At 39.9% G+C, this 116,851-nt stretch overlaps 1 protein-coding gene across 2 annotated transcripts; it reads right to left on the reverse strand.

Moving 5' to 3' along the window:
• Positions 1-23,493: 23,493 nt before the first annotated feature.
• Positions 23,494-84,952, reverse strand: SEPTIN7 (septin 7). 2 transcript variants are annotated; one of them, XM_064670173.1, is made up of 14 exons: positions 84,935-84,952; positions 82,198-82,300; positions 49,556-49,662; positions 43,401-43,501; positions 42,648-42,782; positions 39,546-39,663; positions 37,738-37,830; positions 36,447-36,543; positions 34,364-34,415; positions 33,764-33,889; positions 29,609-29,629; positions 26,715-26,850; positions 25,083-25,222; positions 23,494-24,514 (listed from the first exon to the last, which is right to left on the reverse strand). In XM_064670173.1, exons 2-14 carry the CDS (start codon positions 82,205-82,207, stop codon positions 24,475-24,477), a joined length of 1,176 nt encoding a protein of 391 aa, XP_064526243.1. In that variant the 5' UTR covers positions 82,208-82,300; positions 84,935-84,952; the 3' UTR covers positions 23,494-24,474. The 2 variants fall into 2 exon arrangements, with proteins under 2 accessions (XP_064526243.1, XP_064526247.1); XM_064670177.1 differs by lacking the exon at positions 29,609-29,629 and having other exon boundaries at positions 84,935-84,951.
• Between the last annotated feature and the right edge of the window lie 31,899 nt (positions 84,953-116,851).

Below are 116,851 nucleotides of genomic sequence, written 5' to 3' on the forward strand. Positions count from 1 at the left end.
TCCCAGCACTACCTGCCAGCAGGTCTTCTCCAGACACAGCCACTCAGTGCATCCAGAAAAGTTATCTGTCTCCTAACTTTCCATCCTCCTCCTCCACTTGCCTTTTATATATTGCAGGGGTTTCTTTCAGATGTGAATAGAAGATATGCAAAGAGTGTGTTAAAAACATGTTAAACGAAAATTGTGGCAGAGAGGAATAGCCCCAGAGGAGCTATAGCAACAGGGGAATATTAATCATTTCCAATTAAATAAACCCCAGCAAAACTCTGCCTTCCTTGCAAAGCAGCAAACTTTCTGCTCTAGATGTTGCACAGTTGGGTTGGTTTCCTACCAACACAAGTGCCATGCTAAAAGACAACTTCAGACCATCCCCACCCCACATGAAGGTGGGCAGGTTCAACAACTGCATAGGGTAAGCCACTACTGTGACAGCCTGATACTTGTTGGGAAGCTTTTGGCAGTGAACTCTCCATGCTCTTTTGGACACAAAAAAACCTCAGCAGCAGTTCTGTGCGGAGCCTGTTCAGCTTCACCCGCTTTGCAGCCCCCAGGACTGAGCTCTTGCCACACTGCATGAAGAGGAACACAGAAGCCCAGCGGCCCCAAGCATTCCCACGACCGTGGGGACCACAGATTACTTACTGCTCTAAGACTGGGAAGGCTTGAATTACTTTCTGTGATGATCAGAGATGCCCACAATGACGGTAGTGGGATTTTTCAAAACTGTTGGGCATTGGGCATTGTCCTAACACTGTCTCCTGGAAGGTCAGCTGGAGTTATACACCTGACTCTGATGGGAGCAGCCAATGCTTTGTGCTTTCCAAATTCTTTTCTTCAGCTTAGAAATATGCTACTCATCTGTCTTAACACTGTCAAATATGGGGAACTCTGCACAGCATGGCACTCAGAGGACAGGGATTTATTCCCTCCCTCCAAGGCAGGGAGAAGTTAAATTGCTGAATTCCTCTGGGACCAAACCCTAGATTGAAGCTTTGGCTTGTGAACCAACCCAAACCCATTAAAATAATATAAAATACCAGCAAGGGAAAAGCTGAGTTTGACAGAGACTGTATAAAATCTGTGGCTGAGGGACCTTAGCTCCTTTGCCCTTCTGTCTTAAGGGAGCAAGCCAGACTATGTGCACAGCTCTGAAGAGACAAGGGAAGAATTCAAGCTGAGCACACTGGTGTTCTGCCCACAGGGAGGGCCAAAAAACCCCTAACAGGCAGAGCAAGGGGGAAAAGGCTATCTCTGGGCTTACCTGAGATGGGGGTTATGCTAAGGTGCCTCTCAGCATTTTGTTTAGGTTTCCTACTTGCTCTAAGCTGGAAGTCCACGCCTGGATGGCAACACAGGATGAAGAAATAGCTTCCCCATCAGATGTCAGACAGTGACAGAATTGCACAGAAGAGTCCAGTGCTTTCTCTCCACGTATTATCACAGCTGCCTTAAAACAAATCTTCCCTGTACCCTACAAAACATTTTTGGGGTTTACTGCCGTACAACCTATCTCCAGCTTCTTCAGTCTTTCTTGCCATACAGTTTTGTCAGCACAGCAATATCTCTGCCACCCCATACGAAAGGAGCTAAGAGGCCCCACTCTGTGCCACAGCTTCTGCAGCGATGACTTCCCACCATCCTGTCACCGGGATGGAATTACTGAAGGGCACCTCCTGGACATGTGGAGGTTGAATCTAGCCTAGGAGACCAAGGCAATGATTTAATCACTCTTGTCAGACATTGGTTTTAGTCATTATTATTATTATTATTATTATTATTATTATTATTATTATTATTATTATTAAAGGTCATAATTTGTGAAGAGAAAAAAAGACCAGAGTGTGATTTTGAGCAGGAATCATGTTCAGAAGGAACATCTCTCCACAGGCTGCAGAGGGGACCTAGGTATGACCCATACCTGAAGTCAGCCTGAGACAGAAATATTTGTCTGGTAAATGTTTGCACAGAATGAGCAACAGCTAGATTCACTCATACTGCATCTAAGGTGTCAAGATATTCCAGCCACAAAACACCATCACACTGAAGAAATGTCATATATACTGTTTGTTCCCGAGATATCTAAATCCCTCACAAGGAGAAAAACCAGAGAGGGAAGGAGAAGGCCTGTCTGTTTTGCCATTCTGTACAGAAAGAGGCAGCACAGCCTTGCTCCTAGGGTTACTTTTCCCCATGAGCAGCAGCTCAAGGGCTTTGCAAGGTGGCACCTCCTGCCTGGCACAAGCCTGGTTCCAACCATGCAGGGACATGGCGTGTGGGCAGAAAGGCCCTTCATGGCACAGCTCTTCCTTTTGCCAAGAGCAAATCGTCACATTGAAGAGTTGCTCAGAGCAAGGAGGTAGTATTAAATGGATTACATCCAATTCCCCCCACCTCTACCCCTCCATGCAGCAGTTGGCAGAGAAGAGCAAGGAGAAAGTGGGAGATGCAGAGCGGCTGTGGGGGCTCTGGAGGGAGGTTGGCACTGGTTACCGTGCCTGCCGTCTCTGCCAACCACCAACAGCTTAGCCTTCACGTTTCAAAGAGAGTAGTGATTCAAGATGATGCCATTTTGGGGGGTGTCCAGCACAAACACAGCAAAAAGATCGAAGTTTCAGGGGAGTTCTTAATGTTTGGAGAAAGCTGCCCAAATGGAAAACTGCAGCATTTTCCCTTTTCTTACTTCATCCTCGCTGGCTACCCAGCAAGATCATGCAAGGAACAGATGCACAGAAAAACGAAAAACAGTTCAGAAAACACATATAAAAATAGCAGCAGTGGCCATTTTGCAATGCACAGAGCATAGCTATGTGAGGAATACATTTCAATGCCAGCAAAGAAACTTGGACAATCCTGTTAATTAAGAAGCATTAATACCCTGCCCGACTCTCCTGCTCCCATGACAGGCAACAGCTGCTTTGGCTTTAGAGCAGCTGCCAGCAGAGGGGCCCATCCGGCAGAGTAGAGAGACACGGGAAAGATGGGTTTAGTGACCCTTGAGCACCAGCATTCCTGCCTGCTTCAGCTTCCCCATCTGTGAAATGCTCCTGTCCTCTTCTGCAGCATCTCTGAGCTCTGCTGCTGCAGAGCTACACACAGCTAGTAACCACAGAGGTTCACCGTAGTGGTGGTGATAATATAAGTGGGTCTGGTGAGTCCCTAACTTATTTCTCAGACAGTGTATGTTTTTTTAAATAAGGGCTCCCGAAACGCAAGCTTGCTAAACCTTGCCACAGGCATCTGGCTTCTCTCAGAGCTTTAGTCAGCTTAGAAGGGCCTTTGCTTCCCTGTCATGTTTGCATATCCAGGATCTCACTGCTTCTGATCCAGTCCCTTGGGAAGCACAAGCTGTCCAAACTCTGCCAGCTGTGCTCAGAAAAATACCTCTTGCAGGCAAAGCCAACAGCTATGCTTTCGGGGTCTGGCTGTCCCTGCACTTTTGGTTATGCCAGTCATGAACCGACTTCTGCAAGATTGAACTTTCCCTACATAAATCCTAACTAATGCTCTGGCTAGTCACCAAATGGCACGTTTATCTCATGAACAGCTCATTCATCAGCTGCAGCTGAACATTAATTCAACTCTTCTTCAAGGACAACAACCTCTCAGGTTATTGCAAGAGTATCAGTTTTCTCTTTACTGTAGGGTACCTCAAGCATGAGTATGTAGGAGGTAGGAAGCACATTCCTGCCAAGTCTCAGGGTGCTAAGGATGTCCTGAGCAACCATCTCCATGCTCCCTGCCTCAGCCCTTGATGGGGAACATGGCCCAACACCTGGAGTCTTTGGTCCTGGAGAGAAGGGACAGCATGGGCTGAGTCTTGTTGCTGTCTCTGCGGGTACCAGACTACCAGATGCATCATTGCATTTAACTTTTTTTTTCATTCTCTTAAAATCATGCAAGTTTTTCCTCTCTGAGGCAGCACTTGGGGATCCCATTCCCTTTCCTACTCTGCTCAACTAGTAAACCACGCATCATGGCTGGACACCAGCAGCTCTGCTCATGAAGGGGGGTTGTAATACTCCCTTGAGAAAAACCTGATTCCTCTTCCCCATCACAGTGTGGTTTTGCCATATCCTTACACACAGGAAAATCTGAAAGACTAGATGACAGTTCTTTTCACCACCACTGCCACAGAGGCGGTGGCAAGGGGGGTAGGTGGGAGCAAAAATAGCAATTTTTCCTCAGCACAGCAAGCCTGGTGGTGCTTGTTAGTAAACCCCACACGATCAAACCGGCCTTGCCGAGAGTCCTGCTGGTGCATCACCACATACAGCGCCCCACACTCCCTGCCAGGACTTCCTGTGGGGTGGTGTGTCCCTATGTGGGGCTGGAGGTGAACAGGTGCACTCCAGCTCCCTCTCTCTTTTCCTAGAAGCGTTTCTGGAAGCCCCCAAACTGGGTTTTGTCTGGAATGACCAAGGGCACAATGTGAGTCAACAAATGAAAGAAGTAAATGAGATTTGTCAAGGCAAAGCCAAAGCAGGAAGGCAGGAACAAAGGGCTCTGGATGGAAAGAGGAGGGAATAAAGAGAAAACCTCAGATTATAGACTAAATTGGATAATGAGGCACAAAGGAGCCTCAAAGGGGAGAAGAACAACTAGCTGCTAATCCAGTCACAGTTTTCGAAGTAGGACCATGAGTCACCAGCCCCATCAAGGCTGGAACAGAAACCCCAGTTTCCAAGAGCATCCTTTCTTTGGCAAAGCCAAGGGTTCCTGTTTGTGGCACGTGAGAGGCTGGAGGTCTGGAGTCAGGTGCTGCAGGTACATGCACGTGGTATGGAGACTGCAGGAAGGCTGCCTGGCTGGACCTTCTCACCTGCACAGAGGGATGCTCTGGGGAAGTGGGTCTCTCCTGCTGGTTCAGGGCCTGCTAATACACTGCTGGGCAATGTGCCAGGCTGGGGTTGTACTCTGCATACTGGGGTTTCAGTCTTGCTAGAAAAAAATTCAGGGCTTTTTCTGGGGTTTTTAATGAGGTGAGTGTTCAGTTCACATCCTTCTTGCTCCAGCCAGTAACAGCGCAGTCTGAGCTCCCATGCAGACAGTGGTTTGGGCTGTTTCCACAGCCCTGAGTCATGGTGGAGGTTCTGATCCTGCCATTGGTGGCATGGGAGCTCTGTGCACTTCCTAGCACTGTCAAGGCTATCCTACAGAAGGCAGCAACACTTCCCAAATTCTTCTTTGCCCATCACAGGCATCTCACAGGCACTTCCAGGGAGCAAAGGGGTGCAGCTTCTACCGTGTTTTGGCACATCCATAAGGAAGTTGTGCCCCTGATTTTGTGTTGCTCCATGTGGGAAACCTAAAAACATACAGGGCATAGCACTGCAGACAGCACAAAGAGGAGCCTACAAAGATGCTGCCACTGCACTGCTTCATGAACCCAAAACGAAGCTGAACTGTGAGCAAAGAGTGTCATCTGGCTGGGAGGGTTTTACAGGCTTTGGGTTTGTTTCTCCCCTGCCATGCACCACAGGTTTTGGGTCCCTGAGCAGGACAGGGGAGCAGCACCACCTGACACAGTGCAAAGCAGAAATTCTGGCTTACTCCAACAGAAAGCAAAAGTCTGGATCCAGTTTTCACACAGCCTGGGCTGCTGGGACGCTTGTTGCAGCAGGCAGGAGATGTGTGCATATGGATGTGGAAGTGTAGGCGTCTGAGAAAGCAGCCACCACAGGGAAGTGAAACCTAAGAGATGCACTGAAGATATTTTTGGGAAACCCAGCATCCCCTTGTCATGCAAATCAGTTGAGCAGCCTGGCAATGTTCAGTCTTTCACTTTTCAGGCACAGAGCATAACCCCCAAATTGGACTCTGCAGCAGGGCTGGGATGCACAGGGGCTGCCAACCTGGCAAACATGTCTCTTGCTAGCCAGCAAGCTGTATTGCACCATCAAAGCTGTGGGAATCACTGCCTAGTAGAGTCTGCTAGCTTCAGGTGGTTCCTTTTTTTCATGAGGGCTCTGCACGGGAATCTTGCCTACATTATCTGAGAGATGCTGTTGAGCTCTTTTTGGGGTGAAATAGCAGGACACCTCACTGGTCCTAAAGCTGCCTCCTCTAGGAAGTAGTACAAGTGCTCAACATTAAGCATATATAAAGAATGAACACATCTCTGTGCTAACTGATATTTCCATCTCATGGGTAAAGATGTTTCACTTGGTCTCTCACCATAGGTCTCAGAAAAAGCCCTGATCAGAGTATCCCTACACACTTAGCAGAGGTTTTATTTCTGTCCTGGATGATGGGATAAGAGAGATTTCCTCCAGAGTTTAAAGACTGCTGGGTGAGACAAGGAGGGTCACAAGACCCAGAAGGAATCAGCCTTGGTTGGGGAATAAGGAGAGAGATCCTCTGGTCATGGCTTTGGCACAAGCCTCCCCTGCCTGCAAGTGCCCAGTGGTGCTGTTTGTTGCCATCTCCAAAGCAGCTTTATCTAGAATTAAAAAAACAACTGTTACAGAGCCAATGGACTAGAAGACCAAGCTCTCTGTTTTCCCCACCGCTGCAGGGCACACATGGAGGCATGGCTCTTGCTGCCCAGGGAACAGGCAGGCCTGGGAGATCAGCTTTCATTTTAGAAGTCACCCCATATATCAGGAGAGATACAGGGTTCATTGACTCATTAAACAGGGTGAAGCTAAGCTCCTCTTGCGTCACCCACAGCTGGCCAATACCGGGTGGAGGCAAGAGTAGAGAGTCTGACATTTATTCTCCAACCTTGCAGCTATTCAGCTTTGTACAAATGACCTCTCTGAGCAACATGGCTGTAAACTGCTTAAACAAATGGAAAATTCAGACAACTGCAAAGAACTTGTCTCGCCAAAGAAAATTACAAAACGGCAGTGTTTTCTGAAGAGCAGCTCTGTGCAGCTCATTCGCAAGAGAGACGACAAGATGGCAGGAGCCAGCGAGCACAGCGGATGTGGAAAGACTCTTGTTCTTGGCCAGACAAGACTTTTGGGGGCAGGGGCTTGTTTTGCTGTTATTGCTTCTATGAACAGATGCAGGGTCACCTGCAGCCCTGCACATGTTTGTAGGAGAGGAACAGCAGAGGTCCCCTGGGCACAACGGGTGAGGCAATGTTTGATCACAGCCTCACTGAGCAGGTTCGAGGGCAGCTCATTTCATCACCTGCTTGGTCAAGAAGTGACTCACCTTGGCATGGGGGCTTTCAAAGTGCCTTGACCTCAAATCAGTAGCAACTTCCCACACAGTGATCCCAAACCACTTCAAGCAAAGGGCCAGTAACCCAGCCAGTATCTCCCATCGAAACAACCTGTACATGCCCTCATTCCCCAGCAGGTGGGTACAGGAGCATTGCTTACTGCAGCAGCAAGCTTTGCCATTGCAATTCTAAATAAAAGACTGCTGCTCCCTTTTTTCTCCATGAAGGCTGGAAAAGAGGAATTTTTTTTCTCTCTTCCCAACACCACAAACAGCTGGTAGTTGTCGCTGTTCCAAAAGCAGCTTAAAACCATCACCCAAACACAGTGTCTAGGAACTGTGCACAAGCCTAGCAAGTGAAAACCTTGGTAGCTGAAAGATCACAGCCATTAACACCAGCACAGCTTCTTGTGTCCAAGAGCTCAATCCAGTAAGAGAATGTCTTCTGCTGAACAGGGCAGGCGTCTCTTACAATTTACACAAGGGTCATGTAATGTATGGCATGAAGACATGATCATGCCTTCCCCATACAACCTGTCTAGAAATAAGAGGCAAGGAACACAGATGACTTTCACCCCAAAATCTCACCCACGCTTCACCATTCAAACCACTATGCTGGAAGCTGTTCTTTTTCTGGTTTAATGAGTAGAAAGAAATAAGAAAGCCTCCAGAAGACAGAAAGCCACCAGGAGTTTGCACAGCCACATGAACCAGCTGGGCCAGGTCCAGGTGAACTGGTGGCTTCCTGAGTTCAGCTGCACATAAATATATATCCAGGTACACAGCTCCTAGCAAACCCTCTTCAAAAGCTCCTGCAGCCAAACTGCATTCCTAGGCTCCTGTTCATTTCCAAAGGCTGTTTTCTGAATAATTACTTCCAGCCTCTTTTGCAGGCAGAAAATTGTCACCCTGTACATCTTTCTGAAATGGTTTCCAGGCAAACCACAAAGCACCTCACCACACCATCCCTCCTCCTGATAGCCGTCCAGACAAACTCTTTTGTTCCTGCAGAGCTGCAAGCCAGCTGCTCCATGGCAGGGAGCCCTCGATGCTTCATTTTACCACTAGACCCTATAATCTGCTTCCGTTTTGGTTTCCATTGCAGGGATAACAACACCCAGGCACATTTAGGAGGTAAAACATGCTATGTGAGGAGCTTTTACACAACAGCTTACAGTCCAAACCATTCACAAAAAAGCACTTAAAGCAAGAACAGAGGTACCTAAAATTTTAGGGCTTAGTCTATAAGAAATAAAAACAGAAAGCAACATTTTTTGTTTAAAACCTCAGGTTTTTTCCCCCCACTCTCTGCAGCATGAATTACATGCTATCCCTGCTCTTGGATGCTGAAACATCTCTTCTGAAGTCCCCCACAAAACACCATGCTCAACAGACTGGAAACTTGCCCAAAGCACTAAAACAACCTCAAACTCTTTCCCTCTTACCTAGAAGAGGGCCTTCAGGTCCCTGTATAACTTGCCCCCACAGCTGGCAGCTTCTGGGGATTAAGTGCCAGCTGATGGAGGTCAGCAGTAACTCACTATTACTGCTCCAGGAAGGTGCTGAGGACTCTGTGTCAGGAGAGATTGGATGCCATGAGCTAGAATTCAGCAGGGGAGCACCACAGCTGGGATGAGATGAGATAGGATGGGGTTTCTCCATGCCATAATTCTGCCCATCCCATCTGTAGCTCCTGGAACAAAGCCCATCAGGAGGCAAGGTTAGCCTGCATTACCTGATCAGTAAAATCAGGTAGATGCAATGGCAAATCATGAATTACACATCACGACACTAAGAAGCTGGGCTAGGCTGGGAGCAGGGCTTCTCTACCGCTGCCCTCATGGCTGAGGAGGTATTTGAATCCCCTGTCATGCCAGGGATGGGTGTACATGGGTTTTCTAATGGGACAAGGCCCCCCCAGAAAGGGAGAGGGGAAGCAGGGGGTACTGGCAGAGGGGGAAGGCAAGGCTTGCTATTGCCTGCCAGTGAAGGGAAAGCAGGAACATTATCCTGCTGTGAGATGCTGCCTGGTGTGCTCCCTACCAGCTTTCATGTCCAAAGGTTTTGTGGAACCTCTGCCCCACTCAGATCAGAAAAGCTGATGTAGAAGACTTTGGAATACTATCCCTTTCCGACTGCTGAGAGGCAGGCTGATTAAACAGGATGTGCTGTTAAACGGTAATGAAATTGCATGATCTGGAGCAGCATGATGGGCTCCCAGCAGGGCCCAACACATCCTAAAATTGTAATTGCTTTCCCACTTCTCCCCGAAGAGAGCATCCTCATGGGGCATCCCCTGCTGCTGCCTGCCACCAGTGACTGAGGGGCAGAGCACAAGCGGCTCCTGCCACCAGTGCTGTTTTGACTCACTGCCTCTTACAGGCAGGTGAGGGTGGAGATTTGGGGACGTTTATAGTTTCAGGAGGATGATTTGAACTCTAAGCAAGGCCTGACTTGAGGAAAGCTGTGATCCACGGCACTGAGGATTAAGCCATTCAGGCTAAGCATGGGGACACAAAAGACTGAAGCATCCCACATCAGTAACCCTTATCCCACACCTCCCCATGGCCAGGCAAGGGCTTATTCACTGCTTTGCATCTGCTTGCATGTCATGCTGACCGAAGCTGTAACATCACCAAGAAGGAAGTCAACAGGAACACAGAGGAAGAAGAAGAAATTCCTGTAAACACCACTGGCTGCTGCTGCTAAAAATAAATGGGAAGGGTTCTGGTTCCTAATTTACTATTCCTTCCTGTGACTTCCCATCCGCTGGGCTCATGCCTGCACTGTGAGAGCGGCTCCCTGGGATGGACAGCTTTCCACAGCAGCTGTTCCCAGAGAGAAGTCACCTGACATTGCACAGCATGTAGATGGATATTTTTAAAGTTATTTGGCTTCCCCTGTCCATGCATGCTAATTAAGATAACATGGGTGAGCACTGCTGAGAGACCTCACAGGGCAAGGCTGCGCTGCTGTCTTGCCCTCACCCTGTATCTCAGCTGTCTCCACTGGGCAGAGACCTTTTTCCCTGCATGAGGAACAGGCTGCTCGACTCCTGAGGAGGTGATGGAGAGCAGCAGCAGCACTACCAGGAGCTGGGCATCCTGCTGCAGCACCGGCTATGCCCACAGCTCACTGAAGGTGAGCTACATGCCTGCTGGGTGATCGTCAGCAGTGGAGAGCAGCCATGGTACTCAGCCCAAAGGCTGATGACCCAAGCTACATCTTGCTTCACCCAATGGTTATTTGGCAACTGGTTTTCAAAGGCATTTTTCACAGGCTGTTGCTTCCCTGAGGTAGAAACTCAAAATCCAGAGTTGCCAAGGACATGGCATTCATCATGCTGTTCCCTTCACTGTAGCCCTGCTGCCTTCCCTGGTTGGGGAAAGGGCCACAATCTTCTTTCAGGAGTTAATGAGAAGCTGGCTACTAATAGCTTGGACTTCCAATGTTTCTTGTTGTTTTGCACTCCATGTTGGGCCTGGGGAAGTGACCACAGGAGATGCACTGGCACCACTGAGGGTTTCAACAGCCATTACTGGTGTGGGGCAGCACCGGCAAGAGACAGCACCTCTTGTCAACATCCAAACCACTGAGGTCTCAGCACAACCCAGCTGCTTCAGCCTGAGCACCCACCAAATTTGTCTGCATTTATACAGGTGAGCAGCCCATCTGCTGCAGGGCTCTGAGCAGCCAGAGGAAGCGTTTGCAGGAAGCCGGGGTTAAGTGACGCCAAGGCCACAGCGGGGTTTGTGCTCTATTTACAGGACTCATCCTCCTCAGTGCAGGTGCCCAGCCGCCCTGTCACATCCAGGCCCTGGCCAAAGGCAGCTGCCTGAAGGTGCTGCCTGCAGCCAGGCTCCCACAAGCTCCCCGGCACAGGCATGCGTGAGGGAGAGCTGAGGCTGCAGACAACTTGTTTGCCTGAGACAGCTCCTGCAACTCATTGGAATAGGAGCACACAAGTCTCTTGTCTTCTCTTCCCTCCTTGCTTATTTCAGGGATTGGCTTTCCTTCTCATGCCATCTTAATTTTTTGTATTTTTAGAAAGTATGTACAACTGAAATAAACGTCGATGAAACTTGTGGTTTACAAAAGACAATTTATACCACAGCAAAGATATCCTACAGCTCTCTGGATTTCCCATGTAGAAGAGTTCTACTGTAAAAACTTGTTCTACAAGTTCTACATGTAAAAGTTCTACATGTAAAGAGTTCTACATGTAAAAACTTCTACTCTTGTTTGCCTATAATGGGCATAGCATCTCTCAATTTTCCTTGTTTTAGGGAACATTCCAGGAATGGGCAACCTTTGCATTTGCTGAGCATCTTTCCTCCCAGGCAGGGCAAACTCCTCCTCACTCCTGACATCTCCTGGATGGGTAGGTCCCAAATGGATGTGCTGCTTCAGGGAAGTTCAGCAGGTCTGGGAAGGCAGAGGCTCCCCTCCTCACCTTGTCCCATGGAGAAAGAAAAAACAGCTTTTTCCCCACTATATTATTTCCCTTGGAATTTCCATTTGTTATATGCATGGGGTCTGTTCAGATCCTTTCATACTATTAAAATGCCCTTTCTCATACAAAGCGTTGATGTCCTTAACTAGCAGGGGCTGGTCCAGCCCTGCCCCTGCTCTGCTCCAGGCCAGCCTCATGATTTCAGGGCATCCTTTTTTTGCCCGTGAAGATCTTCTGGTGCATCTTCCAGCATGTAACCCCAGGGCAGCACTGCTTTCCTCCAACCCTAACCCTACACCTCTATTTCAGTGCAAAGCCAGGAGGAAGACTAATTGCAGACAGCACTGCCAAGAAATCCAGCTTGTCCAAAACCATTGTGCTGTTTTTAGCATCTTTCATCCAGGAATCTCACAAGTGTGTGACTAAGGAGGTATTTTTACCTTCCACCCTCAGCATTCCAGGAGGGACAGTTGGTGCCTCCACAGTGTGAGCCAGTCACTGGTGGGTGCCATGAGCCAGGAACAGCAGCTGGGCCCACTGCCAGGATTGCCGACTTCCAGCTCCCAACAGCCCAGCCTGGGACACCGTGGCTGAACCAGCCACAGCATTTCTCCATGGGGTTTAGTCTTCAGGGTCAGAGCCACAGCCGTGTGCTTGAAATCCTCCCCCAGTGCTTCTGTAAACAACAGCAGAAATTAGGAGGGACAGCAAATGTGGGTTAAGGACAAAAATAATGCAAAATCATGGGGTTTTTTCAGATATACAATATGTGAAGACTGGCCACAGCTCTCTAGCTGTGCAGAGCCCTTTTCCATGCATGTCTGAGCCCTCATACCTGGAATTGGGTCTGCCAGATGTAGAGCTGGGCAATAAAACAGCAAATGAGAGGCACGAGGTTGGACCTCTGCCTACACTCAGCACTCCAAACCCAGCCTACCTGTCCCCATGCCACTGCCCTTCGTGTGACAGAGAAAACCATGAATTATGTGGGTTCCTGCAGGGCCAATACCTCCTAGACAAGTCACTGGGACCCTCATGTGCATTCCCCTCATCTGAGTCAGGTTTCAGGCAAAAAAATCTTCACAGGATCCGTGGCATGCCAGCATCACTATTCAGGAATGAGCAGGGTTTTTCATGCTTGGAAGAGGCATGTGCACACATGAGGAAGCTGCTACACCTTCCACTGACAATCCATGGTCAAGCCTTCAGTACGCTTTTATCCACCAGCATTTATGAACCTGGAAAATCTAGTCGGAGATAACTTGCTTTGGTGACAGGAAAGGCAGCCATTGAAACAGAGTGAGACACATGAGAGCAGTACCCCAACTTAATAAAGAAGGAAAAAACACCTTCAGATGACTCCCCACATGGGCAGGAGAGACATCACTGAGACTGGGATTTGGCCAAGGCAATAGCTACCAGGGGTGGAGGCATCCACAACTTTTATGGGCAATCTGTGCAGTGTCCCACCCCCCTCACAGCAAAGAATTTCTTCCTCATATCTAATCTAAACCTAACCTCTGTCAGTTTACCCCTTGTCCTATCACTACATGCCCAAGGTAGGTAGCATTTTATGCACAGCTTATTTGTCAACCTCTTGCCATCTGTAAGTAGCTCAAGTTCAAAAGTGTTCCTGTACACCTTTTTCTTCATAAGTACTGCTGGACCCAGGTTGGCCACCAGCCCACTCTGACTGATGTGCAGGGGAACATTCAGAGGGACGTAACTCACTGGCTTTCTTGAGAGGCATCAAAATAAAGCCAAGGTCTGTGAAAACTCCCGGGGTTTTAATGACCCCAAACTCTTCTTTGACAAAGTAACGATCCTGAGGAAAAGGGTGCAACCTCCTGACTCTCCTCTGGACAAAGATAAATGCCAGCAAGGCTGTGGCAGGAAGGATGGTGCTTGGTGCATGGGTGATGACCTATTTGGCTGGAGAATGAGGACCTTTTCAGTCTTTTTGATATATTAATAAGAATATCTCTATTTTTAAGACATCAGTGAGAGCCGCTCAAAGCACTGAGCTTGAACCAGCGGGGAGTTAATATCCCTGACAGAAATCCCTCCTCTGGGAAATCAGCCCTCAATGAAAACCCAGCATGCCATCCTTTCACGGAGTGCAGCAAATCGGCTCAGCACGCTGAGAACCAAGGCATGTGCCCAGGAGCCGGCGCTCATCCCGGGCTGGAGCACAGCTGACACTGCAGGCAGGATGGTGCTGGCTGCACATTCAGGTGCTGCTGCACCACACAGACACAACAGCAGTGTCCAGGGACAAGGTGCCTGAAGCTGGGGTGATTGCTCCTGTCTCCTGGATGCTGGGAGATGCAGCAGGAATGGCAGGCGCCAGACCCTTGATCCTGAATTAGGTCAGTGGAGTTGTAACATCTGGCCACGTAGCTGCCTTTCTGTGGGAATTAGGCACAGGCGCCACTCAGACACTGTGATGTAAATATCCCAGTATGCAGCTTGTGGATGCTGGGGGGGGTCTGAACATCTGTGCTCTCCCTGCAGCCAAGGGTCTTGGGGGCTGCTCCAGAGGCCCACAGAGGACACTCATCCCATAGTCCTATCTCAGCAATGGCCCCAGGCTCCCCAGAGGGCATTGTCCTCCCCAGGGCCAGCTGCTGGGTCGGTCATCTGTGAGCCATTGCAGCACCATGGGAGGAATTGCAGGAGCAAACATGAGCAAACATTCCCAAAAAACAGAGAAGCCGCCAGTAAGGAGGCATTATCCAAAAAGGCTGAGTGAGAGCTACCCAGGAGCTCAGGAAACCCTGCTTAGTCATGGGACAAGGCCAAGGCCAAGGGGGACACCAGCTGCTGAGGGACATTCCTATTTACCATGCAAAACCAGGGCCAGCTTTTTATGCCCTGTATATAAAGACACAGTGTCTACAAAAACTCACATAAATACAGACATATACAACATTGCTCTTGTTTAGCATCTTAAGCAGTGTCAACATTCCCCATTTCTCAGTCACAAGATACCCAGTTTTGCTCTCAGGACTCGGTCCTTCCCCCTTTGCAGCACTTGGCATTTGTCCTCACTGAATTGCATACAGTTCTTCTGAGTGTTTTTTGGAAGCCAAGTGTGATATTTGTCTTTTTGCATTTTCTGGAACCTCCAGGACAATCCAAAGGTGACAGACAGAGGTTTTGCAAAGATGGTGGCCAGCTCTCTCCATGCCCTCAGGTTACACTGTCTCCTGTAAGTCCAGGCTTAATCCATCTCTTCCAGACTCTCGCCAAATGGGACCACCACATCCACACAGGACCATGGATTACAAATTCTGGTGCAGGGAGAGCACATAGAAGAGGAATTGATATCATCAAGTAGGAAGGAGCAGTGTTAAGTTCTTGAGTTTTATGTTAATGAAAATTAAATTTCTAAGCAAATGGAAACATTTGCTTGCATGTTTTCTCCATGCAGCCACATTTCTCATGTGGCTGGGGATTGTCACTGTAGATGGAAAGGCAGGAAGACATGCAAACCTGGAATTTGGGAAGAACTATTAGAGCAGATTTTAAAAGGAAAAATTTGAGGCAAATGGAAAAGAGCAATATGAATCACATGCCAGAAATACAAACACAAGAGCAGAAGATGAAACAGAAAGTGGAAGCTTGCCTATTTCCAATGCACACAGCGATCCTCACTACTTACAATCGCTTTGTGACTTCATAAACTGGCCTCCTCATACATATCAAATGAAATTCCCCGGGCTTTCAGGCATCTACTGTTGACCATCTGTCTTTATGCACAGAAATATTTTAGTATCTCTTAAATCAGTGTCACATGTTTCTCTTCCACAATTTCCAGGAACTTCTGGGCTGCATTTACTGTCTGCACAGTTACAGAGTTACAGGCCTTCTGTTGTACTGTGATCTTGTGATCAGACTTAATTTTCTGGCTGCTTCTTTCTCCATAATAAACTCACTTAATTTGCTAGTTCTTCTGCCTTTAGAACAATATCTGACCTTACCTTTGGCCCTCAGGACTATCCTTCAATAAGAAGAGCCGGAGAGTAGAGACTGAGTATGCTTCAGAAAAACACAGATGTAAGGTGAAGGCGGCACATAGAAGAAATTACTGGTGTTCTCTTAGAAATCATACCATTAAACCACTCTCTATGGGCTCTGGGCCCTTTGCCTGTATCCTCCTATGCCAGGAGTATCATAATTTTAGGCCTCTTCAAGCAGCTCCCATTTAAAAATTAGCTATAGTCTTCCCCCCTTGGAGTTGAATCCCATATGCCCTTCCCCATCCCACCAGTCCAAGATGGAGGAATGTGGTGGATGAAGCGCACAGAAATAAACAGTGAGGTGGGTCAGTGGGTCTACAGAAGGTTTTTCAGAAGCCGAGGTTCAAAGATGCCTGAGTTATCAGCTGTGGACCAGTTACGAGTTTGTGGTTCCAAGGACTGCAATAAAGCCAGAGAGAGCCTGGTGGAGCCAGTGTGTCTCAGGCCTAACCACTGGGATACCAACGGGGTGCCAGGATATTTCAAGTTAGAGCTTGAATTCATATTTAAAAGTGTTTTGCTTGCAGCTCACTAAAGCCCTCACAAGACTTCAGGAGGATGCTGAGATTTAGCAGCAGGAGTCAGAAAGAACAGCAGCAACAGCAACACCCTTTAAACAGGAAAAGTGATGCATCATTAAAGACAGCATGAATAAGCAGGAGAGATGCTTTAAAATGTCATTCAGGATGGATACCCAGCTTGTGATCTGATGCATCCAGAATGCATGGGACTACAGCTCTGCTACACCCCATCTCAGCAGCAGGACACCTCTCCCTGCAGGCCAGAGCCAGTCTCAGACAGGACAGCTGAGTAGTCCCTGTGCCCAACATCTGGAGAAAGAAGGTAGAGAGCTGGAGCACACAAGGAACAGCCATGAACAGGAGCTCAGGAGGGCTGAACTCTGCTTGCCCAGCACAGCAGTTACTGAGTGGCTTTGCATCATTATCCTCTTGCTCACTGGAGCAACAAAACCCTCAGTACAAGGAGCTGTTGCAGGCACAGTGAGGAGAGATGAAGTGAATGGCAGGAAGGAACAATGGGGGGGTGGAGGAAAAGGGTAGGATGGGTGGGGAGGAGGCTGCCCTGTGGGGTCTTTTTCCATAGACACATCAACCATTGTAGGAACAGGAGAAGAAAAGGCCAGGACTGGAGGATCTGGGTATGGGCATGAGGAAGGTAAGCAGGAGACTGGAGAAACAAGGGCAGGATGATAAGGAGCAAAGTCCTGGGGGTCACCTAGCTGCCCTGCAGGGAAATTCTGGGAATGGGAAGACATTTTTTTCAACTGCCCATTTGAGAAGCCATTAAAACACACACCTGTGCACATCCTTATGTTTAGGGAAAGCTTTTTTTCCTGCATCTTTCCCAAACCTACTAAAGCCACTGTATAGGGAAAGTGTTTGTAAGTATACGCGGAGGCATTCCTGTGTGCCCTTGCACACCACTGATTGACTTCAGGTTATGCTCAGTGAAAGTAATTTGACCAATAGGGTTAAAAAACCCCTTCTCTAAACAGGAACTGTAGTACTGAAGTCAAGATGCTTCCCCAGTATGCTTCTGCAGACTTTCCTTTCGAGGCACTGCCAAGGTGCTCTTGAGAAAGGCAGAGGCTGCAAACAGAGTCTGAGGTTTCTCCTGCTCCAAGAGAAGGAAAAGTAAACTCTTCATGAAACCCTAAGTTGAATTTCATCAGGCAGAGGATGTTGCCACCTGCTGCTTAAATAGGGGCAGACATCAGTTCCTCGTGGGTTGTGTCATTCCTGGGATTTGAACCTTTGTGCCCATTAAGTATGGTTTGGGGGAGTACTGCATGTTCCAGGGAGTAATAGTTGACTTTTTTTTGTGCTTATAACTCAGGTGTCAGCAACTCCTCTTCCACTGTACTGCTGGCAAACACAACAGACCATTAAACACTCTCTTCTCTGCAGTTTCTTCACTGTAATCAGGTTTGCAAATCAGGTGGGCACCTACAGCAAGCAAATGTCACCCAAAAAGCCTTCAGGGTGGCCTGTGTGTGTACTCAGCTGCCACTTCCCTGGTGCTTCTTAGTATGAGGTGCAAACCTTCAGGAATAGACAGATCTTGGGTACCCAAAAGCAAATCCAAGACAGAAGGGACTTTCAAAATTATTTTATAAAGAATTGTAACGCATGCATAGCCTAAACACCTTAGGAACAGGTGTGGAACTGCTGCCCTTATTTGCAATTCAAAGAATTAGGTTGTAGTACTGAGGATTGGAGTATACACTCTTTGTGCAGGATTAAACAAAAAGGTTCATGTTTCTGTGAGACAGGAGCTTGGTAAACAGTGAGAAATGATGTAAAATGAGCCTGGGCTACTCTGCAGTCAGACCTGATGAAACAGCAGCATTGGATTGCTATTCCCCCTGGTGAAATGCCACTGGGGAAAGATCTACTAATTACAACCATCTGGAAGACGCATCAGCTGTGATGCAGTCAGGATACTGGGGACAGGGCTGTGCAGCCAGACCAGGGGCTGTGGCTGGGAAGGTACAGCACATGGGCACTATGCCACATCCAGCTGTGGGGACAGGGGAGAAACCCCACCAGGCTCTGGCACACAGGAATGGAGACGCAAAGCCTCGGGAATAACAGTGACTTAGTCTGAACTTACTTTCTGTAAGGTTTCCAGACATAATGAAATTACTCTGCTCCTTTCTTATTTTCTTGGTTAGTTTTCTGGGAGTTCAATCCATTCCATGTGGACTCTAAACCTGCTGAAATAGCAGCAGAGAAGGAAGGGAGCTCACGTCATGCCAGGTGGCAGGACACTCAGTCACTGAAGCTGGCCAAATAATTTTCATTGATTTTGCCAAGACCCTTCCTCCTGCCTGCATCTCCTGCAAGAAAATAAAATTTTGCTTCTGCAGGGAGACAGGAATTAGTATTTCCAGAGGGAAAACTGAAGAAAACTACAATTTAGGTGACTTTCCAAAGTACTCAGAGGCCTTTAAAAGCCTGAATGCTGTCAGCACAATTCTCAGGCTTGGCACATATAAAGTAAAGCCTTCCTCTTAGCAAGGAACAATAGAATGGTTTGCGTTGGAAGGAACTTGAAAGATCCTCTAGTTCCAACTCCTCTGCCATGGGCAGGGACACCTTTTACTAGACCAGGTTGCTCTGAGCTCTATCCAGCCTTGAACATTTCCAGAGATGGGGCACCCATCACTTCCCTGGGCAACCTGTTCCAGTGCCTCATCACCCTCACAGTAAAGAATTTCTTCCTAATATCCAATCTAAACCTGCTATCTGTCAGTTTAAAACCATTATTCCCCCTTGTCCTATCACTCCATACCCTTGTAAAAACTCCCTCTCCAGCTGTCTTGTAAGGCCCCTTTAAGTACCAGAAGACTGCTTTAAGGTCTCTATGGAGTCTTCTCTAGGCTGAACATCCCCAGTGATCTCAGCCTATCTTCATAGGAGGTGCTCCAGCCCTTTGATCATCTGTATGTCCTCCTCTGGACTTGCTCCAACAAGTCTGTGTCCTTCCTATGTTGGGGGACCCAGAGCTGGATGCAGCACTCCAGGTGGGGTCTCACCAGAGTGGAGGGGCAGCATTCCCTCCCTTACCCTGCTGGACACCCTGTTTTTGATGCAGCCCAGGACATGATTGCCTTTCTGGGCTGCCAGTGCACTTTGCTGGCTCATGTCAAGCTTCTCATCCACCCACACACCCAAGTCCTTCTCCTTAGGGCTGCTCCTCCGCCCAGCCTGTATTTGTGCTTGGGATTGCCCCAACCCACATGCAGGACCTTGGATGAGTCAAGTCTGGGGAGAAGTGACTCAGCAGCTCCAGAAGGAGAGAAACAAGTTATTCGGAAGATTACCAAATGAGAAGGTCTTGAGAGCAGAAAAGGAATTCCTCTTGCCTCTCAGTAATCTTGATAAACTACAAAAATCAGGTCATTGTGACAAGACTGCTTTTTCCATTTCCTTTCATTGTGAAGATTATTGCTAGCAGACCAAGGGCTGGGGGCATCAGAGAAGACAGAGGAATTATATTCCCTTAGTAAAGCGAAAGCACAAGTTTTATCTTGACCTGTGTGGTCTAGCTGTCCCAGGGCAAGCTGAAATATGATCACCTTCATTAAAAAATTGCACTGCCTGCACAAAGCGTCTTGGCTGCCTCAGAGACCTCTCCAGATGACAGCGCAAAGGTGACATATTACAGAAAGAGAGCCAGAGATGCCTTCCCAGTCATGAGGGGAATGGAGCAAGATTTTGACTTGTTTTTCTATGCCAGTCAGCAGTTTATTCTCATGTTATTGCTCAAAGATCTGTTCCCATGGTCACCCACTTTTAATAGTGCAGAAAAAAAACAGGTTGCAGCAGGCAGGGATTATTTGCAGCTGCAGCCTCTGGAGCAGCATTACCTAGCATCCCAGCCCACTTGCAGGTCCCCAAGTGCTACCGCTGGGTCCCCACTTATAGTCTCAGATGCCTTTCTGCATCCCCTCCTGCTCACGCAAGGATGCCTCAGGCAGCTGTGGATACCTGCTGAACAGATCCAACTCTCCAGTCTCACTGCTGTATATCCTGGTGACCATATGAAGGAAAGGCCTTCCGTTCACTGTGCTTCCTCACTGCTGCCCATAGCCAAAGACAGCCAACAACCTCAAGAGGATGGGAACAGCACTTTTTTCCAGCATCAGCAGGTGTTTAGATCCAGATGTGGGGGAGGAATCCCATTCGCACCCCCTGAAGAAGATCTCTGCCACTTTTACCAGGATGTTGTGCACATCTCTAACAATGAACATTTGTGACTAGTTAGAAGCAAGAGAAGCTGCCAAGAGCAACAGCTGAGTAGTTCCTGGGAGAATTAACCATGTGGCAAGAGGAAGGTGGGGTGGGCAAGCCCACAGCATAGAGCAAAGCTCCAGAAGTGCGCTCCATTCCTGAAGGTGCTGCTACAGGCAGCCCATTTCCAGGAAGAGCAGCACAGCAGATCATGGAGTCAGGGGCAGGCTATCCTGATGGCTGGCCACCAAATCCCCCAGCCACCTAGCAGAAGAGGATACTCAACAGAATGTGGAATGAGGTGGGCATGGGTTGTGGGAAAGGGAGTAATCGCCTTTGCTGAGCCTTAAACTGCATAAGGTCAGGAAATGGAGATGTTGGCAGTGGAGAAATGTAAACTGCATTAAGAGAGGCTTGTAAACATTATGGGTTGGAAACTGTATGCAAAAGCAATCTCAGCAGCTAGTCCACAGGGAAAAGTATATATCCTTACCTTGGGCACTAACACATCCTACCTTCACTACCCAAATAAGCCTGACAAGTGCTGCACAAATAGGAAGATGAACCTTAATAGGAAGATGAACCTTTGCTCCACAAGTTCAACTACACTTTCTGCTTATTTACAAATCATGAACCAGTGATCCAGCCCAATTCTTGACTTCCATATATTGACTTATTTATATAGAAACCTTTAAAAGCATTATTTTAAGCCAATTATATTTAAATCAGATTGAGGGGTTTCCTGAATCAATGAAGACAAACCCAATGCTCAAACAGTTAAGAATTTCTTTTGTCCTTACTCTGGAAATAATGAAAAGGAAACAGGAAACGTTCATTTGCCTCATTCCCTGGGGCGCAAATTGAGGAATGGCTTTAGTTTCGGCAGCCTGGTCATGAGTACTCTGGTGATACAATGTCACTTGAACCAAAGAGGTCCAACATGTGGCTTTTCAAGGAGTCAGGGCATCAGCAGGTCGCTGTCTACCAAGTGGGAAAATTGCAGTGAAAGCCAAAAGAACTACATCACTCCTTCAAAACTTTGTATTTCTTGCTGGAAGCAGCAATATCCAGAGACTAAGGATGCTGAACCTCTGTTGTGGTTAGCCAGATAAGCTACTCGATACAGGAATGTATTTTACGTCAGAAGAAAGTCCCAAGTTTGCAGTCTTTACTCATTTTTTCATATATAAAAATATATCTTTCATACCTATTTCTATATAAAAGTACATCTACAACCCCATATAAATGTATGGGTAGCACGGTTGCACGCTCAGCAGGGATGTTTGCAGTGCCATGCTTGGCAGGACCAAGATTATTTTCTCTCCCTCCCTACATCTTTCACAGAACACACTCTAAGTTGAATGGAGATCTTCATTTGCAAACAAGAGGAGCAAAATTTCCAGCCTCAGGACTGCCTAAAGACAGGACTATGTAGCAACTACTACTGCAGCAGATGCACTGCTGCATAAGACTAAGACCTCTTGTTTTGTGCCTCAGCAGAGCAGGTGAGGTTTTATGGTTTATTCAGTGAAAGAAAAAAAATCCAAACAACTTGGGCTGTATCACAGTACTTCTGTAGCTTATAAACTTTGTACTGGCTACACAGCTACTGTATTGCAAGCTGCACAGGTTCATACATCATTCTTAATTTTATTTTTTTAAATAAAAAAACCCTGGTGCAGTCCAAACTTACCATAAGAAGCCAAAGCACTTAAGAAACAAGTTAAGAGGTGACAGAAGTCTTCCCCAAAAGGGCACCGCTTCATTTCAGAAGAGAACTCTGAACACACGCTCTATATTTTCATTCAAATACAAATGCAATATAATAAACTACCTATGTTGCCCAGAGAACTTGGGGATGCCCCATCCCTGGAAGTGTTCGAGGCCAGGTTGGATGGGCATTTGAGCAGCCTGCGCCAGTGGAAGATGTCCCTGTCTATGATGGGGGGGCTGAAACTGGATGATCTTTAAGAACCCTTCCAACCCACACCATTCCATGATTCTATGATTAATACAAAAGATCTAACAAGAGCTTACATAAGTTTCTGATCATCCTGAGTGTGTGTGCATGCGAGGCTGGAGAACAGCAGTGGGGAGAATGAAGACAAGTATAGTGAAAACAAGTTTCCTGATAAATCTCTATTTCAGAGAACATGGGAATGCTAAAGCACTAGCATACCCACACAGTTCACCCTGAGTTTTGATGAGTCCAAACAGCAATTCAGAATCTCCACCTAGACAGCAACTCTTGTCTGGGTATTACATTACTCAATTTACTGAATTAAACTGAAACCTAAGGGGCAGAAGCAGGCAGTGTACATCCTCTGTGATGTAATAAAGATCAGATTTTGCAGTTCTGTTTACTTGAAAGGGAAAGTGATCTCCACTTACTGATAATCAGTGTCTTCTCTGGCAAGAGATAGGCAGTACATATGAAATGAGTTATAAGGAGGCCTTTAAGCAGATGACTGAAAATGCCTTCGTTTCTTTGGGAAGCTAGATGAATAAATCACATTTCTGTAAGCATAACTCAGGTAAAATAAAAATGAGCAGAAACAGACTGACAGCAGGGATAACACAAGGGAGAAGCTGAAAAAAATTAGACATTCTTCATTATTCCATAGGCAGAGACATAAGAAATCCCCATCAACTTTTTAACAACTTACAGGGTGTATTTTAACTATCAACTTCCCAGCTATTGCATTTATCAGAATTGATACAGTTAACCCAACAGAAATACCCGAAGAGGCTGCAAATGTGTTGTTACACACCCACCTCACTAGATCCTCATAAATGCTTGCAGAAGCTGTAAAAGGCAGTGTGAAAAGCAGGACTGCCAGAAGGGGAGCCGGTGGGACACAGCGCAGGGTTTGCCGACGCTTGGTGCCCTCTCCTGGGCATGACAGACACACGTGTTTTGCCAAGTCAGAGAGTGGTCACGGAAACGGGGTTTTCTACACATTAAAGTAATTCCTCAGACGAATCAAAGACACGGGTCAGTCAAGCCCAGACAGAAGAGAGAAAGTTCCAACATTTCCCAGGGAAGTATTCAGCTGTTCAAGTCCGTTAAAATTTCTGACACAGCAGCATGTTACATCACAACATTGTTTATTATGTAACTTTTTACAATACAAACAAAAATACAGAAATGCAGTATATGAATACAGCTAAATGCAAAATGGTGATTTTTTTCTCGAGGCCATTTTCCCATTTCTAGTAAAATAAAGAAAGACTGCACACAGGTAGAAACAGGTTGGTAGTTAACTCCACAATTTTGCCTAGAAATGACCTATAAATGCGTTTTCCTGCTACTTACCATAAAATGTAAAAAGGGAGTTAAAGGAAAGTTTTACTCACTGGTTCCTACCATATGAAAGAAGCTATATTCTATTTAGGAGGGCCAATATATGGAAAAATATCTAAATTAAATGTTATTACAAAAAATGAAGCAGTAATGAGATCCTTCTGGCTAAAGAAGTTACTAAATGAGAATAGCATATATTTAAAGAATCCAAAACATAAAAGGGTTGTTATAAAAAGCTTAGGTGCACTGTAAGCTTACAACTTCTGTTTTTCCATGTGTCCTTTTAAACAATGGAAGTGTCAAAAATAGGGTCAACTGTGTTAGACTAAATTACATTATTGTATATGCTGCACTGAATGGAATTCATGTATAATAATAATAGAGAAGCATTGTTTGCATCATATTATGGCAATTTATCCTCACTAAAAACCGTCTAGAGTCCTGCATTTTTTAATATCCTGTAAACCGTTAAACCACCAGAACATGATTGTACAACAGTAAAATGTTTTCTTTTGCATTAAAATGACACCTGTTGAAAAAAAAAAAGTTAAAAAAGGTACTTAGAGCTGTTATTTTTCCAAGTACACAACACCCTAGACAATTCAAGGCATCTCATTCTCCATCAAAATTAACAAAAATTTGTCATGCTGTTAAATCCATTACTATGGATACAACTGGTGCAAAATTGGTCAAACGGATCCAACAAACACTGATGTCCAGGCTGGCATATTGGCAACTAATACATAACTGGTGGTCAAAATGATGCATTTAAAATATCTTCCCTTTCTTCTTATTCTTCTCCAAGGTTCTAAAATGACATTTAAAAAAAAAAAAAGTTTGTTAAACAATGCAAGCATGTTCTGATTTTTTAAAATTACTAATAGTCAACTTTTAAAACATGCATTTTATAAAGCTTAATTGGTTGCAACACAATGTATGAACCTTGTTATGTACACAGTCCTTGCACTGTGTGAGTCAAGAAATGCAGTGATCACCAGATTTTCCCTCCCAAGGACTAGAGGAATTAAACATATTAATTCTCAAAACTTTAATTCTGCATCCCTAAGAAGTCTGATGCAATGTAGCTTTCAAATATAGACCTTTTTTTTTTTACATAGACTTTTTTTTTTTACATAGATATAGTTGTGTGTGGATACATTTTTGCAGATTAAAATCTGCTTTAGAAGCTAATAATCTTCCCAATACTGCTGATATATGCTCCTTTGTAGCTAAAAGCAGCTCATGATTTTTCTTGGCTTTTAAGTGACACTTCCACAGTGGTCAATGGCCATGGACCATTATTGTCTCAGAAACTGCCTTTTAGCAGAAAGCTACAGAACTTTTACTTTCAACTGCAGGACAAGAGTCCAATTTACCTGGAAGAATTCTGTTGTTCCAAAATACGTTGTTGAGCTTCCCAGTTTGCTTTCTCGTCCTCAAACTGGCGACGCTTTTCCTCTAATTCTTTGTGTTGTGCCTCCAAATTCTTTTTCATTTGTTCATGGCGTCGCTGCAGCTAAAGGAAGTCAGAACAGAGCCATTAGGTGCAGAAAACACTGCGACTTTTGGAGCTGCAATAACTAAGATCGGCAACTATACTTATAAATGCAAGAAAATGCAGTATATTTTTTCTTCAGAGAAAGTGACTCAGACTAAAAACTCTAAGGTCATAGGTACTGCCAATAACAGAAACCAAAGGAGTGTTAATCCCGTAGCTTCATTTTACAGTTAACAGAAAATACCCCAAAAACATATTTCCTTTTCTACATTTTTTTTTTACATGCTCTATACTCAGCAGTGTCTATTGCCTAATTTTCTACATTTAGATAAATACAACAGAAGTTTATGAAGCCATGAATAGTGAAGGAAAAAAAAAGGAATGAATTGCATGGACATTTAAAAATTGGTATCACAGGATACACTCAGTCAAAAAGTCATGAGATAGTACATGAAAACCAGAAATATTTTTGTTTGTTTTTCATATAACAAGGAGAGTGTGGAGGCCAGAAGTATAAATAGGTTCAGAAAGATTTGAGACAGAAATTGAGGAAGGATAAATCCAGTTACTACAAAAACCATGACCCAGATAAAATATCTAGCTTTAAAATCCTTAAATTGCTGACTGGTGTATCTTAGCATTTATATCCTTATCTATTTAGTTCTCAAAAAAAAAGGAGAAAAAAAATGAGATTGATTTTTTTCCCCTCTGATCCAGTATGCCTTGGCTCCTTACAGTACCTAGGCTGCCAAGCATTTCAACTACTCTTCCAAGTTTCCTCACTTTTCCTCAAATTTAGAGCCAAACTTTCTTTAGAAACTTCAGCAGTTCTGAACTTCTCTATTAGGATTCTTGTGAGAAGCTGCTTTCTCAAAAATTAGGAAATTAGTTTTACTTAAACTTCTACTTATAATAGTCCCTTGAAAAGATCTTTCAGGGTCCCTTGAAATCTGTAAAAAAAGTTTCACTGTGAGGACTTCACCTGAAGATGACAGAAATTAAATATCCATTAAATTTGTTCAAATGATAACCAGAACAGTAACAAAAACATAGCCCTGACTCTTCCTTAGCCTAGTAATTCTCATTTAAATAATGCCTTATAAATATCATATCCAATTCCTGAAATGCTTTTGCAATATGCACAGCAAGTGATCATTACTGCATTAGCTTATGTAAGCCCTAAAAGTCTCAAGACTTTTTAAAATCACATGGAATAAAATAGTCCCAAAATATTTCAAAGAAAAGGGAGAAGAAGGTAAGAAAGTTAAAGAGTATTTTAACATACTATGACTGTGAAAATAAAAATAGAATGCATGTAAACAGTATATTTTAAGTTCAGGTTTACACCATTTCAGCAAAGATAACAACCTGAGAAAGAAAAATTGTGTTGTTTGTCTTTACCCATAAAATCCAACTATGGAATGAATTATGTTGGAAAGTCTTGGTAAAACGTGCTATCTCAACACTTGTACAGCCTCACACATATTGGGGTTTAAGACATTTTGATTACCTCAGCTTCAGAGTCCTTCAGTTTCTGAACTTTTTCTTTGACTTTCATCTCAAACACCTGTTCCATTTCCATTTCCATTTTTTTCATTTTGGCTACATGCTCCCTCCTTTCCTCCTCCATCTGTGCCAATGGGCTCCTGCCATAAATCCAGAAGAAGGAGTTAGTGAATAAGAACTTTTTTCCCTGTCTGTTACACTAGGGTATCTGGAAAAAGCAAGATAAAAATGCTGAAGCATTAACATAAATACGTTGGTGTAGGCACTGCTAGTTTAAATTCAATTTGCATTATTATTTTAACTGTTTAATTAAGCTTTACTCAAAAAGACATCTATACAGTATCTTTTCCTCCCCCACATTTGATTCACATTACATCTAAGTTAACAGAAACTCTTGACTTTCTATCTGTAGAACCACCTGGTGATGGGAATAGAGGAAATCAATATTACAACAAGAACAACAAAAATTAGCATCTTCCAAGTGATCTTCAGGCGTCTTGTTCTTTCCCATTCAAATATATACAAAAATTAATGGACATAATAAAAAATTTAAGAGCACTGCAGACTAAAGTCCCATTTTCTCTCTAAATCTTCACTGTTCCAAGTGAGCCCAAGAGTAAGTTAACATTACAATTATGCTGAATACTGTGGTCATGGTTTTGAAGAGGTATCAGCTTCATGAAAAAGGTTTGGGCAACTGAACATCAGTATTCTACCCAAGTGTTAGTTGGAAGATTTTCCTTTAAAAAGCTACTAATAAACTTTATGTATAAAAATAATTATTTTTAATTTTTCCATACACTTTATGGTAACTACTTTCTGGATTCTACTGAATTTTGAAAGCTGTATAAGCCTGCTATCCATGTTATGGTGATATGGGTTTTAAATAGCAAGTTTCACATTAAGTACTGAATAAAACAGGATGATTATGATCTAGTGATGACTGCTACATAGAGTCTTGTAAGACTATGCTGTTCAACAAAGAGCAATCAAAACAAATCACTGGCCTCTTGTTTCAGTTTTGAGTATGTACAGCTTAAAATGGCAAAGTTTTAACTACTGTGTTGGTAAAAATGAAGAACTGAATATATTTAGAACTGTTACAATCAACCAGCAGACGATATCTACTGTAATGTATGCAAAAATCAGTCAGACCAGCAAATTGTAAATGGAGGTGGCAAGCCTAAGCCCTATTAAAAATAAGATTTTTGTTTTCATTTCTTAAAAAAAACCCAACAAACCAACAAAACAAACAAAAAAAGCCCTGTTCTGATTCAAATCGTGGAGAAAAGGCATTTTAAAGGGAGAAAAGTTTTGACTAATTTCCAGTGAGGACTGAAACATAATTAGCAATATCTTTTTTGATTCAGAATTTGCGACTCATTCTTAAAGGAATGGAAGTTTCATATCAAGCATAGCCAAGATTTAGTTTGACTATTATTGGTTCATTTTATCCTTTCTGCTCACCCATTTTCACCAACTAGCCATACAGTGAAAGTAAGCAATGCCATATCAAGTTGAGCCCATACAATTTCTTTCTCAAACATCAGTATTTTTAAGTTAAAAATTGGTGGGGGTGAGGAGGAAGAAAATGGCATTTCCATTAAAAAAATAAAATTAAACAGAATCTGAACTAATATATGCGAAGCCTGGACTTATGAGTTAGATGCTGTACAATATACAGCACTGAATTAGTCTGATCCTCAGACTAATTTTTACTTTAGTCTTTCAAAAGGCCAGTGCTTGCAATCTTTTCCAGGAAAAAATTAATGGTTATACACAGGTGAAACAGAATAATACAGAAAAATAATAAGGAAGTGAAGGAAGAGGTAAATAGCAGTACTTGTGGAAGCTAAGCAGCTGTCAAAACAAGACTATTTTCCTCTTGTTATCTTTTAGAAGTGTAAAGTTCTCAAATGTATCCGCTCTTCAAAAATTAATCTAGGAAGTAGACTGAATACTGAGGAATCATTGGTGCAGTCTTGACTTGAAAGGGGAGCAGAACTGTCCTTTGATTTACAACTTAATCTAATGAGGATGTCACACAAGTTGTATTTGAGAAGGCGGTAAAAAACAAAAATCAGTCTGCACAGAAAATTTGATGAACGAACAAGCAAGCATTTACAGCTGAGAGCTTTACAACACAGTCACAACTGTTTTTATTAGGTCCGACGTATGTGACATGGGTAGAAGCATATCACCCTGTATTTCAGGAAAAAAATTATACAAGGGACTTAAACAAAACAAACCAACAAACAAACAAACAAAACAAACAAACAAAAAAAAAGAGCTGAAGCAAAAAAACTCAAACAAACCACTAAACAAAGATGTAAAACATTGAACTGATTTAGGACAATGTGTGCTAAAACAGCCCTCTAAGTTATTCTTCAAAAGATAAAAATTATTCTAGATATGCCCCAAGTGGAACCTCTGCAAGCCAGTAATAAGATAAAATCACAGTCAGAAAAGATTTAAGTTACTAAATCCCCAATTCAATAAAAAGTTGTAAATTTACAGATAAAGATGAAAATTCCACTAATTCTATATAAAGATGATGGAGCTATGGATAGAAACTGGTGGAATTACACAATTTATGCACTTCTACTGATTTTTAAAATTTGACCAAATTTGTCTTGAGTCTTAGCCAGAAAGTTTCTAAAGAGGATGGGTTTTTACAGAGATATTTGCCACTGAAAGTATTTATAAATTCCTAAAGTTTACAATAGCAGAGCTTTAGAAAAAAAAAAAAACAAACCAACTGCTAGGGGAAAAAAACAATGCCAAGAGTGGGATAACAGGAAACTGTTCTAAATTTGAAACATTAAACAGTTAAATCCTTTTTGTGTTTATAGAATTTTTGTTTTTACGTTGTTTGGAAAAATTTAAATGACCACTTACATGCCTTCAACTGTGTCAAATCTAAAAAACAAAAAATACAGAGGCTTAGCTTAGCATGCTTAAATAAAACCACAAAACCAAAAAGCAATAATTAAAAAAGTAAATTCATTAATAATAGATTCCTAAAGCTAATTATGTGCTCCCCAGAAAGCAAATTTTTCATACTAAAAGGAAAGACTGTTAGTTAAAGCTTGCTACATTTATTTCAAGTTCAGTCAGTTAACCACTACACCATGTCAATATTAACACAGGTTTGATGTGCAGATGCTTTCAGAATTAGTTTCCTTAGAATATCTATGTTTTTAGAGTGATTTAAAATATTTTAGTGACATGAACAACCACTTGCTCTACACAAGTTTTTGGAAACCAATGCCATCTCGAGGCTTATCTCTTCATTTAGAATTTGTCATCTAGCAGAGGACACTGTATTGAGCCCCCGGGAATGTTCTGGTGCAGCAGGAAGAGCACTTGGATCGCACGGCCAGCAGAGGTCTCAGCGGCGGCTAGGGCCGGCTCGGCTGCAGAGTCACCTCCCCAGGGCACCGGGATGCTTCACCCAGCGTGCCTCGGCTCAGCGCAGCACTGATGCCACCGGAGGGGAAAAAAGGGCTGAAAAAGCAAGCTCTGATATTAAGTCTCACCATCCTGTGAGATGGGCTTATAACATTGGAACCATTTCACGAAATTCACTAAAAATACAGGCAAAAGGAGCTAGAAGTAGCCTGGGCTTAGCAGTCAGAAGGACCTGAGCATTGTGTATTTGTTACTCTACATTGAACAGATGAGTAGATGGATAAGGCACATCTTTATGATGTACAAAATAAGACTTGACTTTTAAACCCACTGAAGATAGCAGCTTCATACAGCAAACGAAAGAGACTTCTCAAATTACAACTTTTAAATTTCAGACCAAATGCCATTTTCTCACGTCACATAGTACATGTGTGAAATGACAATTACAACAAAGTTTAAAGAGACAAGTTATCCACATATGTGAAGACTACCCTTGACATTTCATTTTATTTTTTTAATTGTTGGGATTATGTTGAAAATTTGAAAAAATCAGACTAAGCCTAAAATACAAAAAACCCTATATAAACATGGAAAATACATGCTCTGGACTGCTCTTAGGTTAACAAGTTACTTACAGAACAGCAGAGTTTCGCCAAACCAAAGGAGACAAATCAGAGATAAAATTATTAACTGGACAGAAAAAAACCTGTTTCAATTTATCTACACAGTATTATTAAAACTTGTAGCACATACTTCTATTTGTTTTCACGTGTGCATTTTTGTTCAAAGAAATATGTTAACAGCTGCATGAAAAACTAAGATCTATTAAGATCATAAAAATACAGCTGTTTTAAAGGTACAAAAGGTCAATTCAGAACAGCTGCCAGCAGGAGAAACCTTTGGAAAACTACAAGCACCACTGGATGTATATCTCCTCTTATGCCTACCCTCCCAGTTTCCAATAAACAGCTGCTTAGGAATTTCCAGAGCCAGAGGTTAGTTATATCTGTGTTTAACCATATGCTTGTAATACCACCAGACAGCAGAGCAAGTCTCCATTCTCACACAGAGATACAGGATCTGTCTCCCATGAAACAATCAGATTCCCAGAAGACAAGTCAAATATTGCCCCATTTTGAGACACAGACACTTTCAAAAGGCAAGCAGGCAAGCGTAAAATTCCTGAGGGGAGGCACAGATAAACTGTTAATATCTGTTCATCCCCCTGAATTTTCAGGGGGTGCATGGTTAGCGGGAAAATTCCTTCTATTCGGCTTCAACTATTCTAGATTGAAATCCACAAAAAACATTGAAGCCAAAAAAAGCATGTTAAAGCTTAAAAAAATTGCTGCAACTCAACATATGGATAATGTAACAAGACAAGAATAGCATCAGCTGACTCATACCCAGTACATGCATTCAAGAATTTATTTACTTATTAAGTCATCCTATGTTTCAGGAAACAAACTCTAGAAAAAGGTTCAAAATACTCCTTACAGATTTAAAAGAGGTTTTACCATCTTTCAGATGGCTGAATCAAACAAACTGCAAAAACTCACTTGGAAAAAAACCCAAACCCAAAAATTGATAGCAAAGAGCACCAGTTGTATTTATTCATCTCTGAGCTGCACTACTGCAATGCTCTGAGCAACAGATTTCTAAAGGAGAAAATTGTTCCAGAAAGCATGGTCACCTGGAATTACTCAGGTGGGACAGCACAGTGATCTGAGGTGGCAGGAGATGCAAGGTAAGCATGCTTCAGAAAGCACAGTAATTCTAGATCTCTTCGTGCATATTCTGCCTCAAAAGGAAGTATCAGCAACGCTAAGCAGCAACTGACTGGGGCAGGGGGACTGAAGATTGCAAAAAGAGTTTTGAAACCTACTCGCAGATGCATTTTTGTATAAAATAATATCTTGCTATGTCTGCAATACAGGAATAAAAAATAATTTTAAAATTTTTAAGAATGCAGAATAACCAGTCCTTACTTCAATGCCAGACTGACTATGTAGATGCAGACTAACACCAATCTAAGCAGGCACACAACAAAAAATGGTGAAAGTGTTGTCACCAAAATTCAGATTTTTAAAAGTCTAAGGAAAACATTAAGATTTTGAAAGGTATATAAAACCCCCCCAGTATTAACACACACACACACAAAAATCTAAACAACTTCCTTTGATAACCCAAATGACAATGGGAAAAAAAAAGGTTTCACTTTTCAGTACAGTAATAGCAAATCACAGTACAGTAAAAAGCATAGTAATAGCAAGTTAGAAGTCCTGAAGAAAACAGAGAATTTTCTATTCTGCACTACTGTTACTACATTATCACCTGAGATACTTGCTCTGTGTACTCAGAAGCCTTGAGATGTGAGTGAGGGATAATAGGATGGCAAAACCCATGACAGTAAGAAGTAGTAACCACAGTGTTATGGATACACATATTTGCAAAGTAGTCTTTTTAAGACTTGATAAACTTTACCTAAATTCAAGTACACTTCTGAAGAGTTGATATAACCGACATAAACTATTACATTTTTTGTCAGTGCTGAGCAGGGAAGTCTCGTGTAGGCTCACACTAGATGAAACTAAATCATGTTCACTTAAACCATTCCCTCACAGCCACATTCAAAGCATTAAGATGGTGTAAAATAGACACTTTAGTGAAAAATGGCTTTGTAGCTGCCATATGAATGGAAATAGCAGATATTGCCATTTAATTTCAGGAATTTTTCAGGAAGAACAGCTGCAATTTTGCATACATTAGCTGAAAAGAATAGTACCCTATATTTTGATTGAGAAATTTGTACTTAAATATAGTACAAAAGGTAAGAATATCACTAATTATTAATTATTTAACAACTAATTACTTTGATGCAATTAGTGCATGCAGAGCAGGTAAAATACTTAAGAATGTAGCTGTTCTTAAACAGCAGTATGCAATGCAGAATACAGTAGAGCCCACTTCTAAATCTTCCAATAACTTCATTAGGTTGGCAAATAACTTGCTGTCAGAAGTAATTAAAATGACAAGAGTTAAAAAAAAAAGCTCCAAAATGCTGCACTGTAACTCTTCTCACAAAAGATAATGATGCTGCAATAATTTCCCTGACATGATAAGCAGCCATATAAGTAGCCAGAGCAGCATTTCAAAGATGACAGTAGCAGGTCTGGATTTTCAAAGTTTCCAAACGAATATTAACCCATTCTTCTCAAAGACATCCCTAACAAAGAGTATGGATAATTCATGCAAAAAACCCCAATAATCCCGAAAGTAGCATATAAACCAAAATAGAAACACTAATGCACAAAACCTTTGCAGTAAGTACCAGTGAAATAAAACTGCAAGAGTAAATGTAAGGATTCTCTTCAGAAGTGAATCTAACTAAAAGCCAGTATTTAACTAGCATAAAACTTAGTGAAATAGAAAAAAAAACCCCGATTGTAAATAAACAAGAGGCCTACAGCGTTCACACACAGCGAAGAGGCAACTGACTGGAGGCTATTTACAAACAAAACCACCACCACCTCTCCCCAAAAACCCCAAAACCAAAAATCACACCACACGTTCACAAAAGCAAACAACCAAAAAAGCAGAGTAAAAATATTAAAGTGCAATACAACCTTAACAGGAACTTACTTTGTTAGCTGCCCTTTATTTTTGTTGTTGTCAACACCGTTGTATGTAACAGCTGCCAGTTTTCTGCTTCTGTAGTTCTCATAATGTACATTGTTAGTGACATCCTTCAGGTCCTGCATATGAGTTCTGTCAATAAGGGTAATTTATCAGATTAGTGCCCTAATACAAAATACAGATGTCACCTAGTGAACTGGTGTGAGTATAGGACTTGGCACCTAACACAGTGAAGCACAGGCAGTCTTGCTGTAGACAACTGCAGCACTGCAAATATTTTGAAAAATGCCTACAAGTAAGTACACATCACTACAACTAAGCACACATCAGCACTAACAGACAACTCAGTTTCCTATAGTTTATCACAGTTTTCAAGAACAAGCAATCACGAAGTAAAGAGAATTATTAAAAAAAAAATCCTTACCAACACTACTGCTTGCAAATATGTCAATAAACAAGGTATCATAAAGTGTAAGATACTGTTTACAATTAAAAGTACGGGGATTAACATGAACTCAGTATCTCAACTCCTTTTCTCTCCAATATATGACTTCCCAAGCTCTCAGACATACCAGACAGTGTTAATGTTACCTGTAAGTTACTTACCTTATCAACATGTTCCTCAGAATTGTGAAGTCACAGTGTTCACCATTTTCAACTGCAAAAAAAAGTTAACTTTTGTTGAGATGCCAACCAAAATATGTGCCTTATAGAGGTAAGATGTCATTCATCTACATTCATTCCAACAATAGATTACTTCCAGCCTTTCCTTACTGAAAAAACATGTTAACAGTATCTTACTAGCAGAGTTCCTATGCTCCCCTGAGCCACACTGACAAACTGTTCTGTGAGTCAGTACAGCAGAATAAGCTACCACAACAGAAACACAGTTTTGTCAGTTTAACTTTTTGATCCTTTGGAGGCCCTGCCAGCACAGCTGTCTAAGGATCAGACACTAACTGTAGACCCCAGTCTAGATCCAGCTATATCCAAAACCCTTTAAAAGAGAGACTTAATGCAATCTATTTCCCCCTTCCCCACTAAATGAGTTGTAGAAGTCTTCATTTTAATTTTTATGTGTATTTAGTTCTTTATTAACTTAGGAAAGGAAGGTTGTGTAATTTGATGCACCTGCCTACACATCAAGAGAGAATGGGCAGCTGTCATTAGATGCCACCTATTCCACTGTGCCTATCACCCTAATAATGTAGAAGAGGCTGATTCTGAGTGGCATTTCCTTGATAGATAATGAAATGACACTGGGGAAAAATGTACACCCCCAGAACTCTCTGGTGTGCAGACAGGGAAGGCAACATAGAAAAGCACACACAAAAGAAAGGCACAAGGCAGGTTTCCAACGTGTCCCTGAAGTAAAGACATACATTTTCGTGGGAAGGAAGGGAAAAAACAGGAAAAAGGAATTCAAATAGCCCAAGTAAGTTCAGTGAATCCCATAGAAAAGTGCAGAACATAGACTCTGTGTGTGTTTGTCTTGTATCTGCACTCCTGCATCATTTCATTCCATGGTTTTACAGACTGGTAAATTCCGCTCAGATAGTAAATGAAGTCATACTTCCAAAAAAGCATCATTTCTGAGTATTCTGTCCTTGGCTGACAGACTGAAAGCCACTTAAAGAGGTTGCTTTTAGTTAGGCTAGCTCTTCCCGTCCCAAAGTTGTACAATCATGAACATGAAACCTTTAACAGATTTGTTTTAAAATAAAGAAAAGCAGCACCATTTTGTACATCTCCAAATGCCAACGCAAGAGCTTTAAATAAAGCTTGATCCTCTCTGGTGCAGCTGGTTTTTACTTTCTGCCAAACCTCATTTCCTGCCAGACATGCACTTCAAAGTGTTACAGCATTTCTCTTTAAAGCATTGGTCCATACACTGCTTGTTGGTTGAGGTTTTTTTGTCTATTTTACACTGCATCCAATTTATAGTCCATTGCCCTTGGAAGGCAGAAATAATGAGGAAAAGAAAAATATTCTCTTTATACAACACATGCACATCACAAGGAAAAAATTCAATGATCATGGAGAAGCAGTTTAATAGTGATTGTCTCACTGCAGAGCATGGTGCAAGTCTTGCCATTTGAAATATGTGAATGGCATTAAAGCACAAGAAATGGTTACCAGAAGAACATGCAGTTATCTTCAAGTCTCTATAGCAATAGAAAGTAAATTCTAAATAAATTAAAAAAAAAAAAAAGATATTCTACTCATTACCAGGGACCTTCCCCAGCAATTAAGATTCAGATGTTTTAGGCAAAAACCAAATTCTTCCAGAAACTTTAAACTGAACTTATGATAAAGGAGCTGGTCAAATTAATATTTATAATGTGTATCCTCTAGAAAGAAAAATCTAAGGAATACATATATTTTATATGAAAAAAATTAACACGAGAAAGCTAGAAAAGAGTTGTAATTTAAGTCATATCATTACCTGCCGTAAGTCACTACAGGTTTTATAACTACTCACTGAGGCTTCAACAGGTATCTGCTTGCAAAGTTATGTATTGCTGAAACCTTTACTTTGTTCCAGTATTATCAGAATAACCAAATGGTATATTCAGTAAATTTCCAGATCAAATAACATTCAAATTAAGCATTTCAAACATTTCAAATATAGACTAATGGCTAATAAATTTTAAATGGATTAAAAAAAAAAATCACAAGAAAGCCTTACCTTCTGCAACACCCCATGGGTACTGCCTTCCTCTAACTCTCTTGCCATTGACTTCAATGATCGTATTACTACCTACCACAGCAAGAGGTAAACGGTCCTACAAGATAAAGTATGACTTTTACTGCCAAAAGATACTGAAAGCATGCCCATGTGTAAATTTGACATAAGCTAGCTCGGGGCTATAACACTGCTGTGCAGTTAACCCCAAGTGCAAGAATAGTGATGTTTACTGACCTCTGCCTAGTTTAATGACTTATATATACACACACACCCTTCTAAATTCCTTATACTGTTGTATTCTGTAAATCTAGTTAAGAAACAGACATTAACGTTACTTAGTAAGCTAAGCAACAGGCAAACCATTTCCTATTTACTTAATCGCACAGTTAATTATTTACCAATTCACATTCCCACTGGCTACAAGGACTGTTACTTTGGCTGGATCTTATATCCAGTTTTCAAAGGTTTGGCAAAGAACTACTTCAAGTTCTTGTTTTCAGTTGAACCGAGAATGCCTCCAGTGTATCAAGCAACAAAGGAGCCAAGAGCAGCTTCAAGTGGCTGAAAGGAACAGAGTACAAAGCTAAGTATTTCAGACTTTTGTCTTTGCTTTTATTCTGCTCTTCTCCTCTAGGCTTAGTCCCAGGACATCTTCCATTTGTGATATTTGTGTTTATCTATCCTAGGTGACTCCCACAGTAACAAAAAAACTTAAAAGTTCTTGCAGGCTGTTAAAGCTACTGAACAAACAGAAGCAAGGCTCAAGAAACATGTACAACATGGACTCCGACATAAAAGAACAAACCAAAAACATGAGTAAACTAGGAAGAAGCCTTTCAACAGCCTGACAGTCCTTTTGATTTTCTTTAGTCATTAATCTCCATTAAGGTTTCAGTATATCAATCAGCCAGACAACTATTAGCTGCAATGCACATACTCTATGCCACTGCACACCTCTGTCTCGAAGACAACCCTGGCCTCCTTCAAAGCTCAGAACCAAAAAAAAGTGGTAGGTGGATAAAAGTCAAATAGTCATGAAATTAAAAAAGTCATCTTTTAGAGTTCATTAAACAAGCTCAGATTCTGAATTTTAGCCAAAGGACTTAGACAGAGGACTTAATAGTGTAATTCATTGCCCCTGCCGAGGAACAGTGACACTTAGGACAGCTTTGCATTTGATTTCTATCTCCTACACATACTGGTGGGCTCTTCATTAATGACAGAATGCTTTTCACACTCAACCCCCCTTGCCACTCCATAAGCAGGTTTTCAAAAAAAAAAATTAATTTACCTTTATCTTTTTAACAATTTTATTTTCTTCTTCATCATCTGTTTCTGGAAATTCATATATTTTAATTTTGTGTTCTTGGATTTCTTTCATTATCTAAAAAGAAAAGTGTTATCTGTTTGAGAACTGTAGTAACTCAATGTTTCTTGCTGCAATCCGATTCTCCCTCCTTATGTCTGATATGTAAGATCCTTGCATATTAAGATGACTAAGTTACATTACAAAACTTGCACATGTTTAATACCACCAGGTGACCCCAATGGGTTATTAGTATGACCATCTCTTCTTAAGCCAGGGGGAAGACAAGATCAGAGTCAGTGCCTCACAGCTAACAGAATATTATCCACCAATAAAAAGACAGCAAAAATTAATACCAGTTTTCTATGATGGGACAAACAACAGATTTACCCTAATGGAAATCCTACCTGAATGTGCAAAACTAATACAACCCTACTTAAGTTCTCAGACTAGTCTCACAATTGAGTCCCTTCAAAATATAAAATATTTGAATAGATAACTGCAGGCATATTTCACCCCTTTAAGTTCCCACAATAGCTACTCCTGTCACTCCTTTCTTGTTTCTAACACACCTGACCATCAGTTGCTTGAAGCAGGATCACCTGCCTATTTTAATAGAGCTTATGACTGATGGACTGACTCTAGCAGTTAGTTGTGTTGAAAAACATTTGCAAGCATTAACAAAAATTTAATAAAAACTGACAGCATCATCAAAAAAGTGACCATACTGTTTTGCTGCTTCATTTGTCTGAAGGGTATTTTTAAAAACAAGATGATTAGTTTTCCAGAATTTTAGAACGGAAAAACATTAGACCATTTAGTTGACAGCTGCACTGCAAAGCCCTGGGGAATATTTCTGGTTCATGAGTTTGCAGTCTTATAAGAACGTAAGTATCCAATTCATGCAAGGACTTATTTTCAAAGTTTGGTTTGGGAAAGTCTCCCTTATTTAACCTCAACTTATGATAAAGCTGCTTACATATTTAGAAATATTCTGTGTTCTACCATTTTTTCCTTTCATTTTGTCCTCTGATTTTTAATCTTAAATCAAGAGTTTTGCACACAACACCTCTTAATGACATCTTTTCAGAACCTGTGTTCTAAACTGGGACTGGACAGAGTTCAATAAAACAAACTTCCTGTCTTGTCTTGTCCTGCTCTGGGTCCTCCTCATCCTCTTCATACAATACTAAAAAGCTTAAATCTACTTCTACTCTGATCATGTAGCTGAAAATAAAACATAAGCCACTTGCAGACACTGATGCCAAATACATTCTACAAATACAAAGACACTACATCAGTTGTATCAAGGTTACAATTATCTCACCATCCTTAAAATGCATTACCACAGCCCAAGACTGAGTAGGTATACTGATTCTCATCTAATACCTGAGGTCTCTTTAATAAATACAGTGCATCAACATGAAAGTGAATACCACAACACAATCAATAATACTCTCATACTCTTAAATACATTTTTTTTGAACACACAACTTCTGTTAGGTACCTAACTCTTGAAAGCTCCTTTCCTTCCTTACTGATTTTTATCTCAGCAGTGAATTATTTCACTTGCCAAGAAACATACTATACTTGAAACCTCTTGCCCTGAGGACAAAAACAAGATTATTTCACCAAGAATTATAATTAAATCTAGAGATATAAATTACTTGGCTTTGCTGTCTCAAGTCATTGCTTCAGGGTTTAAACTTTTCATGTAGGTTACATCTCACCATTTCCATAGGGATCAACTTAATAAATTATCCTACGTTGTAAATATTAATTTTTCAACTCACCTGTTTTTTGAACTGTTGGCATTCCTCAGGTGTAAGTGTGTCTGCTTTGGCAATAAGTGGAATGATATTCACTTTTTCATGCAGGCGCTTCATAAACTCTATATCCAAAGGCTTAAGTCTGAAAAACAGCATTAGAGCTTTGCAATTCTTTATTAATTAAACAAGAATGTACAAATGATGAGATTTGTCCTGACAACTATTCTTGAAACACTGATTTATGAGTGACTGATGACTAAATGGAAGTCAAAAGGCTACCTGCAACTACTACAGGAAATCCCCCAAATTGTATCATACCAGAGGAATAAGTCATATGTTAATACTACTAGTAGTCACGAGACTTCTGCTAGCTGAAATTACACTCATTTAAGCAAGTGGTAAGACCTCTCCTATGAAAGTAGTAAAGTTCGTGTCATTAGCCAGAAGATAAACCCATTTAAAGCCTGACTGATAAGAGTTTACAGCTGTGAATTATGCTCTGAAAGTCATGTTTATTATGGTGTTTCCTCTTGAGAGTGGGCTGGGAGATTTATTTTTTTTTTTTAGACCTTAGATTGCTGAAGACAATAACTTCTGTGGCCTGTGCACAAATGAAGTAGAAATATCTCATCTCTAAATTGCTATGTAAAACAAAAAGACAATTATTAAGGTGGATGACAATAACATAAAAACTAAAACAACCATCATATGGGTGTTGAGCAGGTGCGTGACAGTATGTTCACCATCCACGTGAATCAAAGTGGTCAATATTTCCTGCTTGCTGAAGTAAAACCAGAGTGTTTTTGACACATTAATACTTGAAAATTATAGCAAGTTTAGTCAGGCTTAAAGGATTCACTTAAAGGATTTAACAAGATTAGTTCTTATATAAAATAAATTAGTATTAGGAACATTAAAACCATATTCATTTGGTACTCAAATTTAACTGCTTCTCCAAACCATATAAAAATTAATAAAGAAAATGTTGAAGAACACATACTTAACTTCATTTTAACATTTTCTACCTGTCACTTAATTTCCCAAGTTCCCAACACGTTTCCATTAAATAGCCAATGCTAATGGCATGTCTGGATTATGAGTGCTTCTTCGGTTATCCATTCCCCTTCATATGCTTTCCCACTACTTTCTTCAAAAAAAAGAAAACAATCACAGAATATTCTGAGGTGGAAAAAGCTACCTAGGGCAGCAACACCAGGTTGAAGGGCAACTGCCAAAGCAGAATCTTTCAAAACAAAAATGCTCACCTCAAGGACTTGAGTTTACAGTGGAGACTGAGCAGTAAGGCTTTACATAAAGACTCCAGAATTGCAGAAAGATAGTGCAATTCATTATCACCCCAGTCACTTACTTGGAATGCTCCCCCTGCCCCGCCTCTCTCTTCTCCTGCTCCAGCACTAACTCATCAGTTCAGATGTTTATGGGGATACCAGCTAAAAACAGTGGGATGCATTAAATGGAAGGACTTAATCTGGTAATTTTTTAAATTTCTAAATTATAACAAGAGGGCTTTTACAAGTGTATTAAGTCATAAGGGTGAGCAGAAGTAAGTTCACCTACAAATGCTTTAATTTGGTGTAAATATAGTCATGCTTTAAGAGTGAAGAGGACACTACTTGACAGGTTACATGCGCTGCTGTCCGCACAGGAAACAGGAACAAAGACTGCATGACCACAAAAACCAGGTAGGAGGTGAGCTATGTCCTTTCAGAGAGGGGAATATCTTACAAGAGGAAATGAATGCTAACAGCAGCACCAATTTTCTCTACTACTTTTCTTACTTAGATGACAATTCTAAGCATTTATTCCAGTAATTGAAAAACACTATGCAAACCTAGCACAACTTCACACTTTTTCCCCCTAAGAATAACATGAAATACCTGTGCAAGGAATATGCTTTTACAGCTTTTAGCCTCACAAATTTAGTTACAAACCTTAGCTTATTGGAAACATTACCTTTCTTTTTCCTTAAGAATAATTTGTACCTCCCACTGATTTAGAAAACTCTAATGGATAAAGGGGGGGGTGGGGTTAAGAGAATTGTTTGCAGAATCTGAAAGTTAGCTCAAAAATGACCGTCTAGCACAAGAAAAGGACCATCATCCCTTTACTTAAATTACATTTAAAATTGATGTGCATGTTGAGCAAAACTGACATTACAAACGTGCACATTGAACAACAACAAAACATTTAATAAAGGCAAGTCTAAATAAGAAAAACTCCTCCAATATTTCTTTCCAAACTCGGAAGTCTCTGTCCAGTTCAAAATTATTAGACTCATATCAATGCTAGCTACAGAAGCTAAGTGTAATAGTTAGCAATTTTTACTGCCTGAGGAATATGCTTCAAAATTCCTTCATCATTCCCTTCAACAAGTTTTACTACTTTTGACCTATACAATAGAATAGGCTACTTATCCTCTCCTTCTAGTTTTGAAGGTATAACTTAAGAGTCTCTGATCAATTTAATCAGTTATAATGCCATGATAAAATGCTAGGCAACTAATTTCAGATATAGTCAATCTGTACCTAATACATCCTAGAAATGCAGTTCTCCCCCTCTACCACTAGATAGAAGTCTGATCAAGTTAAAAACTAAGCAGGGGTGCAAGATCACACAATAATTGAAAGAAATCAGAATGCCTATACTGGAATTGTCACTATACAAAATATTACGTGCCAGGTGAATTAAAGTATGCTTACAAGGATCCATGAAATTTCCCATCTTCAAATTATCATTCAAATTCAAAGGGAGGCAGGAAGAACAGAAAGGAAAAATCCTGTTGCTTGAACTGTGAACCAGTTTCTCCTTCTAATGTGATCAAAAGACATACAGATAACAAACAGACCTGGCACTTGTGAACGTCTATGTATTTTTAGCTGTTAGAATTCTATTTTTCTTGCTGTGTAATTAATGTGCAATCGTGTTTTCTGGTGTTTGGCTTGCTAATGTTTGACAAGCCAAAGCAAGCTTATATTTGAAAATAAGCATGATTTGCAGGCTCTGAAGAAAATCCTGTTTGGAACTTTACGTAACTAAGATTGACAAATTTGTATATTTATCTGAGGTAAGAGACAGAAAGAAAACATAAAATACAGTAATACAAACCCATGTCCTGAAGGAGCAATGAAGTATAAACAACACTGCACTCTATTATCTGGCATCTGACGCCTGTTCACTCGAGATTCTGCATTCAGGTAGTCCTCAAACTTACTGTCAATGTAGTCGATAACTGGCTGCCAGCTGCAGAGGTTACATGAATAAAAACCTGTAAGTTACATTATTCATGTAAAAAAAAAAAAATCTGTCTTGGCTAAGAAGTAGATGTTCACAATTTCCCCATGGGTTGGCTTTTTGTTGTTACTGTTTCGATTTTTTTTTTTTTTTTTAAATTAGGATACTTCAACACTGCACTTTAAGAGACTAGTTCCTCAACACAAAACTGAGTTACAAAGCTCTGAAGCTGTAAAGTGTGAGTTCACTGAAAAATCCCTTCAAACACAATCCCTTTCATTGTAATAGCATTAAACAGAATACTTAAGAACAGTAGCCAAAGGAATATGCTTCACTGATCACATCTTGTGATGACACAGAAGTCAGTTCTGCACACTGCATGTGTGGATAAAGAGCCAAATGCATCACCCAGTTTAAAGGGAAAAGCTGACAGTATTTCAGTCAAGTTACAAAGGTACTTGGAATTACAGTAGTTAAAACTTTTCAGCTAACTGAAAGTTTAAAAGTGTTAATCTTTTAACTGCATGTTGAAGCCTGCATTTAAAAATGTCACAACGTATTATATCTCACACATACACAAAATGCAATTCCGAATTATCGTGAGAGAACATACAAAGAATTTCTTACCAATTACTATTATCCACAGCATCTCCAAATCCTGGTGTGTCAACTATTGTGAGTAGTAACTGAACACCACCCTCTTTGATTAAAACTTTTGACTGTTCAACCTGCAAAATGAATAAGGTAAGATTAAATTTTTAGCAGTTTAGTCACCTATCTGAAACACTGGGAAAAGCATTCAATGAATAAGAAGTCTGGCAAAGAATTGCTGACTCTTCTGCTTCAGAGGCATACTGGGTCTGCGTTTTGCTTATAAAATCCCAATATTTTAATAATAATTATTTTTTAAAGGAAAATAATTATTTTTTAAAGGAAATAATTATTTTTTTAAAGGAAACCATTTTTTTAAATTATTTTTTAAAAGGAACCCTTTTAAGTATGTAGGATATCTTAGTATCTTAATTTCTGATTAAACAGGAAAAACCTTAACCAGGCATTAAACGTGAAGAAATTGCCAAGTTTAGTCACTTCTAAGAAAATGACATTTTCAAAACTGATCCTCCCACCGAGCACCTTAGACACTTTTCTAGTCCTGTTAATGTATTTTTAAGAATACATTTATTCTTCAGCTAGCATAATGCTTGGGAATGGAACAATTTAAAGTGATGGTTTCCTGTTACAAACAGATTGATATTGGAAAGTAATACAATCTAGCTGCAATCTGCTGAACTAGACCTTATGTGACCATAATGGACTGGGTTCCTGTGAGCCCAAGTCACTGATGGAAACCTGGCTCAGAAGTCAACTGCATCAGCACAAGGCTGATGCAAGATCTGGGTGTGGGAATTCATGCCTCCAGTTGTGACCACCCATCTGCAGCACAGCTCAGTCACCTTGCAGTAAGCACGTCAAACAGATTAAGCATGTCATGACAGAAAAAATCTAGGCTAAACAACACATGGACTGCTACCTCCTTCCTACTAGTATCTCAGTAATTATTGATAATGCCAACGTCAGGTGTATCTGCCTGAGAAAGTGCTGTATCACTGTTGTAACAGCCAGAGATGCACAGCAGTAAGAAATTACAAACTCACGTTAGCATGTTGGCTTCTTTCCAATTGCTCACACATTTAATCATTGTTTTTTCCTTGATACTAAAGTAATTTCTATTAAATCACTAGTGACACTGTTTTCTAGATATGGATTCAAGAAATCAACTGTGAGCCATCTGTCTAGAGCCACACATGAGTTGGCACACAGTGACGCCGCCTTGGTGCTCATTGCTTAACTTTTTTTAAGTCTCCCAAACCTTAATGGGGAAGAGAAAAAAAAGTTCTATTTAACTGGATGAACACCTGCAAGAACATTCACTAAGGAACTTTCAGAGAGAGTGGCAACTTGGATAATAAATCCTATCTGGATGGTCTCTTGACCAGTTCAAGATTTGAGAGAGATCCTATCAATGCTGCTTTAGCTCTTGCACATCCCTCATTGCCATATAAGTGAAACAGACTCACAGCCACACCTGCATATTATTGCAAACACTCTGCAATCGCTGCTTATGTGATGCAATGTAAATCCACAAGATAAAGTGACACCCTGCAGAAAGACAAACTAAATCCCTCTTGCCCAAGTAAAACACTGATTCTAATTCAGACGAGACTACACACAAACACAGAAAACAGTACCTAACTGCAAAGAAGGTTTCATATTTAACCTCTAAGTATGCAGGATGCTATTTTTAACTATTCATCAGTAGGGATCCTACCCAAGTCAGATCAATCCCTTTCACTGTTAGTTCTCAAAAAACTGACTCAGCTACACTATGGCTGCCTATAGCAACCAATCATCATGAGTTGGCTCCTCACATAACAAAAAGACAGGAAAAAAAACATCAGTAAGGCAGATTCACGAAACAAGTCCCCAACACTGGGCTTCCAGAATGCTAGTCAAAGAAGAATCCAGGTTGGGCTGGACTTCAAGGCCACCCAATTCAAGCTCCTACCTGAGCAGGCCTTATTGCAGGTTAGGAAGGTGAAAAAAAACCCCAACCAAACAAACATAAAAAACTCCCATGCACACAGCAGCCTAAGACACCACCAAGTTACTCTTTCACAACTCTTATCCTTCTAAAAGCATACAGTTCAAAGCCATGAGAACATAGGAATACATGCAGTGCTTTAGAAACTTATGTTTTAATAAGTGGTGAGTGTATTTCCCCCCTCCTCAAGAGTTCTATAGAGAAATTTTATTGTACACAATCAATGCCAGAACTCAAGACAGTAATCCCCAGCCACAGTCAACTCAGCCAAGAGTTTACCACTCACAAGCTTTAGCACACAGGGGATTAACTTCTGATTCCTTGCATTCTTTTTGCTATCTTGTATATAGTAACCACATAGCCCTCCTATCACCAAGCTCTCTGAAAGTATAAGAAATCCAAAACACTTGTAAAATACTAGAGATGATAATGTTAAGAGATGTATTCTTGCCAAGCACTACAAAGTATCAACTTTATTCTCCAGCCCAAAAATTCCCAGCAAGAACCATTAAATTATTATGCACTCATGAAGGAATGCTTTTACAGAAGAAGCAATTAATAAAATATTATCTTGAACCTATGTTTATAAAAAAGTAAAACAAAGGTCAAGAGATCCTCAGAAATGCCACACCAAACATTTTCCCTGATTCTGAATGCTTGTAAAATATAAGTGCGGCTGAATTTGTGAAACCACCTTCTGAAATATGGTCTGCAGTAACTGAATCTCTGCAGGCAGTGCTATTACCTCACTGGGTGGTGAGGATTTACATTTTTTCTTACTTTTCATAAGTTCACGTAGGTATCTTGCTATCAGAGGAGGGTTTTAAAAAACCATGAGCTGATCAAATGAAATGTCCTGTGCTTGTGCTGTGGACAATCAGACCAAATCCATCATATACTTTAAATGCTAAGTTCTGCTGGTAGGAGACAGTAGATGAAGAACCTGCCATAAAGCCTCTGCAAAGTTGCATTTTTCTAACCCAAATGAATGTGCCCATATATGGTCAAAGGCACAGAAGGCAGCAACATCTGGAAAAGATCCAAAAAATCACTGTAAACTAGTGTAATTCACAGTTAAAGTATCCAACTGCATCCTATCATCTGATTTACAAGTATTCCCAAGAGATTCATGGAAAACATTAGTTCAAGTCTTGGAATTTAAAACTTTTTAAGAAAAGTCTCCTCCAAACAGCCATTTTCCCATGCACTCTGGTCAAGTGGGTCACACGGGTCTCCTTGGCAGTTACTACACAGCATTCACGACCTGATGTTTGTTACAGCTCAACTGCTTTTTAGCATACTCCACTTAATACAGTCAAACAATGATCGGAGAAAACATATTTCACACCCCTTCATTTCTGAGTCAGTTTTCTTTGAATTCACTTGACTTCAAATTACTTACTTTTAATTGTTTTTCTGTGTTTTCCATGAAATCAATACGAAGGACCTGCCTCAGAAAACAACTTCAAACTGCAATTGGCTTTCCAGCCCAAACCACAGCTCATATTTACTAAGGAGAGAGCCTCATACAATTCCTGGTCAATAAGTTATTCCCACCATATAAGAGCAGGTGATTATTGCAACGAAGGTTTGAGGATGCTCTGTTGGCCTGTCTCATCTATACTCTACAAAATCCTTTCAATCCTCAACTTAAAAAGGTTTTCACTGGCAAAGAGTTCAAATCCAATGGATCCAAACAGCAGCTCCAACTGTTTATTCTTTGATTTGACTGGAAACACCTCCATATCATACACATTGTTAGTAGCACACACAATTTTCAAGGTTGTAGGGGGAAACAATTTTATCCCCACTTAAACATTGACCCTGAAATAAGATAGTTTCAGTTTCCTTTTTAAAATGCTACACTTAATGATTTTTCATTCATCCAAAATAACTGAAAGCACTGTAATGTTGCACTGCAAGTATACTTAAAAAAATACCTAATAGATAAAGTAACCAGTAGTTTCTAAAGAGGAAGATGGTCTTTAAGTGTACTTCATCTCAATCATATTATTTTCTAAGTTATATTAGACCCCAATTCACTACTGAAAATAGTTTTGGCTAGCTCTCGGCCACCCTCAAGCTTTAGCCCACACAGTGGAAGTATGAAAAAATGCAATGGCTTTTCAACCTGGTCTCTGTTCAAGTCCTTTTTTTTATCCCTCTCCAGTGCCAAAAAAAAAAAATCATTAAGTGAAGCTTCCTGAAAAGGATGGGGTTTTTATTCAACCAGTAAATTAATAAAAATCAACCCCCCTCTGAAGGTCAGAATGAACAGATCATCTAACATAACATACCACCTAATATAAGAAAGTACTTAACTCAAATTCCAGAAACTCCACACAGAATTTTTTTTTTTTTTTTTTTTACATTGATGCACCTTTAACTAGGTGAGTTACCTTTGAAAGATGTCCTGGTTGCTTTTTTTTAGCTTCTACTAAATCAATGTGTAATCATCAGTAATGAAATCCGACTACATCTCTCTTTCAACAAAAAGTCACCCTTCTACTTAGTTTTCCAACAGTCACTGATTGTTTCAGTACTAAGCATATTATACCAGAGCTTAACTATTTGCAAACCTCTTCCATCCCACTTAATATCTCTTTGAACCAAGTACATAAATTCAACCCTGCTAGTTCAAATAATGGTCTGATGTCCCTGCTAATAAGCTTTTAAGTCCATTTTGTTGCAGTACTATGGTTATACATTAAACTGATAAAATAGCCTAACAGACATTACTAAAGCTTAGAAAGTATTAATACATTCTTAATAGAACTCAGAATGTTCAAAAGCTTTCCTCCAAATGAAAAAAATTGTATTCTGCAACGAATGCATTTTGCAATAGTATTCAAGCTTTGATGTTGAGCTAACTGACAAGCAATACCATTTAAACTTCCTAATATGAGTATAACTAACTTTTTCCTGGTACTGTGGTAATTATTCTGTGTTCTGAGACTGGATTAAAAAAAGTCTTACCCAAAACCCCAGGCAAAAAAAATCCCAGAGGTCCCACAAAACAGTAAGTTCAGTGGATCACAGCATTGGAGCACAGTTATTTGATTCCACTCAATTAAAAAGCATTCTATTTTATAACATCCGTTTAGTGCCTTGCCTACCCTCCTAACCCAACACAGGGCTTAATCACTTTATGACAACTCTGTCACTGCCCAGTCACTTCAGCTACAGCTGAGGTGGTCTAAGACTATAATTTTGCAGCTGGAAGAACTCTGTTGAACAACAGCAGCAATGGTGAGCACCCCCAGTCCTCATCTGTACAAAGTTAGATTGTCACAAGTTATCTTCACCAAAATCTTAAACAAGGGCACATCAAGAGATATAAGCAAAGCTCACACATCCTTATTCAGCTGCTCAGCTGTGGAGGCAGAAAATACACCACTGAAATGCAATGATTTCCTAAACTACCCATAATATTATTATTTCTTAGTATGAGGTAATTGCTATTTTTAATAACCTTTTTATAATACAAAGAGCATGCTCCTTTTCTTGAGAGAAAATATAATTGATCAGTAACAAGTTATCACACAAAATGAACGGATCAACTTCAGTTTTCCAGTCTTTGACTAAATATTTCAGTTGCCTCACTCACTCCCAGGAACATCTTTGCCTATGTAAGTCTTGTCCTTAAGGTCAGACAGGTTCCCCTTCCCCCAGTTCTGATATGTTTCAGAATAACAACTTTTAAGAGGCATATGAGGTATCACAAAGGATACGGTCTGCAGAAGGCTCATGGATACTTGGTCCATGAGGTCCTTGCACTACAGTCAAATCCTTTAATACACACAGTCTCTAAAAGCCTGCCTTAAACAGTCAGGGGTTTTAATGCACATCTATCTATTTCTACAGATTTACGCAATATTTTAATTGATAATAAACACTACATTTTCAAACAGGACTGCACACATGTGTTTTCTAATGTACAGGCAGCACACAAAGCCCTGCAGGACTCCTGCATTTCAACAGGCCACAAGTTTGAGAACCTGGAAGTTTTGTTGCTAAGATGCACTGTGAGAGACACATTGAATATTTCTTTGTGGTTCACATCATATCTGGATGTATTTTGAAATATAGATGCTTATGTAACAACTGTATCTCCTTTCATTACTAGATTGCAAATCACATTGTTCAAGCTGTATCTTCCCCCCCCCCCGCCAAGACATACCTGTACAGTCTTTTTAATTCTGTGGGAAGGACCTGGATACTCTGGGGAATACAGTTCTGTTAAGAATAATGAGTTGATTAATGTTGATTTTCCCAGTCCAGATTCACCTAGAAGAAAACAACAGTTTCAGTATAACTAGGAGTATCACATTAAGTACAAACATTTAGATCTACATTCCAAACACTCTCGAAACATAGTACCTGAAAACATGCACTGCACTCTAAGGCTTTGAGAATCTTTTCCAATTTCATCTTTTCCAATTTCAAGGAAAACCCTTCAAATCCAACTGTCATATTCTATAGACATTAATTTTTCTGATCACATTAAGTACTGAATGCACTTAGCACTATGCTCCCACTACAACACAGAGAGATGATATTACATTAAATTTTGTAAACAAGATGATATGGCTTCTTACCATAATGCCAAAGCAGATTAAGTTATCTCCTTTAATTCAAATATTATTTGACAGTCTTATTGTCAAGGAGGGGAAAAAGAAAGGGGAACGGTTAGGAGGTGGGGGGAGGGAGAAAGACTGAGATTAGTTTGGTCTAACTACTAAACCCACAAGAGATAAAATGAAATTTCAAACTATGTGGTTTGCCTGGGATTTTGAGTTTTGTTGGGGCACAGAAGGGAGAGCGGATTTTGGTTTTTTTCCCAATTTGTTCATGAGCAACAATAAGTCACAGGCTTGCTAAAGAATCTGGAGACACTACTGTCATGAAAATCCAAGCAAATACAGTTACAATTCCCATAGCAAAGATTATCCTCCATTTACAGCTCTACAGAGACAAGGTCAGATCAACTACTTATTACAGTATTTTAAAAGACAAGTCTTTTGCTTAGTTTTTTACTGTAAAGAAACTACTTCAACACAACAATTCACACTGGTGCAAGAACTAAGGGAAAAAAAGGTATAAAAACATTATGCTTTCTTTCTTTTTAAGTTTCATATGCAGTCTGTCAGTACATTGACCTAAATAGAAACTGTCAAACTGAACTTTGCTATTAAACTAACGAATTTGGAGGCTAAGTCCATACTTTCACTGAGGGAGGAGAATGGGCTGCACTGCCCCCACACTTGAAAAAAAGAAATCTAACACACTAATCGCTCCATCCCCAACAAATATTGTGTTGATTTAGAGACTAAGAAAGCTTCAAAACTTGTCTTGAGGTAAATGCCCTGGGTTATGGCTAGAGAGTTACAAAACAGAAACCATTTACGAACCTCAGCAGAGAAGCCCCTGTCTCCACTGTAATAGCTGTCTCCAGTTCATACAGCAACTAGCTTATACACATCAAGCCATCTCGATTACAGCAGCGTGGCACAAAGTCTGTGCAGCACCGAACAGAGCAATCTGATTAACTATACTGTAAACGGATTAACAGCTGATGAAACACTGCAAGCAGAGCTCCTGCCGGCTGTCTACGCTATTAGCAGTGCTTGTTCTTCAAACCCCACCCTCTTCGACAGATGAACTAACCCACGCTGAGAGCAGGGGCTGGCTACAGCCAGGAAGATGGGCTGTAGCAGCCAAGGAAAAAGGAGATACTCCTGTTATGGGCTCAAATTAGCAATGCAGGGAACACTAACCCCAACAGGACAGCTTCATGTAAGCCAGAACGGACATGCCTGCCGACAAGCATTTCATCACTACCCTACATATTGTGCCCTTTTCTGTGGTCAGATGCACACTCATGAATTATGCAGTAAACCCAGTGCCTCAAAGGGTCTGGTTGTAAAGGACACACCTTTTCTACTCTGCAAGACCTTTAAGGTCAGGGTCAGCTGCAGTCAAGAGGCTTCCCTAAGTTTGCAACAGAAAGAAGCTTCTGAAAAGCACAACTTTAAAATCTTAGAGATGCAGCCATTTTGAAGCTTAACTTTCTCCATATCGCAACCTTGCTCAAGACGTACATATCATTCCAGTTAAACTGAAGGGTTTTATTCACCCTACTTAAGGCCTCAAGAAGGTGGTTCTGACTTCACAAGGTACAATTGATATCGTTTCAGTGAACTTTGCTTTTTAAATTGACCATAATCTTGCAAAAGGCTGTCTACTACAATATTGAAGAAAGATTTGTGCATCAGATTCTACTTCAATATACAAAAATAATTGTCCCTTCTCCCTTCTATTAGGGTTATTGCTGGTCTTAACATGCTAAAGAATTTAGCATGGGAAAACGTTGAGAACTACTTCTCCTGAAAATCAGTGCTTGTCAAGTTGCTATTGAAATTCAACATATGGAAATAAGATTTTCAGCTTTGAAAGAATGTGATGGAAAATCAGCAGCTTGCCCTAGTTGGCTCCTGCAGCTGTGGCACTCCATACCAAGCAGTCCCTGAACTGCTGAACATTACACCCCAAGAGATTCGGGGTTTGTTCCCCTACTCACCCCTCCACTACCCTGAGGGTTGCAAGGATGTGAAGACACTTTTGAGCTGAAATTAGTGAAAAGACAAGTACACTATGGATATGTCTGCACCACTTTGTTCCCAAGGGTGCCCAGTCTCCTAGACACTTCTGCCTATGCTAACTTTAATCAGCCGATGCGGATTATAACACTTTAAACTGCTTAACTGCTACGAGTAATTGAGGCATTAGATGTAAGAGTTTTCATCAATACACCAACCCTAGATGCAGTTGTGCCTTAGAACACGTAAGGGTCAACACCTAAGATGGTAATAAAAGGCTATAAAATTAAATTAAACAATTGTAGGTAAAAAGCAGAACTGGAACATTCAGTATTATTACTATGGTGAGTAACGCTGCTTCCACTGTAATAAAACAGGAATTTCTCTGCTGACTACAGTGAAAGCAGAATTAAAGAAACCAAGTGTATCAATTCTAGCAGTGAACAATTCTAGCTGCGTTTTTGGGCATATTAAAATATTCTGAACTTTGCTAGAAATATGGTAAGAAGGAGAAAAAAAAAATCACACCCAAAACAAATCAAAACAAACGATCACCAACACCCCACCCCCCCCCAATTCCCAACCAACCAAACACAAACATGAAAAAAAAATCCCCAAACAAACCAAAAACCACAAACACAACCCTCTGTCCTCCCCACACACAACCTTGCTCAACCCAAATTCCCCTGAAAGGATTCCCTTCTGGAAAGGCTGAGAAATCACCTTCCAGGGATGCAACAGGCTGTGAATATGATTAACAAAACCAGAAGGGAGAAGGGAAAATAAGTGAAATTTAATTTGCCTTAACACAAACAAAACAATACATCCCAAATGAAACGCATCTCCCCACTTTCAGTAAACATTTCTGATGAGATTTTGCCCTTTGACCATTGCATAAACTGGCAAAAAGATGCAATGTAATAGAACCTCTTCAGCAGTAATAGCTTCTAATCACTCAATGCATGCATCATGTTGCACTTAGATCTAGCTGCCTAATTTAGAGTGAATGATTTTTAGAAATATCCTATGCTGTGTTTTAAAAAGAAAAAAAAGAAAAACTTTTATTTTGCAGGGTAATCCTGAATCCAAAAGGTTAATTATTTCTTTTTAGTATCCAGGTACTGCTTTTACCTTGCCCTTGATCTCCCACTTAATGTTTCACATAGACTTCAAGTTCATCTGAATAAATAGTGTTCTTTTTCTTCATTATTTTGTGTCTCATGTTTATCAGCAGCTTAGTGTTTCAAAATGTTAACATTTTATCAAGTTGTTTTTATAGTCACATTCAAATACATGGAGCTGGCCACTCTCATTGGTAGAAATGAGCACGTACATTTACGAACATACTTCTGTCAGTCTTGTGAAGGAAAATCTTTTGTCAGCCCTTACAGGACTAGCAAAAGTTCCAACCCTTCTCAAGTCCATGGATTTCTAAATGGCTGTACAAATTCTGGAACTTTGCTTATACACTTAGGTTAACAATTAACTGTTGAGCATTAGCATCTTTATACAGATGGCCCACAGCACATCATTTAAAATTAACCCTGGATAGCAAGATTTCTTCTTCTGTGAACAAAACTCTTTTTTCCTACACATATGAGACAAGCTTGCAACAGGAAAAGAGAGATCAAGGAAGAAAAAAAGTAACACCAACACATTCAGTTTTCTCTTTTATGTCTCAAGCGTACCTATCTCAAACATATTTCTGGGGATCAAAAGAGACCACTGGCAACCACTAAAATGGTTTGCAAACCATGATAATAGTCTCCAGAATAATACTAAGGCAAGTACATATGGGGAATTAACAATTAAAAAATTGGAACAATGACATACAATCCATGTGAATGGAGAACAGCAGTGCTCAGGCAAAAAAAAATAAGTAACTAGCTCAGGTTCTTCTCAACTGAGCTACACAAATCTTTCACCTTCATTTCTAAATCACTCCCTGTAAATGAACCAGAAATCCTTATCTGTGATAACCAGTTAGAAAATCTGCTCACAGCTAACTTGGTTTGGTTTTTTCCAGTTCAACTTCTATTCTTATGACTTTAGAAGAAATTCGGACTGCCAGCATCTCCTCTGCATGACAAGAGAACTGAACTGTAATCCTTAATCTTAATGATGCTTTTTTCACTGTTCATTGCTGTGGCACATAGAGAATGTAGCATATTTCAACCTCCTCCAACTGTTCATTTTCTGCCATTCATACTCAAATATTTCCAATATAAGTGGACAGGAAGTCCAGTCCAACCCAGCTTACAGCTTTATATATAACTTCTGTTGCTGCTATTTTCTGATTCATATATTACTTGATAATGCATGACGCTACGTCTTCTAGCTACCACATCATTCTGGAAATCCAGAATCAGTTTTCTTCTATATTTTTAGGATCTTGTTTTCTAAAATCCAAGCCCTGAAGCATGACTTACATTCTTAGATTTATGACTCCATGTGAGAGTTCATCAAACATATCAAATGATCAAGGTGACTAACCAGTATTGAACATTCGTCAGTGTGCTCTCTGCATGTTTTACTTCCTACTTCTTCACTATAAGATACTCTTGAAGAAATCACCAGAAGTTTTTCTATTTTTCACCAACAATTACTTGTCTCTCTACCGGGGAAAGAGTATTTCATGCTTATGCCCTGTGAGACAACTGCACCACTGGGAACACGACCACTTGTGTTATCTGTACGTAGGAATTTCAAGATGCTTTCCCGAGCTCCACGTGGGAGTACAAGACTGCCAAAGAACCACTCATCTGCAAGGAAAAGACTTCTGGTGATCACAGAAACCAAGACTTCAGTTAAATGGCTCAAAGTGGTATGCTCCGTGTACTGTCACCAAGAAAATGAAACAGACTTTGTCACTGTATCTATTAACTGGAAACTGTAGGAACTGCAGATTCAGAAGATGCTAACTCTGATGAGAGAAGGTAACTCATCCTCGTGAGACTTGCAGCTTATTAGAGACACAGGTTTTCTACAAATTGCACAATTTTTTTGAAAGCTTCCACTGCATTCTAAGTAGTAATCTGTATTTAGAGTTCCTTGGTACAGTCAAACATAAGCTGCAGTTGCTTCGCTTCTTTTTCAGAATGAAGACATCCAATAATGTTTCTTCTGTGATGAAGTGCATTTGATGGTGCATTTGATAGCCCTAAAGAGTTATTTACAAAGGGATCAAATCAACTGAAAAATGCTGTACTTCCCCACAACCTACATAGACAGAATGTTTACATCAAAGCATATTTTATTTTTAGCTAGAGAGTCAGGGTTTTTATTGAATTTTTCTATTTTATAAATTCTAATTATTGTGACAGTTGCTGCTTAAAATATAATTCCATTAGTTTGATGCTGATGACGCAAAGAGGGGTAAACAGCTTGTCAGAAGACATAAAAAATAATGCATTTCAGCTTCTTTCATCCTTGTACAACTCACAGTTTATGTGCATGACAGCACCTGCAGCTTTATGCAAATGTGCAAGGGCTTTGATGGTACTGCAACACACACTTTTTTGCTTTTATACAGAAGGGAAGCTACATAAATAATCAAAGAGCCTGAACTACACTGAATGGTATGAAGGAACCATCCTCTTGCCGAGGGGGAATGATTCTCTGCCATGTCATTATAGGCAACCACAAAAACAGAGACTATAAGATGTTTTTAATTTTATGTCTGATTTTAGAAGCTTTCGTAAAGGCTAGTTCCTGTCTCAGTCCTTTACTAAAAACAAGCCAACACTTCAATAAACATGCAAGAACATCCAAATGAAACCCATCAGGAGGAGGTAGGAGCAGGACCATGCTGCTCCCACATATCTAATCTTCCATGTAGGATGGTGTCATATGAAATCTTGCAAAAAGATCAACTTTGTATTTTCTAGACATCTATCTAAAGGGAAGAAAGCCAAAGCTCCACCATTTCACAACTTGAATCTAAAGCATAAATTATGGAAGCAACATATGTTAGAGCCACAAAGCTGCTCCTAGCAGAACAGAGTAACAGGGAAGTCTAGCAGCAATAAATTCACTTCTGCCTATCAGCAACTGCATCAACAAAATTTCAGCATTCAGGATACAGTAAGGCAATCAATTTTCTTACAGTGAAATTTAAAGTGCAATAACTGAGGACAGACTCTTGGCATATCATTCTTGTCATCGATGACATTTAAATAGTTCAGAAAAGCCATTAGCAGGGAAGGGAAGTATTCAGAAGAATACTGCAACAGATCCTGCATAACATTTTCCAAGTACTATTGATTCTCCTCAAAGCAGAAGCAAGTCTAGCTTTCTACAACTGACAGATCAAAACAGCCATGAAACAATGACTTAACTTCACAGGTGAAATTTTGGCTATTGACAAGAGAAATGGTTCCCTACACCCAATCCAACTCTTGCACTAGAATTCATAATGCAGCACTGTGAGACACAAAGTCTCACTAGTCTCACAGCAATCTAGAGCTCTAGGGGCTTCAGGATGGGAAAATGAGGGAAAGTCAAATACTCTCCCTTCTTTTTGCAAAGCAGTGCAAGTGTAAAAACCTGCATTTAAAGCTAGACCTCTTCTCTGTCACAAAAGAATCACCAATAATTCATAAGTCAAAGAATTTTTGGCACTTATGACAAAAGTCACAATTTCTCTAATTGCATATACAGGCTTTGCTCTTGATAAACAGCATGTCTGCAAAGTAGCCACTTAAAATAGGACATGTTACCTAACTTAACATGAGGCAAATAAAGCAATTTTTCAGCATTTTAGAAATAAAGTTTTCTTCCAGTAAAACCAAGGAACCAAGCCCACTTTGTTTTTAGTTGTTAAACATCGCTACAGATGAAAAAAAATCCCATGGCATTGGTCCACTCACATCTAGTACCAAAACCAGCTGAAATGCAATAAGCTGGGCTTCAGCACCCAAGCTTGCATGGAATTACAAGCCCACAATTAGCAGCTGTGGTCCAGGCTTGCCAAAGCTTACCTTGCTTTGTTTTCTATGTTAGGTGAAATAAAACTCCTGTGTCTGATTAAGCTGTAGCCATACTGCAATTCAGTTTCAGAGACATTACAAATAACAAGAAGTTGTCAAAACTGACCTACATGGAAAATCTGAATGCACAAGCTCTCTGTGAAATAACTGGGTTAAAGAATTCAGCTGGAAGTGACAGAAGCTACAGAGCTCCAGGACAACAGATCTTCTATGGTTTAACCTCGTAACCAGGATATATCTCGAATTCTCACAGGCTTTGACAAAGCCAGAACAGAGAGCCTTCACAAGAGAAGAAAAAAACCCACATTGCTTCAAAAATCAAAGCAAGAGGAACAAAAAACTGTTGTGAAAAATGCTAAAGAAGGACGTGCTGCTCAAGGCCAAGAAAGCAAACATCTGAGACCAACACTTGGAAGAATTATGCATCTAGGGAAAGCTGCAGAGCTGGACTTACTCTCTGGAGGCAAATACAGGGATAAATATAATTGATTAAATTCCCTGATTATATGAATTCTTAAGAAAAAATTAAGAGAAAGATGACAGGAAAACAAATTTTTTTATCTCTACATTACTGTTGACAACCAATTGTACAGCATTTCCAGTACATAATTTCTAACATTTGCTGACTAAAGAATGAAAGGTGTATTAATGAGCAGATCACAGATTAGTCACAGTAGGAGCTTTCACTACTTAGACAGAAACAAAACCCACACAGGGTTCTGAGATGCTAATGAGAAAATAAGAAAGAGTGATTGGGTTTACTTAAAGACTAAAATACTTGGTACAGATACAGAGTCAACATCTCTGAGACTGTATAGCTTGCATTTTACTTAAGAACAAGAAGTACTACACATCAACTTGAGCAAAAGAAGAGAAAGGTGAAGTACTTTAGGCAGCATGTTACTCAAAACCCCACTCAACCGATACATCTGAGGCATGAATATCACAAAAAATTCCAAAAGCACAAAAAAATAAAATTTTTATTTACATGGAACCTAATGACTCTCCACAGAAGAATACAAAGAGCACTTAGATATGATTTAATCAACACTGCATCAGCTCTTCCCTTGAAAATTAACACAGAAACAGAATAAAAACTACTGGAAATAACTGTGGAGTGCTCTCACAATATCCCAGGTGAGACATCCTGCTATTAAGCAAATCCACAAAAATTTGTCAGAGGACTGAACTTAAAGGATTTCTAGTGCTAGTCAAAATTTCTTTCAATACCTTATGCCTTGCCTCTTGATGCCTTCTCTCCTTAATGTCCTTGGAAACACTTTTTCTTGCAGGGAGCACAAAGGAAACTATGTTATGACAGAACTCTTAACTGGCACAAGTGGCAAGAGAAAGATACAGATAAACTAGACAGAATTCTGCAACCCTACCTCAGTGATATGATTTTTGGGGTAATAAGCAATGAAAAGTTAGGGCAATGTTATTTGCAAGTTAGGATAATTCCGCTTCTTAATATTTGGTCTAGTGTTAGCCAAACAAGGAGGAAGAGCATTGCAGGGATGTGCTCTCCTGGATACACCGCTGCCAATTCTAAGCAACCTTGGCAAGATACACAAATCTGATTCCTCAATTACTTGGGGGTGGTTACATGGTTTTGTTTCCATAAGACAGCTTCCACTGGAGTCGTAAAAATGGGTATTTTCTCTCTAAAAAAGGCCGAGGTAGGTTAGAATAAGCTCATGTTGTCAAGTCTATACCCTTTTTAATATGGTAAGAACTGTTTTATTTAAATGCCAAGCCACTGCTTCCAAAACGCAGCCACCACTATTCAGTTTTCTAGTAATTACTTAGAAGAAAACTGAGCTGCTTTTGTAGCCAACAACAGAAGCAGACATTCACAAAGCTGAAAGGAAGCGGACAGGTCTGAAGATAAGGTGATATCCTAAGACCTGTTTAGCGTGCTTGCTATGTTTTGCAGCAATGAGCCTGAAGGACAGACATGGGAGGTGGAGCAGGACTCCTGGAATTCCTGCCAGCTAGAGAGGACAGAGTACAGAGCCAAGAATGCAGAATCTGGTAAGTCATAGGCTTGTCCTTTACCAAAGGTGAGGATGATATGCATTGTGAGTTTAGTTAAAAGAAATATAAAACATAATTCTTAGAATATTTTTGCACATAAATTCTTAAATCATTCAGTCAAACGCAATTAAAAAAAAAACAAACCAAAAACAACAAACAACCCCCCAAACAAACGAATAACAAAAAAACCCCACACCACCAAAAACCCTGACTTGGTAAGCAAGTGAAAATCTGACATGCTCTTTTTTGTCTCAATGCCTGCTGAGTTGCAGCTTTTGGTTTCTGCTCTTCCTGGCACTGAGGTAGCAGAAAAGTGGTGAATAAATACTTGTCAACAGTCAGCTTCCTCTAAATAAGCAACTTTAAATAAATTCCATGCTTTTTCAGCAGTATGTCTCCAAGATGTAAAACAGAGAAATCTTGCAATTCTCCTCCACTGCAGTGTAATGGTGTCTCTTTAAATTAGCCTTTCTCATACAAAATATCACAAAATCTCACCTCATCTTCTATTTCAATATTTATGCTACTCTAAGGCTGAGTTTCACTGCGGACTTCAAAGTTTCTTGCTTTTATAGTTCTAGAAGCACATGAAACAGTCTAATTTCTACATTCCCCAAGTTAGAATATGAGGATACTACTTTTGCAGTACCATGGTTTTTCATTTTATCTGAACTTCAAAATCTGAATTGAAGAACTCTAATGTTGTTCTCCCACAGCAAAAATCTTCCCACTCCTTATGTGTCATCTTTAAAAATTCACTGGAGCAATTACCATACTCCTATTCAAGTTTGTTGTTCAAAGTGATATATTATATACATGTTCCTCCTGAAACAGTAATTCTACTAATTAGACTATAAAGAAAAATTAAGGTTCGGTAATGCATGGAAGGCCAAGTAAGACACATCTGATTAACGTGTACTTAGTTGTTCACAGTTCAGCATATGTGAAAACTCCCCATTTGATAAAAACTTTGGGAGTCATTTGAAAATGCATACAAATAAGATTTCCATACCTCTTGAATGTTTCATTTGGAAACACACATCCTGGTTTGGAAACACACAACTAATTTAAAGCCAAGACTGTGCTAAAGGATGTATCATTTACAAACATTTAAGTTGCACTTTTAAAACAAGGAACAAATACTTGCCTTCATCCTACACCACACTGGGCAGCAGCTGCAACAACCAGTGCTTTAAAAAGAGTGTCAACTCAAAAGCACATTGCCAGAGTTATGTATATGCATTAACATCACCTGATCTCATGCATGACTTCAGCTGATTAGTGTTGTGTGTTGTGTTCTTCCCCTAAGCTCTCAGAAATTTCAGATACATACAGAACTCACAAAATACAATATTTAAACATATATTTAGGAATATGTTTTAATTGTTTCCTATAAGACTGACTTGTGCATAGCCTCATTTAGTATTTTTAGTAGGAAGGTATCCAACTACAGCAGTCAAAATTCTTCAAGGAGAAGTATCTCAGACATAAACAGAGATCCTTTATTACAACCACAACATTATATTGTTAGTCAAGACCAAACATTAGTCCAATGCAACCAAGGCTCATTTTGACAACTTTCTGAAACAAATGCCTCACAACTGCTATATCCACCAGTACTGCTACTGAAAACAAAATTAAATCCCAGCCTACAAACCACTCCTTCCTTTGCAATGACACAAGATTTTCCTTTTGCTATGCTGCAAATGGACGTAAGACTAACCTTCCTTGCAGCTCCCAGAAAACACTCCAGCTGGATTTGCACACTAATCCAATTTGGACCAAGAGCTATTATTCTTTCAGCAGCGGCAGCACAGACTTATACCAGGTTAAAATCTGAACTTCAGCCTGGAGGAACAGCTGCTACTGTTGGATCACAGTTTTTCCTAATTAAATCAGAAGGACACTTTATGAATGCCACTGAGGACATTTTGCTTTTTCAAGTACTTAAAAACCATGAAGAGTCATTTCCGTCCTCTTATGTCATGTACACCCCCTACATCAACCAAATTTTCCCATCCAAGCATCTTTAAAAATGGTTGTCCACTATATTAATAAACAGCATGAAAAGAGAATTCTAGCATCTGCAAAAAACACAAAAGATTCAGGGGAAAAAAAAAGAAAAAGCTCTACAGAAAAACTAGTCAAAAAGGCTGACCACACATGGAATGCAGAGTTTAATTTTTTCCACTTTCACTTTGTTCTGCTTTTCATTAAACAAGAAAACCTTTAAAGTTTTTGGTTGGTTTTTTTGGGTTTTTGTTGTTGTTGTTTCAGGGTTTTTTTGTATGTTTGGGGGTCTTTTGGGGTTTTTTTGTTTGCTTGGGGTTTGGTTTTGGGGTTTTTTGCAACAAAAAGTACTCATTTTCCTAAAAGTCACCATAACCTGCTCTGAGAAAAGCAGCCGAGAGGCACATGATACTGAAAAGAAAATACACACTCAAGTTTTACAGTTTTTGAAGATGTGCAATTATTGAAAATCTAGAAGAAAATGAGAGAAACTCCAACCTTGAAATAAACAAGTCTAACAACTAACCCAATGTCACAATAAAAAAATTATTTTCTGCACAGTGTTTTATCCATTAACATCTGTGATGCTAATCATCCTTGCCATGTTCTGATGAGAAGCCTCTCAAAGGAACCAGTCATCTTGGAGACAGCAGCTCTGGCTGTTTTCCAGCAGTAACTTTATGCTGGTCACATTACAGATCTACCAACACTAAAATGATCTAAGGTCAAGACCTAGAAAAAGACAGTTTGCCCCATCAGATTGGTTGGTGGAAAAAAGTGCCACGTCAAAGAAATCCACCGGTATTGACATGGAAAAAAAAAAAGCAGCCAGATGAAGTAAAGAGCTCCAAAACAGAGTCATATCTAAGGCTGTGACTGGAATTTCCATTGATTCTAATACTTTTGAAAAGGAAGATGCAAGTCTGGATTTTTCCTAGCCATTTCCAAACGGTACAGCTAGTAGTACAATAGCCTTGTAAAAAGAGAGGCAGTAGGGGATTTTTCCCATTTCAGTAACATCAGCTGTTGTTCAAACTTACTATGATTAAAACAACAGGCTGGTTTTTGTAGTTGAATATCTACAGTGTTATCAGGAACTCTATTCTCAAATGTACAGACAAGACAACAGTCAAGTCAGGATCACAAAAATGAAGATGTAATTAAGCAGCCTAAAAGGTAGGGAATTAAAAGTATGAAGACAACAGATTCAGTAGTTGTGTGGCATTGTAAGGCATCTCCAACATCAATGCCCATCAGAAGGTAAACCAGCATGCAAGCACACACCAGGATCAACAGAAAATCTGGAGTTGGGTGGAGGGGAACTGGGAGAAGAGAAAGTCGGAAAGTCTTCAAAAAGTACAAGTAAGTTTGAATAAAACTGAAAAATATACTCCTAACTAGATCTGAAAATAGCACCTGTACATAGGTAGCCCAAATCTACGCTGCTTCTGAACAAGGCTTCTTAACAGTGAGGCACTTAAGTTACGTAGACTAAATTGAGTATGATACTGAGAGAGCTGCACTAGTCACCCCAGCATCCAATTATGCTGCAGTGAATAGTCCTGCAGAAAAATCAATTGGAAAGTTGTGGAAAATGGTTTTAGGCAAGATTCAAACTTCAGCAAAAATCTGCTGCACTGAGCTGTGTTACAGTGTAACATCAATAAGCCCTCTGCTCTCCCAAGAACATTCCTTCCAAAAATAAACTCACCATAAACAACTACAACAAATTTCCTCTTTACATCATGTGTTTCAGGTTAACTACTTTTTACAATTTGATCTAAATTCTTCTATACTGTAAAATAAAGATCAAGGTTGGCACTGTCACCCTTGAAAAATACAATCTTTTCTTCCAAATTTCCATTAAGATGCATTTTTCCCTCCCCACTCATCTCTAATAATGCTTCATTTCAATTATATGCCTAAATTGCTTCATGACCAACAGACTTACTTGTAATTGGTCCTAACTTGCTACTTGTGCACCAGAGTTACCACATTTCATAAACCCTCAATTGGAGATGCAGGGCTGCAATCCCTATCAGGATGCTGTACTGTTTCTTTCATCCATATGAGTAAATTCAAAAAGAAAAAAAATTATCCTTCTCTTTAGCTAACTGCTCAATTATTGAAAAAGGAGCATCCAGGGGGCCTTTAGCCCCTGTAAAAACAATGAGATGTGTATTCCTGTTTCTTCCTAGATTTAAGGACTTTCCCATTGTAAGCATAAGCTGTGCCTTTTCTGCTGCTTAAAACAATCCTGAAGGACTGGACATAAAGTTTGCATATTTTCTGGGTCAAAATTTTTCCTAAGACATCCCTAGCTATGATTCTGAAAGGAGCCATCTAAAAACATACGCAATAAAGATTTAAATCGAAACATTTCTTGAAAAATAAAGTACTACAACTAGCCACTCCTCAAGTCCTTGTACCAGGCATCCTGAGGGTACTCCAACAAAAAGCAAATGCCCTGGTTGGTGTTTATGGTTTTGTTTGTTTGTTTTTTGGAGGGAGAGGCCCCCAGCGTGTTTTAATTTGAAACTCTTTATTGCAATGATTAAAAGGGAAAATTTTCATGACTGGGGGAGGCCACAAAGCGACCTGGATGGCTTCTCTCAGTCCCAAAGAATATATTTTTTAAAATTTTTATTTAAGTATAAATAGCCTACAAGGAGCTACTTTAAAGTGATCGGACAACAGTAACGTCAGCAGCACAGGAAGAAACAGAAAAGCCATTTTCAGCTATAGTGCCTCTGATAACAGATACAAGATACTCTTAAGAATTAAATTTGTCATTTCAAATCAGGTCAGATTTGCTCCAAGCTACACTGATTTCACAGCATCTGTAAAGTAGCACAAAAAACCTGCTCACATCTTTAATACCAACTAGAATTTTTAAATTATTTTTCACTGGTTTCTTTTTGCTGTTAGAATCTATTTCCTAAACTTAAAGATCATGATGACTATAGGCCTTTACTCAGCAAATATTTGAAAGCTCCTCAAGTCTACTACAGATGTACCATACCTATGTTCCTGCAAGCTTCCTCATGCTTATTTGATCATCTTGAAATGTCAGAAATTGGAACAGACTGTAGTGGGGGAATCATTACAATTCCACTATTCATCAAAGAGGAAAAAGAACTATCTGCTAATTTCCTCATTAGGAAAAAAGCAAATGCAGCAAACCCACTGCAAATCCTCAAGAGCTACCTGTTTATGCTAAGTGCCTTGACATTTATGGCGTGAAGATGAACAAGCCTGAAGCTTTTACCACCAAGAAGTTTGCAACACTTGACAAAGTAATCTATCAGTAAAGAGCAATCAAAACTGTTCTAGTTCAATTTAACTTGAAATGTTTAAGTTACAGTGTACAGCCTGCATGTTGAATATGTCGTGCTTTTATGGATTCTCAGAGTTTCTACACACAAAAAACCCCCAGACTTCTAAAGTTTGCTACTAGACACCTTGGTTCTTTATATCCTTTTAAAAAAAAAAAAAAAATCACAGTCACTTCACAGGAAACACAAACTACTTCCTACATCCAAGAAACACTAAACACTGCAAAATTTGCATTAAAAAGTTGTACTACAAGAACTAAGACCTGACTACACCTAAGGCCACACATACACTTTTACTGGAAACAGCTATGCTCAGAAAAATTGCCTTCATTTGTAAACAGCTAATGTGGGCTTTATCGCAAGTACAGACTTACAAAAAAGTTTATAAATTCTATTATTGTACACGTTGTTCCTCAACTAGGAGAATCAAGTTTGGTTTTCTGGACACCAGTGGCCCTCCCTTCCTACCAAACTGTTAGCACAGGTTCCTCTTTCAGCCCTCTTGACTCTCTCTCTTCCTGAGAAATGTCCTCAACAAAAGCCTCAACGCAGATGGACTGAATGCTAATCAGCAAACGAACCCTATTAGCTGTATTCCTTGACAGAATCTTCTGATTTAGTATTTTTCCTGAAAGAAAACGAGTTCACATGCTGCTGGATTGCCCCATGATGTGAAGGAAAACCCAGTAAGCAGGAACAACTGGGAGATCCACTTCAAAACTGAAATTTCGATCAGAGCTAAAACTGAACAGCTCACTGTTTTGCCAGACCAGAAACACAAGTGAGACTTGCTAGCCAGTAACAGTTGTGCTAACTGATCAGCCAACTAACCTACTGTAGAACAGAAAAAGCTTATTTATTTTGTCCCTCAGGGAGGAAAAAGTCCAACAATCCTATGAGAATTTTGCGAAGTGTCTATACAATTACATGACATTTCTAGTCTTCAGCACCTTTTGAAATTCTTCAAGAAGTCCCAGTGTCATCTAGCAAGGCAGTGAACTAAGAGGGATCTGACAACAGGCAGCTTGATTACTGTCTTTTATCCACAAGGAAGGACAAGTGTTCCAGTGCCCAACAAAAGGTATGGGGGAAAAAGCAGCACTGATAGTTAACACAGACATCTACAATCCTGAGTTAGGCTATAAAAGCACTAATTTTAAAACCTGAATGCAGAATACTTCCCTAGTCTCAAGGGGCTCTTTTCCATGATCACTGCTGTTTGCCTCAGTTATCTAAAAGCTTTTTCCTAGATAAACTATCTAATTATAGGGGTATAATTTATATTCAATCCCAAAAGGAAACAAACCTCCCTTCTCCCCTTTTCCTCAAAACTTTAGGGTTTGTCTTCCCACACCCAATGATGGGAGTGAGGAAGTAAGCTTTATTCAACCAAATAGGAACACACCCAAAACAGTTTTTTCCTTATATTATATTTAATATACATCTGTACTAATGCTTTTGGACTCCAGCTTCCTTACACAGAGCCTTGCTGTTGCTCTGTTTACTCCTTTTCCCTTCAGGAGCAGAAAGAAGCATTGTTTCATCTACAGCAGAACAGCACTTTCTAGTCCTCATCTCCTCATACTAAAGGACCACCAGCAAGTCAAGAGACACTTCACTGACCCCACCAAAAACATGGTGGTGGTTTGCCAACCAAGACAGCAGGATTCCTGTAAAATAGCAGAGATTCTCCCCCTCCCAGAGCCAAAGATGAGAACTGTAATAATTTTGGTGCCTTGGAATATAATTACTGGGAGCAACCCCTTGACTCCACTATTAGAGAGGGACTAGAAATTAGTTCTATTCGTTTCTATTCATGAATCCCACTCAAAAAAAATCAAACCTAAAAGAGCCTACATAAAACCATGTGATTTTTGCAACCACACTTCTACTCTCAAGAGATTTCACAACCCACTGAATATATTTTATTTACAATTCTAACATTAGTCCATTGACCCAGGCAGCAATAAGCTGCAGAACACGGTTAGGCTATTTTGAATAGTATTTTGGCAAGTATATATGAATGAATGTCTTAAAAGAAATTGAATTAAGTATCTTTGGTTCCTAAAAGAGGAAACTTAAAGCAATCTCTATTCCCACAGTTCTGAAAATGAGAGATAGCACAGTATACAGTAAAGATACTCCTACCAGGAATGTGTCATTATGTATCAGATCTCACGAGACTTCACAAAAAACAATATATTTGAGCACCTCTTCACATACAAGTTTTATACAAAAGTAAACAGATTAGTACTACTGAAAAGACAAAACAGAAAAATCCCACAACACTGCAGCTTTAAAGTCATCCTTATCTTTTTTTACTGGCTTCTTTCCAAAATCACTACTGGACCCAAAGCATAGATAAACCACTATTTTAGAACTTGGGTGCATTTAAGTGAGAAGGATCAACACTAGACAACTACTACATTTCATATATCCTCAACAAAAAGCACCAGAAAAACACGCCTGTAACAAGGCAGAAAGCTTTTTCAATTAATCCTGTTCAGAGCATACACAATGATTTATGACCAATGCTGACTACTAATTAGCAGGCTTAGAACTAAGACATTAAGAAGCCTGTTCTGAAAGGCAAGCTAGGATAGTTTCGACAAGCTTGAGTAGATAAATTATCAACATAGTACAAGTCAAAGTCATCATGCATAAACTCAAATATGGCCAAGAGCAAATACAGACATGATCAAAAAAACCAACCAACAAAAAAAAAAAAACAAACCAACAAAACCCTCATAACACCATTCAAAAACAGCATTACACAACAACTTATATAAGAAAATAAAAAAGGTAATATTTTAATACATTTAATATTTTACTGCATTTTAGCAAAACTTATACTTTATATTAAAAAAAGTTCCCACTAAAGTATTCAATGTTTTCTTTGCTACTTTGTAAGACTCTTAAAAAACCAGCCAAAACACAGAACCATAATTTCCATATCCATGCTTTGTTTATTAGAAAGAATACAAAATTCATATCCTATATTCAAGGTCTCTAACGAGATTAGAGAGAGAGATTACATGTCTCAAAAGAGCTGAAGAAGGTAAAGAGCTTTGGAATAACTTCCATATATTCCTTTGCATTTTTTTAAGCCATACTGCACTCTGGACCAACAGTATCCTCTGCTGTTCTGGATGCAGCTGATTTATCATGACCTACTTTTTTAGATGGAGACCTCAGATTAAAGTGTTATGTCAAGCACCTTTTGAAACCAGTAAACTGACCCAACTTCCCAACAAGCTACAAGGCAAAAAGCAAGAAAACCTTGGCAGTCAATAGATCCACAGCATGATTCAGTCAAAGGGCAAATGGATCACCACATCTGTGCAAGAACCGATTCTGCACTTAACCTTTACAGTGCCAGTCTTTGTTAGACATGAATCATCCAGAGTAAATGATACCAAGAGGACTACTGGATTTGTTTAGTGATATTTTGACAACAGAAAGGGCAAGACTAAAATAAATTTAAGAGGAAACACCCAATGAGCTCACTCCCATTAACAAAAAAAAAGCAAAAAAAGCTTCTGATGAAAGAGGTAGAGAATTTATGCTTTCAAAAATTCCCCACGATACAATTTTTAGACCAATTACAAAAGCTATCTTCTAAAGAAGATAGGCAATTGCATTAATTCTAAGCAGTGTCTATGCATAGTGTCCAGGGCACACATGACTCAAGCAGACAGGCAATGAGGCTCCCTTGACAAAACGAAGTCCCCTTCGTAACAAACTGTGTTAAGTGGCAACTCATTTATCCTAATATTTTAGGGAAACACGGTATACCACCTCTATTTCACTCAACTGCACTATTCCAGTGTAACCTCACCTCAAGGAAAGATCAGAAAAAGCTGTGGTGTTCAGTAGATTCAAGATAACAGAAGTCCTTGTGGGTCATGGGTCTGACAACCTCTTGTGGCATACTGCAAGAGGCTCAACAGAAATTCACCTTAGTTAGCAGATCCAAGCAAGGAAGGTTCTCCATGAGCCACAGCTCTCTGCTGTCCCTGCCTACCTTATCACCAGCCAGCCACATGGTTTCCACTTCTGTAGCAGCATCCAGCACTAAATCTGAATTGTGGAATTCAAACCAAGATGGCAGCACGCAGCAGGAATATCTGTCCCAGTCGCATTTTTCCACCTTTTTATCCATGGAAATTCAATTACTAATTATTTTTGCAAATCAAAATTTACATCTCAAGACTGAGAAGCAATACAAGATGTTTCCTTTGTCTCTTGTTTTCACCGTCCCCTTCGGTACTTTCCCACCTTCACACCCAGTATATCAAGTCCTCACTTTTTCCCAGAATAGCTCCAAGAACCACAGCTTTTGCTTGCTGCTAGAAGCAGATAACTCTGAAGCTATACATATGTTTTGACATATGCAGTCACTTTGTCAGAATACGTGGAAAGAGCTAAAACTGTTTTTTGAACAGTAAGTAATAAAAAGCCTTCCGGAAAGAGTCCAAAGTACATCAACAAAAAAGCTGCAGCCAGAAACATCAGAAACAAGATCTGTACAATTTAGTGGACGTGAAAGGATGCCAAATATACTCAATGATACTGCTATGACACAGCAGCTTGAAAAAAACAGGTAGAAAGGCATGCAATATATGGCCCTTGATCTTCCATTCTCAGAAGCATAAATGTAATCAAGGTACAATAAAAAAAATCACATGTGAACATCCACAGAAACAAAGATAGTGACTCCTTTTAGTTATCTTAGCTTTCTTATCTGGGAAACAAAAAATTCTCAGTTGCTCACTTTTTCTTTTAAATTTTATTTTTAATTATTTTACGGACACCTCATTTAACAGCTTCTCACTGTATCAAGAAACCCAAGATGAGTTTGTAACAAAATCTACCATAAAACTTCATCTATGAAGAGGCCTTATATAAAAACCCAAAAAGGGGGGGAAACAGCAAATTGACACTGCAGTTCTTTACAAATAAGAGAAGCTGCACATTTTTACCTCTTCATAATATATAGGTAATATTTATTGAGTTGTCCATGCCACTTAGATAATACTATCAGTACTAGGATATGTGCCAGCAATATCTTACATGAAAAATCAGGTATTTTACCATGATAGATTATGGGGAGAATTCTCAGGAGAGGAAATATACAGCAATTACTGCCAAACTAAATTGGGCACATACACCCACCTCTCTAAGACACAAAAATCTGCAATATTTCTAACTGTGTCAAAGTTGATCTTTTATCTTTTCTGTAGAGTTAAAAGTGCTGAGACACTCTCATATTCTTAACTAAGAAATGCCAGCTCCAAGCTTCATCTGAAGTACTAACAATGTGTCTACACAGACAAAAACAGCTTAAGATGTGACGCTTTTCTAGAAAGTACTGACTCTTTTAGTATACCTGCAAAGGTGTAGTTCTTAGTAGCAGGACAATTAGCAAGCAGCTTTCTTCTCCTTATTAAAAAATTACAAATAATAACAAGAAAAAAAAGCAAAGCAAAAATAATCCCACCACTCTTAGTGACTGGATAGGGAAGGTGGTTCTGGAGAATTAAAAGTTATGCAGCCAAGGACAGGGATGAAAATGCAAATTAAACCTTTAACCACTTTACTGGGGAGAGAGGGCATCTTGTCAAAAGGGAGCATTCCATAAAGCACAAATATGAACAGCACATAGAGAAAGTTATGAAAAGACTCTCCAAACCCACTAAATGCAGTCAGAAAAGTATCCTAACCTTAGTGTTTATTTTTGCATTCACAAGTCAAAGATAACCTAAGTTATATATAACACCTGAGTGTTATATACCTACATTAAGCCACTTAGAAACATGAAAACAAGTAGAAAACACATCAGCTACAGGGAAGCATGTTTGCTTTTTTAATATTATTATTTCATTGTAATAAACTACTTATTTTAATATTAATCATGTTCCACAAGCATTAAATTGATTTTACTTTTATTTTTTAAGATGATAGCAGCAGTCATTTAAGGAAACTGGTAAATACATAATATTGACAAACAATCTTATTTGAATAAGCAGTAAAAGTTCCCGATCTGCCAGCAGTTCATATTACCAGTAACAGGGAAGCCTTTCTTGCCCTGCTTTTCAGTAGCACAGAAAAAAAAGATGCAATAACATATCAATTTTAAAAATGCTAGAGGAATACAATAATTGACTACGGGGTTTACTCATTAATTGCATTGTCTTTTCTGTAACAGTTTATTAAAAAGACAAACATCGACAAAGGTCCTCACACTCTGCATATTCAAATTAAAACTGTCGTTATACGCAGTTTAATCAAATTCTAGTCTCTGTCCATTTCTATCTATTTCGAGGCAACCCTATTTAATCTTTGGCTAAAAAAAAAAAAATCTACTTTTCAGAAAAATATTTTCGCTTTCTCACTGATACTGTGAGTGCCCTAACTTCACCTAATTAGCAACAGCAAAGCACATCAGGACACAAATTTAACGATAGCCAAATTCTAAAGGGTATTAGCTTCACAAGGATTCCGGAGTCCTATCAAACTATCCATAACCATCTTCCCGAGTTCTACCTCTGGTAGAAATGGTATAAAAGTATTTTTGTAATTCAGCCTTTTTTGAGGCAAAAAGAAACCACCTCAATGGAAAAATGAGAAAGCTGAATGGTAACGACTACTGTGCAGCATCTCATCATACAATGAATCTCTAGATGATAATACTATCTCTGTGAAGGCTTGGACTATCAATTTATCTGGTTTGACAAAACTCACTTGACAGAAACATTTGCCAAGTAATTTTAATAACCAGACTGGTGAGCCTGTGTTTCATCAGAAGTTCAAGAATGCAACCAATACCAGACCACTGTCACCAACTATGACTCCAAAATAGGATCTTGCTTATTTTATCTAACCTAATATCCTCCTCCTGAGAGAAGACAAAAGCAGATGCTTAAGAAAAAGTACATGAAAGTGTTTTGAATAAGGGCTGGACCAGATGACTTTTGAGATTCCATGCAACCAGAACTACTCTACAATTCTGTAGAAAGGCATCCAAGCAAGCAGTGATACTTCCTTGAAATATCACTTATCTCCCAAAGCTCATGGTGTCAATTGACAGATTTTTACTTTGATCTCTTGACAACTTGTCTTTGAAAAGTTACAAATAGTAAATAATAAAACAGTCACCATCATCAGTTAGGACCAGATGCTATTAAACTCAAAATTTACTTCTGAAAAACCAAAGCCACAGACTTCAGCTAGTCACAAACTTCAAGCAAGAAATGGCTGCTTAACATTTATTAGCAGGAGAGCTGTTCTGAAGCATTTAAAAGAGCTCTATACAAGCAGAGTCAAGAAAATGCAGGAGGCACGCAACTGGAGACCTCTTCATCCATCTTTACAGATACCTGTTTTCTCCAAATTAGTACCATGTCATGATTTCAGCTACTGCCATAATGATGATCCTCCTCCTGATTTCCTGCATTTTCTACTTATCCTGCTGTCTGTATCCTTGCCTGGTCTCAGTCAGCCACTCAACACCATTTAATAGGTATTAGAAAATACAATTAGAGCACTCTTCACTGTGCCCCAAAAGCAAATTACTTTAAGAAATTAAGTTTATTTTTAGGAGAAAAAAAAAAATAAAGGGACCAGACAGTATACTTTAGAAGAGTGCCAAAACTGGGGGATAAGAAGATATACATATACTGCCTAGAAGTTTGTCTGTTGATTACACAGTACAGTTGTTGTCTTGAACTTGCAGGTCTTAGCTTCTGTCTAATTAGACAGGTATATGAAAATGTTTTTCAATTAGTTATAGAATAAATGTGTTTATTGTAAAAGCAGAAACTGTTGAGTAGAACCTCAAACAGTCCAAGTATCCGCAAAGTTCATAAAATACTTCCTCTGAGTCAGCTTTATTTAATTCAGCTATCTGAATGCTTGCCATTTGACATAAATCAACCAAAGCAGACAAATTTACAGTCAAATAAAAACTTGGACACTGTCCTCAGTTCAAACGACAGTCTAACAGTGTATAAAAATCATATCCTTTTACTTATTACATAGACTGAAATAGCTGTGATTATTCCAGCCAAATTGTTTCAACTCAAGGAATACTTAAAGCTAAAATCTGGCCTGATCATCCAGGTCCCAACTCATTTCTCTGCATTCAGTCACTAAAAAATGTTTGATCATAGAGTGACGGCATTACTGAACAGTTCAGCAGCAGCAGGTAAAAGGATCAAAATGTACAGAGCAAGGACTATATTTCAGAAACACAGTGTTTTTCTTCTTCAGAAAGTACATGGATTTAGTTTTTCAACCACCAAACTGTGTTAGTCTATTAAGTGAATTAATAAATAGATGTGCATTATTGGATTAAGCTCTACCTGTATGGTAGTAGAAGTAGGTATTGATTTTGCAAAATCACTGCTAGAAGACATTGCCTTGCAGCATTAATTGGTTTAGTTTTTTAGCTTCAGTTACTCAGGAAGTAGGAGAAAATATATAACCCTGAAACAATAATTCAAATAAAAATTGCATGTACTGTAAGCATCCCGGACCATAACCAAATAAAAATGGAAAAATTCCAGCACAACTTTACAGAACAAATGAACATAAAGTGCTATTTTATTGATACAGTAACCTACATAGGGGAGGGGATTTGGCATAGCAAGCAAGCTCATCCTCTTCAAGGTCTGACTTTGCTAGAGTTTCAGGTAATCAACAGGCCACACATGGTGGTCCCATGGAAAACAGCTGGGGTGTGGGACAAGAAGCTTCACTCTTCCTGCTCAAAATAACTTCTGTGTTAGTTCCCTCCCAGAGGGTTCAGAATACACGGAAACAAGGTGGCTGTGATTTTGTTTAAGGCTACGTCTTCCTGCATTGGAAGACTCATAGTAACAAGGTTACCTTTGGCTTCTTCAGAGCAGGGAGTGTCATACACTTAACACATATAAACAGATTATATGATTTCTTCTCATAACTTAAGTTCCATTGCTGAGAGCACAGACAAATAGGCAGCTGCAAACACGTGCAACCATCTCAAAGGTTTCTACCTTCCTCAGGTCTTTTGCCAGAAGTCTGGAGATACAAGGTTAAAATCTGGTGACTGAAATGTACTAAGTTCAGAAGGGAAATACCCTTAAACATAAACTTGAACACTACTTTACATCGCTAACCTCTCAACACAAGAGTCTTCATCCAAGACCCAAGAAAACTCTTGTACAGAGTCAAGTTTGTCTTCAGGTCCTTTAAAAAGCCCCTTCTGTTACTTATTCTTGCAGTCCTATGTAAAGACAGGATATTTTTAATGCAGGGTATTACATGAGTTGCTCAAAGGCCTCTTTGACAGGCAGTGCCACTTGTCATGTAAAGCATTTTCTGGGGTGTCAAAAAGAAAACAAACCAAACCATCTTCATCAATGGCAGATAAAAATAGCTATTAAGGAAGACAGTGGAACAAAAAATAACCGGAAACTGACATTAAAACTGTCTCATACATTAAACCAAGGAAGAACAGATGGTAAAAGAGAATTGCTGACTTTCAAGACAAAGAAGTTAACTCACAGAAAACCCCCAGCAGCATGAGACAGAAACTTTAACAATATCTCCTCATCAGAAAAATCGTGCAGATGTGAAGGCAAATTAATGAATCACAGTTTAATACAGATACAAAGTAAATGTTTTACAGATTTACATCACAGGGTTACAGGGGATATTTATAAATGAAAGCTAAACTAGCTCCTCACCAGAATGTTATACCATGGGTAAATCATTCAGATATTTCATGAGACAAACTCAGAATACTCCTATTCCTTCTCTTCAATAAAAGTAATTCTAGACAAGAGTATGGCATAAACTCTCACTTATCAGTAAATGTGCTCAGAAGCTCAAAAGAAAAACACCCAAACCCCAAAATAAAAGTTGCATGCAATAATTGTACTACATACAGAAAAACAACGGAAAAAGAAAATTTAACAGTTTCAAATGGATTCTGACTTGCAAAATCAGAGGGAAAACAATCATAGCGAATCACATTTAATGGGTCACAGTGGCTTTACAACAACTGGATATTTAAATCAGAAATACTCTATCCACAAATATCACTTTGGTTAGAGTATGAACCTATTCCTTCATGAAACTGTCAACTGTTCTTGATACAGCAGGCAAGCCTAAAATACTCAGCCAACAAGAAAGAGTCAGTTTTAAACTAATACAGCATATTTATCTGTACAAAAAACTGGCTTCTACTTTGAATCATGCTCTAGGCTTGTATGGCAAAGATGGACCCAAAACCAGTCCTGGAGTAAAGTGGCACCTTATTATCCAGGGCTAAGGAACTGAAAACAGTAGTAGTGTAACTTCTAACAGGTCATTGCTTACTAGATGTGCAACATTTAGCTCACACACTACCAGTGCACCATGATAGCTCAGGACAATCAGCTGAGTAGCATCAAAACAAGTGTTGGACACCTGATAACCAACTTAAGAAATAAAATATATCCATTAGTTTGGTACCTTCTCTAAGACATGTTCGAGTTCACACATTAAATGCCACTACAGCTGAGCATCTACAAAAGCATAGCTAGAACATCATGCAGTGACTAACTATCCTTATTCTAATATCAAAAAGCCAAATCCGTTCATTTCAGTTAAATTGTGACCTACAAATCTCTCATCAACGGGAACAAGAATCAGGTTCAAATGCTGATCTCATCATAACGAACAATGGTACTGCAATAAATTAAATATCAACAAAGTAACCATGTGCTCGTGTGCATGTGTGTGCACGTTCAGATGGATAAAATCAGCATGGACATTTTTATTTGGAAATAAAATGAAAAACTGATAAGCTAGGATAAGAAAAACCACCTGGAGCAAAAGTATTTATGTAGCTAGAAACACAGCAAAAGTTACAACTGGGCTGAAAGCAGTTAATACCGTGACAGGATTAATTATATCGGTAACTACCAAAAAACTCCACAAAGCTTAAAAAAGTGAAGATGACACCTACACAATGCAGAACACAGTATCACATTAGAAAATACTGTGAAATTTCTAATGAAATTTCCTGAATTCATCTATTAGAGACCCTGTAAAAGAACTAATACCATTTTTTATGAGACTGACAAGGTAATGACATAGAAAAAAGAAAATTTTTCCAACAGAATCATACTTTTTAAAAGAAATAAAAGCCAATTAGGTTACAGGCAGATTTTTGAGAAATTATGGGTTCACATCCACACATTTAGAAGCAAAAGTCTCTTCCCATGAAAACCTTTACCAGGAAACAAAGAATTTTAACAGAGAAATTAGGCTCTGACCAAAATGCCACTGCACGAGAGATCAGTTTTGTCTATATTCAAAAACCTAAGCCTTACAAAATCTTACCTTAATTTTACAAAGTAATATTTTAATAATACTAATACTTGGTATTTAATGTTAGTTGTCAGAATTTGAGTCATGTAACTGCAAGTATCCAGTAAGAGGCACCTTACTGGAGTTGGCTTTCATATAATCTCCTCAAGAAGCTTTGCATCCAAACACTTAATAAGAAAAAAAAATCCAAAGGCTCTTTAGAAGTTATCCACTAAGCACCACAATTCCAGCTAATGTTGTAATTGCAAACAATTAAAAAATGAGAATTGAAGATCAATCCTTTTAAATACCAACTTTAGTTCTGGTCATTAGAATCGTTAGGCTACTGCACAGAGAGGAAAATATTTAAAATGAGCCTAACAAAAAATGAAGATGATTTTTTTCCCCATATTGAGTGATTAAAAGCCACTACATTAGGAGAAACTTGTGAGAGTCTTTCAAGAGCTACAGTTTCTAGATAAGCTCAAATAGGTAGATTAACTGAATTTGCCTGACAATAAACTTCCAACAATAACACACTGTAAAAAGTTTCTCTTCCTCCATCAGGTTTTAGACTTCGTGCAGGTTTCTTTCCAACACTAAAAAAAGAGGCAAGAAGAGCAAGCATGTTGTAAACTGTAGTTCACTGCATTACAAAAGGAAGAGAGAAAAAAAAAAAAAAGAGAAAATCCACCCATAAACCAACAAAAAAGTATGAGAGAAGATTTTCTAATTGAAGCCAAATACTCACATGAATATGCTCTCATCTGAAAGTAACTCAGGGGAAAATCATGCACTGCAGGCCAGTAAACTCACTGTTAGGTTACCGATCTTTCCCATCTTGAACAGACACTCACTTCTTCACAGAATGAAGAGTTCATCTATTCTGTCTTTTCAAAAAATTTTTATCAACTTCTTTCCACAAAAAGGAGTGATAGGCTATTGGTAAAGCATTACTCCCATAACAGAGATTATTCCAGAGGAACACATCATCTCTAAGCATGCACTGCCTCCATTTTGAGTTCCACCAGTTTTCAGTTTCCTTAGTTTTTATCTGGAGTAGTTTTATCTACTCCATTCAACCTACTTTGCTTTGGCATCTCCATCAGGTACATGTAAGTATTAAGCCATCAATTTTAATACTTTGTAGACACCATCACCGGAACACAAATTCCTTCTTTGAAAAATTTTGTAACCTTAAAAACAACTCTGTACTTCATGGAAACATCACAATTCTGTCAACAGAATACCTGCAGCTTAATTTTTTTTTTTTTTTTTTAGTTTCCTAAGGGAGCTATATCCACCACACCACAACAGCTGAACCCAGACTTCAACTTTTCTTTATGGAAAAGGTACCCTGAGAAGTGAAAGAGTGCTGTCTAACCCGGCCCTAGCCCACTGGCACAGTAGTACTGGCCAGACAGGCAGGCAGTCACCAAGCAAGCAGCTCAAGATGAGCTGCAGCCAAAGATGTAGCAGGGGTAGGAGACAGAAGCAATTGAGGTATTGTGAGAAGTCACAGGGGAAAAGAAGGCAGAATATATGCAAGAAACTTTGCCAGTTCTTTTCCATAATATGCTTTTTCTTTGCAAGAGCTGTACACCAGTGTACTCTCCTGACCGTAAACACAAGGAAAAGCTCCAGTGCAACAACGTAACATGGGGAAGCTAAGAACTTACTCGAAAGGTCAAAACTCACTTTTTTTTCCCCTTCAGTTCGTTTAAAAGAAAGTTAAGCTACAATTGTGTGGTAGTAGAGCTTAGAGGCCTCTAGAATAATGTCAAGGTTAGGCAATGAACACCCAGCAATGATAGTTCCCTGATGCTAAGAAACCAGGTAATGAAGGTCACACCAAAGGCCAAGCACCTACTCAGATATGGTGGTACCAGGGACACCACTAAAACCTTAATGAACAGGATTTCAAATCACAGCAGATCAACATGAACTGGGAACATCTCACAGCTATTTCTACTAAACTGTACCGCTCATCCACAGATTATTTTTCATTTATTTATTCTTCCTAACCTACCATATGCTTAATGAGAGTGGTAATTCTAATCAGAACATGATCCATCACCAGAAGACACCAGTATTAAACCAGTCCAAGTTTTCTTCAGTGAACAACAAAAGCATTTTAGAATCAGTGTGCTGCTACTTTAACATAACTTCAAGTCTTGCAAAATACAGTCCTTTTCTTTGCATCCATGCCAAAAAAACATGTTTAAACCAAAACACTTGAGTGTGCATATAATTACAAACTAAGCACTATGACAATATTGCGTGACATCTTCCTTTAAGTTGTAATCCACAGGTGATCTACAAGGCTAAAGCAACAATTTGGAAACAAAACAGTCAATTTACTATAGGACAAGTTTCAGAACAGCTTTCGAAGTCAAAGCTACCAAACAGTTGCTCAAGAATTATGAACTTCGTAGAAAGGTCCTCTGAAAAGTCACTTGACTGTAAGTGTTCTGCAAATCAGATGATTTTAAATAAAATAAAATTTGAAAGTCCAACCTCTAATGAGATTCATGAAGCCTGAACAGTTTAAAGTATATATAGCTCTAGGAAAAGTCACCACAAATAATTATTATTGAGTACATAAAGCACAGGAGAAAAGAATTTTTTAAAATTATGACTTTGCATCTACTTGGGTGTTGGTTCAAATCACGTTACCAGCGACATTTCAATACAAGAACAACAAAAGAGGGATTTCCTGACTCTGTGTTTAGAAGGAAGAAACACTGAAAAGTAACTATTTCTTCCACACCTCATTACACTAAAACAAAAACATACGCCCACTATTTAAGCAAGTGTAATTATATTAATAAACAGACAGAACTATAATTCGACAATTAAGATTTTCTTTAACTGTGAAGTTTTCTTTCCTTAAGCATCTGACTTAGGCATGTACTGTCCTCCAAAAAAACCCATACAGCAGAGAAATGCAGAGAATACACTTTGGATTTCAAACAGACTAAATATTTATGTCGGGTTCTCAAGTGTTTCAACAACTATCTTATACTTGAAGAGGTTATACAAGATTATGAAGGAAGCAGCCTACTAAGGCAAGCCTGATATTTTTTCTACTGTTGAGCTTTAATATTTCAGATGTGGAACCACTACTTAAATGTCTTACTTTGAAAGCATCAAGAATGAAGCTCAGTTTAATGCCTACTTCTGCCTACTTTATGTCTTATTCTCAGAGGAGGTGGCTGTTGGTTTTTATTCAACAAACCAAGTCATTTCAGAAGCAGTGCAACAAAAACTACTGCTTAGCCTTTGAGAATATAACTGAGAGTGACAACTGATTAATAAGGAAAACAAAGAGATATTTCAGTCTTCAGTTTCTTAAGAAAAGTTCATAAACACTAACAGAAGAAACAATATGACTTACAGAAAACAAAGTTTAATGAGACAAATGCTGAAATGCTTATTATGGGTAAATATTATAAAGTAACACCACTTCTATTACAATTAACTTTTCAATGATTCTTAAAACATTAAATATAAAAAGGGTATTTAAACATCCACTTTTTATACATACGAGTGCAGTTCATAACAACTTCACCCTTTGGTTATACTTAATGTAAAAACCAGAACACCTCAAAATTTGCAACCATACTTACAGAAAAGACCTCACTAGCATCACAAGCCTCAACTAAATTAATGAGTCCTGGTTCAAAGAGTAAGTTACAGAACAGAACACTGGCCACATGGCTGAAATGTGGCCACTTTGAAAGCAATGCCCCCAACCAGCTTAGATCAGCCCAGATATGGAGCAGATAACCTGCTCTAGAAACCATGCTATAAGTTATTTAACAACTGCTCAGCCTTATGCACTCCCAAATTTGAAAGCCCACTCTCCGACTTCACTGGCAGAACAGAAGTGCAGAAAGCCACCAAATGCTGCTATGGGCAGCCCCATCACCTCCAGGGCAATAACTGGGAAAATACACATTTTATAGAGTACATTCACACTTTAAGCACCAGAAAGGTTCTGCAAAACTGAACAATATCCCTGCAAAAATTCCAACTGGGAGTAACATCCGATCTGTTTGATGTTGTACTTAATACTCGCTCGGTCCCAAATATCTTACACTGTTAAACTGACCACTGAATTCTTTCTGCAATAGCAGAAACACACACAAAAGTACAACCATACCAACAAGTCCCCCCAAAACACTGCTCTGGTGACTCTTCATCCTACACATTCCAAGACAAAGAAGCCAGACATCGTGCTATGCACATCTATGAAGTTTAACTGATAATTCCAGACTAAACTGACAACTAGGAAATAGTTTCTGTACAAATGCATTAGCTGCAATATCAAGCCTCACAGAGACCCGAAAATAGCTGGATACAGAGATCACAGATCTCAATTGTGATTTGTTTTCTTCCTTGTACCCATTTAGCAACCACAAGCATTGTTTTTCTCATTTTTCGTTTCAGAACAAACAGGTAACATACTGACACCCAAGTACCAACAAATAAAGAAGACAGACAGCAGATTAGTAATTGTGCAATCTACAGCAAAAGGTAGCCATGCACACATGTCTCTTGGTAGTAGAAAGAGCAGGAGAATATTTTAGATTATCTCCAAGAGATAATACGTTCGGTATTGTTATTATTCCAGCACTGACCATACACAGATAAGCACTACATTTAAGTTTTAACAAATAGACTACAGGTAATTCCATTTACTGTACAGAACTGTACCATTATGTCAGCTAAAGACCTCAAACCAAGTCAGAGAACACTATCTCAAAGGATGAATGCAGCAATAAATAATTACAACTCTAAGAATCTAACTGCAGATTGCACTGCAATGTTTACCAACACAAGTGACCAGTAATACACAAACTGTTGCATCCTCATATTTAAACCAGACATTTTTTCAGGGCATGTAACTTTGAAACAGAATCATTTCTCTACCCCACCCCTCTCCAGATGTTAGGGTATTAAAAGATTAGCCATCATTTTGTTTGAACACTCACTTTCAAGCATCTGATTTCCATACTTAAGGGTTAAAAGAAGAGAGTTAGATGCATTTTTAATTCAGGAAACTTCCAGACAATGGCTAAAATTTCCATGCAAATGAATGAAATCTTAGTATTAAGTACAAAACTAGTAAAACTAGGAACAAAATTTTCTGACCAATATCTCATTTTCAATCTAACTTTGGACCCATTTTTCTTCTTGACAGTCATAATCTTCTACAGTTCTCCTAAGTGCAACTGCTTTTAACTTAGCTACAGGTAAATGTAAGAACACCAAGGTAATTTTACAGACTTTCTCCCGTTCTAACACATCACTACATCTACCACTTATGAAGATAGTTTCCTCCCTTCCTCTTCTTTTTTTTCATGCAGATAGCAGAAACACAAATTTTATCTAAGACTAAAGAGTTTTGTACCAAATAATGAATTATGTACTTGGATGCCAGACTACAAAGGAACCTGTAATCAAGTTCCAAAGGAAAAAAGAAACGCTCAAATTTTAAACCTCTAACTCACCTCCGAAATCAAAAGAAAATTATAAATTACCTAAATCGAGTTTTCACTGATTGATCTATGAGTTTTCACCAATTTGACCCTTATTTCTAACTCTGTCAACAGTACTATTATGTTATGTGCTACATGTACACAATGTCTGCACAAGATATCCATTGTCTCGATGACAAAACATCGAAGCATTATCAAGCTGGCCAATTAACAAAAGAGAAAGCTAGATACCAACAAAGCAACAGTTGGCTATTTCAAAACACTTTTAAAATTATTATTATTTTGATCATTACCATGTCAAAAATGGATCACATACCCTGTAGTATCAGTTAAATGCAAGTGTACCTAACCTTACTAACAGTCTACTATCATAAAAGCACTCAAAAGAATGAGGAAAAAAAATAAATCAGATGTCCTAGTAGGAAATCTGACAATTTGGGTCATCACTGAAGCCTAAATGAACTGTTCTGGTTGGTATTATTCATTCATTCTAACTGTAGTTTCCCATTTTCTGTAGTCCATAGGGAAAAAACTATTTACATTTGGTTTTCTTTGCAACCATACAAACTAGAAAGGTTTGTTTAAATTAAAGCTTTGATTTTGTAGCACAGTTTTGTGGCCACAGAAGTGCAGGATATACAGGATCCTATTGCCTGGTTATGTACAAGGTTTGCCATGTTGCACTCAATCATAAAAAAAGGTCATTTTTTTTTTATTCAAATGAAAATCCAAGTTCAAATTACTTCTGTCATACTTGCAAGCCACATTTTAGACTAGATCCACACCAAATGTTTTTCTTAAGACAGTATGAACTATACAGTTCTCATTATTTATTCTTCTCCTCATCAACTTGCATATCAGATAACATGTTCTTTTTAACCACTCTAGTCTAGCAGGGGAAGATCCATGTTTTCTCATGAGATCATGCAAAACACATTTACATTATCATCACAGATTTTAATAACTACAACAAAATACTTCCAATGATCACTACTCAAAGAAAGAAACTTACCTACTACCATGAGTGTGAATTCAAATCCTCTCTTCACAGACTTCCGGTAAACTTGATTTGGAAGGTTTGCAAACCCCACATATCCTTCAAGGTTCTTCTGTTGCTAAAGCAAGAAATATTTAGAAAAAAAAAAAGTTAAAAGAAAAGCATGTGAATTCTTAGTTGGCTTGTTTTGGTTTTTGTTTTAGTTATTTAAACATTAACTTCATTTTCACATTTGTAGAAAAGTGCTGTCTACCCAACCTCTCAACAAGCTAAGCCAGCTACATTCAAGACAGTGCAATGAACTGCAGCAATAAATCAGGAAAACTGATTTTTTTTGACTGGATAGCCAAAAAACTGGCACAGCAGTTCTAACAGTATTTTGAGCAAGTACAGTTGTGACATTACAATTGTGCAAGCACAAGACTGTGAATGTGCAAACAAATTAAAGTATAATAACTTCGTACCAATGCCCATTTGAAACACAGGCAAGTACTATGAATAAAGCTTTCCTAGTCATGGTGGTACTGCCCCAGTATGATGGGGACTAACCTGACACCCCCTGCTTCTGGGTCACACAAGCAGATGCCTTCAGGCTTAACCCAGAACTCCACCAACGCAGCAGGCTCTGCAACAAACTTCAGTTGCCTTGTACTGTGAAGAAGTTACCCAAAACACTGCCTCTACTATGAAACAGGAGGAGAATTCTGGATGTTAGCTGCTACTTCTTCTCACCACGTTAATGAAAATGCTGAAAGTGCTTAAAATGCCTCTTCCTCACTGTACTAGAGCCAAAGTTGATCTTCCAAAGATCAACTGTGCTACCTTTAAATCACTCTTCCAGCAGAATCCTGGAAATGTGTTTGTTATCACAGCAGGTCTCAGGATTGTCTTATGAGACAAGACAGTTATTTTACAGAGATACTTTCTGAGACAACTGTCTACTTAAAGCAACACAAGGCACTGCCTCTCATGGAGCAATGATTTCAGCCTTCAGGCTTTATGCCCACACAAAGTTGAGAGGATGTGATGGTGCTACTGCCTCGGTTTCAGAGTTTAAGAGAGTTATATACATCCACACAGCTAAAGTGCTGTCTTCAAGATTAAATTCTACCCTCTAAGATTATCTTCAAGAGGATGGAGGAATTCTAAAAAATAACTTTTAACAAATTCTTCTACTGTATGCAATAGAGCATGGCTAATTCGAGTCTGGTATGTGGTTGACTCATGCTTATTTCAATGGGTTTTTTCCTAAAACTGACAGAACAAACTTAATGCAGTAATAACTCATAGTTTTTAAATTAAAAAAATATAATTTTTTTTAATTAAAGCAAACCTTCCTTGCAGCCATATAAATCCACTATCCCCTTTAAAGCTTTGAATGCAAAACCAACTAATTTCTTTGCAATCCAACAGTCAAACAATGGACTCTCTGCTTAAAGTCACATAACTGATTTCTCCATTTGGCAAATAAACTATTATTCTCAAGCAAAGCTACACTACTACAAAGACTAAGTTATAGTTTCAAGTTCAAATACACACAATGCAACAAACGTTATTATTTCTCTAAATGTAGGAATCTTTGCCTGGTGTCATCGAGAAACTCTTTTTCAAAGATGTTTTTTGTTTCAATATAGCCTTTGGTGAAGCAACAGTCTCATCTGAAAGGTTTCAAAACATTTAAAAAAAAAAATCAGCCAGGAATTTAAAATCCAAATATTTGTTTTAATTTTCCAATCTATTACTACAACTACATGTGAGGAATGGAATCTATCACAATCTAAAACTCTGAGCAGCCAATGCTTCAGATATTACACGACATGCAGGTCGGTGCTTTTTAAGATTAAAGAGCTCCTTAACAACTATTAAGGATATGGAACTGCTATTCATCCTACCAGATGTAAAATATCTAATCACAGTCAGACACTCCTTATGGTTCTACTTGTCAACCATCTGCATTTTTTAACATCTACATACCTTTTAATGTGTGTCATGCTTACCAGAAACAGCTCACCCCCTCATTAACTCTAGCTAATGCTTCTTTCACTTAAAAGAATCAATTTACATGTAATTCTTGTTCTGAATTATTGTTATTTCTCTTCCCATCTCCTTCATATACAGCTCCACATTTAGGACAGTTTTACTCCTAAGAACTTTTAGATCGAGTATAAAATGCTAAAAGAGAATAGATGGCACCTTTTGGGTTGTTTGCTCTGTTAAGTGGGTCTACAGCAATTACAGCCACAATTTTAGATAATGAAATATAAATGTTACTAATCAGAAAGATGAAGATGAATGAAGCGTTACACTGGGCATTAATGCTGTATTTAATGGGAGCATTTATACTCCACAGAAAAGAGCCTTTCAAAACACTGAAGTTGGACGTCAGATTCATATTTCTGGTACACCAATTAAAACTGAAGCTTTCAACATACTGTTTTTTAAATAGTTGTATATTTTCATAACTTGCTACTTCTGAACAGACCAGAACAAACTAGGAATTGAGTTTCTTCAATTCCTGCAACAGCTTTTAGAAGAACTTAGTACTTTTTTTTTGTTAAAGAATTGACTTCTGCTGTATTGTCAAGTGAGATCTCATGTTTCGAATATTACAGCAGCTTCCCCTTAACTTTTATCCCTTTCTGATTTGCAAGTAGTTGCCACTTAAACTCAATTTCAGTTCACCTACTAAAAACCTAATGCTGCTTCTATTTCCACAATAGCTAGAAAACATCTGTATCAAAGTAATACTTACAGCTACTTTGTAAACAACACGTTTCCATCATTTCCAGTATGGAAGGTATCAATAGAACACATCCAGAAGTAGTCCAGTAAAACGATGAATTTGAACCATCGCAGCAACAAGTCCATTCAGGTGCAGCCGCGATCCAGAAAGAGAAACAGGAGCGGGGTGAGAAAGAAAAGAAAAGTTACTTACATTTGACCAAAGTAACCCACAATACTTCCCACCTACTGTGCTCAGGACACAGTGTTTTAAGCAGAATCACAGAATGGTTTGGGTTGGAAGCGACCTTGAAGGTCATCTAATTCCAACCCCCCACCACGGGCAGGGACACCTTTCACTAGACTAGGTTGCTCGAAGCCCCAACCAACCTGGCCTTTAACACTTCCAGGGATGTGGAATGTCCAGGACATCCACAATTTCTCTGGGCAACCTGTTCCAGTGCCTCACTACTCTCACAGTGAATAACTTCTTCCTAATATCCAATGAAAACCTACCCTCTGTCAGTTTAAGGCCATTTCCCCTTGTCCTCTCAATACACGTCCTTGTAAAAAGTCCCTCTACAGCTCTCTTGTAGGGCCCCAAATTTACTTTGTTAGTAACATTAATTTAGTTTGTTCTATACATATGACAGCTTAATTTCATGGTAATATACTACATGACCTCCATACCATTTAATGATTAAGACAGGTAATTATTCAATAGTTCTTTTTACTCCAATTATTCAGCATGCTTTTTCTTTGCTATATGCTACCTGAATCTGTAATGGGTTCAAGGGTATTTATTTCCTTCACAGGTGCTCACCAGAACATGGAATCTCATTTCACCACACTACTGCATAATATTTTTATTTTAGAGTGGAAAAGGTACAAAGATCAAATCCATCATGGGCCACACCAAAATTCCTGTCTTCATCAGTGGCCAAAAACATATATCTAAGGTAGTACATACAGCAGAATAAACTGAGAGTTATATTTCTCAAAACACCTCCACAGTAACCAAAAATCTACCTCTAGCATTTAAGATTGGGGAATTTTTGCACTTCAATATCATTTGACCAATTCCTCTTCCATGCACACTCTTCTTAGCATCATAAAACCTGAGCATCCACCAAAGTTCCTGTAGCAAGCACTCCCTCTGTACATTGTCAAAGGGAGAAATTAATAATTTCAAAATTACCTCCTGCTAGTTTTATTGCTGCACAGTAGTATCCGCAGTGAAAACAGCCTTAATAATGTAGCATACTTCATTCAAAAGAAGCCATTTCGTGTCTCTGACTGCTTCTGCTGCTCTTACATAACACTGCTCTAGCGCTGTACTCTTCTGGAGAGGCCAGGGTGAGAGCCGCACGCAGTATCCAAGAGGCAAAACACTCACAGATCCACAGAATAATCATGTGGTATCTCTTACTCTGATCCTTTCTTACTGATCCCCAACATGTAACTTATTTGACTCCTGACAAGTACTGAGCTGATCATACTGGGAATGGTACGCAGGCCTAAGAACCTTGCTCCTGAGCTTTAAAAAATGCTCACAGCTTATCAGGGAGCATACAGCACGACAGCAGTCCACATGTATCTCTTTATTTAATAATATCAGGTGTATTCACTACACTGCATTTCAAGTATCATTTTGTATCAATTCTTCTAACATCTATTGGTTCTCGCAGTTGTCCATCATCTCTGCTTTAACTTAGCACAAATGAAAGCAAGCCGTACAAATAATCACAAATTTGGCCTTAGCTGACCTTCGATGCATCCATTCTGTGCACTCAAAGTTATTTTAATGTAGATCTCCCTCAAGCAAAATGTCACAGCCCACACAAACCAGTTGCAGAGCTGGTGTTTTTAGACCCATCATTTGAATCAATGGAAAAATAGCCAGCAGCAAGCTGCTCTAACTATGCAAATGAGAGAAAGGAGCCAGCATCAGTGGCTTTCCAAGGAGTTTTTAAATCTATCGATTTAAAAAAAATTAAAAAAAAAAATCTTTTTTTTTTTTCTTTCTCTCAAGCCTGTCTATCATCTTTGTTCTTGCCCCGAGACCATAATTTACATTTCTCCTTTATTCTGGCATGACTGCGTCCAGGAATGATAAATCTAAAGTCATTCTTCAAGTATTACCATCTGGGCCAAAAGATGACAGTCTTTGGCATAATATCCACTGCCTGACATCAGATCCCTCTGATCAAGAGGAGATGGAAGTCTAAGGTGAGCTAAAGACATTTTTTACCTCTACAACGTGCAACCTGAGAGCTCAGCTCACACTCAACACGGGTAAGTGCAGCTGCTGTGCACTGGTAGCAACCAGCAGCCTGTAACATGATGTTACGAAAATTCTTCAAGGATTTCTGACATAGCCAAACCAGCAGCAAATATTAATGAAGACAGCTGGAGAGAAAAAAAGAAGACCAAACAGAAAAGCAGTGTGACATCAGGGAGTCACTGTCCTTTCCAATCAAAGTTGGCTTTAGTGCTTCTCAATCAAGCTTACTCTAAGAGAAAGAAACAATACCTTTTTTTTTTCCCTAGTTACCTTCAAGGAAACACTATTTTTAAAAATATCCAGAAGCATCATAGAATGCAAAAATTGTTGAAATCTGACCCCAACATAAAGTAATATTAGAAAGGGCACAGATACTCATTGCATTGGGCATAGTATAGCAATGTTTCTTGTCATCAACAATGAAAATAAAAGGTGATCATTTTTACCTTATTTCACACAGCTGGAACTGGAATTTTATTTATATATGCTAGAATTTACATATGCTATGGAATCAATTTGATCTGGTAAGATACATAGACATAGGGCAAGTTTTCTTTATACATAGTTTACCTTGAAAAGATGTCAGTGCTGCCAAAATATAAGAAATTGCACCTGCTCTAACAATGATTTCAATCATTAAAACCATCTTTTTGGAACTTTTAGCTAAATTTCTGCAAACACTCCAGCCACAGTACTTCTATGCAATGTCTTGTCATTATGCCTGAGTAAGACATAAGTTGGATACAGTTTGTAGCTTTACATAGAAAGACTAGTCTATAAACACTGTACTTGTATTTCCTGCACTATACCTAACACGGTACCTTTTTAATTTCTTCTAACAGTGCTAGTTGTTTAAAGTCTCCACATCAGTACACAGAAGCCTCCAGAACTTGCCAAGAAGGCCTTCCCAACATCTTCAAAAGCCCTTAAAGCTTGCTACAGTTTAACAAACTCTGCATTTTTTCAGTTGTCAATATCGAGGCAATACCTAAAACAAACAGCTTATGCATTTCCCCATCTTGTCCTCCCATATCCCAGAGGCAAACAGCAACTGCATGTCTTACAACTGACAGCTTTTGTTACTGCATTCTTCAAATAGTGGCTCTGGACAGCAGTATTTAGTGTAGTCAAGCTTCTACTACAAGCCATAAGCACTTATTAATATAATACACAGTATCTTAACTTCGTTTCTTTCCTCCACCAAAACAAAAAAATTAGGATATACACAATCTATATTTTAAAACAAAAACAAACAAATCTGAAAACAAACAAACAAAACTCCACTCAACTTTGCATTTAAAATGTACAGAAATACTGATATAAAGGTGAAACTCACCAGACCTACTCGTAAAGTTAAACTTAACGCTGAACATCTGTGAACATGTTTGTCCTTTCACTATTCAAAGTGCAATAAGAATATCTGCTGAGTCAATAACATCTGCTATAATCTGCATGGTAGAACTCTAGCACTGATGGAAAGGAAATGAGCACTTCTATTCCCTCAAACAGGCATCAGCTGCAGCCTGCTTTTATAAGATAATCCGGCTTCCAAGCGTGAACCTAGGCCCTGGCCTACATTAGAAAAAATTAAAAATATTTTTCATAAAAGATAGAACAAAAAAGAAAATCCTTTCAATGCATAACCACAATTAAGAAATGGAGATCTCTTTCAGTCTCTAGTACCAAGGTGATTAAGTCAATAACCAATAATTTCAAGCAGTGATCCAGTGAATGGACTTTAAATTTAACCATTCCTCAAAATCTCACTAGGCATAGTGAGTATAGGTGAAGAGTGAGCTTTAGGCTCTCTTTTCCCATGCCAGACACTATCATCTAGTTTATTAAAGATAGTGCTGAAACACGAGTGACATCTAAGAGCAACAGGATTCTGCAAGAAGGATTCTGCACTGCAAGGACCAGAAAGAGTAGAAGCATAATCCACCTGTTGAGCTACAGGCAGCATGTCTAGGAGGAAAGCATAAAACTCTGAAGAAAAACAAAGAGGATATAGCAGGTAAACTAGTAAACCTTGTCTGTTAAAAAGAGATCTGACAGCCTTCAGAGCCAGTGTACAGTAACTGTGCACAGACCACTGCAGCTACAGCCAACGCAGCCAGTGCTGCAGCTCTTAGAGCAGCCAAAGTGCAAGAAAGCAGACAACTACAGGAAAAAGAAGTCAGTTAACTATTTAGAAAAACAAAACTAATTATAGACAGATGGGAGGAGGAAGGGGGCAGGGAGGGGGGAAGGTTGTTGAACTATAAAAGCAGGCCTGCATAACTAAAACATACAATATCAAAAGTTCTGCCCATGATGACTCCACAAAATATTCAGGCCAGCCACATATATCAACAATTTTTTTTGTCATAGTTCAACCTCCACTAGAATTAGTTAGGTGATTCCTTGAAAATGAAGTAAACCTTTTTTGTGCATTTTAAATAAAATCTATAAGTACAGGAATGCAATTTTAAAGCTTGGCTTTTTTGTGCATTTTATTCTGGCTTGCAAAAAAAGCCTCAGTCTGCCTGCAGAAAGCAGCACACAAACCCATCATCACAAAGCAACTTGCGTATAACTCAAAATCCCATTTGACAGTAAAGTGACCGATTATCTTCCACTCTATAAAGTAGGGGTCGAAATGAAATGGCAGCTGGGACCTCGTGTCAGGAACAGAACCAGATCACGCATCAGCCACACATCACTTGGTGTGTCTGTCAAGACTGTTAATCTTCCTTCCTAACTCCTCCTCCTCAGTTTTGCCATCCCTGAATGTTTATTCTAATACAAACACTGAACCAAGGGTTGAAGATGACAGACAGAAAAGAAAAAAAAAATTAAAAGACACTGTGAAAGATTCCTGGGTACAAAGCCTCTAAGGAAAAAAAACAAAAACCCACTACAAAATAAAAACAAACAAACAAAAAACTCCAACAGAAATTAAAATGAAGTATCTGTATTCCACTTCATATTTAACATATCTCTTGTCTATTTAGTTTGTGGATGTTTCCCAAAAGATATGTAAATAAAAGATTCTAAAATAATAAAAAAAAAAATTACCAATCAAAACCAAAATGGTGGGATCTTTCAGGCAGTTTTATCTCACACTATCTTCACCTCCTATGAAACCAACTAAACCATGGGTTTGAAAAAAAATTTTTAAGGAAATGGAAATTCTTCCCCAAGCAGGTCAGTGCCTCTACATGGAGACCATTTTCAAGAGTTTCACTTAGCACTGGAAACATAGTAGAAAAAAAGCAACAAGGCACAGTAAGTATTAAGAAACAGTGTATCATTTAGTTCCTTCTCCATATCCTGTTGAACATTTTCGGTTCCTTCAGGCTCACCTTAACATTGCATTTTTTTTCAGAATTTGCAGATTGATCAGTTAACTCAAAGAGTCAGCTGGTGGTGATTAAAAAAAAACAACAAACAACCAAACAAAAAAACCCCAAAAACCACCACAAAAGCAAACCAACTGATCCCCCCCCAGTCTCTAGGTGAAGCAGCAGTAACAGGGCATCTTATATATGCCGAAGCACAGGAGTGAATTTTTCAGGAAGAGTAATTGGTCCTGCAATCCAACTGGCAGTATTTCAACCAAGGGACTCCAAAAAAGGCATTTGCAGGTGTGCATGCTGCGTTTCCTTCTGTTTGATGCCTTGAATACCAACAGAAGTGAACTCCCTAGTAGCATATCCCATTCTCCTTCCTCATCAAGCAGCTGTAAGGATGGCAGTACAAGAAACAGCATTATTACATTTCTAGCCTAAAGGGCTACTATCAGATCTAGTAAAATTTCTTTAACATGTAGGTGCAGAAATGCTAATGAAAGGTGAATCACTCATGCAAAATTACTAAAGAACGTTTGACGTTGTCAAAGTGAAGCGTGTTCCCCTTAAAGAGAAAAATTACAGTATTTCATCACTGGTGCTTCTGTTAACATGGGCAATTTTCAACTGACATAACTAGGCTTCTACTATACATTTCTGTATGCTGGATGCAACTCCTTCCAATGCAGAAGTCATCTGTTTTACCGTACATTCTTATTTTCCTATACTAGTTTCTATGCTCAACACCTCACCCTCCAACTTACAGAAACCTTCAGATGTCCTGCAGGTTTCACCAAGACAGATATTTTAAGCTAAAATTTTAAGACACGTGTCCCTGTCTTGTCTTTTGAAGCTTATTGTACTTCTGTGCTGCAGCAAACTAGTACCCCAGAACAGTGAAACGCAAGTACCTCTGAAAACACCAAGTCTTTTGTATCAAACCAGCAATTTCTTTGGACAAAATTAAAATAACTCTTGAGACTCTCTCATATTAACAAGGTGTCACCAATGAATCAGTTAAAACACCTTTTTTCATTAAAAGAAGCATAGTGGTACCTCAAAGTTAAGTTACTGTATTTATTATAAGTCGAAGCAAAGTAGGTGTTTTTCCACAGCATCCATTTTCCCCCATGAGAGCATATTTTAATGACACCAAGAGACATAATTTAGGCTTCTTAATTATAAACTGAATTTTCATGATATGCTGAAATTATGTTTATTTTTATGTTTCAATACTTCTACTACAAGGTTCATCAAACCTTGAGAGACCTCCTTAGGGATATTACTAAATTGCTAATTCTTTTTAACTATTTCCACAACGAGTTCTGTATTTAGAATATAAAGAATTCTAATGAGACCAAGAAGATTAAAAAAAGACACAGGTGCTATTATAAAAGAATTATGCCAAGTATTAGAAACCTCTCCATATGTTAAACTTATATGTTTTGAACCACAGCTGGCTGGCTGCATTGTTTTTAATTACCTTTATTTTTAAGCTATAGAGATTCCACAGAAAGATAGCTTCCATTCTAATTACTATGTAAGGAAGATAGTAAGTAAAACTTAAGATTGTTTCCCTGCAGGTTGCAATGGCAACTGATACAGAGAACAGTCCATATTGAAAATAAAATCTATCAACCAGGTTTAATATTAAGACTATTACAATACAGAACTGGTATAACCACCATTCATCTGTAGTACATGTTGGCAGCTAGAAACCCTAAGGTTTTATTTAATTTATTCGATGTCTAAGATTTCATTTTTAACTTGGTGTTACTGCATACATTTCTCAAAGAGGAAGGCAACCCAAAAGCATCCAGAACACCAGCAGTCTAATTGCCTTGGATGACAAAACTAAGGAGTGCGAGGAGTGAAACCACAGCTGGATAGCAAACCATCCCAGTGATTAACAGCACCAAAGCTGTTGGCTTCCCAGCTTCCCAAGTACGTTTGTTTTTGGCATTGGTGAGGAAGCTGGCTGTGAAGAGCATGCATTACATGGTCAAATATGTACACCAGCAGAGCAGCTATACTGCACCATTAGCCCCGCTGTATCTTACAGTGGGAATTAAATTGTCTGCATACCTAGCTGCCACACCAGAGTACTCAATGGCCAAGATTCACAACCAGAAACACAATTCAAAGCAAGAAGAAAACCAGATTGTTGCTGCTGCCCACAGCAACAAAGAACTGAATGCGCCAAAAAAGGAGTCACCTTTACCTAAGGGGACACTGGATGCCTTGCAGGAATACTGCCAGGCAAGAAGCCAAAGACAAAGCCAGGGCCAAGTGAAAATCATTCAGCAATCATGTTAGAGGCCATCCTTGAACATTTCTTTGCAGAAGCTGTGTCTTCATCACTTTCAAAGTCTTCTCCAAATAACTCTTGCAGATGTTTGGACAAACAAGATGTCAGTGTCCCTTCATAAGGTATTAACACTCAAATACCTTAACTTGGTCTGCATAAAATACCTAGCACTGATACAATTTTGAACTCACCAGCTGAAAATTTCAACTGTTCCAGGATTCAGAACACAACAAATTTCAAAGACCTTCTACAGAGTCCCAGTTAAAAACATGAAAAGGAACACCACCACCCAGCTCAAAGATTAACTTGCTAAATTTGAAACTGCTGGTAAAGAAAAACTCCCTGCTGAAATTCCCAGCTTTCCTGGCCAAACTTTTATAGGATGGGGACTCATTACCCCACCTTCTCCTCCTTTCAAGCATCTAGTCTTCAGCACTGTTTTGAACTTGCAACATTTGAACATTTTTCCCTTAACTGATTGAAAAGGAGATTCCTTTTATTCACAATCCACAACTGTACAATGAACAACCACATACTCTAGTTTTTGCCCCTGTCTCTCTAGGGTCTTTTTCCTCATTGCTTCTGTCACTCACTTAGAAACTGCATCACTCTTTCCATCACTCTGAAAACTTACAGGTTTGCAGATGCTCCCAGAATTGCAAATAAGAGCACTGAAGGTCAGTATTTGGCACAGCTGAACAGTAGGAGGTGACTGTGAACTTCAGTACCATACTGCAGCAGTTTTCAGACTATTCTCCTCCAAGTTCTCCCTCAACTAAGTGCTAAAAAAATAACACAGAAGAAGGCAACAGGATGGCTCCCCTTTACCTATCATTAAGGGATTACTCAGATCTTGATTTTGAACCATCTGGCAAAGCCTCCCAAGAAGAAACTAATATAATCTTGAATCTCTTAGTTTGTTAGTACACCTTTACTAACTACAATTAGGAAGTGTTTGTTTCCATAAACTGAGGAGGGTGAGAAATAAGAAGATGGGTTTCTTGGCATCATTTCTACTCTGGAAATTTTCACTATCCCAAACTTGAAGACATTAAATTACTTTTAAGCTGGTATCCAGAACTGATTTTGAGTCATATATTCTGAGTTCTACATTCTTGTTTTAAAAAACTACAGTGAGTATTGGTAAGATCACACAGCCAGAAAAATCTCTGTCATCAGAAAGCTTCCAGAAAATTACCTTTCTCCAGCAACAGCTTTTAAGGCCTCACAACTGCCTTTTTTTTAATGACAGAAAGTTAGCTAAAACTGTTATCTCAACTTACTTAAGATTTCTTAACAGTTAGGATCTGGTCAGGACTAAAAGACCCTCTGCACTGCTAGATTTCTGCAGCCATCACTAGTCAGTGCTTTAGTTTTACAAATCACTCTGGAAAGTCCCAATGCTAATATCGGCATTACCATAAACGACACAGGCAACGATGCAACAGCAGATAAAAGCCAAGTCACCTCAGCCATTCAGTGCTCAAAGAGTCACAGCTGCTGAAACAAGAGCCATTAAACTTTGCCCATTTGTGTTTATCCTTAGATAAGTCACCAGCTCAGCACCAAGATGAGAGTACTGCATTCTTAACCACTAGCACTAATTCCTGCAACAGGACACAGTTTTCCTCCTTCCCTATCTTAACCATTGGTAGAGTGGAAATAAACAAGTTGTACAACCAGATCAACTACCCCGTATCTCTGCTGCCTTGGGCACACGAACAAAAGCTTCCACCCTACGTTAAGATTCAGTGTCTGGGTGGGAACAGCAGTGCCATGTTACACCAGTCTAAAGCAGGCACTAAACCCAGACTGTGTGGATGTGCCTAATGCCCAAATGGTTGGCTGAAGTTCCATCTCTTGCCTAGAGCCCACTTGTATTTCTTTTTCCATGCCAACACTTCTGTGATCACATGATACGAAAGGTTCAGGGAGCTCAACTAATAGAAAGAAAAATAATCTTGAGGAAGAAAAAGCCGGCAGTTCCCATGAGTTGAGCTCTATGAACTGACTCACTATTGGGTTGAAGAGGCACCGCCATGAGGGTGAGGAGAGCAGCAGAGTTGCCTCCTCTCAAGCAGCTGGCCAACAGACTCACATAGCAACTGGACCATCGGGGTGAGGTCAGGCTTCCCTCACACCATTTCTGAAAACTGTACATCGAACAAGTGAGATTAGCTCACATGTCCAGCTGAAAACTACCATAAGGTTAACTTTCCATTACATCAGCAAGCGCATCTAATCACATCAGTATAGGAACACCAGAGGTTTTCCTATACTGCGTGTAGAAAAAACACACAATCAAGACAGGATTTTTCAGCTGCAATCCAGTTATACCACTGCAAGCTATGAAACTGCATGATAAGGTTCTTAAGAAAGAACAAAAAGGAAAGCAGAGGATACTGCCGGGCACACTAAAATTTCCTGCACACTGTGAAAAAATTATACATAGATGAGATTAAAAAAGGTTTGATTTAAACTTTATGTTAATGTTAACTTATGCATTCTTGGCAACTTTGACCACCTTGCTAGGTCAAGTTTCATTTTATTACAAGTTCAACATGAATCATTACATGAATGGTCTTTTAATGTATAAAATATAAAAATAGGTAACATTTCATGCATGATTCTTCTAATAATCTACCTGCTCATAACACAGTGACAATCTTACATTCATGCCATCTTACATTTTTGTCAGCATCAACTCCAATGACCTACAATGCTTTCTCAGACAAATGTCACTCCAGAAATCCTGCCATCAATTACTTCAGTTGCCTTTCTGAAAGGTCTCTTTTTAATAACATCACTGTATGACAGAGTGATTTCTACATATAATAAGATTGTTTTGATTGGAATTTGATAAAGTACTACTTTGTAGTTCAACACTCACCAACACCATTAAAGAGCACACCTTATATACCTAGTTTGTATTTACTTTCAGGTCATTGTTCCTGTCATGCTTTACCCCACAGCACTGAAAAAAAGCTTCACATGGTTTATTCTCTAAGAGCACACTTCTAAGACCACTGTCACCCTTAGATCTTTTCTGTGGTCAAATAAAAGACCAGTCTAAAGTAATTTTTTTTCTTTCCTCAGGTCTCACATATTTTGTGAGTATGATGCAATCTTACCATTTAAAAAGCTCTATTTTAAAAATGTCAGTCTTAATATTGATCCCTCTAAAGCTACAGTGGGTCAAAGGAGGAAGAAATCTCTCTAACATTTTAATCAGTTCTCCTCCTGGTTTTATGTCAACCCTTTTATTATTCAGATTTTAAAAACAAACAAATAAAAAGCACACTACTACTAAGTGTAAAGAGAGGAAAAAAAGAGCTATAAAAAAAAGAGTACTATCTTGAGATGTTATTTCCAATCTTGCCAAAAAAAAATTCTAAATCTTCTGTGCTTCTAAGAAATAATTCAATTCTATTTTAGTTGCTTAAATGCTTCTGAATGTAACACCCATAGGGATATTGTTCTGCAACACTGCTTCCAAAATTATTTGCAAATGCATACTGAACTATCACTGCGTTAAATGACAGATATCTGGCATGAAAACGGCACACAAAGAGCTGTTTGAAAATATGATACAGAACTATTCTCTTCCCCCTAAGTGGCTTTAAGAAGGGCTGCCAGGCAGTGCACTGCTCGGAGCAGCAGCCCTACCAGCCCAACACTGAAGTCGACATGCGACTGGCAGGTTCCTCTAAGGCACATTTAGAAGCGTGGAAAGGCACCGATGCACAAAAAGCACAAGATGAAGTGGCTTCTGCGGGAAGGAAGCCCAGGATGTACATCAGAACGAGGTTTAGTCAGGCGTGTGTTTTACATTGCTCTAGCTCAAACTCTATCAAAAGGAAAGTGGATACATATTGTCTTCAGAAGTTCTTATGAGCCTACTGGCTGCTTTCTGATTTTTAATGTGAAGTAAGGATGCCATAACTTATAGTAGTTTCACAGCAATGTTCACGCAATGCAGCAAATACCTGGTTTTACAGGGCAGCTGCATTAAACTACAGCAGAAGGCAAAACTACAAGTTATGTAAGTAAATGCTGTTTCGATTCTTTCCTGTTAAAAACCCCCACAAAATGGAAAACAGGTACCTGATGACACTACAGAGCTACCAGTATGCAACCACTAAACCTGGGCTGCAAAGAAAGCCCAATTTGACTCATCCCTGACATACGTGAAACTCACTCTGGCAAGGTGAACAGGAAATCATTGGTTTCTGTGAACCCAGTTCCTGGCCCTAGCAGTTGAGAAACGTCTTTACCTCACTTATGCCACCATCCCCACCTCTGCAAGACATCTATTCCATAAACATCAGTTCAAGACATTGAAACCCTCCTAGGGAATAGTTTGTGACCGCCTACAGTTTAACACTACCCCAAATTTGAATTACTAATTTAAACGAGGCTTAACTAAACTACTTAAATGGTGACTAAATGCCATTCTAATTACAGAGAACACATTTGCAATTAACTAGCTTATTTCAGGAGCTGGAGCACCAACTTACAGAAAATAGAATGTCGCTCATACATACGCATCTCTGGTCTAGACAGGTTAAGTGAATAGTCTGGCAATAAATTAAAGCTAAAAAATGTATGTCACAGTACAGTTCTGAGGAGAAATCTCTTTCCTACACCTTCTCCGAGGCAATTTTTTCAACACTGACTTTGTGTTTAAAATGAGGTTTTGAATCTGCAGCCATTGTATTTTATAACTATTTGTTGTCTTAATGGGTATTTTAAGGTAGTATTAAAAACAGCACCGCAGCATCATTGAGCTACTAGAAGTTAAGAAAATAAAGTACAAGAAGCGTGAGCCTGCCCCATGAAAGAGACTAAGTACCACTAAGCTAAAAGCCAGATAAAGAAAAAAATGAAGAGTTCTAGTGAGCATGTTTGGACATCTGAAGTAAAAAAAAGCAAGTCTATTGTATTTTAGCTTATAAAGCAGACAAAACTGATCTTTTATTTCTGCATAAGATAAGCAATTAAGTTTTTGTCCATATATACAGAAACACACATTTGTGTGTTGCATTGAGTAGACATTTGAGGCACAGTTTTAACTGAGACGAGTTGCTTGTCCTTATGGGTAAGCAGAAGGAAAAGCCGTGAGTTACTGTCAGTGCATGGACTGATAGCAGAGCTCTTGGTACATCTGCGTTAATTTCAAAATGACACAGTAGCAAACACGGAAGAGGTGATGCTCTTGCATTCCAATTCAGGTTTCAACACAGACAAGGCAGTAATTGACCTTTAATGCAATGGCTGCTTGAAACCTTCTCTCCTAAGTAAAATTTCTATTTATTGGTTTTTGTTATTCACGAGTCAGCTCAAAAAAATGAATGCAGTCATCCAAAGCCAGGATCAATTACTGCTCCTGTGTTCACAACTCAACAGCCAAGGATGCGAGTAATCCCACAGACTAAGCAGGTATCAAGTGAAAGATGTTCAACATTACACAAAAATACATCTTCTCCTATTTCCTAACATTTCAGCACGCAAAAACTTTAAAATATAAGGAGACAGAATTATAAAGGAGAAATACTCCACAATCATATCAGCTTGGTATCTCAGTAAAGTTCTAGTCAGAAATCATCATTTAGCACTGAAAAGCTACTACTATAACAAAAACCCCACTTTTTAATGGAGATATAGCAGTGACCCTTCTCACTTTGATGGGAGCTGAGCCTGCATATTCACACGGACCAAACCCATTTTTTTGGTCCCGATATAAATACAGACCATAGGTATATCTGTATATGGAAGCCTTCCTTTCACTGAACAGAACCTAAAGCCACTGTCAGTCAGAGGGAGAGTCCAGTGGCCAAAAAAAACATTCAGTGAATGGGTAGTTCTGACAGTCTTCTGTTCACCGATATTCCATCTGCAGGAGGCGACACAAACTGCATGCAGAAGATTCCTGAACGCTGTCTATCACGAAATTACATTTACACATAACTGGTTCAGCGTGAAGCCAACAACTTCATGCTAAAATAAGTTTAACTGCTTTCCCTTAAGTCGCCCGTTAAAAAAAAAAAAAATATCTTCCTGCATAAAGGCCCTTTTTCCCAGTCATCCTCCTGAAACACTAAGAACACTAAGCACTCCTCCAATTTATTCTGCGAGACCGGTTCGCTAAGCGAGGGGATCGCACAGAAACCGCTTAAAAAGGCACTTCATACAGACTCCCAGGGCAGCTATTCATAAAAATTGTAATTTTTACTTTTCGTTTTGCTTTAAAAACGACCGTTCGAGGCCCCCTCGGGCTCCAAGGGCAGGGGCTGGGCCGGCGGGGCAGCGTGGGCGACCGCCCCGCGCAGGCGGCCACCAGCCAATAAAAGCCAGACCCGAGCGGCATAAAGCCCTCCAAAAACGCCCTAGGGGGAGGGGAAAAAAAAAAAAAAAGGTAAAGAAAAAAAAAAGGGGGAGGGGGGGGGCACGGGAGAAGCAGCAGGAGAGCCCAGCAGCGATGCGGGCAGGCGGCCGGCGGGCTCCCGCTGCCACACACGCTCTCACCCGCGCACGGGCGCCCCCTTCCTTCCTCCCCCTCCTCCCGCGATTCCAGTCCCACCCGCTCCTCTCTCGCATATTTGAAGGCTGCTTTAATTCCTGCAGCAGCAAATTCCTCCCTCCCAAATTTGGGCGCAAAAGGAGAAAAAGGGGAGGAGGGACGGGGATTGGGGGGGGGGGGGGGGGGGGAGAAGGGGGGAAGGGGAGAAAAGAAGGGAAGAAGAAATATCTCCGGCATTCTCGCCACCCGGCTCCTCAAGCCCCGCGCAGGCATTATACAATTTCGGCGAGGCAGGAAGTGACTGCTGGGATGGTCGGGAGAGGCGGCGGGGAGGGGGGCAGGAGCCGCATCTGAGGCGGAGGAGATGAGGAAGGCGGGGGGCGGCCAGAGGGACGGGGGGCCCCGCGGCGGGGCCGCCGGGATGGGAGGCTCGGCGGTGCCCGCTGTATCCCCCCCCACGCCGCCTCTCAGCCCACCCATCGCGGAGACCCCACAGCCGCGGGCTCGGGCTGTCACGGCCCCCCCGCCGCGCCTCGGCCCCGGGCTGGAGACTCACCCATGGCGCTGGCCGGCGGCGGTGCGGCTGCCGCTGCTGACGCTGGGCTCCGGCTGGCTGCTCGTCCTCCCGCCCTGCCTCCCTCAGCCGCGGCGGCACCGAGCGGGCCGCCCCCTCCTCCCCGAGCGCCTCCCGCCGGCCAACCCGCCGGCGATTCTCCAACGCCCCCTACGCCGATTCCGCCGAGGGGCCGCGGCCCTTTCCGCACACGGCGCCTACGCGCGCCCGCTCCGGCGGCCGGACGGACTTAGCGGCTCCACTCCCGCCGCCGCCTCCGCCTGCTCCTCCTCCTTCTCCCTCGCCGCCTCCGCCCCGCTCCTCGCACGCTCCCCGCCCGCCTCCCCGAGCACGCAGCGGCTTCCGGCTCGGCCCCTCCGCCCAGCGCGGTGCCCGCGTCTCTCCCCCGCCCCTCCCAGCCCGGGGTCGGTCTCGCTCTTATTTCCTCGCACTCCGTGTCGGAGAAAAAAGGCATCGCTCGGAGGCCATTTTGAAACCGGGCGCACGCTGAGGCAGCGCGAAAGCCCCGCGGCGGCCGGGCCGGGCTTTGCCCGGAACAAAGATGTCGGCCGGGTTTGACGCGCTGGGCGAGGCGGTTCCACCGCCCCCGCCTTGCGCCGGGGCGATTCTCGGAGCGTCGCTGCTCCGTGCGCGCCTGGCGGGGCCCATTGAGCGCTGCGGCGCCTTGCGCTGCCCGCGCCCGCCCGCTCACGCAGTTGGCGTAGGGAGAGGCCGGCGGGAGAGGGGGTCGCGGCGATGGGGAGAGGAACCGAGGCCCCTGAGGCCCCCACAGCCGCCCTGTTCCTCGGGGAGCGCTCGGGCTGCGGCACTGCGGGGCACAGGCAGGCGCTCGTCCCTCTGCTCCCCCTCGTAAAGTCGCCATTGGGTGCCCGAGTTCCTCGCAATGAATGAGAACTCACTTAAAAAATATAAAAATAAAATACCATTTGAACGCAGCTGTTGGCAGGCGCTAGGTAAAATCCTTCTAGGAGGCCAAAGGGATGTTCACGGCGCCCTGGGAGTCACACTGACAAGCCCTACCGCCTGGGCTGGTCTAGCACGTCCCTGAGACCGTGAATTGGCTCCTCCGAAATGCTTCTGCAAGCCAGGATAAACGCACGCTGCAGTAAAGAAATGACACTGGAAAACATGGACTCCAAAAGAGGCAGAAAAATGCCTTTTGGCTTTTCCAATACAGCTCTCAGTGCTGTATTTCCTTTTTATATTTGGGACAGGTATCTTTGGAGCCTTTAAACTCTGGGATATTTTATGTCCAAACTGAAGTACTGGAGACCTGTATTTATGATGTGTGATTTGAAACTTAACATACTTTCTTTTGTGCTAGGGATTTTCTAGTATGGTCCTTTCCTTGCCTTTTCTTTCACAAGAGGCACAGTGCATTTTTCTAATAAGCAAAGATATTTGGCAAAAACATAAAAATACATGAATTTATTGTTTATTATATAATTTGTTGCTGACATTATTAAAAGTACATCTTAATAGCGTGCCCTGGTTTTAGGAGGACAAAAAAAGCAATTTTCATTTCAGCAGCAAAAGGACAATTTTCAATAACGCAATATTTCTGTAGGTAGAGTCATAGCCACGCTGAGAGGAGCAACAATGAAGACACTAAGTTTGCCTTCATTTCTCATAGATTTCCATCCATCTGATTCTTTCCTATCTAATGTCCAAGTTTTTTTTTTGGGGGGGGGGGGCATTTGATAAATACTTTTTGTGACAACAAGGAAAATGCATAAACTTTTCAGAAAGGTATGCAGTCCTGCACAATGTGGTTCAGCACTGTTTCAGAACTGGAACTGTTACAATACACTGTGGTTCTTGGGTGCCCAAGGGAAAGAGATTTTTGTTATGGTTGGTCACAGGACTGCCAAATGTTATCTCATAAATCTGAGTCTTTCACAATGAATGAGGTAAGAAATAACCTTTTTTTTTTCATTCTGATTGGTTTAGGTGGTAATGTCCATGGCAATGAGATATAGCTACATAGCTTTCGTGGTTATTTGAATACCAAAAAGAGACATTTTACACCACAGAAGTTGTTCACTGAATACAAAATATGATCCCCACAGCTCTCCCATAAAAATACATTGTGGGAAAACAAACAATATGAATAATACTTGTTTTCTCTATTGTAGTAAAGGCTTCAAATTGCTCAAAAACATTTATCTTGGTTTTCAGATATGTAATGTTGAGAAAAGTATGTAACTGATGGGGATACCTTCAAAAAAGGAGTGATGCTTTTGGTGGAATTCCCTTTTAAGTAAAACATTACTGTGTGGATTGATCACTGGAAAAACAAAAGTGAGCTTGCACCTTTGAAATCTACTGCAAAACTGGCACAGGCTTAATAAGGAAGCAAGATGCAAGCCAGTGGGTTTTATGTGAGGTTAATGTCCCATTTTTCTGTGTTGTGAATAGCAGTGTATGTGGGGGGGGTATCTCTTTTCATACAGTAATTCACAGGGTTTGGATGATTCTGAAAAATGGTGTTCATTTTGAGAAATAAAGCAAATGCAAATGGGTCCCTGAGGTTTGAAGAATACTGCGTTCTGTGTATACAATACAATAAATCCAAACTTTTTCCATTGGTGTAGCCATGTGCTGTTCTTCCTTCAAAAGCAAAAGACTTCACAAAGTATGTCACTGAACTTTAAAAAACCGAACTCAAAAAGTAGATTTCAGGACTCTTTAGATTCTATTTAATTGATTCAAAGATGGAAGATACAGTTTTGGGCCTGCTTTTTGTGAAATTAATAGAAAGCTTTGCAAACTCAAATGTAGGATGCTACCTGCCATAACTCAACCCCATCTGTGTCCCTCTTGTCTTCAGATACAGAAACAAAACCCACTCACCTTATTTAGAAAATCTCCTAACTAGGGTTGTGGCCAGGTTGGTTCCCAACCAGCCTAGCCAGTTTCAGCCTCTTCTTGCCAGTGAGACATAGGAATACTATTTTGTTTTTGTATTTTCTTTTACTGCAAGCAGACATGACTCACTAGGTGAATTTGCACATATCATTAGCTTCAGCATGGGATGTGATGGAATTATTGCGCTTGTAGCCCGCTGACTTGCTCCTTCATGGCAACTCCAATACCTCCTGGGTTTGTAGGGCACGTGATACGTCTGCAGACTGAATCATGCTGGCTCAGTGAGTCCAATGCGTGCAGCGTCCTTTTGAGCTGCTGTGCAAGTGTAGCAGATCTCTGTGTACCAAGCAATGTCTTGCCGAAACAACCAGTTTCATTACACCAACTGGGTGAAGTCCTAAATTCTTACTCCTGTAAACAGTGTAGTTCTTGCAAGATAGGGGGCTGAAGATGCTCAACAGTGAATAATGAGCACAGCATCCTCCTTCAAACCCACCCTTAAATCTCAGATTTGCAATAATGGCTACCACCATCTTGACCACTCTTTGACCACTGCTTGTCATGCTGACCAGAAATGTCTTTAGTCCTTGTACTGTGTTGCCTCTTGGACATCTGTTGCTCCTTACATTGGATGATTTTTTTGTAAATGCTGCCTTTTCACTTTGTTCACTAGCACAAGAAACTGCCTAACAAAATGGTAATACACATGATAACAGTAGTATGAGGCATCTACTGTCACATCTAATTGAGCCCCAATATCCTGTCCAACCCTTTCCTATTTGGAGACGTACCAAGTCAGTAGGGCCACTTGTTTGCATGAAGGTTTCCAGAGTCAGGCCTGTATTTGTGGGGCTTTTCTGTATTCAGAGGGCTGTCATGAAACAGAAAACCCTTGCAAACTCACAAGCAGCACACCAACCAACTAGAGGGATGGAGCACCTCTCCTAGGAGGAAAGGCTAAGAGAACTGGGTTTGTTCACCTTGGAAAAGAGAAGGCTTAGGGGTGACCTGACTGCAGCTTTCCGGGACCTAAAGGGAACCTACAAGGAAGATGGAGAAGGGCTTTTTACAAGAGCATGTTACAGGACAAGGCTTCAACTGAAAGATGGTAGGTGTAGATTAGATATCAGGAAAAAAATTTACCGTGAGGGTGCTGAGGCACAGGAACAGGTTTCCCAGAGAAGTTGTGAATGTCTCATCCCTGAAAGTCTTCAAAGCCAGGTTCAATGGAGTTCTGAGCCACCCTGTCCAGTGGAAGGTGTCCCTGCCCACAGCATGGGTGTTGGAACTAGATGATCTTTAAAGGTCCTTTCCAACCCAGGTCATTCTATGATTCTATCCTAACTATTGTTGTTGCTGCTATCGTGGCTGTCTTCTTTGGCTGCCACCTACAAGATTATTCTACAGATATGCAAATGAAGCAACATAAAATGTACACCTCTTGGCCCCCTTTTAAGTTTTGCCACTTGCTCTTTAAAAAAAAGTGCTCTGCAACAATAAGAAAGAGACACATTCATCAGCAAATGCTTATAAAACGCTGTAAAACTTATGAACACAGGCTTCTATTGAACAATTGCTACGGGAAAAATACAGCATCTCTTGTTTTGTAGTGTGTTTACTGTATCGTCCTGGTATACATCCATTACTTCAATTATCTAAAGAAAGAGGCTTTGATAGATTACAACCCAATGATGTGATCCTTGTGAGAGGCACACACATGCACTTATTGTTTAAGGTAGAAAATGGTTGCTTTGTGCAGTTATAGTTGTGTAGCAGGGAATATGGATCAGTAGAAGCAGGAAGGCAGCCTAACCCTTAGCCATGCACTCACACCAATAACAGTTACCTCCTTAAGTGAGGTGAGATACAACCTTTATGGCAGTTTCCTTCATCCCATCTGAGACTCATGGGTCGGGAAACACAGTAGGCTTCCAATAGCGTTAAACTATTTGAAAAATGCGCTATCTAATAACGTTGTTTGTACAACAGTCACAGATGCAAGACGGTGAGCTGACAGATCAAAAAATGTATTTCCTACCCCGGGGAGTCGGAGCCTTAAGCAAAGGCCCCTCTCGCCCTTCCGGCCCTCTGCTCGCAGGCAGTAGCGGCGACTGATGGGATGGCCAGGAGCAAAGCGATAGTGTGTGGCACGCGTCCTGTAATTCCAGTTCTCCGTTTGTTTATTTGTTAATAAGTAAACTCCACTGGGGTTGGGCAGGTCTCAGTAAATCCTTCAGAGGCTTTCCATATTCCCAGATGCGTAATCATTAATAAGCAGTGCTGCAGACGAGCATACACCGATGAGCGGCTGTGTCTGAGCAGAGCTTGACGGGCACGAAGGGTCTGCTCACACTGCCACCGCTGTGAGAGTGAGGCCTTTGGGGAGCTGGGCTTACTGCCTATTTATATTAGCGAGTGCTTCCTAGTGTAGAATAAGGTACTGCTGTCATACTTTGCATATTAGATTGGGAAAAAAAAATACTTAGACATGTAATGCAATGTGACATTTTGTTAGTTTTGTTTTTTTTTTTTTCCAGGAAAGGAGCTATGCTTTCCAAAAGAAAAATAGTTTTTCTTAAAATGGATTAATGAGCTTGAAATTAATTTCCTGCATAAATGATAGACAAAGGGGTTTTTTTTAATTCCAGATGTAAAATATTACAGAATAAATCAAACATTACAGAATAAATAATAGTAAAATACTACAGAATGAATGGAAACATCAATTCTGTATGTACAGTAGTCAGCTCTTTATTCTCTTCACTCATATCAGCACATTGTTTCTATAAAAAGTAAAGTCAATGACAGGTTCTGATGGCAAAGAAGTACTGTGTACCCTGTGCCACTGTGGTCCCAGCACTCTGGCTTTGCATGTTCCAGTTGTCCTCTTTCAATTAAAGGACATCTACCTCACCCTAGGAACATTGAACTGGGCTTTGTCCTTGCAAATACTAAAGCAACAGTACATCTAGTACTTGACATTAGGCTTGAGGTAGCAGTATGCCACATCAAGGCCTTGGGTACAAATGCTGAACAACTGAAGCCAAGTGTTGTAGATTGTGCCACTCACTGGCATTTTAATCACTTTGTCACTTTGTTCTCTTTCCTTTACCTATGAAAATGTGACTCTAGCTTCTGATATGGTTACTGGGATACCGACAGTCTGGAGTCCTCTCCAAATTCATTCCAAAGCAACAAGTCTCTCCCTTTGTGTTGCAAGTCGGACCAGCCTGGACCCTGCTCCCTCTGGGTAGGCAGGTCCCAAGACCAGCACTGCACTTACCCTTCTGACCGGCATGTGACTTGGCTTCCAGATCCACACTTTGAGACTGCACCTGGCACTTAAATGAATTGCTTGTCACAACCATTAGGAGCAAAGGATTTCGCAGAGAGAAGGACTTGTACCACCACTCCTTTCTAATCTACCACACAAACACATATAATTTGTCCAAAGTAATTAGATCATCCTTCTAGGTTTTTTTCTGAGCAGCTGCTCTGTATAAACAAAATTATTGGTGCCTTGGCACCAGATCACCAATCCTATGCCTCCTGAAAGTAACTTTGGATACTCAATCACACTTTTCAGTTTCAGATATTCCTTGTGCATTTGACCTTTAGGTTCAAGCCTAAAGCCAGTTGCTGAACCGTAGCCTTTGCTAGAACCAATGAATACAATCTTTTATAATTCGCTGGTTGATTTTATCTCCTGCATTTGTTGGAGGATGACTTATTTGTACCTGTCATTTGGGCTGTGGTGATAATTTATCTAGTGTCAGCCTTTAAGCTGAACACACCTGTGCATATAGCTCCAGTTAATCCAGTAGAGCTACTCACTTGTCCTTTGCAACAAAAGGTGATATAAAATACTTATCAATAAGTAAAACGCAAACTCTTTTTTATTTTTTTTAAACCATGTGTGAGGTTGGCATCTGTTTACACAGATGGGACTAGCTGAAGGCTACTGCCACTGATGACAGTGGAAATTTTGCAATTGGTTTAAAGCATTATACAGTCTCGAACAGACATCTCTCTGTTAACAGAAAAAATCTCAAAACTATGTTTTGAAAGAAAACCACAAAGAACAAAAATATGAGTGTAACAGTATAGAAATACTCAAAATACATTATAGTTCAATCCAGTTAAATTATTGGTGCATAATGCGGTAAAAAAACCCCTGAAAACGTAGATCAAGGAAAATGATGAAAATTAATTCAGATTACTTCTTTGTATTTGTATTCTGAATTGCATCATTTTGAACTTCTATTTTACAGAAGGAGTAAAATACTTAGTGATTTTGCTATGATGACCAAGCAATACTAGAAAGGGAGCCCAGTTCTGAAAGAATCAGTTATGTAGACATTTGGGATTCATAATGGAAGATAATGGTCTTTTTGATGATGAATCCACTGTATAAGCCAAGAATATTTCAAGAGCTTGTTTCAAAGTAGATCCATTAGCATAACCCAAGACATATTCTTGGTCTTCTAGACAAGGAAAGTTCTTCTATTGTTGTAATAACAGAAAGGTAAAGTATTAGAGAGTTTTTGAAGAAATTATGTGCTTGTTACAGAGACAAATTTCAGACACACTCCTTACAGTGTATAAATTTTAATGCAAATACATAATCTGCATTTGTGTGGAAAAATTAAGGTTGGGGTTATTTTTATAGTATCATAGATATGTTTTTTGAAACAGTTTCTGGGTCATGAGGTCATGAAGAGTCCTTGGATTAACTGGCAGCATGGAGTCTTCCTACACAGGGTGTTTCTAAACTCCTTGTCAACACTTTTTTTTTTTCCCCCTAACAGTCCAATGGAATGCCTAATGTTCTGTAAGAAAACATGGTTAAAAACTGTGGTCAAATATATGGGAAGCATATACTTGGTTATACCGTGATAGCAGTTTTTGATAGTTAATCTTGTGCTCTATGGAGTGCATGGGAACACCTCTGTTTTATAATAGACTAAATAAAACCATTTCATATATATGTGTGTATATATATATATGTACAGATAGCTATACCTGGAATGCCTAATTGCATTTTATGAATATACTACTATTTCTAATGCCCATGCCTGTTTTCAGATATTACTCATCTTCACCAAAGACACTGTGATAGAAATAGTCTATTGGACATGATACTTACATGTTAGTTGCTGGGTGTTCTTTATTTCCTTGAATACCTAGCTGGAGAACTGAATGTTATCAAAAGAGGGTTCAGTTTTGTAGGAAGCAAATACTTGCCAACATTCCCCTTCTTTAAAAAGTGTTTTGACTAATTTATTGCAAAAAGAATACCTGTAGCATGTTGTTAAGCAGCTTTTGGAGTTACTGTTGTGTTGGCTAACTGGTCCAAAAATTCAGTGTATTGAATTCCGATTTGCAAGCCAGTGATCTCCCATTTTATATCAATTTATTTCTTAGTGTTTATCTAGTTTATTGTATTTATCTCAACTATTTAAAATGTCTGCAAATATCCCCATGGTAATGGAATTCATTTGGCAGCCCTATATAGTTATATGAATCATTACTAGACAGTAAATAAATGGTTTAAGGCATAACTAAATACCAAATGGAAGTTGATATGTTTGGTAACACCAGAAGGAGTTTTATTGTGAAGATACCTCAACATCATTAACATTCTTTCCTGGAAAACCCTACTTCTTGAAAAAGTTGGTTTGGACAGACTTGATAGTTTGGTCCTGATGTTTTGGGGAATGTCCCCCAAAAGAAATCCTTTCCTGAAGATGAGTGGATCTCCCCATAACTCTCTTATGCCTAAGTCCAGAGAGCAAAGGCAGCTGTTGGAATCCTTTATGAAAGAGTTGGAGATCGTTGAGGTTTTATGATTATGTATCTATTAGTGCTATGGGCTGTCCATAGTGGATAAGTGGAGAAGTCATCCTTTAGAAAGGTTCTTAGCTTGAGCCTGTGCCTTCAACAGAAAGCAGGCTAAAGTAGTATTTATAGACTTTCAAAAGAGGTAGTGTATGTGCATAAACTTCCAATGAATGAACAATTCACTGGTTTTTGTAATGGCTTGTAATTGAATAAGATGGCTGAATACTTGCAGAGCATTTTCTACAAGAGAATAGTATTCAATTTTCTTGGGCTACAACCAGCAAAGCAGCCCTTTTCAGAGTATTCATAATTACCACAGCTATGAAGAAATTGTCCATTCAACTCAATGTCTTAGATGGACCCATTAGCTACTGTTGTCTTGTTGCATAAATGCAGTTGCAAAAGTGACAGGGTTTTAACGTAGGTTGTCTTAATCCATTGTGATAGCTACATGGCTTCTTCTTCAAATATGAAGGAAGACTGTGCAGTCAAGCATGTTTTAATTCCATATCTAAAGTTCAGCAAATGGAAGAGAGAGCATTGAAAGACTTAAATAAACCACAGTGTGATAAATCATAACAAAGTACAAAATGAAAATATTCAGTTTATTTAAAGAATGTTCTCAAAGAATGGAATACATCAGTCTTGAACCAAAGCATACATTTATCCAGACTGTTGTTAATTCAGAGTTTATTTATAAAATGATTCCATTTTTGATAACATCTGTATATGGCAAGGTGCCTAACCTCTGGGGCACAATGGGGAGAAGTTATTAAGTTAGCATCCTCCTTCCTCTCTATCTACAAGCAAAGAAGCTGGAAGGAATTGCAGGTTTACTCTGCTGACTGAACTCAGGCAGCAGCAGCTGGTGGGTCTTAGTAACTTCCACTCATTGGAGAAAAGACAGAGCTCCTTTAAAATGGAGGCAACAGGAAATCTTGCTAGGAGGTTTTCAGAATGGCCAACTGAGGCAAGCTAGGTACAAAGCTGTAGACTTGTTGTGGTACAGAGTCAACACTGACTGCAGTCATGGAGTAAACCAAACAAAATCACACAAGGTGACAAAATTAAATCAGAAATTACATAAATCCAGCTGTTTACAGAAGGAACAAAACTCATGCCTATCATAATTCTGCTTTTCTCTCTGGCAACTTGACTGGGAAACTGCTAAAACACAATTTTTATTTGTCCAAATATTCGAAAGAGCAGTGAGTACTTTTGAATTATGCACCTATAAGGTAAAGTACTGATCTGGACTGAAAGAAACCTCCTAAAATACATTTTAGTGTACAAAAATTCCCTTTGCTGTACATCACTGAAAAATTTAGTATGGCAGAAAAAAAAATAAATCTGATTGGCCATAAAATGTTTTTTCTGTAATAGTTATGACTTAAAATGTATTTTTGATATTGGAAAAAATAACACATTGTTCATTTTGTCTGATGGATTTTACCACTTCCTGCCTTACTGTTGAGGAATTCGGAATGCATTTTGGCCAACGAAAAGTATGTCCACACTAGGGAATTTCTTGCTTTCTATTCAGGAAACACAGCTGCATTACTGCTATTAACGCAGGCTTTCTCACCACCATTTATCTAATGCTGTCTGGCCTCCCTCATTTTTCTAGATCCCTCTTATCTGCTCCACAGCAGGCCTCTATGCTGCCATTAATTCCACTTGCTACAGAGGTTGGCAGTGCTCACTGTGAGGTCACAGCCATTAAGATACCTGTACGTAAACACGAAGGAGATTGCAGTACCTGTGCTGGCAAATACCAAGCCAGAAGCTTTCTTGCGTTTGTGTGGAAATAGTGATTGAACTCCTTCAGATGCAGTTACACAAACTGACCATTCACCCTTCAGCATGTGAGCCCTTGGGGCAGGGACCAGACACTCCCAGGGCAATGGGGAGTGGGACATTCTGGCTGGGACAAGTAATTAGAAAAAGAAGATGAGACCTGGCTGACCTACTTTCCATTACTTGCTGCTGTCTTCTCTCAGCATGAGCTGAGGAGATACTTCACTCTCCACCCTCACTTGTTTGTGTTTTGGTTTTTTTTTTAATAAAGCTTAAATTTTCGAAAACATAACGATTCTATTTAATAAGAAAAACACATCAGCAAATGTTCAAGACTTTTCTGCTCAGCAAACTGGCTTTCACTAAGAATTACATGTGTCTCTGGTAAATAAAGTAGAAGATAAATAGCATTAAACTCATAAAACAATTGCTGTATTTTCCTGATGGTTGGCATCTCTGCAGTACAGCTGCTTCTCCCGGCCTCCTGGGAGCAGAAAAAGGGACAATAGCTAGCTATGCAGTGTGACTGACATCTCTTCTACCCCACCAACCTAAAGACACACACACATATTTACCAATATTCACCATCAGGAGGTCACACAGGATGGTCTTCGGGCCATGCAATCCATCACGGATCAGACAATCTCTTTGTATCCCTCAGAACACATCTCCTTTCTTAGCATCCAGTCTAGCAGGTGCAGCTCTGCGTGTAAACTGCCCAAAACAGCCAGCTGTGCTTGCAATGAAACATTACAATCTGTGACCATCAGAGAGGAGTCCTCACCCAAGGCTGTAAATAAAAGGAGAAGAATGTAGTGGCTTTGGGCCTTCTGCCCAAAGAGATAAACCTTGACTGCTGTGAAGCCTTTGCTTTTTTAAGAAGCTCCAAGCACTGTTTCTGATCAGAGAAGAAAGAGGCCCTCTGTCATGACCCTCGTCAGGGTCAGCTGTTCCAAACTGGAGTTCACACCAAAGGCCAGCAGAGCCAGGACTGAACCCACAGCATTGCTCCCTTCCATGTGCAATCCCTCACTCTGCCTTCCACGAGTCCTCTGATTTTTCATACCCTGCTTCCCAGTGCCTGTGTCCTTTGAGGAATCCTCTGCAATAAAGTAGGTATTGAAAAGGCATGAGGTAACAGGAAGGTAATAAGTGACTGGGTGATGGGTAATTTAATTAGTCTTCCAGGGGCTAAGAGACAAGAAATCTTACTCTAAGGAGAAGTCACTCCTCAGGAAATCCTTATGGATCATTGTTTCTATGGAGCAGGAAAACAAGCCTCTCACAATAGAAAATATCTTGCCATCAGCAGCACTAGAAAATGATAAAGCAACCAAACTGTGGTAGAGTGAGTCATCACTCAGCAATTTTTCTTCAGCGCTTTCCCACTGATTACTAGCAAAGGTCATGGGTTACTAAGCCAGTGTCTGGAGGCTTTCAGATAGGAAGGGCCATCAGGAAGCCCTGATGCTGACAAAGATGCTTACTTTTAAATTTCAGTCAAGCTCAGAATTAGAGAATCGGGGGAAGATCTATCTTCCTTGATCTAAATTAAAGACTTGCATTTTAGCAAATCTGAGGGAAGTGTTGTGGTTGCTATGGATAAGATATATGTAGGGCCCAAAACTCAGAATTCACTGTTTTAGTAGACAGAGAGCAAAGAAGACAGGAGAAGTTGAAATGTAATGCTGTCACATCCCCTGGTGAGACATCCAGTTCAGAGTTAGCTCCAGATTATGACACAGAAAGTAGCTTTGACTGTTGTGTTCCCCTGCCTGTTGTGATAGAAGTGATGAGCCTCTGGAAGGTCTTCGAGCCATCATTCAGCTCCTTCTCCATTCCCTATTTGAACTGTCCAAGTAACTAATTTACCGCCTGTAAATCTGTAATAGGAGGACAAATTACATTCAAAAAAGGAAAATCACTGCTTTCTGCTTCATTTATCTTAAAACTAAATCCGTACTGGGGTGTCACATTCCCTTCCTTCCTGCAGATCTAGGCTTCTCTAAAAGAACCACCCTCCCCTGATATTCATTTATCTCTGGAGTAGCACCATCGCCTGTAGCAACACGGAGAACAATTAAGATAAGACATCAGTGTTTTATCACTATTTCGTCTAACCCTACTTAAAGCAAGTCTGGCTAATGGAATAATAATAAAAATACCAACACCTAACAAGACCTGTCCTGCCCTAAAGCTCATATTCCTGTCAACAATCCAGCCACAAGAGAAGTCCCAACAATGGAAGACATGGAGGAACGTCTGGGGCAGACCCAGGTTTTGGAGTTACACTGGGGCAGCAGGTATAAGGAGAGGAAAAAAAAATGGAGCTAGATTTCATGTTCATAATGTTCTTGTCTTTCTGCAATATCCCTGTGAAAAATTATAGAAAAGTGCTTCAGTAGTGTCAATCAACCATTAGTTACCTCCTGAGCTCTAAGGGAATTTATGGCTTTCATAGAGGTCTCTGGCTCTTTTTTTATGAGGTTGCAGGGATACTGGTTAATTTTTGTATTTCATGGTGGTTTGGTTCACTGTGATTTCCCCCTGCAAGGCTAAAGTGACAGGCTGTGCTTGGGTAGATCTATCCTGAGAGTGTCCAGACGTGTCCCATTCCCCTAATGAGATTATTTTTACTCTGTCTTAAGGGTATTTTAGGTCTTTACAGAAGCTAGGTTTTAGCTGCATATATATATATAAAGCAGGCATATATATATAAAGACTGATGTTGGCTGCATGCAGTACTGCTCAAAGTATGTCAGAAATATGTAATGTATGATAAACAGAAAGATGTGCTTGGGGTTTCAATCATCTTTCTTCTTAGTGAGGTATTTCAGGACTTCAATGAAATGCACATGTCTTACATTAGGGAAGCTTAACAGGCTCAGAATATGTATATCCCCATTTCCCTTCAGCCTGTGAAGCTACCAAAGCTGAGTAAAGTATCCTTATGGAGTCAGTGTAAACAGTTCCTATTCAGCTCGCAGTCCTGCAATCACATACTGGGTGGTTTTTGTTGGTTTTCTTTTTTTTTTTTTCCCTGCAGCTTTTTTCTTTTTCGGAAATAAGAACTTTCTCATGCCTGTTGATTTCATCATACAGGAATTTAATTCAGCAGTCACCTTAAAAGGCCATTCATTTAGATTTAGGGAGGAGCGCATTTGCTTCCTTTGCAAAATGTGATGTCAAGGCTTATATTTTTTCCCCCCTCAATTCATCTTAAAATAGGAAATGAAAAAAGAGGAGGGTCCATATTAGAACACAGCACACATTTATATGGTCACCTAAATGAACAGAGCTGAAAAGACTCATAAGCAATACCTTTTTTACTGAACGTGAGTACCACAGGTATGGAATAAGGCACAACATATTTTGGCAGGGTGCTGATTCAAGCTTCTTAATTAGCCAGCTAAGAGATCAAAGAGCAAAAAGAAGTCAGATGAAAGCTAGGTGCTGGTGTGGCTGCAATTCCCCTTCTAACTATCTGTTTCCCAGATTACAATGATGTCAGGCTGTACCTGTCACAATTAACATGGGGAGGACTAGGATAAAACAAAAGCCTGTTTACTGTAGGCTGTACCAAAACAGTTTTTGTATAGATTTTTCCAAATGAAATCAGTTATTGTAGGTGAGGCTGGTGACTCCAGGTATTATTAAAGTTGTCTGCACACCTCACAAAGCCTTATTTACAGCCAGTTATAACTTCTGAATTCAGCTCCTAGAATTGAGCTGCTCAGAGCTGTCTGGCTCTATTAGGTACACCTACATATGCATGGCTGTACTTTTCGGATACAGGATGAAAGTGTATGCACAAATGTCTATCTTGTTCAGGTCAAAGGAGTTTGGAATGAGGATTTGGCCTCTGCAGTCAGGAGGGGTGGGTGGAGGTGGGAGAAGTGGTCTTGCTGAAAGGGCTCTCTCTTTTACATTCCTTCAGCAAACCAGCCACAGATCGCTCAGGCAGAGGGAGGCCCTTGAATGTTTGTCATTCACAAATGTTCAACAGAAGCATTCACAATTTTAGCAGCTAACCTCCCTGATGATTTGTCTTTCTTGAGCACACTCCAGTCCAAATTTAAAATAACTTTTTCCCCCATACAGATTTTACAAGGCTCTGTGGCAGGTCACATTCAATATTGAGATCTGAATTGAGAGGGAGGCACAGCTTGGTTTCCAACCAGCATCCCCTGACTGGCACTATGGAGGGAAGGGGAAGCTGCTGCAAAGCAGGAGCCTCAGAACAGTGGAAATTGGTCCTGGAGGTGGCAAGAGGAGGGACAAAAAGTTTAAACCAGCATCAGAGATAGTAGGAGAACACTGGTGATGAAGTAAACTGCAAGGCAGAAGCTGGAATGGAGCATCAGAGATGGGGGGACCTTGTGGGCAGTACCTGCAAGGAGAACTTGGGGCTGTACCTGGCTGAGATGGCATGGGAGAAAGGCAGTGGGGACAGTGATGCTGAGACAGGGAGAGAGGTAACAGTGCTGGTCCAAGCAACAAGCTGTACATGGGGATGATGTCTGTGGTCCATTTATCTTGGATTTGCTAGGGCCTAGGATTTGCTGTGCAAAAAGATAATGACTGAGTGGGAAGTTTACTTGAGTGGAGGTGAGGACTGGATAAATCAGAGGTACAGGACTTAAAGCTGAGAGCAAGAAGATGTGGTGTGGATAAATGGCCCCAGGGTTTAAATGCTGCCTTGGACTCTGTCCCACTGCTCCAGAACTCTTTGCATACTGAGCAAACTTTGTATATGTTTACCTGGAAGCTCCTAATTTCCCTGGTGATCAGTGTGATTCCTGATGTGAGCAAGTGGTGTGTTTGGAGCTATAACTAAAGTCATTGGGGGCTATGTTTTCTGTATATACAAAAAAAACCCCAAACATCAAGTGCTTAAAAGGTTCAGGTTTTAATATCTCACATATTAAATTAGTTTATATTTTCTCCCATTTTTTTGTCCACTCACCTCAGAGGTTGTTTTTTTAAAAAAATTGTGAAATCCTCAGATTTTATAATGTTAAATGCCAATAAATAAATACCTTTGGAACAAACAATTCTTCCTTCAGAGCAAAAGAATACAGCACAGTAAAGTCTGAAGCCCCATTAAACAACCAGGAGAACACAAATCATTGAACAGTTGCTGATTACATAACCAGGTCTTGTTCTGTGTACTGGCTGAAGCAAAGATACTCCGAAAATATAATTATGTATCGTGCCAGTGGGAGCTGAGTCATCCATGGAAATACTAATTGGAAAAGTATCCATTTCTTTTCATGTAATAGTAATAGCATAAATGCAGTGGTTTTGAGTTTTCTTCACCTGTAGATTCCTATAAACTTTGCCAGAGGGAAGCAGATCCTTGGATAGGGTCTAGACAGCAGGTTGTTCTTTAGTTACCTCTGCTGCAGCCCTTCGAAGTCATTTGTGGAACCCTGGGAGTTTGCAGACCACATGTTGTAAACCACTGTCTCTATATAGCTCACAAAGGCAAAAAAAATGTATTAAATCAAGAATAATTTTCTCAGTCTTTCCATTAACATGCTCTGTGTTATAAGAAAGTGTATGAAACATTCAACACTCTTGCAAGCAGTCATCTTAAAAGAAGGGAACAAGTTTGTTTTGATTTTACCATATCAGATGTTCTGCCTAAGACTTGTTTCCTTGTTTTCTTTGTTTTCTCTCTGTCCATTGCCACTGCCATATTTTGCATTTCTCTAGTTGACCACCATTATCATACTCCAGTCTGAGTTAAGATCCCAGCACACTAACTCACCTCTGCCAATGTAGTCCAGCTCCTAACATGCACCATGTAGGGCTGCAATCTGGTTTAAAAGCTTACATACTCAAATGTTTCCATTCCACTGCAAATTGAAAATGTTATTTGATTCTGCAAAAGCAAACATTATGAAGGTGTTTCCCCTTGGAGTTTGGGAACTTCTGTCACCGATGTGCAAGGATCTGTAATTATAGCAGTGTTCCCTTCCATCCACCACAGCTGTCTCCAGCAATGTTCCCCCTCATTAGGAAACTATCCTATAATTTAAGATTAGAGCTGGAACATAAGGCAGTAATCGCCCATTTCTGTTTGAGGCCTTGCAGAATTTATGTTGTCAAGCTGAGGCGTCTGTTGTGCTTAAACCTTTCCACCCCATGGCAACAGGTCTTTACTTGAACTTCATTTAGCTTTGCCTTGTTTGCATCAGCACTTCCCCTAGTGCAAATGCTGTGAGAGCTGTTTGTAGATAGCACTGGCTTCAGGGAAGCGCAAGCCTCTGATACACTTCGTAATGTTACAGCCACTGAGGATTTCACCTCATCATCTGACATTCAGCTTTATACTACATTGGTGACCTGTGTCACCTTCCCATTAAGTTATTCTGGCTGTGAAAATTCTGATATAAGAATTGAAAGTGATGTGAAATGATAG

This window comes from Pseudopipra pipra, chromosome 1 (genome assembly GCF_036250125.1).
Source record: "Pseudopipra pipra isolate bDixPip1 chromosome 1, bDixPip1.hap1, whole genome shotgun sequence".
Taxonomy (NCBI): domain Eukaryota; kingdom Metazoa; phylum Chordata; class Aves; order Passeriformes; family Pipridae; genus Pseudopipra; species Pseudopipra pipra.

Bases quoted from the DNA above. Each gene is read 5' to 3' on its own strand.
- SEPTIN7 (XM_064670173.1), bottom strand. The intron at 43,502-49,555 runs GTATGTCTTGGC...TTCATTTTGCAG, and splicing joins GAATTAAAAAGACTGTACAG to GTTGAACAGTCAAAAGTTTT. The intron at 37,831-39,545 runs GTGAGTTGAAAA...TTTTCTTTTTAG, and splicing joins GCCAACAGTTCAAAAAACAG to ATAATGAAAGAAATCCAAGA.